The sequence below is a fragment of the Girardinichthys multiradiatus genome, chromosome 4, assembly GCF_021462225.1.
Source record: "Girardinichthys multiradiatus isolate DD_20200921_A chromosome 4, DD_fGirMul_XY1, whole genome shotgun sequence".
In the NCBI taxonomy this organism is placed as follows: Eukaryota; Metazoa; Chordata; class Actinopteri; order Cyprinodontiformes; family Goodeidae; genus Girardinichthys; species Girardinichthys multiradiatus.
Genome location: NC_061797.1, coordinates 27557062 through 27672450, shown reverse-complemented (window position 1 = coordinate 27672450; position 115389 = coordinate 27557062). Strand labels below are relative to the sequence as shown.

Below are 115389 nucleotides of genomic sequence, written 5' to 3'. Positions count from 1 at the left end.
AGTGACTTGTTGTCAATACCAGTGTGTGAACCAGTGTACATAATAAAGTGGCTGGTGAGCGTATCTTGAAGTACGGCGAGATGGCTCAGTCTCACAGTGGAACACACAAAGTTGAATAGAGTAGTGCAGTGTTCTCATCACCTTACTGGCTCAACACAGTCATCGAGCCATAAAATCAATATTTTAAAGGTGACCTATTATACTTCCTTTTAAAAATTTAGGATAGGTCTATAGGCTATACAAAACATTTTAATTACATCTTTCGCACAAAATCATTCTCACATAATGATATTTCACCTCCTCAGGTTGCCCTTTTTTGAGCTCCTTTCAGAATGAACAGTTTTATAGCCAGAAAATGGTCAAATATTTATTTTTTTTGCATTTGGACTGATAACAAAAAAATGATAACATAATAAAGTATTCTGAAATCCTGTGCTTGTTCTTGATGTTAAATTAGTGTAATCCAACATAACTTAATTTACTTTAAATAGCAACAGAGGCTTGCTCTGAAGCTGTTCAGTCCTTTTATCAATTTGTACCACATTTATCTGAACGGGCTGCATGGTAGGACTGTTTCCTTGCTTAAAGAATGTCCTGGGCTCTAATCCTGGCCAGGGGCCTCATGTATGAAGCGCAATTACGCACAAAAATCTTGCGGCACAATGTTTTACATACAACATTGCATGTACAAAAATGAACGTTGCATGAAAGTGTGTGTAAATCCACGCAAACTTTTGACATGCCGTGACAATGTGTGAAAGCCACGCAAACTTTTTCAGTCAACAATAATAACCTACAGAAAACTACAACTAACCTAAATCCACTAGAATATGACTCTATTTAGCTTTATTTAAATCATGGAGCATCAAACCTGAGGAACCTTGTATCACCGGTACCAGTTCAAGTACTCACTACTCAGTATTCCTTTTAACTGGAGTTTTTCAGATGGAGCAGACTGACAGGTCAGGTATTTAACAGTCATCCCTGAGCCATGCCATGCCAGCCATATGGGATGGCTTCATCTGTATGTTTTTCTGATATATAACGTTCTCCTAAACACTGGCTCTCATTTGCAGTGAGGAGACGATTTCTGAATGTAATCAGAGCTATGGACTGCACTCATACTGCTACAAGGGTAACAGCTCTGAGTGAAAATGCTTTTATGAATATAAATTTTATTCAATAATGTGCAACCTATGTGTGATGTGCAAATGCAGTGGCACGATTGCCTCCTCAACTCATGATTCCTTTATACTATCAAAATAATTATAATTAATCAAACATTCCTCACTGTGTGTACACAGTCTCTTGTAGCGTTATTTTGCCAAAGAAACTGGTTCTTTGACTGTCACAGCACCATTGCCATGGTTATTTGAACATGTGATGGGTGATTTTTGGCTATTTATACTACTTTGCAATTGTATTTAGGGACAGGGACCGGGAGGCCCCTGCTGTCTATGGCCCCTTTCACACTGCAGGCAAGTGTGGCCCAAATCTGATTTTTTGGGTGGTCAAGTGACCAGGTCAGACCTTTTAGAACAAATATGAACGCTCATATCTGCCCCATATCTGACTTTTTCAAGACACATTTGAGTCAAATTCTTATGTGGTCCTGAATCCGACTCATATCTGATCTTTTGGAATGTGACTCCAGTGGGAACGACCAAGGTGAATTAGATGTGACATTGACATCACTTTCCGTCGCATTTGTCACAACTCTGCGCCGCCCAGCAGGAAACGGTAGCAGTTAGCAAAACAAACGGGGGGCTAGAATAGTTCTGTACAGTGGGGAGACAGCGTGACGTTAAAGCTTGTTAATAAACAGAGATAAAACTTTATTCAAGCCTAATTGAAAGGCTCGTAGGAACCGTCTGAATGTGGGACGTAGTTTGTATTGTAAAATTCATATACAACCATTGAAACAGAGGACTTTAAAATGCTATGGAGGTTACTGAGCATGTGATGATCTGCCCCTGCTGCAGTCCCACACACTGGATTGTCTTCTTTCTGTGGAGTTGAGAGGAGAGGTGCTGACACATATGATTAAAAGTTGCTCTAGACATGATAAAGTTCTGAATAAAGTCAGTCTCTCATAAAGTTGTTAACATCCCTGCCCCACCATTGCTGGATGTGTCTCCGCATCCAAACAGTTTGTTGTGCTGAATTGATAGTCAGATCTTCCTAAAACGGAACAATAAAGAGTTTCACTCTCCTTTTATTCATATGTTTCCCACACAGCACCCGCTGACAATAAATGGCTTCTGTTGTGTACTTAAATCATAACACCTATTTCTTCGTGTTTACTGTTGTCCTGCACTTGACGACGCTCGTATTGTTCTTATGCGCATGCAGGTCAGTTTGGAGCCACAACATTTTCAAAGTAATGTGAACAGCCACAGAAAACAAATCAGATTTTTGAAAAAATTGGATTTAAGCATTAAGCATTGCAGTGTGAACGTAGCCTATCTGCATCGAGTTTGCTTCTTCTCCCCGTGTAAGCATGGGTTCTACTCAGGTACTCCAGCTTTCTCCTGCAGACCAAAAATGGATGGATGGATTTTGTCTGCCCACATTTTAGTTTAAAAACAATACAACTCCACAGCCACAACCATCACAAATAGGACTTCAGGCAGACTACTGGTATTGAACCTTTGTCCTTGATCCTGTTTTTTAAACTCCAACCACAAAAGGAACAACCAACATAGTGTCTGATCACCATAATTCTAATTTTGCAGTTTCCTTGCAATTACTTTTATTACTTTTGTTCATACAGTAAAAACTGTCGGCAGATGTGTTATCAGTTCCCATAGATGGCTCCTCTTTTGCTGACTTACTGTTACCATTAGCAGTCATAGAGACATAAAACATCTTATTTTGATTTTGCCATCACATATTGATCAAAGACATTGACTGAAAAGTGTTAGATGCATTACTTCCACAATTAATGTGCTAAAGAAGAGCAGACCGCTCTGTCTTACGAACAGCACCAAATAAATGTTACCAGCCTTCTGTTGAGGAACATTTGTCTCCCAAATGTTTTCTTTGTGTCTTTCTGATAGCTGGATCTAAAAAAATGCAGCACTGACAAAAGCTGTCCACTATCTCATAAGATAAGCAACAAAAGTGTTTAATCATGAAATAATGCATCTTACTTTACCCCCTCCCATAAGGCTAGCTGCTTTACAGGTGCATTACTTGCTTTACATAAAACAGATGCATAATTCGCTAACAGCATGGGCTTTTAAAAAGGCGTCATCGAATGCACAGTAATCTTTAAAGACATAAATCTATACAAAATGGCAGTTTGGGTAAAACAAATTAGCAATAAGTGGAACAGTATTTTCAGTAATATTTAATCTTCAATAAGTACTGATTATATGTCCTATTGGGTTTGTATTTCATCAGTCAGTCAGTCATTTTCGACCGCTAATTCCATAGTGGGTCGCAGGGAAGCTGGTGCCCATCTCAAGCAGTCTATGGGCGAGAAGCAGGGTACACCCTGGACAGGTTGCCAGTCCGTCGCAGGGCAACATACAAACATCCATGCACACACTCAATCGTACACCTAAGGGCAATTTAGAGTGAACAATTAACCTAACAGACATGTCTTTGGACTGTGGGAGGAAGCCGGAGTACCCGGTGAGAACCCACGCATGCACGGGGAGAACATGCAAACTCCATGCAGAAAGCCCCCCGGCCGGGAATCAAACCCAGGACCTTCTTGCTGCAAGGCAACAGTGCTACCAACTGCACCACCGTGCAGCGTTTGTCTTTGTTTTGTATAAAATTACATTCATGTTTGTATTTACCTTATTAGAGCTGTACCTGGATTCAATGTATATCACGATGTATAATGTATTGTTTTCACCTAATGGCATATGTAGACATCTGAAACTAGAATAGGTTGGTTATGAAATGTCTAAAGTCTTTAATCAAAGAATCTGCAAGTCACATTTTATGTTTTAAATGCTTCTACTGTCTTATTAAAACTGTGATGTTGTAACTGTTTGTCCTTTTTTACTTCAATGAAGTTCTTATTTAAGGTTCTTTGGCTGTCTCTGAATCATGTCCCCATCTCTCACCTATTGACCCACAGGCTCCAGCTCCATCATTACTTTGAGCAGTACAAAGTGGATCCAGAAAAGTTGTCTGAGATTAAGTGAGAAGTCTATATTATATTGTCTGATGAACGTATTTAATTCCATACACTTGGCTTCTTTATGCATGAGACATTTCTCTTCTGTTTACAACTCATAATCCTGGACATCTGACACCAGGACAACAGTTTCAGTAAAAGAGAACCACAGTGTAATTATTTTTTTTTTTTTAATTCAGAGGAACAATAAGAAACCTCTGCCTGAGCTCTTATAATAAAGTCTAATTACTTTTTGTACACTTCAATGGAGAAACCTTTCTTTTAACATACTTTGCCACATAATTATCAGAACTTATTCCTGTCATTTTAACTACATCTGGTTGCCTCAGTTTCCAGTCTGGTCAAATCAGTGATTTAATTAGGAAATTTCAATTTGTTTTATGGTCTTTTGTTCATCAATATAATTCTGTATTTTTCAGGTTATTGGCATAATTGAACTGCACCTCCTAAAAAAATGAGCACATTGGGTTCAACCAGAGGTTTTGTGTGAAGATAAATTATTCTCCATCATTTTCTCCCCAAGCTCTTTCAAAGGTCTCCTTTTATCGAAAACCTGGGGCCACTTAGGTCTGACACAGAAAAGTTAATTTCCTGTTTCAAATGATTTTATTATCTGTTCTTGATCTATACACGACAGCTGGCAATAATATAAGCAATAAATCAATTTATACAGGTCCTTCTCAAAAACTTAGCATATTGTGATAAAGTTCATTATTTTCCATAATGTAATGATGAAAATTTAACATTCATATATTTTAGATTCATTGCACACTACCTGAAATATTTCAGGTCTTTTATTGTCTTAATACGGATGATTTTGGCATACAGCTCATGAAAACCCAAAATTCCTATCTCACAAAATGAGCATATCATTAAAAGGGTCTCTAAACGAGCTATGAACCTAATCATCTGAATCAACGAGTTAACTCTAAACACCTGCAAAAGATTCCTGAGGCCTTTAAAACTCCCAGCCTGGTTCATCACTCAAAACCCCAATCATGGGTAAGACTGCCGACCTGACTGCTGTCCAGAAGGCCACTATTGACACCCTCAAGCAAGAGGGTAAGACACAGAAAGACATTTCTGAACGAATAGGCTGTTCCCAGAGTGCTGTATCAAGGCACCTCAGTGGGAAGTCTGTGGGAAGGAAAAAGTGTGGCAGAAAACGCTGCACAACGAGAAGAGGTGACCGGACCCTGAGGAAGATTGTGGAGAAGGGCCGATTCCAGACCTTGGGGGACCTGCGGAAGCAGTGGACTGAGTCTGGAGTAGAAACATCCAGAGCCACCGTGCACAGGCGTGTGCAGGAAATGGGCTACAGGTGCCGCATTCCCCAGGTCAAGCCACTTTTGAACCAGAAACAGCGGCAAAAGCACCTGACCTGGGCTACAGAGAAGCAGCACTGGACTGTTGCTTAGTGGTCCAAAGTACTTTTTTCGGATGAAAGCAAATTCTGCATGTCATTCGGAAATCAAGGTTCCAGAGTCTGGAGGAAGACTGGGGAGAAGGAAATGCCAAAATGCCAGAAGTCCAGTGTCAAGTACCCACAGTCAGTGATGGTCTGGGGTGCCGTGTCAGCTGCTGGTGTTGGTCCACTGTGATTTATCAAGGGCAGGGTCAATGCAGCTAGCTATCAGGAGGTTTTGGAGCACTTCATGCTTCCATCTGCTGAAAAGCTTTATGGAGATGAAGATTTAATTTTTCAGCACGACCTGGCACCTGCTCACAGTGCCAAAACCACTGGTAAATGGTTTACTGACCATGGTATCACTGTGCTCAATTGGCCTGCCAACTCTCCTGACCTGAACCCCATAGAGAATCTGTGGGATATTGTGAAGAGAACGTTGAGAGACTCAAGACCCAACACTCTGGATGAGCTAAAGGCCGCTATCGAAGCATCCTGGGCCTCCATAAGACCTCAGCAGTGCCACAGGCTGATTGCCTCCATGCCACGCCGCATTGAAGCAGTCATTTCTGCAAAAGGATTCCTGACCAAGTATTGAGTGCATAACTGTACATGATTATTTGAAGGTTGATGTTTTTTGTATTAAAAACACTTTTCTTTTATTGGTCGGATGAAATATGCTAATTTTGTGAGATAGGAATTTTGGGTTTTCATGAGCCGTATGCCAAAATCATCTGTATTAAGACAATAAAAGACCTGAAATATTTCAGTTAGTGTGCAATGAATCTAAAATATATGAATATTACATTTTCATCATTACATTATAGAAAATAATGAACTTTATCACAATATGCTAATTTTTTGAGAAGGACCTGTAGCTTTGCATTATTCATGTTGCTTTTCGATTGTGACTGCGAGAGGATAGAGAAGTTCTGCTACCCTTCTGTACTGCTTAGACATTCTTATAAATGCAGTTATTAGTGTTTGTAGGCTTGTTCTGTTTGGCTGTTGTTTGGGAGTTAGAGCCATGCAGGCTTAGCACTGTGCAAAATTAAGCCCATTTATCTAGCACAGAGACAGTAATCCACCAGAGATTCTTAATTTTCTCCTTCAAGTACACAGAGCATGCTACGCTAGTTCAGTGGCTATGTCACATTGCTACAACACATGCCATCTCATCCCTTTATGGTATTGGTCATTTGAAATTAAGCTAACTTCTAGAACATGTTTTGATTTTTTTCTACCAGGGGGCATTTTATTCCTGCATTGTAACTTTCTGTTTTCTAGACACTAGTCAATTGCAAGGAAATATGGTTGTATGATTCCAATGAATAAAAATTACTTGTAGGAGGTTGCTTAGAATTATTTTTGTTTAATTCGGGTCCAGATCTGTCATATTTTATAAAAGTCAAATGGCCAAAAAAGGGGAAAAAACCAAGAGAAAATAAATGGGCCTCAGATAAATTAAAAAAACAATATACTTAAATTGTATGAGAATTGAGCATTTTTACGGCCGGTCATCTCCATAATTGATAAAAATACTTAACCACAAAGACAGTTAACTTGAATGCACTACAAGGGTATAAAATCGGTACAGTAAAGTGACAATTAGGTTGATTTTCCTTTGATAAAAAGCCAATCTTTTGAATGTCAAGACAGTGTCATGAGCAATCTTAAATCCTGTAAAAGATGTGCTTCAAAATAATCTTACAGTTTTAGTCTGTTGAACAGCAGAAAGAGCTTTACCAAATTCAAAATTTAAGAGATGAATTGTGATCAGTTAAAGCTTTGATTTTACTTAATCTTATTTATATTGTTCATAATTAACAATCGGGAAAAAACTGTACACACAGATCACACATTTTTCATTAGGCCCCCAAAGTTAACGGGAAAGGTGGGATTATTATGGACAACTTTGTTTTGTTTTTGTAAATACAGGTTTTAAATAAATTAATCTGATATAATGTGTACTTTTGCCATAACTCAAATCTCAATTATTACATAGGTAAATAAAGAAGACAAAAACATTTACATGAAACATCTAACTAAAAAATTAAAGGCATAACCATTTGCTCATACTTTTATACATGCGCTGCTCTGAGGAATTTCAAATCTCATTTTTTATAATATTGCAGCGAACACTGATAAAGAAACAGAAAGTTGTTGCCTATAAAACTGCTTAACAGAAATCAATAAAATGGAGGCTGTTTTAGACCTTGAACAACACCAATCAGTTCACAGAGTTGCTAAAAGCTACAAACTTGAAATTACAAGAGATCACAATCAAGGTTATAAAATCAAACCCCTGGAGAAAGAGAGAAGATGAGAACCGGTGACAGATTTTAAACATCACAAATCAATAACAGCAAATTACCTTGAATGACTAGCCACTTCATACGCCGTTGTAAAACAATAAGAGCACCTTCAATGGCATTGACAATCAATAATGAGTTCCTCCTGGGTAAGGTAAGCTGACTAACTTTTCAGAGCAGGTAACAGTTTTTTGTTTTGTTTTTTCAGCTAAATGATGTCATTAATCAATGGTAGTCCTCATCAAATCAATTACACAGACCATAGTACGGTTTTGGGATTTTTCTGAAAACTTATTTTAACTCCTGCAATTGTAACTTTAGATCATTTAAAGTGGAAAATCTGGATTGGAAATGCTGTCAGAAGGGGTTTCAGTCAGCTGCAGGAATAGAGTTGAGGTAGAATAGATCGTGAAACTGTGATAGGTGGAGAAGATGAGTACAGCTGCTGCACGATGGATTGTTAGTGCCTCTTTTTTTATCAAGTGGTATATATTTAGAATAAGCTAAAACAGGCAGATAAGAAAAAATTTATAAAATACAGGGCATGAGCCTGCACGCCATTACTGCAGTAACAATGTTCGTTAGTTCTGTAAATTATGTTTAGCATTGGGGTTGTCTCAAGAAAAGCCCTTTTAAAAATTAATATTAAATTATTAAGAAATTCGTAGAGAGCATTCAGTTTTCTTTCACTTTTATTGCTGTAAAAAACCAAAATAAAAGTACTTTAAGACTACAAGTATAATCACGGTCCCCTAAACCGTACTGCAAGGTGTTTTCTAATTTTATTTAAGCACAACCTCAACAGATAAAACCTTAACTTGAGTAAATGAAAAATATTAGTAGTCTGATTTCGGCATTTCTAACGTATAAACAAAAAAGCAGTAACAGATTGAAGACACTAGTGAACACCAGCAGCTCTTTTCTTTATGAAGTAGCTAAAGTTTCTCTGAAGTCTTACAATTTAAAGCTACTGTTCATTCATAAATATAGTTTAATATCACCATCTTGCGTCATGCTCAGTTCAAGACCCTCAAGTAAAAATACAGCTTTCAATTGTTCAAATTCACATTTGTACAAAAAAAAGTTGCAGCGCACTATTTGTTTTCTGGAATTAAGTTCTGTATGGATTATTGCATGACAAATAAAGTGTCCTACTGTAATTAAAAATTATGGTTTGTGTTATGAGATCTAGAAAGTATTCTACTTTTTTTTTTTAAGTTGGGTGTTTTGGTTCTGGTCACCTTGCTTTAAAGAGCATTTGGTAGATGATTTTTATGTCTTATCATTATGCTGGAATCTGTTCTCCTAACTTATTTATGTTCAGATGATTTTGCTTTGAAGCTGCATTTGGGTCCAGTGAATTATCTTCAACCCAATCAATTGGACTTTTAATGTCACAGATGTTGCAAATGTATATTCAACCTCCTCCTGTCTCTGGCAGTGGGACTCAGAAAAGCAGCCTTTGAAACCACCATCAGTGTTTAAACAATAGTGGTTTTGTCAGCTCCCTGTGGTTAAGGAAAATCCAATGGCATATGGAGGTTGTGATTGGTTAAGCATAGGTGGTGTACAGGAAATTGTGGGTAAGAGTTGCCCCCATTTGTTCCTCTGATGGCAGGGCCTAAAGTGAACTAGTCTTACTAGACCAATGCTATTAGCCAACCTTTTGAAGGAGGAAAAGCCTACATTTTGTTGTAAAATGCATTAAAGAACAGGAACAAAACAAATTTCACATATAATAAAATTTATAAATTAGATGAAGCTAAATATTACTCTTTATAGTCTTTAATTGATTGTTTGTGCAGTGACATACAGTATTAGGCGAAAAGCGCCCACATACCATTTTTTTCTGTTCAGTCACATTACTATAGGCTACAACATTGTTTTCACTGCATGCATACAAATTTAGTTTTTCAATCAAAATGCATGCGTGCCTCTAAAAGCACACACTGGCTGGACTTTAATGAAATCATTATTGTAGAGATATTTTACATTATTTATCATGACCTTTATATGTTTAGTGCCAAATTGCATCAGTGTTTATGCCATTGCAAAGACATTTCTTTGAGTAGAAAGTCAATATTATATAATCTCGCCTGGTGTTATCTGCTTCATTAACCTGTGGAGATTAGCATTGTTATCAGAGGTATTTTTCCTTCTGCAATAGATTTGTCCCTGAATGACTGTTAAATGCCCTGGTAAAATAGTGAGCGTAGGATAAAACAGTCCATGGTTATTCAAACAAACCTGACATTGGTTACAAAAAGATAACTAATCTCCAGAGTGGCAGAAAATGTTAGACATTTTGAACATCTTTGCTGTAAAAGTCAGAAAATGAAACAAACATTACATTACTTTCCTTTATCTCCTTTATCAGAATATTCAAACATTGTACCAGATTTAAATATGAGGTAATGGTAACATTTAACCATGAAACACACATACTGAACTGCACCTCAGTTACTGTACAAAATGTGTGTATATGCATACTCCCATCACTGATTAGCACAAGAGTGTGGAGACAAGACCATTTAACCTGGTTAACTCATAATTGCCAATATCATCATGGAGCAGAAAATCAGCAGTGACTCCAAAGGCTCAATGTTGCCCTTGTTTTGCATTAGCTCAGTCTTTCAGTGTTCCCAAAGCAGCTGTTGCATAATATTATTGCATAACATTATTGCACTATGTATTTCTTTTTTAATTCTTGCATAAATCATTTTTGTTTCAAATTCATGAACAGCTGAAAATCTGCAATGTAAAAAGACCTGAAAAAATCTGAGACAATAACTTGTTGACTAGTATTACCTTTGGTTTGTATTGGTTACAGGAGATTTGTCTTCATATTAGTAATTTCTTATAAATTCTCAGGAATAATTTGGTTTCAGTTATGCATTACTATTTACAATGGAAAACACCAAGCTGCACAACTGTATTTTGTACCACGTAATGGAAAAAATGTCATGGAGAAACGGGGAAAGTGTGACAGGAATACTTCTATAGATTCTCCTTCTAGAATTAGTGATGACATTTAGTTCAAATAAAGTGAAGGCTGAAGTGACAGTTTATTAAGACAGACTCTTATCACAAATGTGTTTCTCATAATAAACAAAAAATAAATCAGAATAAGTAACTTTCACAACAGTGAAACACAAAAACTAAATATAAGTGAATTCATATTCAAATTAAAATGCAAAGGGATTTCAGTATTTCTCATGAGTGTGATTTATTTATCAATCAGAGATAATATGTCAGTTAAAGATACACTGGTAGCTAATAACTGAACCAAAAGGTTAATCTATTATCGCTCAACCTAAAATATTTTCAAAAGTATCCATGGATTCTAAATAAATCAAATCAAAACAAACAAATATAAAGATATGCAAACAAGAAACAGCAAGACCAATTATATCACCACAAACTGAAGGACAGTTCGCTGGAATAATAAATGAACTTTCAAAACCTTATTTTTTACCTGATTAAACTCAAATGGTCATTCAGAGCTCAAACACCCTCAGGGGAAAGCTCTCCAGGTTTGTTCATATTCTAATCTAGCTCTCACAGAAAGAAGGAACCTTCAGTTCGGTCTTCAAAACACCTGGTCTCAACCGTTTCTCAGAAGCAGAACATCATAGGTCTGATTGTAAACATGCAGGCAGCTTGGGTTTTCTGGGTCTCGGTGATGCAAATTTTTAGTAAGACAGACCAAAACAGGCAACTTGTTGAGTTGAGCAGTCAGGTTTTCAACAGCCTGCAACCAATCATGAATTACTTCCAAGTTTCACAGAAAAATACAGTGACCTCTAATGCGCATGGACATTCACTCAAACCAGGCTACTAAATTCAAATGTCTAATTTTCTTACACTAAAGAATGTGAGAAACCATCTGCAAGGATAAGAATCTTCTCTGGTCAGATATAGCAAGCTATGAAAAGATCCAGTTGAGAAAATGACTAGTTGAAGTCAATAAAAAAGTTAGGTTAATTGGTCTCTCTGTTGTCTTTAACTCCGCTGTCCTCTCCATGACACACACAACCTCTTACAACATGGATAAATCATGGAAAATTGGGAAAACTTCATTTTGTGTGAAGGCAATCATACACCTTATGTTTCTAAACATTCCAAACAGGCTTCTCTCTGCTATTGTTCACACCTTTAAGTTACTCTTCTGCACATCTCCATGCATGCTCTATGTATCAGATGCACTTACCCATAACAATCCTGCATATGTTGCTACCACTGCCACTATGGTTCCCCAAATTGCAAAAATAATTTTTATACACTGCTGACACAAAGATTAATCTTTACACCCTTGATACTCCTAAGTTGGTAGCACTATGCAAGAAGGTTCTGGGTTTGACTCCTGGTAGGGGGTCTTTCTGCATGGAGTTTGCATGTTCTCCCCATGCATGCGTGGGTTCTTTCCTATGCGGGAAATTTACTGCCAAAAATCAAGAGTGCGCTAGCTTCCTCCCACAGTCCAAAGACATGCCTGTTAGGTTAATTGGTCTCTCTACATTGCCCTTAGGTGTGTGAATGAGTGTGTGCTTGGTTGTTTTTGTGTTGACCTGCGATGGACTGGAGACCTGTCCAGGGTGTACCCACCTCCTGCCCATAGACTGCTGGAGATTGGCAACAGCTTACTTGTGACCCACTATGGAAGAAGCAGTATAGAAAATGACTGACTGAGTGACCTTGATAAAAACAATTTGGTGCATGCCCCAAAACCTTGTGGGATGAGGTGTAATGAGTAGCCAACTGTGTATTGGGCCCCAGAAGACAACTTCCTACAAAACCCATCTAAATTCTGCCTTTGTTTTGTTTTTATTTTATATGAGCATGGCCACCATTTAGTGTAAAAAGCTTGGAAATTGTGCCTACACCCATCCTCCAATAAGGGATAAGAGTATAGAAGTCTACAAAAAATTTATATTGGCTATTAATGAAAACAGAAAAATTATTGAGAGAGGTAAAGCTTAATTCAGCTTTTCATCTGTCATTTTTTTGCAGGTATTGCATCTTGCATGACATGTACATTTAAAGGTATTTAATGCTAGATTAGTTGGTTTTTAGGTCATGTATAGACTATTGCCATAATAGAAAGGTGTTGATTAGTGTCATTAGATTTCAGTAGGACCATGCCAAACTATGTTCTGTGGCATCTTATCAACAAAAAATTGGAAAAGAATACTTTTTTGCATTTCCTTTTCCCAGACTTCTTTAAAATTGTATTTCTCAGTCTTAAAGTGGGAGCAGAACTTGAAGAAGATACTGAATGATGGAGAGAGGCTGCAAAGAGTTCAGGGTTCAATGTCTTAGAGAAAGAAGCTATTATTCACTCAGGCAAACTTTTCCTAGCTCTTTCAAAACAAAACATAAAAACTCAAAAGAATTGTGCAGCACAACTCAGTAAAGCACATAATAAAAAGTTTGAGTTTTCCCCCAACCATTTTACCACCTTGTTATGTTGTATCTTGACTGCTGTTGTGGCTTTGTTCTGCTTGTTTCAATCTCATCTCAATCTCTGTGCTGATTACACCAAGGCTCCAGCCAAATCTGGTCCAGCTGGTCCACCAGGCACTCTGGAGCCTAATCAAATTACTGTTTGTCTGTAGGTGTCAGAGGCATAAACAAAAGAGAATTAGTGTGGGAGGGATACAGAGTCTGTGATGACTGAGCAATCTAAATGTGAACAGAGGATAGAGAACATTTCCCCCATGCTTACAATAGTCTGTCTGGGGCTAGTTATAACTCTACCGGTCCATACTTTTTTATCTTGTACGCTAATCTCATCAACATAGTGTTGCTATTGCTTAGATTGTTAAGGTTAAGGCTCAAACACTTTAATAATTATAATTAATAAATAACAATTATTAACAAAATTATTATTAAAGTTAAAATATAACATTTTTAGTCAGACTAACAAATCAGGGCACTACCTGATTAGCAATCATTAGCCAAACAACCTTGGTCTGTCAGGAATTGTCCTGTGAATACCAGCCCAATGTGACAGTATTGTAGAACAAAAGATGAAAGAGGAGATTCAATGTTAGTTGGGTGAAGTTGAACAGGGAAGCAGAGATTTCTACTATGATGTCATAGGAATTCGAGCTGTGACTCCTCCTTCGTGGAACTGTCCTGAAAGTAGGTTAATACTGTGCATTCTGGGATTCAGGGTTTTACCAGTCTCTTTTGTTTGTGTAGTTCAGTGGCTGTTCTCCATCCATGGCTGGGCCTAACAGACCAGACATTATAACTTGCTTTTTCTTCTCATATGAATTAAAACATTTCTAATTGCTAATTAGGGGAAGTAACCAGGGGAACGATCAGTACAACCAGAACCTGATCACACTCCATTTTGTTACTTTACAGACTTATTCTTAGATAATTTTCTGTTTTTTTCTGAAAAATCTTCAAACAGAACCGCATAATAAAGTAACATATCATTCCAAAAAGCTGTCTATTTTATAATTGCCCATAGGATGTTAATCTTGTATACAGGTCCTTCTCAAAATATTAGCATATTGTGATAAAGTTCATTATTTTCCATAATGTCATGATGAAAATTTAACATTCATATATTTTAGATTCATTGCACACTAACTGAAATATTTCAGGTCTTTTATTGTCTTAATACGGATGATTTTGGCATACAGCTCATGAAAACCCAAAATTCCTATCTCACAAAATTAGCATATCATTAAAAGGGTCTCTAAACGAGCTATGAACCTAATCATCTGAATCAACGAGTTAACTCTAAACACCTGCAAAAGATTCCTGAGGCCTTTAAAACTCCCAGCCTGGTTCATCAATCAAAACCCCAATCATGGGTAAGACTGCTGACCTGACTGCTGTCCAGAAGGCCACTATTGACACCCTCAAGCAAGAGGGTAAGACACAGAAAGACATTTCTGAACGAATAGGCTGTTCCCAGAGTGCTGTATCAAGGCACCTCAGTGGGAAGTCTGTGGGAAGGAAAAAGTGTGGCAGAAAACGCTGCACAACGAGAAGAGGTGACCGGACCCTGAGGAAGATTGTGGAGAAGGGCCGATTCCAGACCTTGGGGGACCTGCGGAAGCAGTGGACTGAGTTTGGAGTAGAAACATCCAGAGCCACCGTGCACAGGCGTGTGCAGGAAATGGGCTACAGGTGCCGCATTCCCCAGGTCAAGCCACTTTTGAACCAGAAACAGCAGCAGAAGCGCCTGACCTGGGCTACAGAGAAGCAGCACTGGACTGTTGCTCAGTGGTCCAAAGTACTTTTTTCGGATGAAAGCAAATTCTGCATGTCATTCGGAAATCAAGGTGCCAGAGTCTGGAGGAAGACTGGGGAGAAGGAAATGCCAAAATGCCAGAAGTCCAGTGTCAAGTACACACAGTCAGTGATGGTCTGGGGTGCCGTGTCAGCTGCTGGTGTTGGTCCACTGTGTTTTATCAAGGGCAGGGTCAATGCAGCTAGCTATCAGGAGATTTTGGAGCACTTCATGCTTCCATCTGCTGAAAAGCTTTATGGAGATGAAGATTTAATTTTTCAGCACGACCTGGCACCTGCTCACAGTGCCAAAACCACTGGTAAATGGTTTACTGACCATGGTATCACTGTGCTCAATTGGCCTGCCAACTCTCCTGACCTGAACCCCATAGAGAATCTGTGGGATATTGTGAAGAGAACGTTGAGAGACTCAAGACCCAACACTCTGGATGAGCTAAAGGCCGCTATCGAAGCATCCTGGGCCTCCATAAGACCTCAGCAGTGCCACAGGCTGATTGCCTCCATGCCACGCCGCATTGAAGCAGTCATTTCTGCCAAAGGATTCCCGACCAAGTATTGAGTGCATAACTGTACATGATTATTTGAAGGTTGACGTTTTTTGTATTAAAAACAATTTTCTTTTATTGGTCGGATGAAATATGCTAATTTTGTGAGATAGGAATTTTGGGTTTTCATGAGCTGTATGCCACAATCATCCGTATTAAGACAATAAAAGACCTGAAATATTTCAGTTAGTGTGCAATGAATCTAAAATATATGAATGTTAAATTTTCATCATGACATTATGGAAAATAATGAACTTTATCACAATATGCTAATATTTTGAGAAGGACCTGTATTCACACACGTGGGTTAACAGTTTGCTTAAGCACATTTCTTTGGTATGGCTCTACAATCTAGGTACAACTGGCTTTAAGCCTATTCTGTTATGATGCTTGGGTGTTAGGTTTGGGTCTTTATTTGTGTTTGTTGTCATCTATCCCCATCCATCCCCTCTATCCCTCTGTTATGTTCTTTATCACTGCCATTTTCTATTAATTTGTCTGTATTCTTTAGTTAGTTCCTGTCATATTAGTTGCTTTCACTCTGTCTCAGCTGCTACACAAATCCCGATTGCCACACACCTGCATCCAATGTTATTTTCTTCACCTGTATCATCTGTCATAAGCTCTTTTATTCACATGATCCCGTTTATTTTCCCGTATTCATGCCTGTTCCTCCAGTTTTCCTCTCTGATGTTCTGCCTGTGACTAAGTCCTGTTCTTCGTCCTGTTCTACATGTGTTTTTGTAGGTTTCCTGTCCTCATTTAGCAAATAATTATTTGTATCTAACACTCCTGTCTGTGCCTGGTCATTGTCACATGGGAAGATGACTTACCAGTTCGAGTACCAAAGCATTCTGGAGCAGTTTGTCTTGTACAATCTCTCTAGATTTGACTGATTGTGCTTTAACCTATGCACGGCCTAATTTCCCATTTCCTGCCCCAGAAAAATCTGCACAGCAAGATGCTGTCACCACCACGTGTTAATGTTGGGATGTCGGGTAATCAGGTGATTTGCAATGCCTGTTTTCATCCAGACATGATGTTTGGAGTTCAGACCTAAAAGTTATATTTTGGCTTCATTAGACCAGAAAATTTGGTTCCTCCTTTCCTGACAAATCAGGGCTAATTTCAAAAAGACTTCCCTGTGCCTTTTTGTCATGAGTGGCTTCTGTTAGGCCTACCATAACGAACTTATTGGCCCTGGCATTTTTTGACCTTCTGGATGTTTCTTCTGTCTACCCAAGAGAACGGTGCACCTCACACTTAGCGACCATTAGGTTCTTGGTCACCTCTCTGAACAAGTTCCCGGGGTTTAAGACTTCCATTATTGCCAAATAGCAGAGACCACAGTGTTCAGAACATTTTTCCCTAGATTTGTGTTTTGACACCATTCAGACATGTGGGTCTGCAAACAAATCCTTAGAATTAATTTATTTCTATCCACTCTGATATCTACCTCTTGCTGTTTACCTTTTACAGGTAAGTGTGGAAATCCTATTCAGTCAACTAAATTTACCACAAGTGGATTCGCTGTAGAAGTGTCTCAAAGATGAACAGTGAAAATCAGAGGTAATTTGGCTTTAATTTGAAGTATCATAGCTAGAGGCGTAAATAAATTTGTACCTATTAATTTTTAATGTTTAGATTTTTACAAACTCACAAAAATTTCTAAAAGCATGTTTTCACTGTCATTTTGGGATCTTTTGTGTATTTTGTTTTCAAAGAAACCTATACTGAAATCAGTTAAAATACATTTGTAATGTAAAAACCTTTAAAAAAAAACTGGTAGAATGTAAATATGTTGAGGTGACACTGTCATTTGCAAATCCTTATTATAAAGGTGGAGGCAAAGACTGTAATAGGTGCACAGAGGAAACCCATCAAGTTTGCATTTAGATTAATGTGCAAATCTGTAATTTTTCAACAAAGGACTAATGGCATAGTCTTCCTCTGATAAGTAGATGCCCAGCATTGCTAATTATGTAACCTAATGGTTAGATTGATGTTTGGGTTTATCGGAAACACACAGGCTCACAAACTGATGAGGGATATGAACTTATACTGAATGCTTCTAATAAGAGTTTTTGTTTTCTTTTGTGCAGCTACAACAATAACTGACGAGTATTTAAACTTTAATGAAAAAAAAGCCTAACAAGGAGTTGCATAAGGGAACAGAAAATTAAAATGTCAAATGAATCATAGCTCAAGTCAATCACATTGCTGCAGTTTTAGAGTTAGTTTTAGAGTTAAACCAACTGAACAGTTCTGTTCATTCAAGCTGCCTGCATGCATGATTGACCAAGGATACAACGAAAGGAGCTGGTGACAGGGAGCACCTCTCCTAAAAACAACACAATTGGGCCATGTCCACAAATTGATAGACACAAGATCTTTTTTTGGCAGCATGAAATCAGCATTTTTTTGGCACCATGAAAGCAGCAATTTTTTTTTTCATTTCAGTGTGTTTATTTGAATCTGTGCAAATACAGATACAACTTAATAAATTAATATTAAATATATTAATATTACCAAATTGTAGATGTATTTCATTAATTCAATTCAAAAGGTGAAACTTATATATCATACATATTAATTACACAGATTAATATAGACTCCTGGTCAAAATCTTAAGACTGAAAGAGAAATGGCAATTATTTTGTATTTTGTGCTTAGATCATAGCCAAGCTTTAAGTAAAACGTCAGTTCACAAAAACAGAAGCAACAGGAGCAGGAGACAAATATACTTAGTAGGTAAATCATTAAACATTGCATTTGAACTTAAACAGGTGGTCAAAAGTTTCAAATCTACCTGTGGGACCTTATTAACAAGCTTACCTATTGCATGGCTCCATACTAAATGGGTGCACTGATGAGTCTAAAATTTTCAGCTGTATGCATATCCTCAACTACATGTCACTTCTCCATTAAATCTGATGCATAAAGTATGCACTGGAAAATGTTTCCCCCTCTTGTTTTCCCACCCCTCTAGTCTTCTCATTCTCAGCACGAACGAACACTGGTGGCAATTTGCAAGTTTTCAATATAAAAAACACCATTGATTATCTTTCACTTCAGCCTGGAGTTTAACACTATGTTGCAGTTAAAAAGAGGAATGTGCTGTGGTCTTGATAAAAAAAAAAGCAGGTCAGAAACGAAGACAAGGTCAAAGTTTAAAAACATGTAAGTGCAGGTATTAGGTGTCTATCCATGGACATACTTTAAGTATAGGCCAACATTTCTAAATTAAAATTCCTCTTTTTTGTTTGGTCCTATTTAGCATATCAGTTTCCAGGGAAAATTGATTGAAATATATTACTTATTGTGTAATAAATCAATCTGATATAAAAATTTCGCTTTTTCAGTTTAAGCGCTAAAATAATTTACTATTTTTGTGATTTTCCGATGTATTAAAATGCACCTGTAAATATATGTGAAAAAGCAGCATGTGTGCAGTCTAACAGAGGTGCTAGCTGGAAGTATTTAATGTCAGGATCTGTCTGTGTATTAGTTTGTGTTTTGTTTATTTCAAACTCGGTTTAGTCTGTGTTTACCTTCTGTTCTGTGTTATAATGTTAATTGGTGTAATTCCCTCTGTCTTCCTGCAGTCTGTTACACACCTGTCCTGAGTTTCCCCTAATTATCTGGTCTTGTTCTTGATTGGTTCTCCCTGTACTCTCATTTGTATTTAAGCTCTTTAGTTTCCATTGTTCCCAGCTGGTTCCTTGTGTTGTCTTCCATGTCGTTCAGTCATGTCTGGTTGTATAACTGTACCATACCCTGATGTCTGGAATTCTGTACTCAGGTCTGGTTGGAGCATGTCATACTCCTGGTTGCCTACCTTGTCATGTGAATAAGGATAATTAAAACTCTACCTACCTTCATTCTGCTGGCTCGTGGATCCTTGTCTGCACATCAGTCCTACCACAAACCGCACAACATGACATTTAAAAAATGTTCCCACAGGGCCACTGGCATTTAGGTGGTTAATTGCAACTGAGATATGCAGTTATTCATGTCTTACAAGACAATACCTTATCACAGTCAGTGAGAAAAAACTCAACAAGCCTTTCTTCTGGGTTTACATGACTCCAGCCATACCAGTTGGTCTGGTAATATGAATCCCAAGGTGAAAGCCTGTTGTGCTGAATGTTCTTTAATTAGGGCTGTGAAACAGAAAATCAGGCATGAATAAAAATTACAGAAAAGAGTGCTAAACTGTGTGTATTGAACGCAGAGCTCAGATGAGTTTCTTAGCCCGCCCATCTAAAGGCAGAAGTCAACACAATCAAAACCTCCTCTCCTCGCAATCATGTGCAGATGACCTCTTCACTGAGTCCTCAACACATCCTGCAGATTCATCCCTGAATCAAACAAAAACGATGGTCTGTGTCGTCTCGCGAGTAGGTGTCACCATGGAAACAACCATTTTTCAGAGCTCTCAACAATAGCCGTTAAATGAAAGGAACTGTCTGATGGAATTAGAGTGTATTTTATCTTTCATTTTCCTGCAAGTACACACACCGAAAGCAAACTGCACAACGCAAATGTGTACGCAATAGCATAACCTACATTTTAAGATAGATTTTCGTGTCTAATCCTGTAAAGTTGAAAGTAATTAGAAATTGTTGAGAGTTGATCACTGCAACACATGCAAGAAAAACTAAAAAACAGATAAATCTGAACATTTATAAGCCAAAATTTTAATTTTAAAATCACTTTACAAATGGAGTAAAGACAAAAATTCAATCTGGGAGACTCACCCCTCCTCCAGCTTCACCCAATGGCTTCTCCGTGCGTCTCCACGCCAACCAATCAGCTTCAAGTCTGCAATAATCCTCAGCCAATGATCCTTCAAGGCTCCACATTTAAAGTCTCCCATCCATGGATCTCTCAGCTGTCAGTCGAGCTTCGACCCTCCTCCACCCTATCGCCTCCGTCGGATTCTCACTTCCATTACCATCAGGCCTCCTCTCCTCCACCAGTACCAGATCCGGGGGAAGACAATTCTAATTCTAATCCTAAGATGTTCATCAGTTCATGCATTATCAGCATTCATGTCTTCCTCTGGGGTCTGAGCGCCAAACAAATAAACATCCATTATGTAACTTCTCTAATCACATTTTGTGTTTCTTATTGTGAGTCTCTACAGGATTGAAATTACAAAACAGTTTCAGGGAGGTAAAATGAGATTTTTACGCCCAATTCCAGGACCGAGAACAAGTAAGTGTGCAATAAAATGTTTTTTTGGGTTTTTTTTTGTTTAAAAAATAAAAAGGTGCATGTCCTTCTTACTACCTACACAGCCTGCAGCTCAGCTAGCTGCAAAAAGTGGTTATGGTGGGAAAACCTTGTCATGGTGAAAGGCAGACTGAGAGAGACAGAGAGAAACATTGTGGGCATGGAAAACCTCACATGAACAGATGTGGTGTAAACCTCTGACATGTAAATTTTCGCTTGACATCAATGCACAAGAAGATAATATCCATCAGTTCCTTTTTTATCTGTGGTGCAAGAAGATATAAACTTTGAATGATTGTCCTCAGTATTTTATCTCACTGCTGTTCGTTCTGCATTTCGCAAATATTGTTGTTCCTAAGATTCTAGATATTTTCCTATAGAGCTGCTTATTTAGACATGAGTGCACAATCTTGCACCACTGAATAAATTGTAATAATTACTATTATTGTTGGTCTTTCTAGATTGCTCTTAGGTATGAGTGTGTGTGCACATGGTTGCTTGTACTGTGTGTCTACGTGTTGTCCTAATGCACTGGCAACCTGTCCAGGGTGTGTCCTGCCACTCACTCAAAGAGTTTCAGTTTCAATTCATAAATGAGGATTTTTGGTTAAGAAATTAATTTTCTCAAATTATTGATTTTTAATTATAATTCTTGATATATATTAGTCAGTCAGTCAGTCATTTTCTACCGCTTATTCCATAGTGGGTCGCGGGGGAGCTGGTGCCTATCTCCAGCAGTCTATGGGCAAGAGGCAGGGTACACCTTGGACAGATCGCCAGTCCATCGCAGGGCAACACACAAACAACCAAGCACACACTCATTCATACACCTAAGGTCAATTTAGAGTGACCAATTAACCTAACATGCATGTCTTTGGACTGTGGGAGGAAGCCAGAGTACCCGGTGAGAACCCACGCATGCACGGGGAGAACATGCAAACTCCATGCAGAAAGACCCCAGGCCCGGAATCGAACCCAGGACCTTCTTGCTGCAAGGCAACAGTGCTACCAACTCGCCCATAGACTGCTGGAGATAGGCACCAGCTCCCCCATGACCCACTATGGAATAAGTGGTAGAAAATGACTGATATATATTAATTAATCAATAATCATAATCCCAACATAACCGTCAATCATATTGATTACTTGTATGTCAGTGCGTAGGTGTGTGTTGCGGTGGGTGGGGGGTTGTTTTAGTGGCGAGAAAAGTGGATGTTGCATGTGTTAGGGAGTAAGATCTTTTTATTTTTTTCTCCACACCTTGGACATGTGCTTCGCTTAGCTGTCTTAAAACATAGCTCACAATCAAAGGCAAGGTATCACCAAGACATCCAACTACCTGGGCCAGAACCAGCATCTACAACTCTCCGAGTGAACTTCTGACCAAAACAAAAGCTGGATGTGTCGGGAATCCCTTCCTTTCTAGTCCACAATTCTGGTGCCAAAAGCTGATCTGTCCAGGTAGTTCATGCTTCCTTTAAGCAAAGAAACAAAATATGGCCTCTTTAATTATGTTTGATTTTAATCAGTTCAGATAATATTTTGAAAATTCAATAACCCAGTCATAAATCTCCCAATATTTTGTAGTATGTAGGATAAAATTAGTGTAGTATCTTTATTCAATATATTTGTGTTGATGGCCAGTTCCTGTAGATATTTCTTATAATCAGTAAATGAAGTGTTTATTTTAGTGTTGATCCTAAATTAATCTTAATTCAGAGAAATATAAAAACAATCTTCTTCCTTCTTTTTATTGTAATAAAGATCACATAATGCAAAGGTCAAGAATTCATCTTTCTGATTAATGTTGAGTTTATGAGACTGACTGTAGATAGATTGTTAGATTAATTGGTTTGTAACCTTTAATAATCTAACATAGCATATTCATGCTATGTCATGCAGCTTTTTTCAAGAACTAGCCTGTAATTTTCTGCATGTTCCTGCAGAGTATCATCTCATTTTGGCATCATTCCTACACTGCATTAAGCTAACCCCATGGGGCTCAGCTTTAGGTGTAAATCCAACCTCCCTCCAGGGATTTTCACATGCGAGTTAGTGGAGATGGCTCCAACGCTGGGTCTGCTGAATCAATAGGCCTCTCGCTGTGCTCCACACAGTGACAGAGAAATCCTCATTATTTGATCTTTAAAATAAGTAAAGACAGCAGAGGTAGCTGTGTTTCAGTGCATTCAGAAAGAGTCAATAATGTGTGTGTTTGGGAAGTGCTGGCATGGCCTTAGAGAACCTTGTATGAAATGGATTATAAATTGTTTCATAATCTTAACCATTAATTGTGAAAAGGTATTTAACAAAACGTAATTGTTAAGGGGGGAAAAACTGTTTTATGGCAATGTCTACACATATAAAACAAGTGACAATCACAAAATAAAAATAAACAGATCTTATCTTTTGATAGGTTAGCTAAATTTCCTCACTAAAAATATGTAGCATAACACATTTTAAAAAATAGCGCAACTTTTCTGTTGCCTCTCTACTGGCCCACTGGTAACAATGATTAACACACTCCAGTCCAGTGGGTGGCGCTAATGCCCCTAAAGTTTATTTTCCAGAAGATGCATAGGATGTATTGAGTACTGCAATTTGTTTCTGTGCTGTTAAGAGGTTTTTTTTTCGTAGACTTTGTGTGTCAACTATCTTGCTTTATTGCATTTTTGAAAAACACTATTTCTCTTTTTAGTCCCTAAACATTATATTATGCAACTTACATCAGCTGTACTAATCAGCTGAACTGGATAAGTACTGCTGAAGGTTATATCTTTTTTCAAATGATGAGCTCAACAGAATTACACAATGAAGGTTATCCATTTCTCCCTTCGGGTGAGAGTTAATTGGAAATTGAATTAATGAATTAAGAGAGCAAATTGGTCTTGGGAAACACTCGTTTAATGGTAAGAAACACTAAAAGGAAATTGGTGACATTAATTTCCAAGAATGTATTATTCTGATGTAAATTAACTCAATATTAGCGTGTTACACCATTAACCGAGAATTGGCTTTTGTGCTTTGCTTTGATTTAAACTTCTCACAACTTCAATGTTTTATTAAACATCTGGTAGAATTACATTGCATATAAAAGCAGCAAAAAAGGTAAACTGAGTGTCTCTGCAAAACAAAACTTACAGCAGATACGTAAAGGGTTAATACCTGTATTATGGGTTGCTAAGAGATGACAACAATACAATGGTTCGGAGATAACCTGCCATGACGCATGATTTTCACTGCTTACTGTAGCCACTTGACAACAAACCAAAAACTGGTTCAATTTTGCCAAAAAAAAAATGAATCCAATTCAGTTGTATTTTTTATGTAAGCCCCCAGCTCACAGTCTTAAAGAGAAGAAAAGCGCATAAAGACCCAAAGCTATAACACATACTGCAGATTTGTGAAGTTATGTCACTTGCAGTTTCACAAGGTGACAAATTGTGAACATAAAATGTAGCTGGATGTTGGTTCCATGTTGGTATTTACATATAGCCTGACTTGAAAGGTTGCATTGACTTTAAGCAACCAAACATTAATTTATCTTGTTTGCTTTTCCAGTCTGGTGTTCGGAGATGACCTCTGTTTGGATTTGGTGAAGTATAAATAGATAATACTGAACTCATCAGCCTTGTCCATATTTGCATTTGTGCCATTCCCATGTATTGTAAAGCAGGTTTTGATTTGTTGGTAGTGGCTAGTGCACATTCAGACAAAGCTTTTACCAATATATTACATCAAGAAGTACACTTACATAGAAAAATGAGACATTTACAGTGCATATTGATGTCATTTCCTGTGTTGTATATTAAAATTATGATCTATGTGTGCTTAGAAATGTTGCAATTAAAAAATAAGGCCAATTCTACCACCAGACCCACTCTTAAGCCTACAGGCAAATTATGAGTCAAACAATAAACTGCAGTGTTTCTTACAGTTCTGTTATCTTGATTAAATATTGTCAAACAATCTAGTTCTGATTTCATTTAAAATTATTTAAACGTGTGAAAAGGAGAGGGACACCTTGTGAGGATAAAAAGGAAAAACAAGCCTCTGTCTGATCACTAAATCATCATTAAGGTCCTGGCCTGCATGCAGAAAACATTAAAAGGAGAAAACTTAAGCTCTCAGGGATTGTGTTGCTGAAAAAGCTGGATGGTCAATTCGCACAGAAAGGGAGAAGTGCTCAACCCACACAGAGCACAAAAATGTAACCCACAATCCCTTGAATTTCAGTCTATGTGTAAACATTTTGCTTAAAATAAATAACACATTTAGAAGAATTTTCTCTTCAGTTCTCATCTAGAGACATGCATCTTCTTTCCCTCTTAGTGTGCCAGACTGGTGCTGCGCTCCAAGGTGGGCTGCTGGTACAGAGCAGCCAGTTATTCTGTTGGGGTGGTGGCCACTGGGGTCAGGATGGGGCTCAGCAACTCCCTCATTGGGCTCATAGGTGAAATTGCCTTATGGCTGAAATACTCAACTACTTGACCAGGTACTTCTGCAAGAACACACTTGGCCAGAGCTGCAGGAGAAGCCTGCAACAGAGAACAGAAAACAGAGAGTTGTCAAAAGAGCTGTGAGGCATTGTTTAATGTGAAGCACAAAGTGTTTCAGGTAAAGCTCTAGGGGATGTGGGCAGTGTCCAAAGTTCTTTCTCTGCTTCAAGCTAATTACAACAGGTAAGTCAGTGTCTGATATTATTGGAACAACTGCTGTGGGCATTATCCTGCAAGAAATATCTCATGTATTGATCCCAAACCACATAAGTGTTTGCATTGCAGTGTTTTTTATATATACTTTTGCCTCAATCATACTGATGTCATTCAGTAAGGATTGGTTTAGAGTTTCGTGTGCAAAGTAGGTTTTAACTCACATCCATTTTTTAATATTGTGGAAGGTTGATCAAACTGATTCCAAGTTTAACTATGAAGAAAAGTTAAACCATATCAACATAACACAGTGTTCGTTTGTCAAGAAGAGGCTGGGCCAGTGCAAGCCAAATATTTTAAATATATGAAGATAATCTTTCTAGGATATAACAATATCTATTTTCAAGCTTTGCAGTTGTGTCCCTTTTTGAAAAAAAATCATTTAGATTCAACAGTTTCAGTTTTGTAGCATTAGGGTTAAAAATACCCAAATGGGAGAATATTTAAGTTATTGCTACTGTGTTTTATATGCAGCAAGAGGCTCTACTATACACCAGTAACTGTTTCAACAACAGGTCAAATATTATTATAATAAAAGGTGAAAGCATAGAGTGAATATATGACTTCACACTAGCTGATAGTAATGTACATGTGTGAAGTGAAAGGATTTTAATTGAAAAACCATGTCATAAGAGGGTGCTGGAACATGCACGGTGTCACAGTCATGGGCATGCTGTGTACAGTTTAACTGGGAACCATATTTTTCATGCATTAGGTAAGTGTCAAAAAAACGTTCTCATTGAAAATATGCAGCAAAATTGTTTTAGTCATTGTATTCATGTCCTGAAAGCAGTGGTACCCTTACAATGACAGCTAACTGCAAAAGTATTCGTACCAGGTAGATTTAAGCAGATTTAGAGTTAAAGTAATCTTTTAATATCAGGTTTCTTATTGCTAGAAGTAATATTAACTTTTTTAGAGTGGCCAAATTAGATTCCCAGGTTGAATCCAATAGAGAATCTGTGAAGGGAGCTAAAGACAAGGGTGATGAAAAGAATGTCTTCCAAAGGCTTGGAGCTCAAAAGGCTTGGAGCTCATCCCTAAAAACAAACATCAAAATACCAGTAGAAACATGCGAAAAGCTGGTCTGTAAATGTAGGCAGGGTTTAGTAGCTGTAAGGAGGACTGTGGGAGTACTTAAAGCACAAACCCAAATGGGGATACATGAATTTAACAATGCTGTTATAGGATTAAATTAAACTTTTAATACTTATATCTCCAGTCTTTAATTAAGGTGGTAAAGTGTGACACCACAAAGCACAAGGACAAGAACAGTAGATCAGCAGTTTAGTAAATATTGAGGGGGAAAAAGGTACATTTGTGAGATTAAAATGTCTAGAAAGCCACATGTAATGGCCTAATATCCATGCTCCATTTTAGACATATTTTCCCTTGGCAACAGCCTGGGTCAATCATTAGAAATCCTGCTGCAACTCAGAGTCGGGTGTGTTTCAGGTTACAACAGAAAGCTCTTTCAGGCCTCTCTGTGTGTCTCTGGGCAGCCTTCCTTCTCCAACATGGCAAAAACAGTTTGCTTCTGCATCCCTTTCCAGACACTTGTACACATCCACCCAACCATGGCATTACTCAGAGGATTCTGCTTTTTTGCACACCTTGTATTTGTTCATGTCTTTAGATGTTAAATACAGGTCCTTCTCAAAATATTAGCATATTGTGATAAAGTTCATTATTTTCCATAATGTCATGATGAAAATTTAACATTCATATATTTTAGATTCATTGCACACTAACTGAAATATTTCAGGTCTTTTATTGTCTTAATATGGATGATTTTGGCATACAGCTCATGAAAACCCAAAATTCCTATCTCACAAAATTAGCATATTTCATCCGACCAATAAAATAAAAGTGTTTTTAATACAAAAAACGTCAACCTTCAAATAATCATGTACAGTTATGCACTCAATACTTGGTCGGGAATCCTTTTGCAGAAATGACTGCTTCAATGCGGCGTGGCATGGAGGCAATCAGCCTGTGGCACTGCTGAGGTCTTATGGAGGCCCAGGAAGCTTCGATAGCGGCCTTTAGCTCATCCAGAGTGTTGGGTCTTGAGTCTCTCAACGTTCTCTTCACAATATCCCACAGATTCTCTATGGGGTTCAGGTCAGGAGAGTTGGCAGGCCAATTGAGCACAGTGATACCATGGTCAGTAAACCATTTACCAGTGGTTTTGGCACTGTGAGCAGGTGCCAGGTCGTGCTGAAAAATGAAATCTTCATCTCCATAAAGCTTTTCAGCAGATGGAAGCATGAAGTGCTCCAAAATCTCCTGATAGCTAGCTGCATTGACCCTGCCCTTGATAAAACACAGTGGACCAACACCAGCAGCTGACACGGCACCCCAGACCATCACTGACTGTGGGTACTTGACACTGGACTTCTGGCATTTTGGCATTTCCTTCTCCCCAGTCTTCCTCCAGACTCTGGCACCTTGATTTCCGAATGACATGCAGAATTTGCTTTCATCCGAAAAAAGTACTTTGGAGCACTGAGCAACAGTCCAGTGCTGCTTCTCTGTAGCCCAGGTCTGGGGAATGCAGCACCTGTAGCCCATTTCCTGCACACGCCTGTGCACGGTGGCTCTGTATGTTTCTACTCCAGACTCAGTCCACTGCTTCCGCAGGTCCCCCAAGGTCTGGAATTGGCCCTTCTCCACAATCTTCCTCCGGGTCCGGTCACCTCTTCTCGTTGTGCAGCGTTTTCTGCCACACTTTTTCCTTCCCACAGACTTCCCACTGAGGTGCCTTGATACAGCACTCTGGGAACAGCCTATTCGTTCAGAAATTTCTTTCTGTGTCTTACCCTCTTGCTTGAGGGTGTCAATAGTGGCCTTCTGGACAGGAGTCAGGTCGGCAGTCTTACCCATGATTGGGGTTTTGAGTGATGAACCAGGCTGGGAGTTTTAAAGGCCTCAGGAATCTTTTGCAGGTGTTTAGAGTTAACTTGTTGATTCAGATGATTAGGTTCATAGCTCGTTTAGAGACCCTTTTAATGATATGCTAATTTTGTGAGATAGGAATTTTGGGTTTTCATGAGCTGTATGCCAAAATAATCCGTATTAAGACAATAAAAGACCTGAAATATTTCAGTTAGTGTGCAATGAATCTAAAATATATGAATGTTAAATTTTCATCATGACATTATGGAAAATAATGAACTTTATCACAATATGCTAATATTTTGAGAAGGACCTGTAAATGTAAATTGCAAACCAAATTATCTTTGTTGTACCCAATGTCCTATTTCTACTATCGAGGCGAGGCAAGTTTATTTGTATAGCACATTTCTCGTACTCGTACTCGTCGTCTTCCGCTTATCCGGGACCGGGTCGCGGGGGCAGCAGACTCAGCAGAGATGCCCAGACGTCCCTCTCTCCAGACACCTCCTCCAGTTCCTCCAGGGGGAGCCCAAGGCGTTCCCAGGCCAGCCGAGAGACATAGTCCCTCCAGCGTGTCCTGGGCCGTCCCCTGGGCCTCCTCCCGGTGGGACCTGCCTGGAACACCTCCCAAGGAAGGGGTCCAGGAGGCATCTGGTATAGATGCCCAAGCCACCTCAACTGGCTCCTCTCAATGTGGAGGAGCAGCGGCTCTACTCCAAGCCCCTCCTGGATGGCCGAGCTCCTCACCCTATCTCTAAGGGAGTGCCCGGCCACCCTACGGAGGAAGCTCATTTCGGCCGCTTGTATCCGGGATCTCGTTCTTTCGGTCATGACCCAAAGTTCATGGCCATAGGTGAGGGTAGGAACGTAGACCGACCGGTAAATTGAGAGCTTTGCTTTTCGGCTCAGCTCTCTCTTCACCACAATGGACCGGCAAAGTGCCCCCATTACTGCGGCAGCTGCACCGATCCGTCTGTCGATCTCCCGCTCCATTTTTCCCTCACTCGTGAACAAGACCCCGAGATACTTAAACTCCTCCACTTGAGGCAGGAACTCCCCTCAAACCTGAAGAGGACAAGCCACCCTTTTCCGGTTGAGTACCATGGCCTCGGACTTGGAGGAGCTGATCTTCATCCCAGCCGCTTCACACTCGGCTGCGAACTGCCCCAACGCATGCTGTAGGTCTTGGCTAGAGGGGGCCAGCAGGACCACGTCATCTGCAAAAAGAAGAGATGAAATCCACTGGTCCCCAAACCAGACCCCCTCCGGCCCTTGGCTGCGTCTAGAAATCCTGTCCATCCTGCCAGAGTCCAACATGTACCGGGAACAAGTCCGACTTAGTGCGGGCAATGCAGACCAAACTCCTGCTCCGCTCGTACAGGGACCGGATGGCCCCTAATAAAGGGCCCCCGATTCCATACTCCTGGAGCACCCCCCACAGGGCATCACGAGGGACACAGTCGAATGCCTTCTCCAAGTCCACAAAACACATGTGAACCGGTTGGGCAAACTCCCATGAACCCTCGAGCACCCTGTAGAGGGTATAGAGGTGGTCCAGTGTTCCACGGCCGGGACGAAAACCACACTGCTCCTCCTGAAGCCGAGGTTCGACTATCGGCCGGACTCTCCTCTCCAATAACCTGGCGTAGGCCTTACCAGGGAGGCTGAGTAGTGTGATCCCCCTGTAGTTGGAACACACCCTCTGGTCACCCTTCTTATGAAGGGGGACCACCACCCCAGTCTGCCAGTCCAGAGGCACTGTCCCCGACTGCCACGCAATGTTGAAGAGGCGTGTCAACCATGACAGCCCAACAACATCCAGAGACTTGAGGTACTCAGGGCCGATCTCATCCACCCCCGAAGCCTTGCCACCGTGGAGCTTTTTAACCACCTCAGTGACTTCAGCCTGGGTGATGAAAGAGTCCAACCCCGAGTCCCCAGCCTCTGTTTCCACCACGGAAAGCGTGATGGCAGGATTGAGGAGATCCTCGTAGTACTCCTTCCACCGCCCGATAATGTCCTCAGTCGAGGTCAGCAGTCTCCCACCCCCACTATAAACAGTGTTGGCGAAGCACTGCTTCCCCCTCCTGAGGCGCCGGACGGTTTGCCAGAATCGCTTCGAGGCCAACCGGTAGTCCTTCCTTCATGGCCTCACCGAACTCCTCCCAGGCCCGAGTGTTTGCCTCTGCCACAGCCCAGGCTGCAGCACGCTTGGCCTCACGGTACCCGTCAACCACCTCAGGAGTCCCACAAGCCAACCACAGCCAATAGGACTCCTTCTTCAGCTTGACAGCATCCCTTACTGCCGGTGTCCACCATCGGGTTCTGGGATTACCGCCGTGACAGGCACCGCAGACCTTACGGCCACAGCTACGGGCAGCAGCATCAACAATAGATGCGGAGAACACGGTCCACTCGGACTCTATGTCTCCAACATCCCCCGGGATCTGGTCAAAGGTCTCCCGGAGTTGGGAGTTGAATACATCCCTGGTCGAGGGCTCCGGCCAGCGTTCCCAGCACACCCTCACTATGCACTTGGGCCTGCCAAGTCTGTCCGGCTTTCTCCTCCTCCAGCGGATCCAACTCACCACCAGGTGGTGATCAGTGAACAGCTCAGCCCCTCTCTTCACCCGAGTGTCCAAAACATGCAGCCGATAGTCTGATGATACGACAACAAAGTCGATCATCGACCTCCTGCCTAGTGTGTCCTGGTGCCAAGTGCACTGATGGACACCCTTATGTTTGAACATGGTGTTCATTATGGACAATCCGTGACTAGCACAGAAGTCCAATAACAAAACACCACTCGGATTGAGATCGGGGAGGCCATTCCTCCCGATCACGCCTCTCCAGGTGTCACTGTCATTTCCCACGTGGGCGTTGAAGTCCCAGCAGAATAATGGAGTCCCCGGGAGGGGCACTATCCAGCACCCCTGACGCTGTGCGTGGAGGCGTGCCCGACTATTTCTAGTCGATATCTCTCGACCTCCCGCACAAGCTCAGGCTCCTTCCCCCCCAGCGAGGTGACATTCCACGTCCCTAGAGCCAGCCTAAGCATCTGGGGATCGGGCCGCTGAGGTCTCCACCTTCGTCCTCCACCCAATCCTCTTTGCACCGGTCCCTCATGGTTCCCTCTGCAGGTGGTGGGCCCACTGGGGGATGGTATCGCGTCTCTCGTTTGGGCTTGGCCCGGCCGGGTGCCGCGAGGAGCGACCCGGCCACCAGGCGCTCTCCAGCGCCTGGTGGCCGGGTCACGTGCCTCGATATTTTTGTCCTCATGAGGGATTCTTGAACCGCTCTTTGTCTGACCCATCACCTAGAGCCTGTTTGCCATGGGAGACCCTACCAGGGGCATTTAGCCCCAGACAACATAGCCTCTAGGATCATTTGAGCACTCAAACCCCTCGACCATGTTAAGGTGGCAGTTCAAGGAGGGGATATAGCACATTTCTGTAACAAGATAATTCAAAGTGCTTTATATGAATCAAACTGCGCCAAAAGTACAAGGAATTAGCTTTAGACCCTACACTCTTCAGGATGAAGGTGTGTGAATGTCAATATCTAACTCCTGAAGAGACAACTTCATGGGTCCAAATACAACAGGGTCATCAGACGTAATATTCTAACTAGCATTAAGAACCAGCAATGGAAAAATAAACATCAAGCCATAGCAGCTCTAAACGGCTTCCTTTAAAAATCTGAAGCTACATCAAAATGTAGCAAAATAACAAGGCCATATGTGGAAGACCTGCAACAAAGCAAAAAATAGAGCAGTAGTGATAGGAATAGAGATCCTTAAGAACAACAAAATCAAGAAGAATTAACACGAGAATTTCAAGAAATGCAAAGGGCTCAAAGTAAAAATGAAGTTGTGAAGAGTCAAGGCCTCAGGGGTGGTGGTGTCATTGGTGCCCTTGGGGCTTTGGCCCCGAAACACAGGAAGTGTCTACGGCAGATTCCAGAAATAACCTCTGAGGCCTCTGTTAAGAACAGTGCACTCTTAAGAACAAACCAGATAGCATTGCTTGTGTTGCTAACAACCCAAACTGCCCGTTTACCCCTTTCAATTAAAAAGGCTGAAGGACATAACGTTGAAAAAAAAGTTCAGATATGCAAAAGCCTCTGTGGCTCAGCAGTCAGATGTCGAGCAGTCTGAAGGAAAATTGATTAGCACAAAATAAATGACAGATGGAGAGAATCGCTGACCGTTTTGAAGTCTCTGAAGGGGACAAATTGCACAATGTCCCTGAGGACGGGCTCGCCCTTTGGCGATCGCAGGACGCCATCATCTCCATCCAGGATCTGCATGTCTGTGAAATCTGCATTGCCCACGCCAACAATGATGATGGAGAGAGGCTGGTAGGACGCGCGAACAATGGCTTCACGTGTGTCCGCCATGTCTGTGACCACGCCATCTGTGAGGATGAGTAGGATGTGGTATCTCTGCAAGAAAGTAAGAGAAAATGATTTTATGTGAACATTAGCCTTATTGATCTCACCACTATTTGTTCATGAGCAAGGACACCTCCCAGCATGCGTGGGAGGACTTTGATGTTATTTCGAAGGATTGTATAGACTTCACTGCCACAGTCATCATAAGGTGGCCCTGAACTACAAAACACGCATTCGAAAATATTACATAAAAACATTGTAGATTAGCTAAAACATGTCAAGCTAACAAGTGGACGTATACACTTTTTGCATGAACTGAATCGTCAAAACAGAAGATTTCTTCTTTGGTTTCTTTGCAAACATAGAACCCAGATGAGTAGTCTATTTAGCTACTGGAACTTTTTTTATTCATTTCTTTCATCATAACAAGGTTTTATTTAAAGTTTTTTTTTTTATTCAAGTTGCATCTGACTAGATCTACATTTTTGGGCAAATAAACAACTGAACTGTGATTTCCTTATGGCTGTGGTCCACAATTTGTTAATGGCATATTTACAATACATTTGCCAGTTGATAATACATTTCTCCCTCTAAAACTGGTCTGTAGGACTTCATACACAAATAGTGAAAATTAGATTTGGCTGAATTTTCTTAAAAATGCATCAGATTTTTCTATTGAGATATCGCCTTAAAAAGGTTTAACCTATACAAAGTGATACTAATATAACCCTGTCCTGTTTTGTCAGCATTCACGATTTTTAAACTTGTGTTTAAGATTCATTTATAAGGGTACCGTGCCATTTCTATTTTTATTACTTTACCTTACTATTTAAAGAAAAAAATATTGTTGAACTTATAAGGAATGAAGTTTGTGTGAAATCAATTTTAAGTGTCTGATATATTTGCATTTCATTATAAAGAACACTACCACTGTTGCACGTTATACTTTAATTGTAATTTGAGTAATAGTTTGCTGACTGGCACCCCAAATGAGCTTATCCATTTTTATTAAAAATGGCAAAATAAATCTCAAAATAAATGCTATGAAATAAAAACAGCCCAAAAACTATGTTAGCACCAATTGGGGGCACTTCATAAATTATTAATCTAACACATAAAAGTCTGGAATATAAAAACATAACTTTATGTTAAATTATTTCTTCTTTTGCACCATTTAGCATTATTACGACAACACTGAGAGCAAGAGACTGCTCACTTCTGAATGTCGGTGGGAGGCATAAAAACAAAGCCTGTATTAAATCCATATATCACTGAGTTTCTCACCGAAGCATCTTTAATGTTGCCATCGCCTGCTGCCACCTTGGCTATCCTGTTAATGATCGGAGCAACGTTTGTTGGGCCATATAATTGTATCTTGGGAAGGCAGTTCTGGTATGCCTCAACGACTCCCTGGATCCCTGATCAAACAGAAGAAAAGAAGCATTAATACATCAACTAACACTCAAACATTTTGTATTTCACAAAAGAGATATTCTCAGAAACCGAGAAACAGTTTGTTCCAAAAGTATTTAAATACCTTGAACTTTGTCTCATTTAACTATATTGCAATCACTAACTTCAATGTAATCCATTAGGATTTTATGCCATAGACTAAGACAGTGTAGTGGGTAACTGTGATATGGAAGAAAATGAAAATTTTCAACGGTTTGTTTTTTGCCCCCGTGAGTCAATACTTTGTAGAAGTCCCTTTGCTGCATTGCAGTTGAATGTATTTTGAGATATGTCTCTACAAGCTTTGTACATTTAAAGTCTGACAATTCTGTCTATATATTTTTTTTTAAATAGATCAAGCTCAGTCAGATTGAATGGAGGGCTTCTGTGAAAACTGAGAGCTTCACAGAAGAGCTTCATTAATACTGAAATTAAATTACACACAGGTGTACTCTATTTACTAATTAGGTGTCTTTTTTAAAGGCAATTTGTTGCGGAGGATCTTATTTAGCATTATCAGAGTAAAGGAACTTGAACACAAATGACTATCACAATTTTTAGATTGTTACTTTAAAACAAATTTGAAAACCATTTATGATTAACCTCCCACTCCACAATTATGCACTAATTTATGATGATATTATCACATAAAATCCCAATGAAATACTTTGAGGTTTAAGGTTGTAATGTGACAAAATGAGGAAAAGTTTAATGGGCATTAATTGTGTTCAAAATCAATCTATTGATTTTGTTTTAGTTATTATAAAATGTATGCTAAATCCTACAAATGTGGAAAAAGGCATGATCAGAATACTCATTTGCCTAATAAATAAAGTGGGAGATCTCTCAAGCAACTAATTACAGATGTTTGCTTTCAGCTGCAAAAACATACTGCTCTCTGGGAACAGGGTGTGGAGAACTCCTCCTTACCTTCACATTCATCATCCTCTGGGTTGAAATTAATGGCGAAATCATGGGACACCTGCAAATGGAGATAAGAAAAGTTGAATTCTAAACTTTCCTAGAATTATGCAAGTTAAATAAACATGTTTACTTGAAAAGCTTTCTTTTTGTCATAGCATCATTAATTTTTATAGAAATGTCTTACAGAAAACCACAAGAGGTCCATTATTCCAACGTTACAAAAATAACTAAACCCCCAAGATCTTTTTATATCTGTTCTCCAAGAAGTAAAGGTCATTATTTTACTTTGAGTCAACATCTACATGGACTTAGTTTCTATATTTTTCAGCCTCTACAAATTTGACTGATAACACCTTAAAAAAGCAGATTTGATCCATACAAGTTCATTAGGGGGCATGTTCAAATTGTACATACCAAACAAAACCTAATGCTGTTCAGAACACAAAGAACTAGCCTATTTGTCCACTGACATTAGTGTTTGGTTTTTTTTTTTTACTTAAGTTAAGACAAACAAAAAGGCTGTGAAAAAATATTTGATATTGTATTTAAAAAAGGTTTGGATTTGTGCAAACTGTTTCTTCTACTACTTCATCTGGTTTCAATGCGAGACAACACAGAGCCTACAGCATGAGCTATATGTCTAGTATGTAATTTAAGTAAAAAAATTGTAATTTTTCTTCTTCACCGTCTATTCTTGTCATCCAAACTTCACTTGGATTCTGTTTATCACTTAGTCTTTAAACTGGCAACCCCCCACCGTGTTGCTTTCACTGACTAGAAACAATCTTTTCTGGAAGCACTTACTGTCTCTGTCTGCCAGATCACTGACAATTGATTCCTGTCCAGCTGGCTCCGATTTAAAGGCATTTAGAGAGGACTTTAAAAAAGTAAGCAACTGTGAAGAATTTTAACAGAATAACAACATGGTTTATGTGACAGAAGCAGATTTAGTTTTAATCTGTCTTAACAGTGTGGCTTGCATCTGACCTTCTAAGATGACAGCAGGAAACACAGTGTAATCATTTATTTTTTATTATTGAATTGGGATCCTAATAAATCAAATACAAATTAAAAAGTACTTTACTGTTTTGTGTCATCTGTTTTTCTGCCCCTTTAAAAACATAGTGTGCAAAAACTCTCAGAAAAAAGTACAGTTGCATCACAGCACAGTTATAACTGCTTGTATTCAAACATGTTAACCAGGCAACATAAAACACCTGCCGTGTTTGTGTTGCCATAGTCACCAAATAATTTGCATAAGTATGTACACAACGGTTTGCAATCAGCAGATGGATCTAACAGCAGTTAGGAAAATGCTAAAATCGGCAATCTGCATTCAGCACTATCTACTGGTAAACAGCATGACACATGAAGCAGTGACATGCATCCGAATTGTACATACACATTCAGGGGTTGGACAATGAAACTGAAACACCTGGTTTTAGACCACAATAATTTATTAGTATGGTGTAGGGCCTCCTTTTGAGGCCAATACAGCGTCAATTTGTCTTGGGAATGACATATACAAGTCCTGCACAGTGGTCAGAGGGATTTTAAGCCATTCTTCTTGCAGGATAGTGGCCAGGTCACTACGTGATACTGGTGGAGGAAAACGTTTCCTGACTCGCTCCTCCAAAACACCCCAAAGTGGTTCAATAATATTTAGATCTGGTGACTGTGCAGGCCATGGGAGATGTTCAACTTCACTTTCATGTTTATCAAACCAATCTTTCACCAGTCTTGCTGTGTGTATTGGTGTATTGTCATCCTGATACACGGCACCGCCTTCAGGATGCAATGATTGAACCATTGGATGCACATGGTCCTCAAGAATGGTTCGGTAGTCCTTGGCAGTGACGCGCCCATCTAGCACAAGTATTGGGCCAAGGGAATGCCATGATATGGCAGCCCAAACCATCACTGATCCACCCCCATGCTTCACTCTGGGCATGCAACAGTCTGGGTGGTACGCTTCTTTGGGGCTTCTCCACACCGTAACTCTCCCGGATGTGGGGAAAACAGTAAAGGTGGACTCATCAGAGAACAATACATGTTTCATATTGTCCACAGCCCAAGATTTGTGCTCCTTGCACCATTGAAACCGATGTTTGGCATTGGCATGAGTGACCAAAGGTTTGGCTATAGCAGCCCTGCCGTGTATATTGACCCTGTGGAGCTCCCGACGGACAGTTCTGGTGGAAACAGGAGAGTTGAGGTGCACGTTTAATTCTGCCGTGATTTGGGCAGCCGTGATTTTATGTTTTTTGGATACAATCCGGGTTAGCACCTGAACATCCCTTTCAGACAGCTTCCTCTTGCATCCACAGTTAATCCTGTTGGATGTGGTTCGTCCTTCTTGGTGGTATGCTGACATTACCCTGGATACCGTGGCTCTTGATACATCACAAATACAGGTCCTTCTCAAAAAATTAGCATATTGTGATAAAGTTCATTATTTTCCATAATGTAATGATGAAAATGTAACATTCATATATTTTAGATTCATTGCACACTAACTGAAATATTTCAGGTCTTTCATTGTCTTAATATGGATTATTGTGGCACATAGCTCATGAAAACCCAAAATTCCTATCTCACAAAATTAGCATATTTCATCCGACCAATAAAAGAAAAGTGTTTTTAATACAAAAAACGTCAACCTTCAAATAATCATGTACAGTTATGCACTCAATACTTGGTCGGGAATCCTTTTGCAGATATGACTGCTTCAATGCGGCATGGCATGGAGGCAATCAGCCTGTGGCACTGCTGAGGTCTTATGGAGGCCCAGGATGCTTCAATAGCGGCCTTTAGCTCATCCAGAGTGTTGGGTCTTGAGTCTCTCAACGTACTCTTCACAATATCCCACAGATTCTCTATGGGGATCAGGTCAGGAGAGTTGGCAGGCCAATTGAGCACAGTGATACCATGGTCAGTAAACCATTTACCAGTGGTTCTGGCACTGTGAGCAGGTGCCAGGTCGTGCTGAAAAATGAAATCTTCATCTCCATAAAGCTTTTCAGCAGATGGAAGCATGAAGTGCTCCAAAATCTCCTGATAGCTAGCTGCATTGACCCTGCCCTTGATAAAACACAGTGGACCAACACCAGCAGCTGACACGGCACCCCAGACCATCACTGACTGTGGGTACTTGACACCGGACTTCTGGCATTTTGGCATTTCCTTCTCCCCAGTCTTCCTCCAGACTCTGGCATCTTGATTTCCGAATGACATGCAGAATTTGCTTTCATCCGGAAAAAGTACTTTGGACCACTGGGCAACAGTCCAGTGCTGCTTCTCTGTAGCCTAGGTCTGGGGAATGCGGCACCTGTAGCCCATTTCCTGCACACGCCTGTGCACGGTGGCTCTGGATGTTTCTACTCCAGACTCAGTCCACTGCTTCCGCAGGTCCCCCAAGGTCTGGAATCGGCCCTTCTCCACAATCTTCCTCAAGGTCCGGTCACCTCTTCTCGTTGTGCAGCGTTTTCTGCCACACTTTTTCCTTCCCACAGACTTCCCACTAAGGTGGCTTGATACAGCACTCTGGGAACAGCCTATTCGTTCAGAAATTTCTTTCTGTGTCTTACCCTCTTGCTTGAGGGTGTCAATAGTGGCTTTCTGGACAGCAGTCAGGTTGGCAGTCTTACCCATGATTGGGGTTTTGAGTGATGAACCAGGCTGGGAGTTTTAAAGGCCTCAGGAATCTTTTGCAGGTGTTTAGAGTTAACTCGTTGATTCAGATGATTAGGTTCATAGCTCGTTTAGAGACCCTTTTAATGATATGCTAATTTTGTGAGATAGGAATTTTGGGTTTTCATGAGCTGTATGCCAAAATCATCCGTATTAAGACAATAAAAGACCTGAAATATTTCAGTTAGTGTGCAATGAATCTAAAATATATGAATGTTACATTTTCATCATTACATTATGGAAAATAATGAACTTTATCACAATATGCTAATTTTTTGAGAAGGACCTGTACTTGCTGTCTTGGTCACAGATGCACCAGCAAGACGTGCACCAACAATTTGTCCTCTTTTGAACTCTGGTATGTCACCCATAATGTTGTGTGCATTTCAATATTTTGAGCAAAACTGCGCTCTTACCCTGCTAATTGAACCTTCACACTCTGCTCTTACTGGTGCAATGTGCAATCAATGAAGACTGGCTACCAGGCTGGTCCAATTTAGCCATGAAACCTCCCACACTAAAATGACAAGTGTTTCAGTTTCATTGTCCCACCCCTGTATATCTCTCTTTATATCTATCTATCTATCTATCTATCTATATATATATATATATATATATACAAATATATCCTCTGAGTTCAGGACCCAAAGGGGTTTTGAGATTGCGATCTGTGGCCTCAATGATAAAGGTTCCTCCAACAATAAATGATAAACTGCAAGAGTTAACGAGCCGGTGTGAAAAATGAATGCAACCCCTTTCCTGCTACTGACTGACATATCCATAGGAACTATAATCCGCTGGTATTAATGTGGAAAATTACAGAATTTCTCCACAAAGGCATCTTCCAGCACACATGGCTGTGGCACACATGACCCATAATAAATAGCGTCAGAGCCATTTGAGCCCATATCCATCAAACCTGCACACTTAATGCAAAAAAGCTTGTAGCTTCCAAGTTCAGAGAGCAGTTCATGATTAATATAATGACTTAATTAACATTCAACGCCACTAGCAACCTCAAAGTGTCAACAGCGCACAGTCTGACAAATTTCACTCACAACAAGGCAATGACCGTCTGGGTAAATTTAGAAACTCAGTTTGCATTTGCTGTGCTGCAAATATTTGCATGATTGAAATGATAATTAATAGTGCTACGCAATACATTATACTATTACATTAAACATAGGTCGGTCTTGTTTGATATGTTATCTGAGGAGTGTTTCATCTGTGTCTGTCTGTACACACTCATGCACAGTTTTTCCTCACACTTTAGGTTTCTCCCCAATGTGCTAACTAGAGTTGCAAACAGCGTTCAGTTCTTAAAAGGCAATTTTCTCAAGCAAACACTCTCACGCTTGTGAATTCTCATGTAAATTGGGCATCAACAACCTGCGACTTCAGTTTTACATGAATAGTATATTTTCTCAGGACAGCTTGATATTTTAAAACAAGGGGCTCATGAATAAAATACACTCAGTAATTAGTTTTAAATGTGAAAGTTTGATGAAATGACAACTTGTGTCATGAAGTAGGTCATGGAAATCGCCTTGGTGGACAAACAGTCTCAGGGTGCAGGAAACTGCCGAACCTCAAAGTGAGCTCTGAATATTCATACATTATGCAAACACTGCTATGGTTGAAGGAGGTAGGGCTAGAACATGTGGTTAAAAACAAAGGTCTGACCACTCTTACTCACCTCATAATTTGGAGGAATTCTGGCACCAAAACCCAAGGCTGAAAACCGCTTGTCGCTAAAAACAAATAGCAAAATCCTTAATTAATACAGAACAAATTAGTATTCCCGCAGTTTTGACAGAAATCAGTGGAAGAATATTGTTGTATCCATCTGTTCACATTTGCAAGGGCACACCCCATGCTTGTTTGCATTTCATAACACGATAATGGCTTGAATAACATTTTGGAATCAGTCCCACAGTCCCAGCAGCCAGCATTTGCACCTGTTCAAAGAGTTTATCTCGCTCTTTCATCTTCCAATATTCCATTGTACCATTTGCATGAGCTGTTATAACTGCAAGAGACTGCTGTGCTGGAGAGAGAGCCCCCAGTCAAAGGCCAGAGTATACAGTTGCGAATAAATAACAATAGCAATTCAATGTCTGGGCTGACTCCCTCATTGCAAAATAGTCCGCCAAAGACTCTGGCATTTCTCTGACACATACTGTACTTTTGATGTTGTTAATAAAGCAAATTTAGAGGATGGAAATACTTTCAGACGCTTCATATGAAAAGCTTATAATTTCAGAATTTCATAAAACTTAGTAAGGCCCAAAAACTGGGTTTTATCTCTTCTGAAAACAAATCTGTACACATGATTGCTTGCAGAGAATGACGATCTTCCATTAAAATCCAAGGGAACAGCTTGGTTTAGGCTGCTCAAGTTTTTTGGCAGATGTAAGAGCATGGATGGAGCTGAACTTTATTTAAATGATAAAAAGACAGAAGTCAATTATTTGGTAAATCTGACCTGCTGACAGGATGCAGCAGTGCTGTTGGGTCACTGGTTTCTTCTGGCTATGTGTCTTGGGGGGGATCCTCAACTCAGATTTTAAATTCAGTAAACAGATCAGTGCGGTAGTCTAGTGTAGCTTTTATCATTTGAGGCTTATTGGTAAAGTCAAAGAATTCTCTACCTTATGAGAGGGTTATTCATGCTTTTATTACTTCTAGACTGGACTACTGCACCTTCCTCTAAAGTGGAACCAGTCACACCTTCGCCATCTTCAGCTGGTTCAAAATTCAGCTGCCCGTCTGCTAACAGGGACGAAACGACCTGAGCACATCACCCTGATTTTGCATTCCTTCCAGTGTCTGGGCTGACTCCCTCATTGCAAGATAGTCCACCATATCTCCAGTCCATTGAATTGTGGCTTAAATTTGATCATACATTCTATGTGCTTTTGAAATTCACATTATGGAAGAAATATGTCATTGTCTGTTTACTGCTTTCTGATCAAGTACCAGAAAAAAAACACCAATGGAGCACTTCCACATGCCACTGTGTGTAGTAGTCCAATCCTCTCCCATCTGTTTACAGCTTGTTTAAACTCTCTCAAATGTCGCCCACATGATGGTTTAATAACACATAGCCCCAGTCAAATATTACTCATTCCTTTTATTAAAGCGCCATTTGAATCATAAAATGCACCACAAAAGGCAACTTCCCTTTCAAATAATTAAATCAAATTGTTTTATGCATTTCTTAAGTGATATTCTGGATTTGTTCTGTACAGCCCTCATGACAATAGGTGACAATCACACCTGTTTTACAAATGTTTTTCCTCATCTATTTCATTATTTTGGTGAGTGTTTATGAGTCAGGATAAGATCAGAGTGTAGCATCATCATTAAATAATTACCTTTTAATACCCCTTTTAACCGGTGTCCTACAATTTTAATTGCATTTGCATAAAACATGTAATTTCTAATGTACCACCTAATAGCTCCAAAAAGTACCAATATTACCATAAAATAAATATAATGTCAGCAAAATCCTACTGTGAGGACACAGTAACAAATAACAGATGTTTTTTTGTTGTAAAATCAGATCTTGACTACAAGTTTTTTCACACTTTTTTACTTAGAGTCATCAAGTAAAATCAGATGCATGATGTGATTTTGCTTTTCCCTGCTGAAATAAAAGAAAAAATATATATCCTTGCATGAAGGACTTTCATTGTGTAAATGAAACAATATTGCATGTTTTCAAGACTATTCCTTTCATTTGCAGAATTTTGAATTTTGTTGTCTTGTTTTTAACAATTTCAACCCAATTAATACAGTGAGTCAATACTGGAGTTTTATTTTTCAGCCATGCTTTCAACGTTTTCTTAGCATCCCATGTTTTTTTTGTCTCAAACACAAAAGCTGTCTTTATAAAGAACATTTTGAATTAAGTAGTTTAGTTGCTGCAAAAGAATTAGGAAACAAATTATTGTCAATGAAGTTTAAGAACAGAGGATGAGGATATTTTTCTTGGTTTAGAAAGTTAAGCTTCATTAAGTGAGTTTCAGGATTACTTGCTAAGAAGGAAGAGACTATAGAGTGGTGGTTCTGTGTCTGTATGCACTAGCAGTTACTGAACAAAGACACATTATGTTAAGTGTCTGTCTTATTGCTTTTCAGATGTTTGACCTGATGAAGATCCAAGTAGGACCTAAATGCCATCGATGTATACAGAGAAGATGAAGTGTGCAGGTGTCTCTCTATCCATATTGCAAGCTTTGCAGCCCTTCACATTCATCTACTGATATGTGTGTCACAATGTTCAGGTAAAAATAGAGGACAAAGAACTGAACTGATTTGTTGTCCAGTGAAATTAGAATGTAACTAAGACTGAACTGAGTTAAAGGACAAGTGGCATTTAGTTGAGGGTTTGCTTACATACGTTTTGAGTTGACCTAAATGTTATCGGACTGCACCTAACAGAAAACGTTTGGTACAACAGTGCACCCCGTTAGTTTGGATCCCTGATATAGAGCAGGTTGCCAATGAGTGGCCGCAGGCAGATTATCTTTAAATTTTTGCAGTAACAACTGTATTAGTATGATTATATGGAAGCAAATCGTTACCATATTTCAAATGAAAAAGCATTTTCAGAAATGCTTTTTCATTTTAAGAATGTGGCTGCATTGTTTGACTCATAAATGAAATTAGTAATCAATCATCCTATTTGCATTTTAATTTTCTTCTTCACGACTGGTCATTCCTTCACTAAATTAAAATGAAAAAGAAAAAGACATTTGAGATTTATTTTTTAAAATATGCCCCAGCAAATAGATACCAAAATTCAATTGGAAATGTAAAATTTGAAAATGAAAAAGCATTTCCAGAAATGCTTTTTCATTTTAAGAATGCGGCTGCGTTATTTGACCCATAAATAAAATTAGTAATCAATCATCCTATTTGCCTTTGCATTTTCTTCTTCACGACTGCACATTTTATGCCATAATCAAAAAGAAAACAAAGCAGACATTGCTTTTTCGTTTTTGTGGTCTACCCGCAAAATACAGAACTCGAAAACGAAAACGAAAAAGCATTCCGAGCTGCGAGCGCAGAAGAGTGACGTCAGCAGCCGCTCTTCCTCAGCTCCCTGCTGACCAAGCTACCCATCTTGTTCGGTAGGGGGCGCTGTGCACGTCTGCATTGCATTACATTGCAAACGTGCCGAGAAATTGATTGAATTGCAGCAGGACCGAGCTCAATTTGTGGCAGTGGCAGGCAGAACTGGTAGTTCCGGTGGCAGGCTGTGGTGGAACTGCCACAGTCTGCCGCAGGGTGGCACGGGATTCCGCGAGGATGCCAGAAGGTGCCAGACCGGCCGTAAAAGCTTGCCAATGCGATTGCCGCTGTTTTTGTGGAAGTTGATGCTGATTATCGGCAAATGGGTTGTCATTATTGTTATAGCCTGTTACCTTTACATAATGATTTCATTATTGATTATTATTTAATAAACAGCTTTAGACCCATAACATAAGGTGATTGTATTTACTTGACATGGAAAATAAATAGCACTATGTGTATGTGTGACGTGTTGAAAGGATGACGAAGATTTATTGCACAAACAGCCGGTTTATTATAAAGCACGAGCGGCTATTCTGAATCGTCACTCACAGAAAAATATAAATAAATGCTTAAAAACACGCTGGATGTCCCGGCCTGGGACATGGCCTGGCATCCTTATATTTATATGAGGATGCCACCGGAACTACCAGTTCTGCCTGCCACTGCCACAAATTGAGCTCGGCTCTGCTGCAATTCAATCAATTTCTCGGCACGTTTGCAATGTAATGCAATGCAGACGTGCACAGCGCCTCCCACCGAACAAGATGGGTAGCTCGGTCAGCAGGGAGCTGAGGAAGAGCGGCTGCTGACGTCACTCTTCCGCGCCCGCAGCTCGGAATGCTTTTTCGTTTTCGAGTTCTGGGCAGTACTTTGCGGGCAGACCACAAAAACGAAAAAGCAATGTCTGCTTTGTTTTCTTTTTGATTATGGCATAAAATGTGCAGTCGTGAAGAAGAAAATGCAAATGCAAATAGGATGATTGATTACTAATTTTATTTATGGGTCAAATAACGCAGCCGCATTCTTAAAATGAAAAAGCATTTCTGGAAATGCTTTTTCATTTTCAAATTTTACATTTCAAATTGAATTTTGGTATCTATTTGCTGGGGTACATTTTGAAAAATAAATCTCAAATGTCTTTTTCTTTTTCATTTTAATTAAGTGAAAGAATGAGCAGTCTTGAAGAAGAAAATTAAAATGCAAATAGGATTATTGATAACTAATTTCATTTATGAGTCAAACAATGCAGCCACATTCTTAAAATGAAAAAGAACTTCTGAAAATGCTTTTTCATTTGAAATATGGTAACGATTTGCAATGCTTTTGCAAATGGGCTCTCATTGGTTTGGTCTTGTTCTTGAGGTAGTACTAGAAAAGGTGGGCTGCATATGTAAGTGAGCTAAATGTAAGCCTGCCTGGCATTGCCTTTCCAAGTAAACGTTTTTGAGAAAACAGTTCCACCTAATTTCTAGTTTCCTCTCACTGCCCAAATATTGCATCTTAGATCAACTCGCTGCTCTGTAATGCCCTTAGATGTGAGTGTGTTTGTGCATGGTTGTCTCTCTAGAGCCTGTCCACAGTAAAATCCCTCCTCTCGCCTACTGACCATCAGGATTAGTTCCAGGCCCGCCATCCCCTGCATCCCTGCACAGGATTATGCAGGGTTAGATAGATAGTGGATGGATGGTTTTATTTTATAATAAAGAAAGTAAAAGTGTACTGTTAGCCTGTTCAAATCTTTCAGTTTACTGTAATGAGACTAAATTGGTCACATTCAGATAAAGAACAGAGCTGTCAGATCTTGTTTTCCGTCGCATTTGTGACAGTTTGCCTACAGACAGCTTTCTCTGATTGTCGCTTCTTTTATCTGACCATATAGTTCATTTCATGCCTTTTTTGACCAAATAATCCCCCCACCATTTTCCACTTCAGATAGATAACAAACACCATCTCTTGCTCTGAATAATCATAGTTTGGGGCACAAACACTGGAGAAGATACTGTATCTTTAACTCAGTTAGACCAGATGAAGTTCCAGATTAAAATTAACTGTGTAAGCAGGTGATGGGTTTTTTGCTTGGTTGTGACTGCTGTTGCAGTGGTTAATATTGTTTTGAGGCAGCTTTTCAGATATCACAAGTGTTTGATTAACTGTGAAGATTGCAGGCTTGCTCAAGCCTTGACAGGGGACTTGCAGAGCAGTCAAATAACTTTCAAGTGAAGTGACTCAAATTTGTAACTTTTAGACAATTGGAGGCCATGTCTTCTGCTTTATCATTGGTCGTTTATTGCATTATGTTAGCAACCAAACTAAGAGGCCAGATTTATTATTATCCCCCCTGCTTTATCTTCTCTTAGTTTTGATTGTACATTATTTTCAAGGGCTGCAAATTGTAAGTGCACAAGCTCCGCAGTTTCTGGACAATTGGACTTTTTTCTATCACTGGTTGAAATTTGATGTATGTTTTGACCTTGAGTTTTGTAACCATTTTTCTCTAAAACATCTAAATGAGTAGAAATGTTCTTCTCTTTGACGCAGTCTTTCCACTCTCTCCAGCAAATGCTGCATATTGTACCCAGATATAAAAAAATCCAGTCACAGTGTTTGTCAGAAACCCATAGATGTCTTTTTTTAATACACCCGTTAACAACTTTCATCCGAATAAAACGGTTCCACTGAATAGAGCCCTTACTCCCACTGTTGTTGTCATTTCAAACAGACTGATTCAAGCATAGGAAAAAATAACACTGCTTTTGGTTTTGCATCAACTAGCCTCAAGTGTATCTATAGCTTTGTTATTAAATAATAGGGACTGGAGAAGAAATTCTTCATGCCTGGCATTTCTCTGACACATACTGTACTTTTGATGTTGTTAATAAAGCAAATTTATGGTGGAAATACTTTCAGAAGCGTTACAAAATAAGCTTATAATTTCAGAATTTCATAAAACTTAAGGCCCAAACTGAGTTTTATCTCTTCTGAAAACAAATCTGCAAACATGATTGCTTGCAGAAAATGATGATCTTCCATTAAAATCTAAGTGAATCCAGTCAGCGGACAGGCTGCTCAAGCTTTTCAGCAGATGTAAGAGCATCAATGGAGCTGAACTTTATTCAAATGATAAAAAGACAGAAGTCAATTATTTGGTAAATCTGACCTGCTGACAGGATGCAGCAGTGCAGTTGGGTCACTGGTTTTTTCTGGCTGTGTGTCTTGGGGGGGATCCTCAACTCAGATTTTAAATTCAGTAAACAGATCAGTGCGGTAGGCTAGTCTAGCTTTTATCATTTGAGGCTTATTAGTAAAGTCAAATAATTATCTTCCTTATGAGAGGGTTATTCGTGCTTTTATTACTTCTAGACTGGACTATTGCAACTCCCTCTAAAGTGGAACCAGTCACACCTTCGCAGTCTTCAGCTGGTACCAAATTCAGCTGCCTGTCTGCTAACAGGGACAAAACGATCTGAGCACATCACCCTGATTTTGCATTCCTTCCAGTGTCTGGGCTGACTCCCTCATTGCAAGATAGCCCACCATATCTCCAGTCCATCGAATAGTGGCTTAAATTTGATCATACATTCTATGTGCTTTTGAAATTCACATCATGGAAAGAAAAATACATGTATGTCATCAATATGCCATTTCCCTGATTTTGCATTCCTTCCACTGGCTGCCCATTTATTTTAGAATTGTTGTTAAAATTCGCTTTTGTTTTTAAATGTCTAAATGTTCTGGTACCTCTTCACCTTAACAAGCTTTCACATTAACACATTCCCAGCGAAATTCTAACATCTCAAGACTAGAAGCTCTTAGTTGTTACCAGGACTCGGCTCGTGACCAGGGACACAGCAAAGTAAAAGTAGGCGGATTGATGAATGGACAGACGGACGGATTGATGAAAAAAAGCTTTCATTGCTTCATTAGTACTAGAAAAGTCTGATTTTGTTTTCTAGAACTGGTATTTGCAGGGGTTTGATACATCACTAGCACAAGAGAATAAAGACTGCTGCCAAGTCATGTTCATTGTATGTCTTGCCTCATTTTTTTGGCACCTATGAGGAGCCACATGGAGATGCAGCCAGGAGATGCAGCCAGTGTAACAACCCTCTCAGAAAGGTAACCGAGTCTCTACCCACACAGACAAAAAGCTAGTCACTCCAGCTCCATCATGCACTCCTCTGCAAGGACTTGAAAATCCCACATCACCTATGTTCACTAAAGGCTAAAAGGTCTCCTCACCCACGCTTTACAACCTCAGTAAAAATTCCAACTTTAAAGGGAAGGGCCTCCTACACTTGCAGTCCTGTTTGCCCACAGGTATGTTTCCATGTATGATGATTTAGTGTGAACATGTGAAGGATAAAACTACCAGGATCGGCTGCATATTATCAGGCAGGTTTACACTGTCTATCTCTCGGATGCTATAATTAGCAAGACAGTGTTCCCCTGATGTTCAGTAGGAGGATCTGCATAAATCAGCAGTCAAGTCTCATCTGGCTTAGTTTTGACAGATGAGAGAGGATTTCTCCCCAGATCAGATCATTCTATGTATATGTTGTGTTAATTAACTACCTGCAGGTCTGTAAGTAATCGTTTTTCAACATTGTTTAATGAAAAGCAAATGTTAACCAATCAGCGTCTTCATCACATGCAGACATATTCAGCTTCATGCTCCAACTCTTCTGTCTTTACATCAGATTTGACACCCTGCTGATTTCCCCCTGCCTCCCACTTCTGTCTGAAGTGCCTGCTATGCTGGTGTCAGCCCCTATCTCATCTGTAGCACGGTGTAATGAGGCTATGTAGACTAAGAAGGAGAACCAGTTGCTGCAACTGTTGCTGGTAGCTACAACTGTGAAAGATGACATGGTTTGCCTGTCAGCACATCTAAACATTTTGTGAAACAAAAGGATTAATGAATACGGTACATGTTACTTTTTGTAAGAATACTTTGGTGTTTGCTTCTACCACAAAGAAATCCTTTGAAAGAAACTAAATTTTTGTCCTGGGTTTTGTTATGTAAAAAAATGTTTTATTGGTATATTTCATAAATCTGTAATATGAATGGTCCGTTTTAGTTCCAATTTACACCAGCAGTTGCCTTTTCCACCAAAATTCCAGCGCTAGTCAAGGCTTTTTCAGAGACCTGTGAGTTAAATGACTTAAATGACTCAAAACACCACCGGGTTTGTAACTTGCATCTGATTTGCGGCTGTTGAAGTTGGCACTGCACAGTGATGCAACATGTAAAAATATACATTTAGGTACTGTGTAACAAAAAATTAAAATTATATCAGAACTTTATTTTGCTGTACTGTAAAAGGAAATGACATCAGTTGCACACCCTCCTGTTGATTTTCTGGTTACAGACACAAAGAAAACCTACTGCAACAAGTATATATTCACTTGCTGCTTAATTGTGTTTTTGCATGGACCAAAATCTGCTGTTGGTGTGGTATTTGTGAAAATAAGATGAAATGGATGAGGAATATGAAGGATTTAAAATCTCAGAGTAGACAAAGTGAAAAATATCTTTTTTTTTTTTTCTAGTTGACAGATAGATGGAAGGGTGATAATTAATGGAAATTTTGGAAGAAGATGAGAATAAAAATGTACCACAAAGAAGAAAATCTAGAATACCAGGTCAGAGTTTTTGTTGGCCTCAATTGCAAGCATGTACTTTTGTCAGAATAATACTATGCATAACTAATGCAAGTGAAGGCCAAAGATTAATTGCTGTAGTCTTCCACAATACAGTTTTCTTATCCATTACCTAAAAGAAAGTTTAACACTGTGACACTTTTGAACTGCAAAGGTTGTAAAGCATTATTGAAAATATCTGAGTGAATACAAAATAAGGAAAAGAAGCTGTTGATTATCACCTAGCTGTAGAAGCTGAATCACAAACTGGTGAGTAGAAATGCCTTTATGTTCCATTGGAGTAGGACATTTTAGTGTGAAATCCCACTAAAAAGAGCTTTTAATCCAGAGAGCTGCTCCAAAGAGCCATTTTCAAGAAAAAGAAGATTGACACACCTGTCATAGTCTTGACAGATCTCCCCCACTGCTATCAGAGCCTTTAAGTACTCATTGGGCTGGTACGGGTTAATGTAGTGCAATGAGCAGCTGTTCCTCGGGTCTCCATTGGAAGCCGTGAAGTCAATAGCAACCTGATAGAAAGAAATAACATCGGTATGTCACAAATGTGAGAATTAGCGTTCTTCCAAAACGCCCATATAGAACTCAAAACATTTCTTATTCCTGCAAGTTACAGGCTGGGATCTCCAAAATACGAGAAGCATGTGACCTTTCTAAGTTATTCTGCCATTTTTTATCTTGGTGCCTGTTAATGTCAAAATACTTTTCTTATGAAAAATTTCTCTGGAATCCGTTCAGGAGACTTTGCCTGACCCAGTCAGAGAGAGGACTGATCAACCTTTTGAGATTTGGTTGTTTTTTTTTGTTTGTTTCCATCATATAGTAAGTAAAGCTATGAAAGAGTTTTTCCTTCAGCAACTTGTGTTTTCCTTCATATCCAACAATTAGTGATCTAAGGTGGGAAACCTCTAGACATCCAAACCTGTGGCAGAACTGACAGCCAGCCAATCTCAGAGTGACATCCAGGCTGACAGAACCTCAATAGAAAGGTCAAGAATTTTTCCCTGAAAATGATTTTCTGTTAGATGGTGAGACTGTCAGAGTGTGACATTTTTTGGACTGTGTTTGTGACTTTGTTGTTTACTCTTTGCTTAGTTGTTTCACTTAGAATAGTTTCCTTATGTCTGTCATTATTATAGTTCTGTATCTCCCTTGGATTCTCTGTTTATTCATGTCAGGCATTTTGTTCCCTCTCCGTTTAGTCCCTTAGGTTTAGTTCTAGTTAGGTCAGCTTTAGTTATTGTTTACATCTTTGTTTGTCCTCGTTTCATCTGCTTTATTCTCAGTTTGTTCTATCAGTGTTGGGTTAGGTTTGTTTACTTTTGTAGTCTGGGTTTCTTTATGGTTTCTTTGTTTAGTCCTAAGGTCTTGGTCACCTCTAGCTTCTCAGTTTCCTTTTAGTTCATGTTTATTCTTGATTCTATGTTTTATTTATCTTGGTCTATAGTTTTTGTTGAGGTCTGTTTCACTGTTTTGTTAATTAGTCCTTTTCCTCATGTCTCAGTTTTATTAGGTTCACCTGTTCCCTCTGCCTTCCTGCCTCCTTGTCTCACCTGTTCTTAGTTCCTTTGAGTACTTGCCTTTGTCTCTCTCTGTATATTAGTTGGTTTTGTTTCATTATGCTCTGTTGGTTCCTCGCGTTCATTACCCTGTGCACTACCCGCATCCTTGCCTTGAGTACCTGCAGTACTTATGTAAGTTTGGATCTGACTCTGGTTTATACCTGCAGTGTTTTTGTTACGTTTTTTTGATATTTTGAATAAAGCTGAAGACTGCTTTGAAATGCTGCTTCCGAGCTCTTGTCGGCGATTTGGTCCAACCCCAAAACCACACCGTGACAGAGACTGATTATGAAAATTAATATAGTTTGACAAAACTTGGTACACTTTTTTGTTGTTTATAAAATGTAATTTTTCCAGTAAGGGAAGCTTGAATAAGTTTGAATATATCAGAATGAATTATGATCAGAGGTAAGTACTTCAATATTTTACTCCCACATAGGCTGAAGAAGTTATAGATACATTGTACATGTAAGCTGTTGCATCAAGAAGCTGCTTCCATCACAGTAGTTCTCATAATCTTACTTAAATCCACCAACAACCGATGGAAAAAAAGCTGTACAGAGGCCAAAGGTCACAAGATGGAAAAAGTTTCTGTTTTTCCCTGAGGCTGCTAACAACAAAACTAGTGCTATACACAGATACAAAATACTGTTAGGAGATTAAACAAAACATTCTGTGTGTTACTAATGCAGACAAGATGTATTTATTTGTTAAATCTAGATTATTTTTGCTGAATTTGGCCACTCTGTAGCCATGTGAAAATTGCAGCTAGTAAACACAGATTGCATAGCTCACCGTAAAATGAATTTGGCATCCTCCCATAATGTAATCTAAGAAGGAGTAGACTCTGTGGAGCTGAAAGGAAAAAACAAAGGAACATTTCCATCAGGCAAAACCTCAGGATAGATTTCATTATAGGCTTATGATCTGCAACAGAATGATCACCTACGCTAACAGGAAGTGCTGGTCAATAAAGCAAAATTAAAATTAGAACTTGATTGACTTTTTATGTTGTTATGGTGCAAATTACAGCAGGTTAATAGGCTCACACAGTAACGGATTCAGCTTCACTATTGTATTTCTGCAGCAGATTCTTACCTTTAGGTCACTGAGAATGACAACTCCTGAATTTTTATAGTTTCTCTTCTTCTGTTTATATTTAGGATTCACACAATCCCATGAAACCTTCAACAAAACAAGTTAAAGACAAAAATTATTAAAAAATTAAAACAGAAGCAACAGAGCATTGCATTCTAATGACATAAAAGCACCATGACATTTGGTTCATGTCAGATAGATTTCAGCAGCATGAAGTGAGAGGCATGCTGGAAATGGATGAAGCAGTTACATCGCTGACTCTCCTCTACTTTCTTTTCCGTCCTGCCTCTAAATTCACTGACCTTATTTCCGCTGGAAATTTTTTGCATTTCCCTGAAAGTGGCGTAGAACTCGCCAATGAAATCATGCTTCCCCCTGGAGTCGTAATCCCACACCAGGCACTATGACACACAGAAAACACTGCTTACTCCCTCGGTTTGGCTCTGAATATATAATATTTACAGAGTGTCCTGCATGACAAAAGAAAGAATAGCAGGAGAGCAAACAGCACACATATAGCACAAATTCCTATAACTATGTGGAAAACATTTTCATTTATTTTATTTTGATTAATGATGTCCTGAAAACCTGCCCTGTTTTCTTCATTTGACTATTTATCCTTAAAAAACTGCATTTTCTTTGACTCCCTTCCTTAAAATGTAGTTACAATCGTACAAAGGTTGGAGACATACCCTTTGGTGCTTTAACTGGGCATAATCTTTGTGCTGAATGGAAAATCTCAGTATAGATTTCATTTTATGCATTGTGCCTGAATCCCACACTGGAATTAGACAACATTTTATGGTCAATGTTTAGTATATTTATTTTAGAATTAAAATAAAGGTTTTCAGTTAATCTGTGTTATAGTCCTTAGAAAGAACATCAGAGTCAGATAAAATTGGAATCGGCAGATCAGTACTCAAAGAAAAACACAAATCCAAAAAACTAATTTTAATTTGAACAAATCAAACAAACAAACAAACAAAAGGACACAGCAACTAGAAAAAAATAGTTGCGAGCTGTTCCATGTATGACTTAAACTATTAAAAACTTGCACCAGATAATCATTGTTGGAGAAAAAGTGGTTGTTAAAAAAATCTAGAATGATTATGTCAGAAATGACAAAAAAAATTTAAAAAGTTTTTTAAACCCTATGCGTTCAGATGATTCCCCGACAAGAGCAGCAGACTGAGTGATGCAGCCATTATGCTGGGTGTTTAGCCTACTGCTCAAAGCTGTGTGGGCAGTGATGAAACACAGTAACATTATGCACCCAAAAATGAGCTCTGTTGAGTGCGTTAATACACTGATTGTCCATGTTTTCCAACAGCAGTTTTTTTTTTTTTTTGGCCGGGCACTGCAAAAACATATGTCCTTCAAAAATACAGTTTCAGCAGAGCAGTTGTGGACATTTAGAGATCCCCTTGTGGAGTATTACCTTGAGTTTCCGCTCTTCATCACAGCTGCACAGAGATATGAGTGACACTTTAAAGGGCTCCCACACTGGATTCAGGTTGTTTTTGATCACCTGTTGAATGAAGACAACAGCACATCGGAGCCCTGATGATAAAACAGCTTTAGACCCCTTCCCTCTACGATGTAGCCCCACCACCTCGGCACCATTGTCAATTCTCCATAACAAACAGAAAATACAAAAGCTCTGATATTATTTATCATCAACAACAAGACATCTATTGTAATGCCTAGTATTATGTGTTATTACATATTATGTTTGGTATTATTGTTAATCTTATAAAATATTATTAGAAAGAATGCCAACATCAGCTCCAGATCAGTTCCCCAATTCGTAACCCAATTGTTGCATTCAATTCCAGGTCACTTCCACTTTGTTAATGTGAACAAACATTTTTGTACCTATATTCTTCGCCATTGCACATAGGTTATATCTTGCAGTAACTAAGTATCTTTTTATAACTATGTAGATAAATAATCATAACACAATAATAAAACACTATAATAACACTATAATAGCACTAATAACACTATAATAACATTTTCTATCACACCATACAGTTTAAACCAGATATTTCCATACAATATACTGATCATATGTAATCAAACAACTATGATAACCCAATCTGATAGACAATATACACCATATTATAAAAAGTTACTTTAAATCATCTGTTGTATTAATGGATCAAAACATAATCTAAGGTGGCTGGTATGAAATGATTTGCAACCGCAAAGGTTTTAAATAGCAAATAATCAAAATGTCCAACAACACATCTAATTCAAACTTGAAAACTGTTTACATGATATATAGAAACCAACCAATAAATTGTGTGTTTTACATATAGGGTAATAGCAACAACTGATGACGTACCAGCTATTTAAAGGATTGTACCATTTCCTGGCGAAACATATTACCTGCTACTATTTGTGACTCCCTATTAGGCAAGGGACATCAGTTGTCATAGCTTTAGGGTAAACCCAAAAATGAGATTCAGCAGAAATACGTTTACTACCTCAGTTCTGTGGACAAGCTGTTCAGTTCCATCGTCGTTGATACGAAATATTTCCAGAAATGGGTCTGACTTGCTGAACAGATCCTGTGACAGAAGATACAAGAAAACTGATGGTCCAGTATGTTTTTTAGACATCCATGAGGTGACATGATGTAACATTTCTTAGAAATCAGTTTCTAAAATGACTTCAGTAACTTGTTTCATGGCTTTTTCCTTGTTAGCCTGAGATAAAGATCTGTTTGGCATGAGAACACATGATCACATCCGAACTGTGATCTATAGCATATTTCACAAAGTTTTGAGATAGTTTGACATACTGTAGCTTGGAAGTTTAATAGTTATTTCCCCTCCTTTGTTGGAACTCTCAGTCTCTGTGATTTTAAGTATCTTGACACAAAACCTGCAGTATAAATCATGAAACTAGGTGGAGGGGTGAAGCAAGAGCAAAGGGACAAACTTGTTCAATTTTGGTAAGGATGCGGACAATTTTCCTTCAAATAGCAGGATACAGAAATGGTGGCTGCCAGATTCATTTCCTGCTCTGAATATTTGTTCGGAGGTTGTCACATAACTTATCTAAAATAAAAGAGAGATTGACAGATGAACTGCAGACTGAAAGGTTTATGTCCACTGATTAAAGGTGAAGACACACTTACAAAGTTTCCTGCACACAAAGTAGGCCGCATTGAACCATTCACCATGAGGTCTAAAATTAAGAACCCCTTACTATTTTTGCAGTTTGACTTTATATTTAGCTGCTGCATTTTTCTTTAGCAAATAGCCTAACTACCTACAATCAACTTAACAGCTTAATATTAAAGATTCACTTGTAATCTTGTAGCTATGGTTTACATCATCGATGCAGGTAAATAAATATATTGCTCAAATAAAACCGTATGACACATTGGTCATGCTTTTTCAGTATTTGTGGTAGCCTCTTATTATCTCATCTGCAAGGCATCCGAGAGAAGCGGCTACACAGATTATTTAGGTCAATTGATTCTTCAGGGACGAAAACAAATAATTACAGTTGTGTAAGTCTGTGAGTGTGTATGTTTGTGTGGCTGTGGCACATGGAAGTACAGGCCAGGAGACAGTTAAGGGTGCATTTCCCACCACATTAGCCATATATGTCTCCTGAGGGATTGGGGGAAAAAATTGAAAAAAATGAAAAAGCTGAGCTCTAGTATCATTTTTTTGTTGCCATCACAACCAGTAGACAGTGGGCCTCAGCTCCTTGGGTTGATGAGAAATGCATGTCATTTAATCTCTGGCCAACAAGATATTAATACAAATCAATAGCAGTTACCACAATCCATAATTAAATTCTCTGTCGACCAGCACATATCCTCTGACCTGCATGAAAATGCTGCAGGATGAAGTGATATAACTGGAAAACAGATGAAAAGGAACTGTTTTGGTGATTAGGTTATTACATGTTGACATTTTGGAGCGACGGCTACAGTGTCACTACTAGTTAGCATGATAATGCAACACAACATGAATGACGAACCAAAGAGACAGAGGTTTGAGCTCAACTGGAGATCATTATTTACATTCATTATTAGGCCAGGTTTACCAGTGTGATCAGATTTAGAACAGGATTTTGTTTAGTTCAGGGGCCAAAGACAAGATTCGCCCAGGGACCAAAGTTTTCAAACCAGAGTGTGAACCATCTGCAGAACAGATGTGTCTCAAGTAACTCTGGCCTTTATTCATCTTCAGGGTTCTCCATTTTAAAACCTCCAGAATCAGTTTTCCAGATTTTTATGGGAGATTTGTGAAGCTATTGGGCCATTTTTAGCATTTGAGCACACATATACTGTGAATTTGTGGTTTCAATGTTTATACAATGTTATATTATTTTCAGCAGACAGTGTGAAAGATACTCTTTTAAACATATACATTTTTGGTATCTCCGCCTGCCACTTTCTTCATTTGAAATCAACCTTTCTACACATTATCCATTTAAAAATAGCATATTTTTCCAGACTTATATTTCCAGTCTTCTGCACTGATTTAGGCTATTTATCATCCGTTTATCATTAATTTACTATACTGTACATGTTATGTACAGTATAGTACAGCTCCAAACACAGCAAAAAACACAGAAGAGGGAATTCACATCGCAGTGTATTCTACTCAATTGTTTGCATGTTTTGCACAGAGTATGTGCTTTATTTCTATACCAGATTGATGATGTAGATTGGACTAAATATACTCAGATGCAAATATGCCTATTAAGTTCAGTAGATGCAAGTAATCTCCACCTACTTTTGTATTGGATAACAGTTTTCCTTTCTTCGCCCACAAACACAGAACTGATCAAACAGAGAAAAATATTTCTACACAGAGAGCTTTATCAGGTACTGATCTGACAAAAAACAGCTCAACTTGAACAACAGTATCGGTTCCTTTTTTTGACCTCTGTGTGTGAAAGGTTTTCTGTTGAAATGTTTCACAGTCATAAGATTCTTTATTGTTAAATTAAAAAAGGCAGCAGTGCAATTTTAAACACAGTTTAGACAATTCATTTGATTAGAGAAGTTATTTGCAAAAATATCACAAACACTTCATGGGAAGAGATAATCAATTCTACCTTTTCTCTACCTCATTAGAAAAATAAATAAATACATTTCTAAAACAAACAACAGAAAGATTCTAACAGCTGTTAATTTGGAATTGGGAAATTAATCAGATAAAGTGCTTTTTATTTTATTTTTGTTATGCAAATATCTGTTAATCTCTGTATGTATTGTCCACTCCTTCACCATATACTCCACCAAGAAGTGTTTAAAGGTTTTCTTCTCCTCATCCTGAGTCAGAGGAATATTAGGATCAATAGGATATCATGTTCTAAATCATGTTCTGAAGCATGCTATTAGTTACATCATAATAAGGAAGAATCAGTGTGGTAACTAAATAGCAGGGAATGTTTGAATGAAGAATCGGAAGTCATATAATACAGAGTTCAGAAGAAGAGACATCTGTGTGGTCATTATTATGAAACCACCATTATTATGAACAGATTGTTTTGAACCAATAATAACCTACAATCTGTGAACATCGCTGGATAATAAATTTACTGCATCCTTTCACAGTTAAATATGCACAACAGTGCAGCTGCTGTCAGAGCCGTGGTCTGTAGTTTACATACTGGCTTGGTGTAATACCTGGTTATTTAAGACTGTTTATACAAGTCCAAGCCTACAAGTTAAGTCAAGCCTTGAGTCTTTAGGGCAAAAGCCTAAATTGAGTCTTTGTTTTAGCAACATAAGTTCAACTCGGGTCTGAGTGTAACACTCAAGTCACCATCTTGTGCAGTGGGACGAAACCATCTGGAAAAAAACATATTACATGAATGGAGTTTTCCATTGATATAAAATCAGTGGAAAGCCCACTCTTTGAGCTATTTATTTTAGAAATGTTCATATTTTTATCATAACCAAAATCAGGGGTGTCAAATTCAAACACCAAAGAGGCAAAAATATAATGTTTATTAATACAAGTGAAATAGCCATGCTTTAAACAGAATATGAATTTGAGTAACATAAATAAACAATATTGTGGAGCCTAAGAATATTGAAGAGGAGCGCAACAGTTGGCTTCTGTGCACCATCTTGTCCCTTGGGTTGAGGAATCATTCCCGGGAAGAAGGGAGAAAATTGTGCCAATGTCACTGAGTCATACTTAGCCTTGAGTGTGCTGTTACACTGCAGGTCTATAAGCTCCATGTGGATGTTTGCAGGTGCTCTCCACATCAAAAGCAAGTGGATTATAGAACATTTGCATGCTACGTTTTTGCATTTCAAAACCAGTGAAGCACAGTGTGCTCAGCCTGTTCAGTTTTATCTGCAAAATGTCCATTTGGGTACACAGTGGGGCTGATTTGGTGTGTCATTTCTTGGTAGAAATTAAAGCATCTGACTCTGCAGCAAGTGCAGCTTGCATGCACCAATGTTTTTAGGCACGAGTAGCTGTTGCAGTACTTTATGGGTTATGTAGTGTCATTGCCATGAGCATTATATAGCTGTTCAGCAAGCCATTCATAATGGATATATAGAATTATCTCACAGGACAGATACAATTCTATTGCGAGTTGGATGTCGCTCGCAGGCCTTGGGGTTGACATGTCTGACCTAGACAACTGAAGTCAAAGAAAAAAGTTTTCCAGACACCTTGTTCTTTTTTACATGCTTACCAAAAGTTGGAAAATACTATTTGCAGCCGTATTATACATATACAAGGTATTTATTTTATTCTTTAAATGTGTTACAGTAAATGGAAACCCATTTAGAGAAGAAAATTGTTTTTGTCATGTGGACTTTGAACTTGAGATGTCACATGTTTTACCATTTTTTTACACCTGCCTGCCTGCCCCTCCCCTCGTGTTTCAGCATCAGTGTTTGGTCTGATCACCTCCGGTTTTACTTGCTATTTACCCCTTCTCACATTGTTACTGCTGTATTACCAGGGGACAAGGTGATAGGAATAGGCACGCACTTGTCCACAGTTAAGCTGCAACATTTGCAATGTAAACATTCATTGTAATTCACAAGGTCATCTTTTGTATGAGAATAGTTTTTGTCTTAATAAAAAAGACAACTGTAAAGAGTGAAACATTTCTAAAGTTTGTTAGTCATGTTTTGCCATTTTTTTCTGTCCTCCCTTGTTCTCTACCTCCAGTTCCTGTGATCTAACATAAAGGCTCAGGTTTCTGTAATAGCACACCTTGCAGCAAAACAAGCAAAGAAAATGTTGATTTTGTGCCCTCAATAAAAAAACAAGCTAAATGTAAGACTAAGTGAGTGCAAACTTGAACCTCTGTGTTTTTGTGGTATATTTTGACATGACATGGCCTGGATGAGAAAAAAACTCAGAAGTAATTAGTTCATTTATGGAAATAACAGTAGGTGGACTCTTCAGAATTTATTTAATCTTAAACGCTGGACCTCATATCAAGAATGCTTTTTTAATTATCGCTGCCCTCATGTAAGAGTTCAAGTCGATTTCACTGTCAGGGCTGTTGTAAATTTTTTGCTGCACTTTCAAAGCTAAATGCACCTGCTGTCTTACTCTGTGTACCTTTAGGAACCAAGGTCACCCCATGCACCTGCTCTCCTGAGCCCTTTTCTGGAGAACACGGTGTGACTTGAGATTATCAGAATTGTAAGTAGATGTAAGCTCCCGCTGTCTTTTTGATTGAAATGTGCCCATGGCAGCGTTTGAACATGTATGGGTTGGACCAGCTGAGGTCAGTAGCATCCCGCCTTAACGAGGCAGTAGCAAAACACATCCTTCTGACATTATGTGATTTGATTTAAATGTTAGATTGCTGTGTTGACATTCATACTGTCATATTCACTTTATTCTCACTTCATTCTTACTGTGATCTGTTAATGGAAAAGTGGCCAATATATATTATTATATTACCACAATATGACATAAGGAGTGCAATATTATCTGAGCTCTTAGGATTTGTAGTGCTTTCAACCTATATTTAGTAAAACAAGTGTGGTTCTTCTCACCTTATCATCCAGCTTCTTAGCACAGAAGGAGAGCTCCACATACCCGTTGTTGCCGGAAATTTCTTCAGCATGCACCTGCACAAAAAATAACAAAGTCATTACTATATTTTGTGCTATAACTTGTGGCTTTAAGATTTATAAATAAATAGAAAATTTGACATTGTGCTGATTTATTTCAGCTAAAACCTTAACATTTGCATGACCAATAAAAACATCAAAGCATTTCATGGACAGTAAAGATAAAAGTCAACATTTCAAACACAATGGGGAATAATCAGTGGCCGTTCTGTCATTCCAGATATAACCACGATTAAGATGTTACCATTTGGAAGGGTATGAAAGCTAACCTGTGATTAAAAAAAGCTTTTCAGACGCAATAGTTTAAAAGAAAAGAGCAGAAATTACAGCTGTTGGCAAAACGGTTGACATGATGCTGCTTCATTAGCATTTAAGAAAGAAAACAGCAGCCAGGGGCTGCTGATCAAATGCACTCAAATAACTAATCATCAATGCTAAAGCAAAAAGACATCTGCATTGATCTTAGAGATGCAACTGTCACTGCCAATTCATTATAAGGTCATTTCCAAGCAATTTTAAGTTCTTCACTTTAAAGTAATAAAAGAGGTAAACATTTAAGACATCTGCCAGCCTTTCCAGGAGTGGAAATCCCAGCAAGAGCCACATCTGAGACTCTACAGGCTTCAGTCAGCATGTCAAATGTTCGTAACCTAATATTTAGAAAAAGATAAGCATGGCTTGTTTAGAAAGGTTGACAGAAGAAAGTTTATTTTCTTTGAAAGAATATGGCAGCATGACTAAGGCTTGCAAAGTCGCATTTAAATAAACTGCAAGACTTTTGGAAGAATCCCCTTTGGACAGCTGAATCAAAAATAGAGATATTTGGAGAAAACAGTCAAATGTGAAACCATCAGTCTGATTGATAGATGACCTTAGAGAGAAAACTGTGGTCAAAAAGCTCAAACACAGCAGCAAATCTGCAACAGAATATCTGCAAAAGGAAAGGATCAATGTGATGCAACGGCCAAGTAAATGTCCAGACCTCAGCCTGATTGAAATGCTTTGCTGGGAAGTTCAAAAACCTATGTATAAATGAATGCACAAACATCTAAATGAACTGAAGTGATGTTGTGAAGAGTGTGCCAAACTCATAGAAAAAAATTACTGATAGGTTATTGCTGCTAAATACGATTCTACATATTAGTGAATAATGGGGGTGTACTTAGTTTACCCATGGCTGCATTCACTGTTATGGTGAACTGTCATTGTTTCTTGACATTGCATTGCAAGAGTAACGTTAGAAACATAGTTGGAGTACAGTCAATGTACTTTATAAATTACGTTTAAACCGAGGTTTTAACTGTATTTTGAAGTTAAAAGTATTGTTTTATATCATTGCGGATTGCAGACTTTTAAAACAACATTTAATTCCTGCATTTATTTATTTATTTTTTGTTACATTTTATAAAGTAACTACACTTTGCATCACGGTGACAAGTTAATCCAGGTGAAACTTTAAAGTGGCTTTTACTTAGTTTAGAATTACTGCAAGTCTAACTGAAATGTGGAGAATGCCAGTAGCTTCAAACTGTAAGGCTCCCACTCCCACAGGCAGCGGTCTGAAACCGTAGATTTAACTTTTGAAAAAGTCCAAATGAAGTGTCCAGCACAACAGTAAAGCTCTTGGAAACTCAACTTCTGAAATCTTCCTGTTTTCTTTCTTTAAACTTGTTAGTTCAAAAGAAAAAAAGTTTGGACTTGTGGTTTTTAAAAATCAACAAGCACCCTGTGCTGCTCCCACTGTGCTGCGTTTCTCCCACGCTCAGAACTTTAGTTTGTTCTCTGCTCGGCTCTGAGAAACTGACAGAAACCTGACATCAAGCTTCAGGAAGTGAAGCTGTGCAGCAAGCATGGCCGAGGCCAGACAAAACCTGACAGTGATGACTTGCAAAGTGGAAAACTTGTTAGTTTTAACAGAAACTATAGCAAGACATCTCCAATGAGCAACAAGAGACAGTGAACAGTTTTGTAAAACATGAAGGTAGAGGATGCACCTGTGAACTGTTTTTGTTGGGACTGAGGCCTGGATTCAGTTTAAATTAGGTTTTGCCTCATCCTGATGAAGGCTGGCGTTGTGTATGGTTCAGGTTTTGGTTTTCTGTGTAAGGCAGAAATACAGAGATAGTTTAAAGGAAACCAGTGAATGCAAGCAGCTAAACGTTTTCTCTTTTTTCCTTTCTGTTTTAAAGCAAGCAGCACACCTCATATTCGCCTCATTACCTAAGTGTTTCATTTTGGTATTTTAAAGTGTGTTTCATACTTTCCTGAGTTGCAAAACAGTGATTATGACTTTTAGTATTTGGAGTGAAACAAATTAATCTCATCATAACATGTGTGGGTATTGACAGATAACTTTGCCACTAATCAAAGAGTACTAGGACAACTAAATGGACAGACTGGACAGAAATCAGGTTGCCTGATATATTCCTGATTGGAGTCAAAAGTAAAAAGTATCAGCAAAATTCAGGTAACAGGAATTGGAGGAAATTGAGTGAAATTCAGCTTTTTATGGTAACATGTTTGCTCACTGCTGATATTGTGCACATATATTCTCTCATTAGAATCCAATTCAACACAGAGAGAAAGCAGTTCAGAAAACACACCATTCATACATTCATAAATGTTTTTTACAAAAATGTAGACTTTGCTAAATTACTTTTAGGAAAAATGACTTCAAGGAAACCTGAAAACTTAAACAAAATCCTACAAGCTCATTTAACATGCTGCACAGTGAAAAATGTTCAAACATATATCATTAAGTATTTTTACCAAGTTTTGTCAAACTGTGACGTATTTCATAGAATTTATTTGTCCTCACTGTGCTGTCATTATGTTCAAGTCAATTTGATTCAATTCAGTTATTTTATATTATGTATATTGGGAGCAGTATTATGAATAGGAAAAACAAAAAAGCAAAGCTCCAGTTGATGACCAATTACAACTCAACCGTTTCTTGCCCCCTGATACTATCATATAAAACTAGTAATAATAACCAGTCCTTGGTGTTTGCATCTGAGCTGATGTTGTGCAAGAAGGTTCCTTCTGTTTCTGGTTCCTTATTAACGTATTAAAATATATTAATTCATCTGTTGGATGAGATTATCTCCATTGTTCTTCACAGAGGTTCATTAACTTCTGAATATTTACTTTCCCCATGTTAGTCTACTGAGTTGTTATAGGCACTACAGCTGACTTTTTTTGAATGTGGGGCCGGCTATTTTGAGTTTCATTTAATGAGCTCACATTGTATCTCACAGCACAACTAATGATTTGCAAAATAATTCCTTCCTGTTTATATCCTCTAAATTGCCTCTGCTGCATCTGAGGAAACATCCATTCGGTAGAATATACCTGATAATTATCTACTGCCTATTGCCTGGTGTATTGTGTAATAAATGCTTCATATCACTGGGGGAGCAGAAGGATCAACATTATGAGGGTGCTCTCGTTATTCTTTCATTCCCCAAAACTCTCCTGTTTAACATTTCAGTGTTGATCTGAAGACCTTTAAGAGGTGAAATGAAATTCTTGCTCTGGTATTGGATTATTTAATTAAGATTTTGAAATATTGCTCACAATTCTCATGCCAGCTTCTCTCTGTGTGCAGCTAGACATAACATATAAAGAAAAGGTTTCCGTTAATGTTTAGAAATGAGATCTCAGCTGACACCTTATATTCAGGAAACTGGCAAAATGACTGAAAATCCCAATTGCAAGAAACAATCCAATCTTATAAATAATAGCAGCATCAGATGTGAATAGACCTGAGGTGCAAGATGAGTGGAGATAGTTGGAGAGATTAACACTCTTTAATAAGGAGAGCCAACTTACAATTCCCAGTGCAAATTTAACAAAAGATCCAGGCAACAGAGTTCATGAACAAAACAGTCCTGGTTTCTGGATCACAGCATAAACTTAAACCTAGCAAAAACAGACAGACTAAGGAAGACTAAATAGACTAACGACACCGCGTGGAACAAAGGACAAAGACGAGCTTAAATACAGACAAATGTGGACATTAAACAATAGGACAGGTAATCAGGGAAAACAGACACAGGTGTGCTGGAAGACAGAGGGGCAGGTGAACCAGATAGGGATAAACAAGAACATGAGGAGCCTGACAAAACAAATAGTAAACAAACCAAAGGAACCAGAACACAGGAAGATAACAGATCTAGGAACACAACTAACACAGTAAACAGAACAGAACCTACAAGATAAAACATCAGAAACGCGGACTCAAGACTAAACCATACTTAGAACAGAAAAAACACCTGACTAAACGTAAACAAATACCAACCAAAAAACACACACTGTGACACATGAAGCATTTTTGAGATGGTGCTTAATGAACCAGCAGCATCTTTCTTCTATCTGGGACATGAAATCTAAAATAGTGCCTTGCCAAAGTATTTTATATCCCTAAAACCTTTTAAAATTTTGCCATGTTTCAACTATAAAACTTCAGTGTATTTCATTAGGATTTTATGTGACAAACCAAGCAAAGCAGTCCAATCAGCCATTTTCTATACCGCTTCTTCCATAGTGGGTCAAGGGGAAGCTGGAGCCTCTCTCCAGCAGTCAATGGGCGGGAGGCAGGGTACACCCTGGACAGGTCGCCAGTCCATCGCAGGGCAACACACAAACAATTAAGCACACACTCACTTACTCACCTAAGAGCAATTTAGAGAGACCAATTAACCTAACAGGCATGTCTTTGGACAGTGGGAGAAAGCCAGAGTACCCAGAGAGAACCCACACATGCACAGGGAGAACACACAAACTCCATGCAGAAAGACCCCCAGCTAGGAGTCGAATCCAGGACCTTCGGGCTGCAAGGCAACATTGCTAACAACTGTGCCACCGTGCAGCCCCGCAAAACAGTCCATAATTGGTAAAGGTTTCCAGTAAAGGGAACATACGCATGTGGAAATATGAGACCTGGCCTACATGCAAAATGTTATGAGTAACATCATGCTGTGGGGTTGCCTTCTTTGTAGGGAAGAAGTTGATGGGAAGATGGATGAAGTTAAAAAGATGGTAATCCTGTAGGAAAACCTGTTTAAAGCCTTCAAAAGACTTGAGACTGTGGTTGAGAATCAATGTAGAGTTAAATCCAATTCAGAATCCAATTGAGAATGTGGCAAGACTTTACAATTTCTTCGCACGAATGCTATCCCTCCTATGTGATAGAGTTTGAGCCATTTTGAAAAGAAAAATTATTTAAAAAATGTTGATCTCTACATGAGAAAAGCTGGTAGCTGGTAGTTGGTATTCAGTTCTCCTAACCGGAGCTGAATACATGCATGACATACTTTTCAGATTTTTTGGGGGAACAAAATGGAAAACAACGTTTCCTTTTATTTCCACTCCACAGTTATGTGCAGTTATTTGTAGTTGTAACATGACAAGATGTGCAAAGGTTCAAGGGGTATGAAAATGTCTGTAAAGCACTATATCTTTATCATTCCTTATGGATTTTAATGCCTTCCCTGAGCTGTGTGGCGGTATGTTTAATAGGAATGACTGAATGGTGCAAAAGACTGAAATGATCATTTAGAAAGACGATGATTTTCATGAACTCTTTATACAAACAGTTCTCAGCTCCAATAATAAAAGAAAAATGAGAAAATCTTGTGAACATCATGGTTTGAGTGTAAACTGATGAGGGTTTGAGAAAATAAAACTAAAAATAGAAAATCTGAGCACAATCATTTTTGCCTACATTAATTCAGTAATTCACACTGAAAGTCACAAACACATGGTAAAAGCTTACTGTGATAGTGGACTTCCCGGCATATTTCCCGTACTTCAGCAACAAAGGCTTCACCATCTTCTTTTGGGCCACAATCTGCAACAAGCAACAAAGGCAAAGCACCTTTAAGAGGAGTGTAACAAGCTCTGAGTCATCAACGGCAGTAACTGTTATCAATCACAAGCACTAGAGCTGGTAGCAGCAAAACATTATCTGACATCACAAAAAAGGGATATGAGTCTGTGTGAACTGATTTAGTCATTCTTTGTTATGTTATGTTTTTTAAAGACTATCAGCAAACTGAGCTAACAAAATGGTAACATCTGCCCACCTGGCCAAGTGTGCACTCCATGCCACCCAGAAAGTCATCTTCGCGTGTCCCTATGCTGTGAGTCCCGTGGATGTCGTAGACTTCGAATCGCAGCTTCTGTACCTCTTCAAAGTAGTAATCCAGACAGAACACCTTCCCGAAAACTGGATGCAAGTTGCTCTTGATCACTTCTGTCCTGTCCAACTGAGAAGAAAAACATATTCAAGATCAGGCTTCCAACAAAGATACTTAAGCATTCAAATATTCTCTTTTGTAATCACTGGATCATCTTTAAAGCAATAGTTCACTGAGAGGAAATGAAACCAAGTTGAAACCAATTTCACAGACTGTTTGCAACATCAGCCTTCAATGTAAATCAGGAAATATAATATGCAGAAAACTCATCTTCCTACTTAGTTTTGAAGAAGTACAGCATTTATGCAAGGACATATGTTATCAGGTTTCCATTTAGGGAACGACATGAGAGGCGACCAGAGAGAGCTCTGACATTTAATCTTAGCTTGAAAAAAAAAAATCCCGACTCTCGTCTTTGACTGACAGACAAGAAAAAGCGGAGCTAACTGAGACCCACGTGCTGAAGATGTTGGTTTAGCTCTCACATTGCTACTTGAACATTTACATGTTACACAAATCTTCATGAGGACTGTAATTAAATACCAAAAATACAGTTTTTTAAATCTTTGAGACAAATGTTGTACAATAACCAATAAAACTTCCAAAATGGAGGGAAAAGCGCCAATTATGAAGCTAAGAAGAGCTCAGCTGACATTAAATTAGAAACAGCAAGGGTTTCAGTGGTCATCTAAAATGTCACTTCAATATCTGTCAGTTATTTCAGTCATTTCTTCAGTCTCAGTGAAGCAAGTCCAGACTTTGTTGTATGGTGACTTTAGAATGGGGTGACAGAGCTCTCTTGTCTCTTATTTCTTGCTCTGGTGGGGATCAGATAAGAAAGGAATACAGATTTTTAGTTTGCCAGGATTACAGCAGCAGTCAAGCATTTCTTGTAACACTTTTGTACTCTATTAGGGGGATGATGATCTGTCTTCTGAAACTGCCCGTGCTCTATAAAGATAGAAGAGGAAAGCACTGTCTAACATGTCACTTCAGAATCTTTAGACAGCTCTAGAGGTTCAAGCACATTTTTAAAGCCTTCTGTCAGATTTTAGTTTAAAAATTCACCACACTCATTTTAAGAATTTGTTGTCTCCTTCAGAACATTTCATGGTCACGTCTTCTATTTGTTGTGTTAATTTGTCCTAATTTGTTATTTAATTAAGATGAAATCCCCAGAAAACCTGCTTCGACATGCACATGCATCTGACGACATCACATAAGGCAACTGATCATGGTTATTTTGATTAATTCTCTTAGTATTTATTGTAGATTTTGATTTTTTTTTTTTTTTGTCTTTATTCACATATTTCCCCTTTATAATCATTTACTTTTACATTTGGCTGCAACACAAAGTTTGACAAAAAATTGTGAGAAAATTGCATAGATTTCAGGAAATGTTTTCAGAAATAAAACATAAAATCAGTTGGCAAAGAGGCACATTGCTGACTAGAAAGGTCAGATTATATTATTGAAAATCTTTGTATCCATTGTTTTCAGTCAGTTTCTTACAAAAAACACTAATGATCTGGTGAATGCATCCCAATGATGTTTTCCTGCTGCATCACACTCTCCTTCTGTGGAAAATGATTGCCAGGCAGATCAACTCAAGATAAGCCCAAACCAGCATGTCCACTCCTGCAGCTCAATCCATACCATCATCATGCTTCCAATTAAGACCAGAAGGAGAGAAGTTGCTCAGATAAGTTAAAGTGGCATGAGTTCAGACAACATGTAATGTGTAACTGCAAATCACTTAACTGTTTAAAGTGATACTAGCATGATATGCCATTTACTCCTGTTGTGAGTGCCAAATACACACAGAAGCCAAGCAGATGAAGAAATTCAAACAGGAATCTAAACAGATTTCTACTAGTTCAGAACATTGTCATTGTCACTGTTGCCACTCGCAGTAGTATCCAACATGGCTTGGTGGTTATCTGAGTTAAACTCTGGGTCAAACACTTAAAACTAAAACACTTGCAATTCAAATTTTTCAGAATCATTGTTGAAATCTGTTAAATACATCTGCCATAATCTTGTATAATGCCAGCTTATCCTCTCAATTCTTTTGCTTCTTGTGATGTCATCAATCAAAATCCACACAAAGGGGAATTACCAGTTTTTTCTTTGGTACCCTTTTTTAAAATAGTAAAAGTGGTGAAATCCTGCAGTGGATATCTACTTTGTTGCTCAGCTGTATTAAGTAATAGTAATAATAGTATTAAGTAATAACTCAATTAAAATACTAATATTTATTAAATTAAAATTCTCCAAAAATTATTTTGACACAAGCTTTATACTTGCATGCTTTAGATGTACCCTTTACAAGTTATTTAACCTGCTAAGTTGACAACACAGATGTTTCCTTTCTTTAGGTATTCCCAAAGAAAGGAAAAACGTAACTGCTATTAATTTTAGTCATGCAAAATAAAAAAAATATCCTATTGCTTTGTAAATGTTTAGAGAATGAAAAATAGGTCAGGGAAATGATAAATAAGCTAAATACAATTTCAAGAAAAATATGACACATTTGGGTTTTTTGGGTTTTTAAAAATGTCAATTTCTATAAAACACTAATACTAATGACAATGTTAGAGAGACACAGTCCAGCTGGTCTTCATCTTAAGCAATTCAAGAACATGAAAAACTTCACTAGCAATATATTCGTTTAAATTAACATATTTAATTCTGTATTCATCAACAAGATTAACAAACAACAAAACCTCCCTTTCACTGACGTATTGTGCTATTTGGCAAAGAAAATTAGATGGATGGATGGATGGATGGATGGATGGATGGATGGGTGGGTGGGTGGGTGGGATGGATGGATGGATGGATGGATGGATGGATGGATGGATGGATGGATGGATGGATGATGGATGGATGGATGGATGGATGGGTGGGTGGGTGGGTGGGATGGATGGATGATGGATGGATGGATGGATGGATGAGCCATCGGTCCTGCTGACCATATAATAGCATTTCTTTCAGGTAATATGGTAATGACTCAGTGAATGGCACTGATCCACCACTCTAAGAGGATCAAAACAACAAAGGCCTTCTACTGGCATGAATGCATCCATACATCTCCTCTTTCTAAAACCGCACTAAACATCTAGAAATATCTCACACCACTGCCTTTGTTTAATGCAATACATTTGATGGAAAGGTTTATGATTTAGATTCACATTTGTACCACTTGATGGAAATTTGAACCATGCTGCGCATGGGCATTTGATCAAAACACTTGAGCTGGAAGTGATTTGATAAAATTGCAGGCCTGCTATTTTTATTTCCAGAAATGTTTAAGTCTGAGCCTAAAGTCCTCTTTTTGTATACAGATGTTCGCGCAGGTAGGGGAAACTAAAACATGTAAACTCGACATGCCTTTTACTATTCGGTGAGTGTTAATGTAACATTGCAAGATACTTAATTTTACTTGCTTGAACAAAAACAGGACAGGTGTATTTGTTTTAAAACTACTGAGACTCTGGATGAACACCTGATTGTGCAAGCAAACACTGCATAGAAACAAATTAACAACCAGCTTCATTTGCGCCATTATCACTTAATAGTTTTTTTCAGCCATCTCTCTCACTGCACCATCTGCATACACAGATTTGGAGTGAGTCTGTTTGCTGATGAAGGATAGTCAGAATCATAAAAGACGGGATATGATGAAGCTTGTGTTGCCAGCTTTATTCTGCTGTCAGGCTGGAGCCATCTATAAAGAGACAACCCTGACAAGAGAAATGTGTCTCTGTAATGTGCTCCAGCAGGAGGGTCCAACATTATGAGACATCAACAAACAGATCCGATTTGGATTAACTCCCGGGAGCACACATGCAAGGAGCAAAAGCAAAAAAAAGGTCGTTGGCTGCATAAAATTTCATAAAGTCACATCATCATCATCATCTGCCCTGTTTCTAGATCTGTCCTATTTGTCCTAAGGAGATAAGTGCACTTTTTAAAATCACTAGGGCCAAAACGGTATGCGCTCAGAGAAAACAAAAAGAGGCTTATATGCTGGGGATATGAGTGGGCTCTGCTTCTTACTCATTTATTGACGTAAGTAAACAATTTACACAAGCAGAGGTACCTCCGAGATGTGAGGGATTTGACAGCAGTGTTAGACAACAAGTCTTCACTGTCAAAGATTAGACAGAAGAGATAGACAGACAGACAGACAGACAGACAGACAGACAGACAGACAGACAGACAGACAGACAGACAGACAGACAGACAGACAGACAGACAGACCTATTATGTGTGAATTATTTCATATAAATCTGCATCACAAAGTGAGGCTAAAAATATAAACTAAGCTCATGCTACAATGAATCCACGTTACAGCTAATTGGGTTTATCATTCGTGCCTATAAATAGTATTTTGTGATTCCCTGTTCGTATAGCCAAAACATTACCGCAAGCATTTCCAACAAATAACTCCCACATGAAAAACATCTGGCAGAGTTTTGCTAAACAATTTTCTACAATTTACCCAAAACATATCTTTTTCTTATGTAAAGATTTCATGGATATAAACAATTTAAGATTAGTTAGAAATTAGATTAGTTATTCTCTTGAACACTTTCAGACATTCTCCACTAATCAAAACCCTGGGTTTGGTCTCCCCTCTTGAACCTAATTTGCCTAATTAACAGGGAAATGAGAAACCTGCTTCTCAAACTTCACATCAGCTAAGGGCAGACAATGTTAACTGTTTTTAAACAGTTAAATTGCTAGCTCAGACAGCGTTAATGAACACGTAGACTTCCTTTGCCAGCTGTATGTGATTATCCAATAACATGATTCCATGGATTTGTAAGCTTATTAATTCACAATATTTCAGTTAAATAAATGCACACCTGTGAATATATCTTAAGGTAACACCCTAAAAACACTGCTTTCTTGTGTGACATCATGGGAAACAGAAGATACCAGAAGCCAAGAGATCAGGAAGTTAATGGTGGACCTCCACAAGTCGGGTTTATCTTTGGATAGAATCTAGAGACACCTGAATGGGCCACATTCATCTCAAGAAGTTCTTAGCAAGTAGAAACAGCATGGGAATGTCCATCCATCTTACAGTTCAGGAAGAAGAAAGGTTTCCCAGAGATTAATGGGTTCTGCTATAAATGTGTGTTATCCACATTGGAACGAGTTCTGTACCACCAGGTTGAAAGGCCACTCAGAGAGGAAGAAGACATGACTCCAATAGCAACATAAAAGCCAGTTTTCAAATATGCTCAGGGACAAAGACCTTCAAATTTGAACGCATGTCCTGTGGTCTAATTAAATGAAAATGTATTTGGCCATAATGACTTCATTCTCTCAGGCTCCCAACTTTACCTATTCTTTCTTCTAAATGTTACATTTGGAGGAAAAAAAGGGGAAACTTGCAAGACAGAGAACACCATCCCTAACTGTGAAGAATGGGGGTCGCAGCATCATGTTGTGGAGATATTTTGCTGCAGGATGGACTGTTGCACTACACAAAATAGATGACATCATGAGGAAAGAACATTATGTGGACATATTAAAGCAACGTCTCACACTTTGAGGGAACATGGGAGAAAAAGAGAGAACCTCACCTCAACCCACTGTCCATTGTTCTGTACCATGAGTACAACACAGGGGTCTGACTTATTCAGCGTGTCTCGGTCCAGCAGAGCTTTGCAAGATACACGTAACTCAACTTTGGAAACACAGGTAGCTGGGCCGCTCAGGCTGGTTGCAGGGGAGGTTGCCTCCTGAACTTCATTCATCGTGGCTCAAGATGAGAGGAGCTGCAGGCAACCAGCAAAGCAGTGGGATGTGAAGCTGTTGGTAATAGCTCCAGGAGGGGGTAAAGAAGATCAAGTAATTGACTGCAGGATCTCAGCACAGACGTGGCACACTCACAGGAGACAGGACCTTTTTGGCTTGGTGCAGATGGCACAAAAACAGAGATTCTTGCAGAGTCCCAGGGGAGTAGATAGTGTTGTTATTACTGCCTGTCAGAGTTATCCTCTTGTGAGGAATCTCATCTAACCTCTGTAGTGATGTGAAGGTGGCAGGGTTGGCTATTAGAAGTCTGGGTCAGATTCCTGCAAAGATTTGTTTGAAGAAAAAAAAATTGACAACCTGAGTGCAGTTCACTAAAAGGGAAAGAGGTAAACACTGAATTAAATACATTTATATGGAGATGTATGTACATAATGAGGAATCATGCAATTTGCTGCACTACAAAGGTTTTGAATGAGAAAGCAAACTCTAACGTAGATTGACAGAGTGGATCAGTGGTTTTCATGTGTCTAATATGTCTAATATACAGCTAAACGAGCTGTAGGTTTGACATTCAGCACCACGGACAGAGACAGCGGAACTATTAGAAACACAAGAACATCCCCAGCAACACTCGTCCCAAACTTTCAACTCAAGAAAGCAGCAGGTATCATGAGCTTTAAAATACGTTTCATAAAGCAAAACTGTGAATAGGCTAAAGAACAAAGAAATGCAACTCAAGTGAGCAACTGCTCCTGAGCGCTTAGTTAATAATTCATTACGATCGATTAACTCTAAAAATCTACAGACGTGTGGACACAGGTTCAGTCAAGGTTAATGCAAAATAATTCTTACATTTTCTTCTTGAAACACCCACAGTCTTGTTCTAGTTAATCATTTCTGACTGACTGATCATTCATTTAGAACAACCTACAGTTTTACGGGAAATCCACGTCAACAACAATAAACTGAGCTGGAAATCGTCCTACCTGCTGTTGTGCTGTTACTCTCAAAACAAAAACAACACTTGTTTAATCTGCTCTTCCGATTTCTCCTCCGAAACTCATCGGCTCGACCGCTGAGGAGGGAGTGGGCTCGGTTCTGAGAGAAAGAGAGAGAGAAAGAGAGGAAGATGGGGGAATGGAGTCCAGCCGCTATGATGTATAAGGGTGGGCTTTTAGCTGGGACGCGTTTATTTTAGTTCAAACCCCGAGTCCATAAAAGGAGGAGGAGCGGGATGGTGGGGGGTTGCAAGTCTGCGAAAGTGCAACACAGAATGACATCTGATAGCTCACACAAAGCTCTAAACTAGAGGAAGATATGTGCAAAGCGTTTGAACGCATTAAAGCTGTTACCCACGAAGGAACCCATAAAACACGAGTAATTCCCGCTCTTTCTCTCTCCTCAAGTTAATCTCTGTTTGCAAATGGGGCTTTAATTATAGATTCAGACTAATATGCCTCCAAGATATTCCTCCATCATCAGCATTTTTTTAATGAGTCAATTTGTTGCAGTAACCCACCTGCCTTCCAATAAGTTCTGCTAAAACCACAATCAGGTAAGCGACTGCATAAACCGACAGCTGCATTTGTGAAATGTTGGCATTAATTTCAATGTAAATTGTAAGGATCTGCCTCCACTGTGGTACAGAAATGCATCTAACGGCGCACACAGCATTTCTGGACGTGTTGTTCCAATAATTAATGACAGTGATTTAAATACGACAGGCATGTACTGTGTTCAGTAAGTGAATATTAAAAGTCAACTAAAATACAATAGAATTATAGTCACATTGTAAAGGGAAATTAGAAGCATTTTATTTCAGAATACACAAATTAACACAGCACTGTTGCCTTGCAGCAAGAAAGTCCTGGGTTCGATTCCTGGCCGGGGGTCTTTCTGCATGGAGTTTGCATGTTCTCCCCGTGCATGTGTGGGTTCTCACCGGGTACTCCGGCTTCCTCCCACAGTCCAAATACATGCCTGTTAGGTTAATTGGTCTCTCTAAATTGCCCTTAGGTGTGTGAATGAGTGTTTGTATGGCTTTTTGTGTGTTGCCCTGCCATGGACTGGCAACCTGTCCAAGGTGTACTCCGCCTCTCGCCCGTAGACTGCTGGAGATAGGCACCAGCTTCACTGCGACCCATTATAGAATAAGCGGTAGAAAATGACCGACTGACTGACTGACAAATTAACACATAAACAAAAGCAATGTGAAAACAAGACATCAGAGTTTAGAATCGTTTTGTACAGCATCAACATTGTCAGTCTTAATAATTATATTTCATTACTCCAGCCATAGGTCAGCGGGCAGGACACACCCTTGAAATAATTGGAAGTCCATCATTCCACAAAGATTATATACAGGGGTTGGACAATGAAACTGAAACATCTGTCATTTTAGTGTGGGAGGTTCCATGGCTAAATTGGACCAGCCTGGTAGCCAGTCTTCATTGATTGCACATTGCACCAGTAAGAGCAGAGTATGAAGGTTCAATTAGCAGGGTAAGAGCACAGTTTTGCTCAAAATATTGAAATGCACACAACATTATGGGTGACATACCAGAGTTCAAAAGAGGACAAATTGTTGGTGCACGTCTTGCTGGCGCATCTATGACCAAGACAGCAAGTCTTTGTGATGTATCAAGAGCCACGGTATCCAGGGTAATGTCAGCATACCACCAAGAAGGACGAACCACATCCAACAGGATTAACTGTGGACGCAAGAGGAAGCTGTCTGAAAGGGATGTTTATCAAAAACGGATTTATCAAAAAAATATAAAACCACGGCTGCCCAAATCACGGCAGAATTAAATGTGCACCTCAACTCTCCTGTTTCCACCAGAACTGTCCATCGGGAGCTCCACAGGGTCAATATACACGGCCGGGCTGCTATAGCCAAACCTTTGGCCACTCATGCCAATGCCAAACGTCGGTTTCAATGGTGCAAGGAGCGCAAATCTTGGGCTGTGGACAATGTGAAACATGTATTGTTCTCTGATGAGACCACCTTTACTTTTTTCCCCACATCCGGGAGAGTTACAGTGTGGAGAAGCCCCAAAGAAGCGTACCACCCAGACTGTTGCATGCCCAGAGTGAAGCATGGGGGTGGATCAGTGATGGTTTGGGCTGCCATATCATGGCATTCCCTTGGCCCAATACTTGTGCTATATAGGGGCTTCACTCCCAAGGACTACCGAACCATTCTTGAGGACCATGTGCATCCAATGGTTCAAACATTGTATCCTGAAGGTGGTGCCGTGTATCAGGATGACAATGCACCAATACACACAGCAAGACTGGTGAAAAATTGGTTTGATGAACATGAAAGTGAAGTTGAACATCTCCCATGGCCTGCATAGTCACCAGATCTAAATATTATTGAGCCACTTTGGGGTGTTTTGGAGGAGCGAGTCAGGAAACGTTTTCCTCCACCAGTATCACGTAGTGACCTGGCCACTATCCTGCAAGACGAATGGCTTAAAATCCCTCTGACCACTGTGCAGGACTTGTATATGTCATTCCCAAGACGAATTGACACTGTATTGGCCGCAAAAGGAGGCCCAAGACTTACATCTCAGATTCTACAGGCTTCAGTATGCTAAATCTTCATAATAGTACTATTGGAACAAGTACAGCTTGTGTGAAAGTGTTGCCAGGAGAAACATGTTTTCGTTCTTGAACAAATGCGACAAAATAATTAATGTTTGTAAATTTGCATTTGAATTAACAACAAGATTTCTGAAACAATTTCCTTTCTATATGGGAGACAAAAATAGAGATTTCTAACCATAATGCACAGTTTGGCGAAAAACAAACACAGCATATCAACACAAACACCTACTCCCAAGTGTCCAAGTGATTTGAGAGAATGATAAAGTCATACAGAAAATAACTAGTTGAAGTTATCCAGCTGAAGGTGGGTCTACAAAGCTTTTTCCTATTTGGCCTTGGTTTTATTTAATAAATGACGACAATGTGGAATCTGTTGTGTGGTTGCTTCGATATTGTAAACATCCCAGTAACTGAAAGAGTATATTTTCCTTTTGTCATGACTGAATAAAGTCCTTGAGATCCTGATTCATTGTGTAGATTTTTATTCACTTTACCCCTACTGTATGTGTGTTACATAATGTACTGTTTATACAATGTGTTTGAGCTTCAACCCTTTCTCAGTCCACCCACAAACGTATTATTTTCATGAATGTATTTCCAGACATTGCATAACATTGATGACCTGATAGATCAGAAACCACTGACTTTGAACAAAGCAAGACAAAGAAGCTTTAAAAGACCCAAAATGTGTAAATTATCATTTCTTAATGAACGTATTCACACATCCAAAGTGCTTGGTTTAAAATGCTAGATGCTGAACATGTCCTTCAAGCAGAAACATCTGTGGTAGATTCTTTAGGAGGCATTCAAAGTAGACAGTGAGGTTATTCTATTAACTCCAACAACATTTAAAAAAAAAAAAAGAAACCTCTTGGCTCACTGCTTTTTAATTAGCTGATATGTTTAGCTGATTATTTTGTGAAAACAAAACAGATGTCTGCCAGAATCCCCTCAAAGCTTGATATAATCTCTAAGATTTCTTACAAAAACAATGTATGTGCTTAGATTTAACTCTCTGTACTTAAGCATCACTTGGAATCAGCTCTCTTGGGCAGTTTTCACCCTCACTGCCTCTTCTTTTTCTACAGGCTCTCAAACTTGGTAAGAAACGTCTGCTCTGGGGCGCACACCTGAGCCCTGTTACGCCACAGCTCCAAACAACAACAACCATCTGCTGCTGTTGCTGTCAGTCCAGCACCTCATAGGACGTTCCCAGGCGTTTACACATGGATTATCTTTTCATGCCCAGTCGCATTGACAGCTCAACTTGGTGATCCTGACCAAGCTGCATGTAGAGTAAACCCTAATAGTAGGACTTGTGACTATGGCCTAAGGCACAGGCATCATGTTTTCTCTCTGTCTGTGTGTTTATGCACCATTATTGACAGTTCTCTACCTACATCTCCCCTGAGTGGAGGTATTTTTGGACACTGGAAGGATTTTGCTACCAATGACTTTCGTGTCTAAAATTTTTCTCACTAGTAAAGCTGCCTCAACTGGGAATGATGGACACATATCTAAAAGATAATCTTTTGCCAGTTGCAATTAATTGCCTGAATTTGACTGTATTGTGTAATAATTAAAACTTAGTTGTCTTTGGTCAACTGTGCTGTAAAATGCATTTTTGGCAGTAAATCTTATACCGTTGGAAAGTTTATTACTTCTGAAAAGTTGCTACATTTTAAGAAAAATACATTCAGGGGTTGAGCAGCAGAGTTAAATATGCAGGTTGGGCTTATGAAAATCTTGACAAGTCTTCTCTACCCTTGCCAGCTTTATTCTGTTATTGAAGGTTGTTTGGCAAGTTATTGGATTTGTTTATTGAAATGTAAAGAAACAGGAAATACTGGTAATTTAACAATGTGTTCCTTTTACAAACAGGGGCCGTAGCATGGGAGAACCATACGCAACCACAACAGCATGGCACCTCGTCCTCATGCTGGTCACCAGCTTGGTCACACACCGCTGTGGGATTGCATCTCAATCCTCAACCATGGTCTGTCGGTCACTCTGCCACCAACAGCACACCCAAGGTAATCCCATCAGTGTCCGATGGGATTTGCTACAGTCAGTTCTGATCTCTGCATTTCCAAATTCTGGAGGCAGTTTCTGATAAACCCACTGTCTTCAGTTCCAAACACTGGAGATATGGGATTACCTCAGGTTGCAACATGTCACCTTGACACCTCTGCATTGAGATTGCAAGCCTCATTCCTCACAAGCCTTGAGATGACAAGCCTCGTTTTCCCACTGAGGGAGATGCCACCTTAATACTATCATACTGCCTCCAACAAAAGCTGTTTGGAGTTACCAGAGAGGATTTGGCACGTTCTTTCATGGGCAAAGTCTCCTCAGCCGCTTGCTCAATCCATAAAATGTCCTTACAAATTTGGCAAAATGTAGGGGAAAATAACAATAAGTATAGCCAAGAAGCATTTCAACAACAAAAAGTCCACCAAATGCAATTTCCCTTTTGTTTTGTGCTTGATTTATATTTATCAAAGATAATTCAGCCTTTTGAGCAACACTTTTACAGGAACGTGGCTGGAAATGACATGTGTTTTCCTTGGCTGCTTTCTAAGCGGTGACTGGAAATTAACTGCTATCATTAAACAATTTCTAATATTGTTGTAAATACACTTGACATTTAAGAAATATGGCAAAATATGTTAAATTCCATCTTTCTATTGAGTTAGTTTTTGAGTAAATGAAAATATTAATCAATTGTCAATTCATCTATATAAACCAAATAATTGGCGATTTCCGTTTGCTTTAGACTCAATGATAGGCACAGGGACAACTTTAACCTGAACATTGTTTTTCCTGTTGTCCTTCCGAAGTGTTTTGAAAAAGACCGTGTTTCTTTTGGCAGGACTAAATTCAACAAACCCCCCTCCTTTACAAAGGAGTTTCTTTCTCCCTTAGTCCTTTTAATTTTTATGTGAACCTACTAAAAACACAAAACCACTTTACGTTTAGAATTATCCAGCTCTATTGCAATATCAGTCCTCAATAGATTGGAAATACCTGTCAGCACATTAAAATTTAGCTTTGCTTCCCTGTAGAGCAAAAAAGTCCCACTGCGATTGTTTCCTAAAGCCCATCACCACCGACCTCTTCCTTCACATTGTATTTTAGTATTTGGTCAATTAAACATACATTGTTAATAAATGCAGTACAGAGGTTGGCAGAGGATCTCTGGAATTTAAAACTGTTTAGATTTTCTTCTTCTTTTGCCATCTTAAATAAAATGACCCAGAATAGTCAACCTCCATTTGCTAATGGCGTTTTGGCAATGTAATGTTAAGTTGTATATGTGAAAAACATGGCTCAGTAAAAAGCATTTTTTTTAAATGCATTTGTTGTTCGATTTGATATTACACCTACATTAATAACCAGTTTTCTGGGCCTATTGTGCCCTCTGCTGCTGGGTAAAATGTTAAATTTCTGCTGCTTCACTGCAGACGTGAGCACTGATGCATAAGCTTTAGTCTTTTTTTCACACATCTGGCAACATTTCAAACACCACGCTTACATCATGAAGACGTGAAAATGTATGAGTAGGAAAATCTCAGTCGTTTTAATTAAAAGGTGTTTTTTATGAATCCATGTTTGCACATTTGCTCCTCAAAACTCATTCATTTCTGTTGAGAAGGACTTGATTCAATGGCATAATGTCTGCCAACACAGGCAGTATCTACAGTCAAATGCTACAGATACAATCTAACCTGATTACTGCAGAGCTCCATTAATCCTGCTAGTATTCATTTACAGCATTAAAAGCAGGGCTCCCTTAAAAAATCTCAATCTCACACTGGTCTCTTTAAAGACTTTATTTTTGCCAAGTTCCATAGCGACTATTTTCACTTTTTCTTCTCCACGTCCTGCTCGGCTGCCTCTTTGGCCCTCTTGGCACGAATGCCGAAAAGACGAGCATTTGCTCGGGCCATACGCAGGCTGGCAAACGCCTTGAAGTTCTTCTCATCCTCAGAGATAACACGGGCCTTCTCCTTCTTGTAAACCTGAAGAAATAAGAGTGGGGATGTGAGATATTTCATAAAATGTATAGGATCTGCATCCCTCTAAGTTTAAAAGAGCAGTCATCAGAAAAAGGGTTCAAATATTTCATCAATGTAGTACAGAGATTCCGGAGATTTGTCATCGTTTGACTGCTGCCAAGCAAAAGTTGGTGTAAGATATTCACAGTTGTTACAAAACAGGTCAGGCAACACTTTCTCATGAATGTCTAGAACTGGTTTAGATATTGTCAGCTGGTACTAGGAACTATGCAGAAATTGTGACTTACAGCTTTGATGGGCATAACTGGACCAGAGAGTTGAGTGGCCATCTTCAGTTCCTCTTCCTGAAAAGAAAAAAAAAAAGAAAAAAAAAACATCCACATCATCTAAGGCTGGAAGCATGGTGGCTGCATTGTTCAAAAGCTCACATTCAACCATAGCTGTTAAAAACTGTACTGATGAAAATCATTTTTAGTGGTCAAAGTACAAGCTTATGATTTCAGTACACACCCAGATATGAAGAAATTTAACACAACAGTATGTTCACTAAAACGGTCAGTTTTCAGATTTCCTTTCTCCACATGGGGATACTTACAGAGCTGTCTCCCTTCTTGGGGGCAGAAGCCTTCCTGGGGAACAGGATGAGCTTGGAGCGGTACTCCTTTAGGCGCTGCACGTTGGCCTGGAGAGATTCTGTGGATCTGTTGCGGCGCCGGGGGTCAACCGCGATGCCGATGGTGCGGGCTGTCTTTTTATGGATTCCAGCAGCCTGCAGAAAGAGCGCAGCACATTGACAATAAGTCAAAAAGTAAGCCATCCTCACCAGTTCAGACAAAACTGCTACCCAAAACAAGTCATCAGGAATTGGTTTAACATTTTCAACGGGAAAAACAAAGATTCTGGAGATTTATCATCTGACTGCAGCAGTGTAAAAATAAATCATCTTTATGCATATGATCATGACTGCCAGTCAAAATCAACATCCTTTATTTTGCCTCCAGTCACTTACAATCCATAATGCTTTGGTACTCGAACTGGTAAGTCATCTTCCCATGTGACAATGACCAGGCACAGACAGGAGTGTTAGATACAAATAATTATTTGCTAAATGAGGACAGGAAACCTACAAAAACACATGTAGAACAGGACGAAGAACAGGACTTAGTCACAGGCAGAACATCAGAGAGGAAAACTGGAGGAACAGGCATGAATACGGGAAAATAAACGGGATCATGTGAATAAAAGAGCTTATGACAGATGATACAGGTGAAGAAAATAACATTGGATGCAGGTGTGTGGCAATCGGGATTTGTGTAGCAGCTGAGACAGAGTGAAAGCAACTAATATGACAGGAACTAACTAAAGAATACAGATAAATTAATAGAAAATGGCAGTGATAAAGAACATAACAGAGGGATAGAGGGGATGGATGGGGATAGATGACAACAAACACAAATAAAGACCCAAACCCTAACACCCAAGCATCATAACAGAATGGGCTTAAAGCCAGTTGTACCTAGATTGTAGAGCCATACCAAAGAAATGTGCTTAAGCAAACTGTTAACCCACGTGTGTGAATACAGGTCCTTCTCAAAATATTAGCATATTGTGATAAAGTTAATTATTTTCCATAATGTAATGATGAAAATTTAACATTCATATATTTTAGATTCATTGCACACTAACTGAAATATTTCAGGTCTTTTATTGTCTTAATACGGATGATTTTGGCATACAGCTCATGAAAACCCAAAATTCCTATCTCACAAAATTAGCATATTTCATCCGACCAATAAAAGAAAAGTGTTTTTAATACAAAAAACGTCAACCTTCAAATAATCATGTACAGTTATGCACTCAATACTTGGTTGGGATTCCTTTGGCAGAAATGACTGCTTCAATGCGGCGTGGCATGGAGGCAATCATCCTGTGGCACTGCTGAGGTCTTATGGAGGCCCAGGATGCTTCGATAGCGGCCTTTAGCTCATCCAGAGTGTTGGGTCTTGAGTCTCTCAACGTTCTCTTCACAATATCCCACAGATTCTCTATGGGGTTCAGGTCAGGAGAGTTGGCAGGCCAATTGAGCACAGTGATACCATGGTCAGTAAACCATTTACCAGTGGTTTTGGCACTGTGAGCAGGTGCCAGGTCGTGCTGAAAAATAAAATCTTCATCTCCATAAAGCTTTTCAGCAGATGGAAGCATGAAGTGCTCCAAAATCTCCTGATAGCTAGCTGCATTGACCCTGCCCTTGATAAAACACAGTGGACCAACACCAGCAGCTGACACGGCACCCCAGACCATCACTGACTGTGGGTACTTGACACTGGACTTCTGGCATTTTGGCATTTCCTTCTCCCCAGTCTTCCTCCAGACTCTGGCACCTTGATTTCCGAATGACATGCAGAATTTGCTTTCATCCGAAAAAAGTACTTTGGACCACTGAGCAACAGTCCAGTGCTGCTTCTCTGTAGCCCAGGTCAGGCGCTTCCGCCGCTGTTTCTGGTTCAAAAGTGGCTTGACCTGGGGAATGCGGCACCTGTAGCCCATTTCCTGCACACGCCTGTGCACGGTGGTTCTGGATGTTTCTACTCCAGACTCAGTCCACTGCTTCCGCAGGTCCCCCAAGGTCTGGAATCGGCCCTTCTCCAAAATCTTCCTCAGGGTCCGGTCACCTCTTCTCGTTGTGCAGCGTTTTCTGCCACACTTTTTCCTTCCCACAGAGGTGCCTTGATACAGCACTCTGGGAACAGCCTATTCATTCAGAAATGTCTTTCTGTGTCTTACCCTCTTGCTTGAGGGTGTCAATAGTGGCCTTCTGGACAGCAGTCAGGTCGGCAGTCTTACCCATGATTGGGGTTTTGAGTGATGAACCAGGCTGGAAGTTTTAAAGGCCCCAGGAATCTTTTGCAGGTGTTTAGAGTTAACTCGTTGATTCAGATGATTAGGTTCATAGCTCGTTTAGAGACCCTTTTAATAATATGCTAATTTTGTGAGATAGGAATTTTGGGTTTTCATGAGCTGTATGCCAAAATCATCCGTATTAAGACAATAAAAGACCTGAAATATTTCAGTTAGTGTGCAATGAATCTAAAATATATGAATGTTAAATTTTCATCATGACATTATGGAAAATAATTAACTTCATCACAATATGCTAATATTTTGAGAAGGACCTGTATTAGAGAAAAGATGTTCGACTGTCAAGAGCGTCTAGTCTGAGCACAACAGACTTGGGCTAGGTGGGATGCCTGACTCATAGAAGAGGATGGGTCCATAATGTTTCCATCTACAGAACCACAGTAGTAGCTTAGATGTAAAGATGAAACAAGCAAACAAGTTTCTGCTTGACCAAACAATACCTTAACTACTGACCATTTGAGTTTTTTACCTCTATGAAAAACTGATTATTCCATTCCTTAAAATACTTTTCAATGTCTGGGGTTATAAATGGCATAAAGTGCTGAGCAAGCATTTTAGCTACCCGACATATTTTTCTTCAAGCTTCAAATATATAACAATTTATCGAAAAACAGCAATTGGAAGTGTAGTTTTTGCATAAACATTTTTGTTCTTCAAATTATCTGAAAGATTATTTTTCTCAAAAGGCATTTCAATTTTTTTACTTACAATGCAAGTTGCATTTTGCTTCAGTCATAAAAAACTCGCCCTGCTTCAGGAATACAGCAGTCCAAGCTCCAAGGAGGCCAACTGAGCTTTTTGGCTTTAAAGATGGCATCAGTGTTTGGCTGTTTATGGGCACACTAGTTATTGCACTAAGGTTCAAAATCTAAAACTTTTCTGTGCTGAAAACATTGCAATTTTCAATACCACTGGCAAAACTGCAAGCTTTGAGCAAAACGTATTTCCAGACGACTCTAGACCAGGAGTCACCAACTCCAGTCGTCAAGAGCTACTGTCCTGCAGGTTTTTGATGCATCCCTGAATCAAATGAACGTCTCATTACCAGCCCTTTGCCAAACTAGATGGCATACTGAAGAAGTAATTCAATCGTTTGACTTAATTTAATGCATTACCTTGAGTTCCTCCAGAGTGAACCCACGTCCACCACGAACCTTGGTGTGGTACCTGACAGTGGGACACCTAACTTGTGGCCTGAGTGGTCCAGCAACAGGACGAGGAGCGATGCGGCGAGCTTTGGCCTGCCGAGCCTTTCGCCTGGGGAGAAAAGCATTTCCTTAAAAGTAATGAATCAAAAAACATATTGCATATTGCCCTTTCACATCGGTGACAAATATAAAAGTTGATTAGAACAATTTAATGACCTGAAACTACTTTTGCACTGCTTTAGTCAAATGCAATTTGAAGTTGAGCAATATTTGAATGAGTTCATTGGTTTGGTTTAGGCGATAGAGGGAAGACTGCAAGCTAAATTGTAACAACATTGCACGATCACTGACAGAACTCTCTATACCCATTTAAAAAAATAAATAAATAAATCACCTGAAACCAAAGATTTCCAGCCGCGGAACAAAATACAGCTATTAAAGAGCTGGTGACCATCACCAAAACTGACGCAGCCATAACATACTGCATTTGAATGTATAAGTTGGATTGGCAGAACAAAGACTTAGTATGTTGAACAATTTGCCATAATCAGAACTCAGGTCCTTTATAAGCAGTGAATTTATTCTGGCCAGCCTCTGGCACTTTAAACAATCTAAACCACAAAGGTCATCTGAAAACCCAAATTTTACTGTTTATTCTTTGAGGGGACCATTTAGTAAACAAAATTAACTTGGGTTATTTCAAATGCAACAGCAGCAATGTAGGAAAGGTTTGAGGTCCACTTAAAACAATTATTATTATTGTTGTTAGGTACTGGCCCACCAATTGATGCTTGCTTGGAAATCAACACTAAAGGATTGCTCTGCGTTTCACTGCGTAACCAGATTCTGTACCAACAAAAGGCGCTTTTACAGTCAAACTGGGAACCAAACTTCTCAGTAACCCCAACCCTCTGTACAAATGATTGCGATCGAATTCAGAATACAACCAGATTTTGCCAGGAAAAAACCTTTTGCTCAGGCAACTAAAGTCCAGCACACATTTTTTTTAAATCGTACCGGACTTGAACATGTTATGCTGCGTGAGCGCTATTCGATACTGAACTCCTGACACGATGCACAAGTTGTTGGTGCAGCTGAAATGGGTTGGAAAGATCCAACAGACAGCATGACGGAAAGAGGCACACATGGCTGGGCAAAATTGATGAAATCTGAATGTCTGTTGTAGCCACACAACGAGATTTTCCTAGAATATTTCTGACAATCCTTGATATTTGTTGTAACCAATTTGGTCGGGAAAGTGCCAATGATAATGGGAACCCATTGAACAACCATTATGTGATTACAGACACAAATCTTGGATTCCTTGAAAATGTAGGGACTCTGGAAATCAGAATCAGCTTTTGGCCAAGTTTATATCCACAAACAAGGAATCTGACTTTGGTTTCCAGTGCTTACAGTGTACCAACATTTAACTATAAAACATGTAAACTTTAGATTAAGTTTTAAAAAAGGATAAAGGAGCACTATGTACAGGAACCATAGGATGTGCGAAAATCAGCCCACCTCGAGTTTTGCACTCAACATCCCCAGTTCTCTTCAGAAACATTTTAAAACCAATAACTCACTCTCTGGTGGTAAAGATCTGAATAATTTATTAAATATAACAAAGGTTAAATCCAACGGTACCGCAAAGATAATCTTTGCTACAAAATCACAAACTAGCGGATGCTCTGTTAGCACAGTTAGCACAGTTCTCACCTGCGGACCTTCCTGGCGGGCTGGTTGAACCAGGTACGCACTCGTTTCTGCCAGTCTTTGTGGAAATGGGGGTTCAAGATCATTCCATTCCGGCTGGGGGCCATTGTTGCCTAGTTCCCTGCAATTCAGCGTGGAAAACATAAGCTTACAGTCACACCAGCATGCTTTAATACGAGGCTAAGTGCTATAGGCTAGCATGTAAATTAAACAACTAAAGCCACTCAATTACTCTTATGATTATCCTTGGCCACACAGTAACTCGTCTCAATCATTTTTGTATGCATAATATCTATATCATGTTTTTTTTCCGAGGGTTAAAGTTAAAAACATATGGATAAAGGGCTGAATTATAAAGGCAAAGCTAAAAGCTACCGCTAAACCCAGGCGCTTCGCTAAATGCATTGTTTTCACAAATTCTGCGGGCAAAATTGTTACAATAATTATCTTATTCTAAAGGCGAAAGCTCGTACTGTGTTAATCTGTAAGGGAATTTAACAGACGCCAATTGAATATTAAGGATTACAGTAGATTGTTGGAAAACGTTGACAGAATAATTTCTCATACCTATGAGGGAGGAAAATGGCCGAAAGGAAAAAGGAAGTTGAAAGGTGGGGCATTGTGGGATATGGAAAAATGAGCCAATGGCAGAACAGATGGCTGATCAAAGAGTAGATGCGTTCAAGAGCGTTCACCACAAGACGCATCCAAAATGATTTAAGGCGCATGATAGTGACATTCTCAGATGTAATACTTAGCCTGAAATACAGTAATTTATTTCTATTCCTTTTAACACATTTATTATTTTGAGTATGAAACAATATAAACCGAGAACTGAAGTATTTCTTTTCTTTTATACTTACCTATATTGCCCTGCGATGGACTGGCGAACTGTCCAGGGTGTACTCCGCCTCTCGCCCATAGACTGCTGGAGGTAGGCACCAGCTTCCCCGCGACCCACTATGGAATAAGTGGTAGAAAATGACTGACTGACTGACTTATCTATATAGTGTTGCTTCTTTTCCATTCGATGTGTACATAGATCTCAGCATTATTCTTCAATAAAATCATGTAGGGCAATGTAATTGTGGACAATCCCTGTGCGGTTCATTTTTCAGCGTACATCCAGGCACCCGTTCCAAAACTTTTCAGCATGACCCACAAAATAGTTTCATGACACTTGCAACCCATACTGTTAAAACAGACTATAACAAGTATACAAATATTTCTAATGAGCCAATTAATAAACTGCTATCATATTAATTTTGATATTGTGTTTGCTTTCTGTGATGCTTTTTACAACCTAATTGGTGTCTAAGCTATACCTTGAATTTTACTTTTTAATTTCCGGCAGACTTCTGCTTGAAACTTTGAATACGTTTGCCAAAAACGTTTGTTGGATTGTGTCTTACACAATCCAAATAATGTATGAAGTTGTATTTGTCAATACTAGATGTAGATCTACTTCTCAATAGACTCAGTTGCACTGCTGTAATCAAACTTTTTCAATTCAATTCAGTTTTATTTATATAGCGCCAATTCACAACACATGTTGTCTCAAGGCACTTCACAACAGTCAGGTACATACATTCCAATTAATCCTAACCATTGAACGGTGCAGTCAGTGTTAGTTATTTATTCAAATTGGATAAAACGTTTTTCTGTCTAAGGAAACCCAGCAGATTGCATCCAGTCAGTGACTTGCAGCATTCAATCCTCCCGGAAGAGCATGTAGAGACAGTGGACAGTCACTGGCATTGACTTTGCAGCAATCCCTCATACTGAGCATGCATGTAGCGACAGTGTAGAGGAAAAACTCCCTTTTAACAGGAAGAAACCTCCAGCAGAACCAGGCTCAGTGTGAGCGGCCATCTGCCACGACCGACTGGGGGTTTGAGAGAACAGAGCAGAGACACAAAGAGAACAAAGAAGCACTGATCCAGGAGTACTTTCTATGGGAAGGAGAAGTAAATGTTAATGGATGTAGCTCCTTTGGTCGTTTCGTTTTGAAACAAAGAACAGATAAACTCTGAGCCAGTTTTCAAGGTTAGAGTCTGAAAGAGAGCACATATAATTAGTTACAGTAAAGCTCAGTAAATTGCCATGTCTAGGAGAGAGAAAGGGTTAAACACTAAAAGACAGGGCTATGTGGATCATCGGTAGAGGGTGAGCATTAAGTTGTTGCCAGCAAAAGCTCGGACGATGCCCCTCTCCAGAAAGGTGTCACAGGTAGACACAGAGCCAGGCCAGGTGTAGCTTCTAGGAAGAGAAAAGAGAGAACAAAGTTAAAAGCTGAAATAACAGCAAATAATGCAAAATTGGAGAGTAGTGTGAGAATGTAGCGAAGAGGGTGAAAGTGGTCATTATGTCCTCCGGCAGCCTAAGCCTATAGCAGCATAACTACACAGATAGTTTCAGTTCAAATTATTTAGTTAAACGGCGCTTATTTACGACAATGTCGTCTCGAGGCACCTCACAAAGGGTCCCACTGATGGTCATTGTTATACTAAAAACCACAAGGACTGGGGGTACCTCTCTCTGTCAGACTGATTATAACCATTGGAAAAGAGAAGGGGTCATACAGGTAGCAAAAATGGAGGGTGTGTTTGCACCTCAACCATAACTGAGCCGGTTTAGGCTAAACCTGACTCCCCTTTACTCCAACCAACAGGGAGGCAGGAAGGCTCCCTCCCTGATAAACTAAGCCACTCTAACTATAAGCTTTATCAAAAAGAAAGTTTTAAGCCTAGCCTTAAAAGTAGACAGGGTGTCTGCCTCACGGACCCAAACTGGGAGCTGGTTCCACAGGGGATGAGCCTGATAACTAAAGGATCTGCCTCCCATTCTACTTCTAGAGACTCTAGGAACCACCAGTAAACCTGCAGTCTGAGAACGAAGTGCCCTGTTAGGAACATATGGAACAATCAGATCTCTGATGTATGATGGAGCTAAATCATTAAGGGCTTTATATGTGAGGAGGAGAATTTTAAATTATATTCTGGATTTAACAGGGAGCCAATGAAGGGAAGCTAAAATAGGAGAAATATGATCTCTCTTTTTAATTTTCATCAGAACTCTTGCTGCAGCCTTTTGAATCAGCTGAAGGCTTTTAACTGCATTTTGTGGACATCCTGATAGTAAAGAATTACAATAGTCCAGCCTTGAAGTAACAAATGCATGGACTAGTTTTTCAGCGTCACTGCTGGATAGGATATTTCTAATTTTGGCAATGTTCCGGAGATGAAAGAAGGAAATCCTAGAAACCTGTTCAATATGGGATTTAAATGACATATCCTGGTCAAAAGTAACACCAAGGTTTTTCACTTTATTACCAGAGGTCAATTTAATGCCATCCAGGTTAAGTGATTGACTTAGCAGTTTCTTTTTTAAAGACTCCGGTCCAAAGACGACAACTTCTGTCTTGTCTGAATTTAGAAGCAAAAAATTTAAAGTCATCCAAGTTTTTATATCTTCAAGACATGCTTGTAGTCTGTCTAACTGGTTGGGCTCATCAGGATTTATGGATAAGTAAAGTTGAGTATCATCAGCGTAACAGTGAAAATGTTTCCTATGCTGCCTGATAATTTGACCTATTGGAAGCACATATATAGTAAAGAGAATTGGCCCAAGTACTGAACCCTGTGGTATTCCACAATTAACCCTGGAGTTTAAAGATGATTTATCATTTACATGAACAAACTGGAATCTGTCAGACAGATAAGATTTAAACCAGCCTAGCGCTGTTCCCCTGATCCCTACAGCATATTCCAGCCTTTTTAAGAGAATATTATGGTCGACTGTATCAAATACAGCACTGAGATCTAAGAGGACAAGTACAGACACAAGTCCATTATCTGAGGCCATAAGAATATCATTAGTGACTTTCAGCAGAGCTGTTTCAGTGCTATGATGAGCTCTGAAACCTGACTGCAACTCTTCAAACAGGTCATTGCTGTATAAATGCTCACACATTTGATTAGCAACTATTTTCTCAAGAATTTTAGATAAGAATGGAAGATTGGATATAGGTCTGTAATTTATGAAGTCATCTCGATCAAGCGAAGGTTTCTTAAGTAAAGGTTTAATTACAGCTAACTTAAAAGCCTGTGGTACATATCCATTTACTAAAGATAGATTAATCATATCTAAAATGGGGCTGGTAATCAACGTCCGTTGAAAACAGTAAACACTTTTCCTATCCGATAGGAACATCTGGTAACAAGCAGTCTGTCAGTAAAATTCTCAATAATTTTAACTCGTGCAGTAAAGTTACATATTATATTTTTCACCCAGTGAAGAAAGTTAGGAAAAACTGAGTTAATAGTACAAGAATGCAGTTAAATCTAGTATACAAACTGAATTACTGCAAAGACCATGCACTATCCAAAACTGCTTTTCTGTAAAACTTCTACAGGCTCCTAAATTGCCCTGACTTTTTAATGGTATCAAGAGCCCTGTAATAACAGCCAGTTATCATCTGACAAAACTTGACTTTAAACATGGTAGGATGCATAGTTTAATGACCAACATCTTACAAATGTTTTCATAAAGGATTTTTTTTCTTTATCTTTTCTCAACCTTCAGGCTTAGTATATCGGTTAAACTAATATTTGCATTAAGTTGCCCACTATCTTGTGCAAGCAAAGAATGTTGGTTTAAATTTGCATGGAAGGTAAATCTTTGATCAAGTAGCCTTAAGTCTGATTGTTTTAACTAGCATACTATCCTCACTGTGGCTAAGCAAAACAATCTACGTTTGATTAGAGTTGGCACAAATGTTAGCATATTAGGAATTGGGAATCCTTTGGAAAAGGAAGTCCTCACAGTGCAAGAGTAACTGCAATAAAAAAAAAATATTATTTGTTTAACTCAAAGGCTTTTGACAACCAGCAGGGGTCACAATAAGATAACTTCCTCACCTCACCTTCTGATCATTTAACACTAAAGCATCTTGAAAAAAAACTTAAATGTTTTTGCATGCTACTTTTGATACAATGTTAAGTGAGTCTGTCCTTTACACTTTTTTTTTTTCTTTGTCCCATGTGATAATCTAAAAAATAATGTATATCATTGTAAAGGGGGGTTGTTATGGACACAAGACTGTGAAAGAGACTGTGACATGTACAACGCCCTTCATGCTTATTAGTACCCTGGTAATTATATGTAACAAACCTTTAAACAATTAGTTGGTTGTAGCAAAATCCAATATTAAGAAATAATTTGAACATGAAATGATGTTTACCACAATAACAGGCACCCATTTTCTGATTATTTTGTACAACCCCCTTTAATCTACAGAACAGTTAACCTTCTTCTGTAACATTTAACAATGTTAAAGCATACAAAGAGAGAAATTCTTTGACCATTTGTCTTTGTCCTTGCATCTATTGAGATTGTAGCCCAGGAGTCCCCTCTAACATGCTCCTAACTAGCATGGAGGCAGCATCCAAATGTGTTTGTTCCAGTTCTCTATCACTGAACTGTTGAGATTTTTTAACTCTTCTCGCCATCCTTCTGGCTGTATGAAACTGGGTCCTCATTCAGCCTTGTCACAGTTCTAGTTGTTTTAAAATTTTTAATTATTCCCCTGACTGTAGTTATGGGCAAGCTTAGATTTGTTCATTTTATAGCAGCTTCCATGCTTACAGATTTCAACAAACATTGGCATGTTTTCTTGTCTTTCCCAGTTTCTCAAGGTCAAGGTAAGGTCAAGGTAAACTTTATTACCCCCGATGGGCAATCTCTTGTCCAGACAGCAGTCACAAAATGTGCACACAGCAACAATAAAAGAAAGAGAAAGGTCTGAGATTCATCCCCACATTGTCGACTTTACCAAGCTAACCGCAGCAGAAATAAAAGATTATTTCAGTCTGTTTGTTCTACAGTGTGGCATCTTCTACCTCCTTCCTAAAAGTAGCAGGGAGTATTCTTCCCATAAAGGATGGCTGTGGTCAACCAATATGATTTTAGCTTTCTTTAGGCATCTGGTGTTGTAGAGGTCACAAAGTTTATTCACGCGCATGGCAATTTCACTGCATACATTTACGAATGCCAGCAGACAATTCTTGTTTTTAATTGAAAACAATCCATGCTAGCAGATAAAAGAAAAGGTAAGAACAGACTCAATAAAACAGGAATAAAACACCCTAATAAAACCAGAACTGGCATTAAAAGTGCAAAGTTTTGAATAAAAGTGCATACGCTGGTGGGACTGACTCCACTTGCTCCTCAAAACGCAATTTCTCATCAATAAGCACCCCTAGATATTTATACTGTGGCACCAGCTCAACAGTTTTATTATTGATTGTTACTGAAGGGATCTTTGTAGGTCTTTTTCTACATTCGATGCACATTTCTTCATGTTCAGAGTTCTTACTGCCGAGGAGTGACACAATGACAGCCGTCTGAACATTTAATAATGCTGCCTCCAGTTAAATGGCTCTGGCAGTCATTATAAAACAAATTAAAGAGGAGAAAAGACACAACCCAGGGGAGTACCAGTAAAAGAAAGTAGAAACTTAGAAAAAAAAACATTCACCCTAACCCGTTGTGTCCTCAAAGCTAAAAAAAAAAATCTACCAACCAGGCAATAAAACTGACATCAATGTTAGCCCTTTAGTTTATGTGCTAAAATGTGGCTATAATTCAAAGAATGGCTAAAAGATATGGCCCTCACTGGCGTATCATAGTTAAGGAATTACTAACTAACTACTAAAGTTAGTACATACTCTGATCAACTTAAACAGTAAAGCATACATTAAAAATAATTGTTACATTATATTTTTTATATGAATTGTGAGGCATACCAAGGATTGTGGCGCCAGTATTTTCATTAAAAAACAAATACTTCTAAAGACAAGACTTTTCACCCACTCAATAAAAATACTGAAATTAAGAAATTCATTTTATAAAAAGCTTCACTGTGAGATTATTAAGTGAAGAAATTATGTATGAATTTAAAGATTTTTAATCAGCGTTACCAAGGGTGTCAATAACTGTGGTGGGTGTTTTCTATATTTATTATAGGTTTTCATATTGACAGGCTCCTTTGACAAATGCACAGAAATCCAGTTTACTTGTACTCGTCATCTACCGATACATCTGGAACAGGGTCGCGGGGGCAGCAGACTCAGTAGAAACGCCCACACTTCCCTCTCCCCAGACACCTTCTTCAGCTCCCCTGCGGTGAGCCCATGGCGTTTTCAGGCCAGCCGAGAGACATAGTCCCTCCAGCATGATCCTAATCCCAGCTGCTATACGAGGGTCTGCGAACCGCCCCAGTGCATGTTCCCAGCATACCTACTGTCTTGGGTAAAGGGGGCCAGCAGGACCACATCATCTGCAAAAAGAAGAAGGGAATCCACTGGTCCCCAAACCAGAACACCACTGGCCCCTAGCTGTGGCTAAAAATCCTATCCATGAAAGTTATGAAGAGGACCGGTGACAAAGGGCAGCCCTGCCAGAGTCCAACATCTACCGACTTAGTGCCAGCAATGCAGACCAAACTCTTCCTCCTCTTGTACAGAGACCAGATGGCCCATAACAAAGGGCTCCCGACTCCGTACTCCTGGAGCGCCCCCCTCTGGGCACCACAAGGGACACAGTCAAATGCCTTCTCCAGGTCCACAAAACACATGTGGACCGGTTAGGCAAACTCCCATTAACCCTCGAGCACCCTGTAGAGGATGTAGAGCTGGTCCAGTGTTCCACGGCTGGGACAAAGAGCACACTGATCCTCGAAGTACTCCTTGCAGTCGAGGTCAACAGCTCCCCACCCCCACTATAAACAATGTTGGCAAAGCACTGCTTCCCTCTCCTCAGGCGCCAGATGGTTTGCCAGAACTGAGCTTCAAGGCCGACCGGTAGTCCTTCTCAATACCCTCACCAAACTCCTCATATGCCCAAGTTTTTGCCTCTGCCACAGCTCGGGCTGTGGCATGCTTGGCCTCACCATAACCATCAACTGCCTCAGGAGTCCCACAAGCCAACCACAACCGATAGCACTCCTTCTTTATCAGCATCCCTTACTGCCGGTGTCCACCACCAGGTTTGGGGATTGCCGCCGCGACAGGCACCTCAGACCTTACAGCCACAGCTATGGGCAGCAGCATCGACAATAGTGGCGGAGAATATAGTCCACTCAGACTCTTTGTCTCCAACCTCCCACGGGAATCTGGTCAAAGCTCTCCCGGAGGTTGGAGTTGAATACATCCCTGGGTGAGGGCTCCACCAGATGTTCCCAGCAGACCGTCACAAATCGTTTGGGCCTGGCAAGTCTGTCCGGCTTCCTCCTCTTCCGGCGGATCTAACTCACCACTAGGTGGTGATCGGTGGACAGCTCAGCCCTTCTCTTCACCCAGGTGTCCTAGACATGTGGCTGAAAGTCCATAGACACGACTACAAAGCTGATCATCAACCTCCTGCCTAGGGTGTCCTGGTGCCAAGTGCACTGATGAACACCCTTATGCTTGAACATGGTGTTCATAATGGACAATTCGTGACTGGCACAGAGGTCCAATAATTAAACGTGACTCGGGTTCAGATCAGCGAGGCCATTCCTCCCAATTACTCCCCTCCAGGTGTCACTGTCGTTTCCCATGTGGGCATTGAAGTCCCCCAGCATAATGACGGAGTCTTCAAAAGACTACAGGGACAAAAAGAAGGTTGGGTACTCTGCACTACCGCTCGGCCTGCAGGCTGAAACAACAGAGACCTGTCCCCAACCTGAAGGCGCAGGGATATGACCACCTCATCCACTGGGGTAAACCCCAACACGAGACGGCTGAGCTGGGGGGCGATACGCAAACCCACCCCAGCCCACCACCTCTCCCCGCGGGCCACTCCAGAGTAAAAGATAGTCCAAACTCTCTCGAGGAGCTGGGTTCCGAAGCCCACGCTGTGTGTGTAGGTGAGCCTGACTATTTCTAGCTGATATCTCTCGGCCTTCCGTACACGCTCAGGCTCTTTCCCCCCAAGAAAGAGTCCCTAGAACCAGTTTAAGCTTCTGGAGATCGGGTTGTCGAGGTCTCCACTGCTGCCCAGTCTCATCCGCTGCCCGTTCCTCTTTTAAAACCGGTCCCTCATGGTTCCCCCTGCAGGTGGTGCGACCACTGGGGGATGGCTTTGCGTCTCTCATTTGGGTCCCGGCCACCAGGCGAGTAACCCGACCACCAAGCGCTGGCCGACAAGTCCAAACCCCAGGCCTGGCTCCAGGGTGGGAACCAGGCTCCGCAATGCCGGGTGATGTCACGTGCCTCGTTCTAGCGGTCCTCATGAAGGCATCTGAACTGCTCTTTGTCTGACCCATCGCCCAGAGCTTGTTTGCCATGGGAGACCCTACCAGGGGCATTTAAGCCCCAGACAACATAGCCTCTAGGATTATTCGAGAATGCAAACCCCTCCACCACGTTAAGGTGGTGGTTCAAGGAGGGGCAATCCACTTTACAGTAAGTGGATAAACTGAAACTAGAACCTTTAAAAATATGCTGTTTTATTTAGCATAGGACATGTAATGTGAAAAGTTTTTATTGTTCTTTTAAATAGTTATTAAAGGCATTAGTGTAGTAACTGTAGCTTTTGTCAATGGATTTGAAATCACAGTTGGATTAATAATTGATCAACTAGCTTCAGCAATCTCAGCCTATCTTCAACCAAGGGGAAAGGTCAAGGTGTGACAAACTATTATAAGCACAAACAGGCAGTATGCCCTGTCAGCACCTGAATATATCTGTGTGCGGTAAGATGTACTGTGGGTGATGTGTTAATTTGTACCTTTTTCTAACATCCAATCCAACGGATTTCCCAAACATAAAATCAAACCTAAAGTTTTATTAGAAGAATTTCAAACAGAACTTTCGGGTGTTTTAAAACATCTGTGCACTATTTAAAAAACAGATCAAAGTACTAGAAACAAGATCCAATAATACTGACAAACACTGTGCAAGAGAGCCCTTTAGATTTACTGGTTGATTTAAAAAATCTCAACCTTCTACATGAAAAATGTTATTAAGCATCGAAACATGATACTGGGTATTTAACATTTTACAGCACACTATCAAGTGTTCATAAAATAAATAAATCCCGCAAAGGATGATTCAGTTCAATGCAGATGTTAGTAACCCTGTCTGTTAATCTTTGACTGTAGTTACATAATAATCACAGTGAGTTTGTGGATTTATTCTTCCAGTGACTTAATGAATTTATCATAAGCAGGCTGGTCCATGAGCTTATTGAGTTCTTCCGGCTTTTCAATGGTCATCTTGATTAGCCATCCTGAAAAATAAAGAAATAAAACTTGAAAGTGAAACCGTGACATGACTGTATTTTGGCAGCTTTTCAACTGCACTGGCAATAAATGCAGTGAAAGAGGTTTTCGGGAATGATAACACAATACTAGTTTGAACAACACTGAGACTAACCATCTGCATAGCAGGATTTATTCACAAGTCCTGGGCTTCCGGCCAGCTCTGTGTTGATTGCTGTCACTTCACCTGTCAACGGTGAGTACAGCTCACTAGCAGCCTTTACACTTTCCAAGGCACCAAACTCATCTGCAAACAGAAATACACAGCAAAAGATAATGCTTATTGCATTCCTATAAACACTTACTACATGTGTAGTACATTCCCGGATCCTACCCATTTGTTCAAGTCTTTGGCCAACCTCAGGGAGTCCACAGTAAACCACATCACCTAAGGCTTCCTAAAATGACCGAATAATAACAATTATACATTATCCACAAAAATGTGAATTCCCAATGATGTTTGTCACTTTTTTGTCACATTACAAACACAAACTTCAATGCATTTCTGATTTTTTCGTGATGACCAACACAGAATAATACATAATTGAGATGTAGGAGAAAATAACAGCAGGTTTTAATTTTTTTTTTTTTACAAATATAATTCAGAAAACTGTGGTATTTATATGTATTCATTCCCCTTTACCTTTTACCCCTAAACAAATTTCAGTGCAACAATTATGACACAACTGCAAACCTACCAAGTAATGGCCATATACCTAAACTGGCAGGGCACGCAAGTGAAACCTTAACCAGAAAAACAGCCAGAAGTCCCATGGTAACTCTGGGGGAGTTTCAGAGATCCACAGCTCTGAGGAAAGACATTTTAGAAAAGTGGCAAGATTGTTGAATTGTTCAAAGAAAGCTATAAGACTGGGCAATCGTGAATGCGAACATGTTGGAGGCTGCAAAAGGCTGCAAAAGACTTTAAACTCAGGCAGAAGTTCGTATTTCAGAAGGATAACGACGTTAAACACACAGTCAGAGCTGCAATGAAACATTTTAGATCAAAGCATAATTATGTGATAGGGGGGACCTTAATCCAATTGAGAATCTTTGGCAAAATTGAAGTTCACAGAAACTTTCCATCTGATTAAGGTTGACAGCAACATCCTTCAAAAGAGTTGCACCTATAATTATAGCGAAAGCAGATTCTACAAAGTAATGACTCAATGGAGCTGAATACCTATGCAAAGTACACTCTTCAGATTTGTATTTGTGAAACGTTTTGAAAATCATATATTATTCCCTTAAAATCAATATAGAAATTCATAACAAAATTACCTGTTTAGAGTATCCATTTTGACATCAAATAACCTTTATAGTCAACTGCTTATCACATTTCGGTGTTGCTCCTGAGCTGCACACCTAGTATTAGCATCACCAAGTAGTTCTACTGAAAACATGTTACAACAAACTACACCCATACTACAAATAATGTCTGTTTGCTAATTAAAACTGCCTTTGAAGATCTTGTTTTATACTCATTTTTAGTCAATAACCTTTTGGCTAAAGCCCCAAGACCCTAAAAATTAAACATAAGAGGATTTCTATCTATTTCTCATTTCGTTTAGGGGATTTTTTTGTTTAATTGACGAAGTTAAATGTAATACTATTTTTAATACAAAGAATCTTGTAAAGTATTTATTGAGTGGATCTTTTCTCTAGCTTGCTGAGCGTCTCACAATTTCTGTCCGCTAATCTGCCTTATTAGCACAGGGAAAAAAAGAATCACTATTTAAACGCCTTATTATATAAGTATCTGAACTTAAAATTATATTGTCACGGTGTGGTTTTGGATCGGACCAAAGTGCAGACAAGAGCTCGGCAGGATCATCTTTGTAATTCAAAGATTTATTTACAAAGTCAAAAAATGTAGCAAAATCACTGCAGGTTTCCCAAGGCAAGGCGTGGCCAAAAACAAAGCATAATCATGGACGAGAACGAGGTGTGACAAACACAAGGAACCAGTACTGAACAAAGACACAAAACCAACTTATACTGGTTTTGTGTATAAGTTGGTTTACTTATGCCTTTGTTATACTGTGAGATAACAAAGGCAGATAATCAACGGAACAGGTGCGACAAGGAGGCAGGGAAGAAGAAGGAACAGGTGAAACAAATACAAAGGCTGAGGATGGGCAAAGTAACTAACAATGAACAGAAACACAGACCAAGCAAACCTATAGACAAAGATAAATAATCAAATGGGGAATAAGAAAAGTAGAATAATCATGACTAAAGTAAACAGAGAAACTAGAGGGAACATAGGAACAACAATAACAACCTGAGAACAAAGAACCCATAAAGAAAACCTGAATACAAAAGTAAACAAACCTAACCACACTGACTGAATTAACTGGAAAGGAAACAGAAAATAAACTAGTAAACAAGAAGAGTGCAAAGGAACAAATAATAAAACACCATTAAACATAAAGATACTAAAGAGAAATAAAACTAGAGAATCCAGGGAAGACCAAGAACTATAATAATAATAATAATAATAATAATAATAATAATAAACCATACAAAGTAATAAGAAAACAACCATAAAAGAACTTAAGTAGTAAACACTAGGAGGTGGAAGAGAGAAAAAAGAAAAACAGGATACAAAAACCAAAACAGAAAAATCTAAGCAAAAGGTAAAGAAACACAAAGCCACAAACAGAGTCCAAAAATGTCACTCCGTGACATACAGGTCCTTCTCAAAATATTAGCATATTGTGATAAAGTTCATTATTTTCCATAATGTAATGATGAAAATTTAACATTCATATATTTTAGATTCATTGCACACTAACTGAAATATTTCAGGTCTTTTATTGTCTTAATGCGGATGATTTTGGCATACAGCTCATGAAAACCCAAAATTCCTATCTCACAAAATTAGCATATTTCATCCGACCAATAAAAGAAAAGTGTTTTTAATACAAAAAACGTCAACCTTCAAATAATCATGTACAGTTATGCACTCAATACTTGGTCGGGAATCCTTTGGCAGAAATTACTGCTTCAATGCGGCGTGGCATGGAGGCAATCAGCCTGTGGCACTGCTGAGGTCTTATGGAGGCCCAGGATGCTTCGATAGCGGCCTTTAGCTCATCCAGAGTGTTGGGTCTTGAGTCTCTCAACGTTCTCTTCACAATATCCCACAGATTCTCTATGGGGTTCAGGTCAGGAGAGTTGGCAGGCCAATTGAGCACAGTGATACCATGGTCAGTAAACCATTTACCAGTGGTTTTGGCACTGTGAGTAGGTGCCAGGTCGTGCTGAAAAATGAAATCTTCATCTCCATAAAGCTTTTCAGCAGATGGAAGCATGAAGTGCTCCAAAATCTCCTGATAGCTAGCTGCATTGACCCTGCCCTTGATAAAACACAGTGGACCAACACCAGCAGCTGACACGGCACCCCAGACCATCACTGACTGTGGGTACTTGACACTGGACTTCTGGCATTTTGGCATTTCCGTCTCCCCAGTCTTCCTCCAGACTCTGGCACCTTGATTTCTGAATGACATGCAGAATTTGCTTTCATCCGAAAAAAGTACTTTGGACCACTGAGCAACAGTCCAGTGCTGCCTCTCTGTAGCCCAGGTCTGGGGAATGCGGCACCTGTAGCCCATTTCCTGCACACGCCTGTGCACGGTGGCTCTGGATGTTTCTACTCCACACTCAGTCCACTGCTTCTGCAGGTCCCCCAAGGTCTGGAATCGGCCCTTCTCCACAATCTTCCTCAGGGTCCGGTCACCTCTTCTCGTTGTGCAGCGTTTTCTGCCACACTTTTTCCTTCCCACAGACTTCCCACTGAGGTGCCTTGATACAGCACTCTGGGAACAGACTATTCGTTCAGAAATTTCTTTCTGTGTCTTACCCTCTTGCTTGAGGGTGTCAATAGTGGCCTTCTGGACAGCAGTCAGGTCGGCAGTCTTACCCATGATTGGGGTTTCGAGTGATGAACCAGACTGGGAGTTTTAAAGGCCTCAGGAGTCTTTTGCAGGTGTTTAGAGTTAACTCGTTGATTCAGATGATTAGGTTCATAGCTCGTTTAGAGACCCTTTTAATGATATGCTAATTTTGTGAGATAGGAATTTTGGGTTTTCATGAGCTGTATGCCAAAATCATCCGTATTAAGACAATAAAAGACCTGAAATATTTCAGTTAGTGTGCAATGAATCTAAAATATATGAATGTTAAATTTTCATCATGACATTCTGGAAAATAATGAACTTTATCACAATATGCTAATATTTTGAGAAGGACCAGTATATGCCACCCTGTGCTGCTTGGCAGTAATCAATTATACTAACAAATAGTACTCGTACTCGTACTCGTACTCGTCGTCTTCCGCTTTATCCGGGACCGGGTCGCGGGGGCAGCAGACTCAGCAGAGACGCCCAGACGTCCCTCTCCCCAGACACCTCCTCCAGCTCCTCCTGGGGGAGCCCAAGGTGTTCCCAGGCCAGCCGAGAGACGTAGTCCCTCCAGCGTGTCCTGGGCCATCCCCTGGGCCTCCTCCCGGTGGGACGTGCCTGGAACGCCTCCCGAGGAAGGCGTCCAGGAGGCATCCGGTATAGATGCCCGAGCCACCTCAACTGGCTCCTCTCGATGTGGAGGAGCAGCGGCTCTACTCCGAGCCCCTCCCGGATGGCCGAGCTCCTCACCCTATCTCTAAGGGAGTGCCCGGCCACCCTACGGAGGAAGCTCATTTCAGCCGCTTGTATCCGGGATCTCGTTCTTTCGGTCATGACCCAAAGTTCATGGCCATAGGTGAGGGTAGGAATGTAGACCGACCAGTAAATTGAGAGCTTTGCTTTTCGGCTCAGCTCTCTCTTCACCACAACGGACCGGCACTGCGCCCCCATTACTGTGGCAGCCGCACCGATCCGTCTGTCGATCTCCCGCTCCATTCTTCCCTCACTCGTGAACAAGACCCCGAGATACTTAAACTCCTACACTTGAGGCAGGAACTCCCCTCCAACCTGAAGAGGACAAGCCACCCTTTTCCGGTCAAGAACCATGGCCTCGGACTTGGAGGAGCTGATCTTCATCCCAGCCGCTTCACACTCGGCTGCGAACCACCCCAGTGCATGCTGTAGGTCTTGGCTAGAGGGGGCCAGCAGGACCACGTCATCTGCAAAAAGAAGAGACGAAATCCTCTGGTCCCCAAACCACACCCCCTCCAGCCCGTGGCTGCGCCTAGAAATCCTGTCCATAAAAGTTATGAACAGGACCGGTGACAAAGGGCAGCCCTGCCGGAGTCCAACATGCACCAGGAACAGGTCCGACTTAGTGCCGGCAATGCGAACCAAACTCCTGCTCCACTTGTAGAGACCGGATGGCCCCTAGTAAAGGGCCCCCGATTCCATACTCCTGGAGCACCCCCCACAGGGCATCACGAGGGACACAGTCGAATGCTTTCTCCAGGTCCACAAAACACATGTGGACCGGTTGGGCAAACTCCCATGAACCCTCGAGTACCCTGTAGAGGGTATAGAGCTGGTCCAGTGTTCCACGGCCAGGACGAAAACCACACTGCTCCTCCTGAAGCCGGGGATCGACTATCGGCCGGACTCTCCTCTCCAATACCCTGGCGTAGGCCTTACCAGGGAGGCTGAGTAGTGTGATCCCCCTGTAGTTGGAACACACCCTCTGGTCACCCTTCTTATGAAGGGGGACCACCACCCCAGTCTGCCAGTCCAGAGGCACTGTCCCCGACTGCCACGCAATGTTGAAGAGGCGTGTCAACCATGACAGCTCCACAACATCCAAAGACTTGAGGTACTCAGGGCGGATCTCATCCAACCCCGAAGCCCTGCCACCGCGGAGCTTTTTAACCACCTTGGTGACTTCAGCCCGGGTGATGAAAGAGTCCAACCCTGAGTCCCCAGCCTCTGTTTCCACCAGGGAATGCGTGATGGCAGGATTGAGGAAATCCTCAAAGTACTCCTTCCACCGCCCGATAATGTCCCCAGTCGAGGTCAGCAGCTACCCATCCCCACTGTAAACAGTGTTAGCGAAGCACTGCTTCCTCCTCCTGAGGCGCCGGACGGTTTGCCAGAATCGCTTCGGGGCCAACCGGTAGTCCTTCTCCATGGCCTCACCAAACTCCTCCCAGGTCCGAGTTTTTGCCTCTGCCACTGCCCGGGCCGCGGCACGCTTGTTTATGACTAACAAATAATCATAAACAAATGAATTACCCCGATACAGTGGATCTGCTGAAAGCAAAGTGCAGGTCTGAACAGCTTTTAGACCGCCATCAGAAAAAGTCTGAACAAAGAGTGCCATAAATCAAAGATTAATAGAATCACTGATTAAAAAACAGACCTGAGCATAGTTGCTGATACCAACAGTGCCAATTCCACTCTCCACCAGCACCCACTCATGCTTCTCAGTAAACTTGAGGGCTACAGGGAGAAAAATTATTGCATATTAGTTATGTGAACTGTGACAAGAAAGCCAGTTAGTCGTTCTAGGAAAAAAACAAAAACTGTCCGTGTGGCCAATAAAAAAGAATTTGTACTATGGACCACAGTCAGATGGTGGTATGCTAATTATGCAACGCTGTGTGCAGAAAAATAAAACATCAGCATACTGAGCTTTTCTGCAATTGGGCATTCAGGAAAAAGGTCCCAGCAGATGCAAAAATAACTTGTGCTCACGGTCATGCACAGTGTTGAGTTGGAGCATTGTGTTCCCAAGCTCATGCTGTCACCCTTACAATGCCCCAATGGGATAACTGCAGGCTAAGGCCTCAACAATTTACAGGGCTGGCATCAGATCATGCAGAAAAATACAGGTTTGAACCAGATTGGTACAAGATGATTTTCCAGGATTACAGTCATACCAACAAGTAATGCTCGAGATTTTTGTTTCTGATCTTAAAACTTTTAAAACATGGCAGGTGTTGGGTAGATAATCATTATTCTTTGGATAGGCACAACTCCAACATCATAGGTGACATTTGGTTGAATCGGCTACTTATGAGTTTATGTTTAACAGCCCAATCAGGAGGTCGTGGCTTTTGAGATAAAGCATGCAACATGTCATACAATTTACCGTATAAAGGAAACCCCTTTCAACTTTAATAGAAAATATCTGGATGCCCTCATTGTCTGATTCTTCCGTTTCACAGTCACCGACATCGTTATTTTATTTATTTTGGTAGCTGATTATGAGGAATCCACCCGCATGGAGAGTAGGGTCCATCCCTGCTCCTTGGCTCTTTAGGTTGGTTTGGTTTTTCTTTTTTACCTGTGCACTGGCCCGAGTCCGTGCTCAGAGTCCGCGGGAAGCCGCTCCTGCAGAGCAGCCGAGTCGCTGAAACCTGCGCTGCGGACGAGAGTTGGGGCAGCCTGGGAGAAAGGTTTACAGAGAGGCACCGCAGCGCTGCTCTCATCGCCATGTTCGCTCACTCTGCAGCAGGCAGCACCGTTTACCCCAGAGCACACACACACGGATACATACAAACACACGCTGGGCCGCGGGAGCGCGCATCATCACACTATGGCGAGCTCACGCGTGGGCAGTGGTGGAGGAGGAGGAGGAGAGAGGGGGACCGAAGGTCAGAGGGAACTTCAGGTCAATTTATTTAAAAACGTCTTTCCAATTGTATACAAGTACAAGCAATTTTATGTGTATATTTGATTGTTACTGTTTATTATATTTACTATTGTATCAATAGTTAAAAACAATAATGTTACAATGGGTGTTACAATATCATATGTTCTTGATAGTGGTATGTCATATTAATTGTAGTAAAAACCCAAGTCCAGAGCATGGCAAATAAATTACTTTTTAATAATGAAAAAATAAGGAACAGGTAATGGAATCCAGGCGGCAAAACGGGCAGGGTAATGGAGAGACTAACGGAAGAATCCAGCAGTGAATCAACTGAGAGAAAGCTTAAATACTGAGGCAGGAGTGGAAGATGACAAAGGAACCAGATGAGCAAGTCAGAGGAAATGTGGAGCAGCTGCGGCACAGTGAAAGCAGGAAAGCTTCAATTTGTTGAGCAAAAGAACAAACTGACAGTCAAACCTGGTGGTAGTAGTGTGATGGTCAGGGGATGCTTTGCTTCTTTGGGGCCAGGAGGACTTGCTATAATTGATGATTATGAATTCAAGTGACTAAGCAGTAGGACAGTGATACAAGACACACTGGCAAGTTCACTTCTGAATGCCTTAAAATGAAAATTGATTTTTGGATTAGCCTAATCAAAGTCTGAACTTAAATCTGATTTGCTGTTCATGCTTGAAAACGTTTCAGTACAGAGAAATTGAAACAGTGAAGAGGGGTCCAGTATTTCTCCAAGCACTTGATGACAGTTGTCCAGGGTGGCACAAGATATGTTTACAGGGCAATTAGTTTTTGACACAGGGTCAGATTGGTTTAGATAGCCTTTAATACATTAGAAACGGTACCTTGTGTTAATTCAGTGTTAGTCTTTGTCTAAATTTGTTTGCTAAGCTGAACAAAAGAAAACACTTTCACAGCAATGTACAAATCCATATTTGGGGGTCCCCAACAACTCTGTTATTTGGGAAGCTTTAATCCGGACTACCACAGGCTTCTGGCTGCTCCCAGCTTTGCTTTACAGATTCTTTTTTTTTTTTTTTTAACAACATTTTTTAATCAGAAGAATTCAGTGGAGGAGTTTCTGAACTGATAGCCAAACCCTCATCAGCACAGATTCACTTTTAAAGACTATTTCATATTAAATCCTAGTGTTCATCCCAAATTTGATCCCTTATGTGTTGATATGTCTATGGCCTTAATGTCCTTCCTTGAAAATTTTATGTATCAAATCCTAAAAATTGTCAAGTTTATTATATTTGTTAGTTTTAGATTGGCTTATCTAGGTCTCTTTCATTAATATACTTCTTAAATGAAATCTGGGCAGATGGTCTCCACACAAAGTCGAGCCACTTATGCATTTGGCAAAAATAAACACCCTGGATAAACACGTACTAAGAAAATAAAACACAAATCAAAGCTGATTCAATTGTACTTTATTGAAATTTAATATTTTAGTTTCTTGGACAACAGACATTAAAGTTGTGGAAGCCAACGTGAAAAATCTTAGACAAGGACTACAAGCAGATCAGTTAAAAATGACATGAATATACAGAGAACACTTCAAACATCAGGGGTTGAGTTGTTGTAGGTGTTAAGAATGAAGGACTCACTCAGTAACTCAGAATACATTTAGCATAAAAGTAACTCCCAGATTAGCCAATGTAAGCAGATCCAATGGCTTCCAGATAATTTCCTGATCAAATATGATTTACCATTTAGATAACAAAAATAACTAAAACCTTCTTTCAAACACAGACGACTCAGCCAGTAAAATGAGCAGATAAAATGAAAAATAATTGTTATAAAGTGATTTCCTTTAATGACCAGTCAGCTCCAATGTTTAACAAACCAACACAGATAAAATCTGCACACTCTGCTGGTGTCCATGGCATGTAAAGACTCATACTTCATATAGACTCCTGGAGAGATGTAACCGCTGGAGAGGTCAGAGGTCATGGCCTTAGGTAGAGGTTTCCTCAGAGGTGGCAGCCTTCTTATTGTCATCAGGCTTCATGGCTGGGAACAGCAACACCTCCTGTAATAGATTATTATATTTAGATTGTATATCGACATAAGGGAGAAGATATTTCCCCTGATGATGTATGGGAATCATTTATGTGTGAATCCACAGGCTAGAAAATGTTTCCTTTGTTACAGTGATTTTTCGCTGGAAACCATTGATTAACATAATGCGTTGCTTTTCAATTGATCATTGACCTCAAAAAATAATAATGTGAGTATTCCAGGGGTGCATCAGGTGTTCTCCTTCCCCTTCTCAAGTTACATAATGTTTGACTTTTACTGAGAAAACATTATGAGAGATATTAACCAGAACTGATACTTCTGTACCATGAAAAAGCTGAATGCATTTCTGTACTCAAATGTGCTTTTTAAAAGCCACAGGGTGACCACACCATAGATAAATTTGAGTTCAGACATTTACAATCTGCCTCGACTAAATAACTTTTTCTTAGGTCCCACTAAAACATGACACCAGCAATGTGGGTCATTTCATGAAATTTGAAAAGTTGTAAACTAATTTGTGCTTTTAATGCACGGCCCTTATGTTCATTCATGTATTATATGCATTGTTTTATAAGTCTGCATTTCAGGCTGTTTGTTCATTGCTGATTCTCCCTTTTACCAGCTCCACCCGTTTTGCACGAATGCTACATATTCAGAGTAAGATGACCTGTGTTGACTTAAGTTAATGACATGCTGTAGTTCCACTAAGCACACCTTGTGTTGTTAGGGTTACTGAAGCCACCTGATATACAATTATATCTAATAATACAAATTATAACTTGTGAATTTGTCATGAGACCTGTGCTAAACAAAGCTTTGTGGATGTTCTCTTCAAACTCTAGTTTGTAATTAAATATAATTTTAATGTATTCATCCACAGTTCATGACTGCTTCTCCTTAAGCCAATGTGACCTTTTTCTGATGGTTTCTTTTACTTTCACTTTGTGAGGGAACTGCAAGAAATCTGCAGATGGAGACAAACATGGACTCAGGTTTCTGCTCATATTTCTAGTTTTTTAATCCCTTCCCCCACCTCAATGCTTTAAAGTTTCTGATTCAATGTTTCTTGTTCATTTGATCTACGAAAATTGTGCAAAAATTATATTACCTTGAAATTAAATCAAGTTTATAACTAAGAGTTCTGCGCCATATCTATGATTTTTTCATACAGACTTATAGGATCTTACTTGAACAGACTAACTCTGATGACAGATCTTACAAGTTCTCCTGTAAAAAGATACTTTACATTTAGCCATAATGATGAAAAACATTAAAGAACATGAGGGTAAAAATAATCTAATCATGACTACAATAAAAATAATAAAAGTTACAAAATTACAAACTGTCAACAATACTGTAATTTAGTAAACAGAAGTTAAATCACTATTAACAGTATTTTTCTTGTGTTATTAGCAAAGTACTCTGTAATCTGTACGTTTACATCAACTCTGGTTCCAAACTGTGGTAAGCATTTTCAATTGATTAAATCTGCATTCTATATTATGTGTTATAATTTACCTTGATGTTGTTGGAGTCAGTGAGGAACATGGTGAGGCGGTCGATGCCCATCCCCCAGCCAGCAGTTGGAGGCAGACCATACTCCAGTGCTGTGCAGAAGGTCTCATCAATGAACATGGCTTCATCATCACCCTCAGCTTTTGCCTAAAAAAAACACAAAAACAAAAAAACAACCGTAAGCTAACAGTGTGGTGCAAGATTAGAGTGGAAATCGTTTTAAAGCAAGACAAGGTGCTAATGTGCAGTGTATACACACCTTGGCTTGCTGCTCAAACAGCTCTCTCTGTCTGATTGGATCATTCAACTCCGTGTAAGCATTGCAGATTTCCTTCTTCATGACAAAGAGCTCAAAACGCTCAGTTAGGCCTTTTTCTGATCTGTGCCTAAAACATTAAGAGCAAATTGTCACTGTCAGAGCCTTGGCGATGTCATCTAAAATTAGAACCAACAGGCTGTTGCTTCTTACCATTTTGCCAAGGGGCTCATGATTTGAGGGTGATCACAGATGAAAGTTGGGCTGATGCACGTGACCTCAAGAAAATCTCCCACCAACTACAGAACAAAGGAAACAAAAACATTAGCAGCACAATGAGAAACAACCATAAGGGTTTCATAAAGTTTATCACAGAGCACCTTGTCTAGGAGGCGGGCAGTGGTCCTGGGTGGTGGACACTCAACCCCTCTTTGGGCACACAGATCGTCAAAGAATTTGCGGGTCTCTGAAAAACAAATTATGACCCTATATTAGATACTGAGTCAACTACATGACAAAACAGCTTTGGATAAGATTTTTCTGAGGCAGCTGTTCTAACAGGATACATTTGTACAGGCCCATACCATCAGAGTCGTAGGCGTCAGTAGGAGGGAATTTAACTCCCATGATCTTCTCCAGGTCATGTGTCATACTGACTCTTTTGAACGGCGGAGTGAAGTCAACCTCATAGGTCTGGCCCTCTGGACCGTCGGGATGGTAAGTCACCTTGTATCCTCCGGTGATGTGCTTCACCATACCTGAAATAAACAGAATCACTGAGATGGGGACAGACGTTTTCTAGCGTGTCAGCATCTAAGAGGAAATTTAAATGCTCTGTGAAAGAACAATCAGCCACGGTTAAAATGTTCAGCGTAGCATTAAGTACTGATGAGAACCATTCAGGAATCACAAAATACGTGTCTTTCTTGTCTTATTGTTGTGTTATCCCCATATGCACCGTAGCACCCAGCAAACACAATGTGCAAATAATTCCACTTGTGTTTAATGTGCTCAATAGACTAACACGCACAAAGGTGTGCAAAGGTTAAAAGATTAGTACAAGTATGCATTTATAAAACAATTCACCTTTTATAAGGGACTTAAAAACAATGAAATAAATGTACCCGAGTTAGCACCATGTTGATGTTCTGACTTTATATAAGGTTTGTTTACATCCATTAAGCTTTTGAACAATAAACAGAATCCTACCCCTGTTTAACAGTGTAAAGTTGCAGTGCTGGTTCAGATCTATTAGAGTGGGACTATGTTGAGAAGTTATGACCAGTCAATATAGAACCTGCGGGAGAGAACTCCTTTATCGACCTTTATCGACCTGGCCCAGATGCTAAAGCTCAGACAGTGGTTATTCATAATAAATCTAATCCAGTCATCAGCAATGCTGTCACAGTTAGATGTTTGAATGATATCCTGCAGCCCTACAGACAAGCAAATGCAAAACAAGTTATTTTAGTATACTGAAGTTGGCCCTGCTCAGAGAAGTACATTGGAAACTTATTTCTGTTTAACCACAGAGAAGTATACAAGAGCTTTGACAGCTAACACAATGACTGCTCCTAATCGCTCCACAAAAGCCTATTTTAAAAAGAAAAATTAAATCTCTCTTCTGGTCTTTATTTGGGGAGGCAGATTTCACATTTACGTTAGCAGCTACAGGTCTTCATTTGTGGTGTGTTCAAGTTCTGTTTTTTTAATTACCTAAATGATGGTGAGGCGTGAAGACACATGATCGAGGTCTGCTGATTTTTGATGTTTGTCAGGTGGATAGGCATTAAGCTGCATCCACATTACACAAAAGTAATGTATTATTAAGAGTTTTAAGCACCAACATTTTTTTTGAAACATGTATTTTTAAGTCAATGTTTATGAGTAAAAGCCTTGAAGAAACAACATTGCTCAAAATGGTTTTCCCTTTACCTGACAGCAGTTTCTCTGTGATCTCCATCAAGTCGTGGTAATCGGCGTACGCCATGTAGAATTCACAGGTGGTGAACTCTGGGTTGTGAGTGAGATCGATGCCTTCGTTCCTGAACTGACGACCAACTTCATACACTCTGTCTAGTCCACCGACCACAAGCATCTGGGAAGAAAACATGAAGTTCTGAGTTCAGAAGGTACACAAGGCTCCATTGATCGAATAGAAGCATTAAACGTTTTTGATTTTTCATACTCCCAAACCTCCTCAAAGTGAGGAGGTTACTGAGAAAGTCTGTTTTTTGAACAGACAACTGAATCCTGGCAGCATTTTACCTTGTGATAGAGCTCAGGGGCAATCCTCATGAAGAGGTTCATATCCAGCTCATTGTGGTAGGTGACAAAGGGACGGGCCACTGCTCCACCAGGAATGATGTTCATCATTGGTGTCTCAATCTAAAGTGTTAAGACAAACGTAAGGACAGCAGGAAAACACTGACAACACACTGTCTGAAGTGTGAAAACTGATTGAACTGATGTAACAAAAATCTGCACAAACTCCTTTTCTTACCCAGCTAGGTTTTACACTCTGAAATGTGGTTCAGCAGGTTAGCTGTGTGATCGGATCAACGTCAACATCCCAAAAGAAAACTTACTTCCAGGAACCCCATCTGATCGAGAAAGTTCCTCAGGTATGTAATGATTTTGGCTCGAATGAAGAACTTCTGCCGCACGTAGTCGTTAAGAATCAGATCTAGGTAGCGCTGGCGGTATCGAGTTTCCTTTAAGAAAAATTAAAAAAAACACAAAAACGATGCCAAATCTGTTCGTCTCTGGTAGAAAAGAAACGTCATGTACCCTCATGTTTTCTGTGACATTAAACAATATGATCATTAGTGCTTTTTTTTTATTGTGGCAACAAGTTTTATCAAAATGAAATCTCAGATATTATGACATGTTATTGATACTGGTGCAAAGTGAAGTGAATTGACTTGGGGGGGGGGAGTTATTTCTGCAGCTGAGCTCATTAGAACTCAGGCTCTGCTGCTAAATGAGTGTAAATACTAACTGAGCCACTGCAAACATGCTTAGCTACATTTGTATTAAAAACACTATAAGATGGTAGAAATGTCTTAATGTGTTCCAAAGATAGAGACAGGTTTCACACTCAGCCATGTTCAGGTCAGGTATCATTGTGTTGTGCTTTACCTTGTCTTTGAGGCCAAAGTGGAGGTGAGGTAACATGTGCAAACATGGTGACAGCAGGGTCACCTCGATGGGAATGATGCTCAGCTCTCCCTTCTTTGTCTTTCCAGGATTTCCACGGACACCAATGATGTCACCACGACGCAGCTTGTTGTTGATGGCCACAAACGCCTCCTCGGACTTGTAGCTCCTGCCAGAGTAACCAAAAAATTAAATAAAAAGGTAGAAAATGGAGGTCAATGAATCCACGATCTTAATCAATGTACACTAAATATACAGATGGTGCACCTTGAGTTTGCCATGACTTGTAGCTTGACTCCTTCACCGCGCAAGTCATAGAAAAGCAGCTTGGTGCCAGAAGCCCTCTTGGCGTGAATCCGACCTGCCAAATAATTGTCAAGTTAAACAGAGGACGAGTGAGTGGACTTTGGAAATAATTGGATCACAAACTCTTCCTAGTACCTGACACACTGAGAACGACATCACTCAGCTGGTCCCCTGGTTGGAGATGGTTGTATTTCTCAAGGAAGTCTGTAAGTGACAGGTCTACATGAAACTTGTGTGGGTACGGGTCCTCAGCTGTGCCCTTCAAGTCTTGGATGGCTAGGGTGCGGATCTTGAAGTATTGCTGTTAAACAGACACATTATTAGCCAGCCTATAGCATCTTCTGCAGGAAAGTTGTCAAAATTATGACCCATTTTGTTTGCATGGCATGCAAAGCTGAACACATCATCTTGCTGATCTAACGACTGTCATCAGCATCAACCTGTCAGCTCTACTCACTTTGTTTGCAGCTAATGCCAAACAAATTAGCTTGTAGTTGGAAGTAAGGGGTCTTACGAACAGCCTGGTTTGTGTGCATTGTTTCCATTTAAAATGCAATTAACAATTATTAAAATAATTCCATACTGTTATATGAACAGAATGGCTCCTTGTTCCTTTATTTAAAAAAACATGTAGCAATAGGAATAATAGGTAAATACATTTAAATAGACCTGTAGTTGCACTATTTGTCTTTGATTCTTTCAGTTTCTTACACAGTACCAGATAAACATGTTATCACCAAAGAAACATGATGTTAAATGATGAATTGTGACCCAGTAAAAATCCTACAGTGGGCTCAAGCATTTCATCATACAGCAGACCTTACATCCTCCGCTATCGTAAACTTCTTTTTTTTTTGGTCTGCATACACTTGGCAGTCAGACAGTTGTGTTTTGTTATAAATATTCACAGGGCAAATAAACTGAGAGACTTCATCCTTCAAGACTTTAAAATAAAAACCTAAACATCCATCCTGAACTTCAAATATTTCATGTTTGAAAATGTCATTAAAACAGCTTACTAGATGTTCTGTGCTCATAAAAAAAAAAATAGTCTGTTGCTGACGGTTATTACTGTGATATTTACTCATTCAATAAAACAAAAGTCGTGAAGTAGTGCAAAAGGAAACAGTGTAAAAACAAATAGTTAAAATGATATATTGGATACATGATGATCATTACACTGTAGACAGAAAGCAGGAGACACATATGTGCAGATTTAGTGTTCTTACAATAGTAAATGTAACGTTAAGTGTATATTAGGTGATGATTTATAACTATCTTACATTGGGATCGAGTGTTTCATCATCCAGGGCACTGGCATTTTGTGCGTCTAGGTCATTGGATTCAGTCTTTTCCCCCAACTCCTTTGCTTTTGCTTCTTTCTCAGCTGCTTTCTTCTCAGCTTTCATTCGCCTCTTCTGCTCACTGAAAGAATTGAAAAACAATAGATGAACCAAAGACTTTCTAAAAAGGATGTTCAGCTTTTTTTCCAAGGTTTACCAACATAACACGTCAATATGATGTCCCCTTGCTTTTTACTATAGTCTAATGTCGACTATTACAGGACAAGAACAAGAATGATGACAAGGGGTGTCAATATCTAGTTTGATGACAAAAGGTTGGTTGTTTCTCACACAGGAACGGAAAAGCCACCAACCTTTTGTCACCTCTCCATCGGATTCCGTGAAACTGAGCTGGGGCTGCAGCTGTACACGGGGATGCATATTTTAACCACTGTCCTCTGACAGCAAACGCTTGACACAGCTGCTGCCTGGCAGCCCTGACCAGACACAGCATGCTGAGCTACCACAGTCAGCAGACACACCTGAGAAAACAGACATATGCATGCAAAGACAAAGTGGAGCATCAAAGGCTGTCTTTGCTCACCAGAGGGGGAAAAACTAAATGTGAGAATAAATTCTGCAAAACAAGATCTCAGAGTAATAATTTTAATACTAATAATAATCTAAAAAGCCTTATTGTTGTTCGTAGCAGATACGCAAAACACAATTAGTCTAAAAACTACGCTATCTCCACATTTTACACAAGCAATTTAGCTATGAAAAATATAAATCGTCTAATTTTTACAGGAGAAAAAGGAATCAGGCAACATGTTGAAGTGCGGAAGTAAATTTTGTAGTTTAACTGTTCGTCAAACGATCGACAGGGACTGGGTTTCGTTACCGTTGAGGACTACAACTACCAGAAGGAAAACCGAACTTAAACATGGGATGTGTAGGTCTGAAGCGTGCCTCCATATGGGACCTTCATTTAGCTGTCACAAGACTTCACAAAGCGAGAATAAAGCGGTCTTTGTTAACTAAAGAGCAACAACCTTGCAGAATAGACAACATATTAGGAAGCAGCGGTAGGTTAAAATGCGTAGTAGTAAAGAAATATGCTCACTTTTTGCTGAGTTTCTCGTCGCCCACCGCTGTTACGTCAGCCATGTTCTCGATGCGGCGCGCAGAAAGAGAGAGCTGCTCTGAAATGCGTCCTATGCGTGCGCAGAAAATATTGGAGAGATTGATGGTGCGTTTATGGAAAAGTCGGAAACTATGCTATCGAAAGTAAACGAGAAAGATTTACCCATAGTTAATCAGCTAAAAATCCATATTTAATTATTTTAAAGCTAGCCTAATCTGGCCTTATGTTTCACATAAAAAATATGCTCTATGATGCCATTTCTACATAACTGACACATTTAAAGCAAGGTTTTATTTTTATCATTTGTGTGTGACTTTAAACGCAACATACTGAACAACAAAGTGTTTATTCTAAACTAATCCATAATATTATATTATTTTTGTGTATGCCTACTTTAATATTTTTCTTTGAGACCGACTTTATGAACATCTAACACATCAAACATTCTCATATTTCAAACAGAAAGGACAGGTGAAAGCCACACACGCAATTCAAAAACACTGCCATGATGAGATTGCTTTCATGTTGCATCAGATTGTGCCTCAGTTACTTTCTGTTTCTCTTTCAAAAGCCCCGGAGACACGATGTTATAAACTCTATAAAAATACTTGGTTTTTAAATACAAACTCAGTTTCTTCTTACAGAAATCTGAAAATAATTCAATAATAGTTTTTTCAGATTAATCTTGATGCAAAATATATACCCAGATCAACACAGAAATAGTAAATAGTTCACCAGACACAAAATGATGCTCAGGTTTAGAGTTACTTCCAAATGTGTACAGTACTATCTTTAATATTCTTTTTTCATAAATCACTGCAAGATCTTAGATGATGTATATATATATATATATTTAGACCCATAAGGGAGACTGTATTGAAAAGTATTGGATTTGTGACAGGACAGAACAGATGGAGTTTGCTGGATGATGGACCTGTTTAAATTATCAGTCAAAAAAAATTGCACAGGCTATCTATTTAAAATGTTATTGACTAATCTGACATTATTTATGTGTATCATTGTTTATAACTGTGCTTTTTGTTTTATAGCAATTGTATTGTACAGAAAGCATCACAGAGCATGTGCAGAGCACATCACAGAGTTAGTTGGGAAGAAGGTCCTGGGTTCAACTCCTGGCCGGGGGTCTTTCTGCATGGAGTTTGCATGTTCTCCCCGTGCATGTGTGGGTTCTCACCGGGTCCTCCAGCTTCCTCCCACACCTGCGATGGACTGGCCTCCCGCCCATAGACTGCTGGAGATGGGCACCAGCTTCCCCCCGACCCACTATGGAAGAAGCGGTAGAAAATGACTGACTGACTGTAACAAAACGAATTACACATCAAGGACACTTCAGAGACTTCATGATAACCATCCCCAGTGGTGTTGTAAAATTATTACTTTTTTCATTCAGAGATGAATAAGTTTAGAAATGAATACCAGCTAATCCACGTTATCTTTAAAACTGGTTTTTGAACCAGTTATCCTTTGTGCACATTACTGGAATAATTCTATTGGCAGTGTGAACAGTAAAATTAAGTGAAATTACAGCACTTGTCACAATCCACAGGTGTTTGGCTTCTGGTTTTCTTTTGTGATGTATTTTGATCCTTTTCTTGTTATGTTTTCCTTATTCGGTTAATTTTCCTTTGCTCATTGTTGATAGAAAGGTGTTGCTTTATTATAAAATGTTTTTGTGTTAGGTTTTTTTAGTTTATTTTTTGTGTTTTGTGTAAATTTATAATTATTTCTGTTAGATCTCTGTTACACTGGGGTTTATTTGTGTCTCTGTTCTGGTCCATTAGTGTTAATTAGTATCCCTTCATCAGCTTCCCTGCTATCCTTTTGCCTCAGCCTACACATCATTCTCTGATTACACACACCTGCCTTCTACGTCATTCTCCATTTTTCGCTCAGCTTATCTTGTTATGTCTGTTACACTTCCTGTG

The 115389-nt window shown here is 39.6% G+C and overlaps 4 protein-coding genes, 2 long non-coding RNA genes and 1 other non-coding gene across 8 annotated transcripts; 1 reads left to right on the top strand and 6 right to left on the bottom strand.

Moving 5' to 3' along the window:
* Positions 1–1924: 1924 nt before the first annotated feature.
* LOC124867514 lies at positions 1925–20024 on the bottom strand. The gene is made up of 5 exons (XR_007038082.1): positions 19722–20024; positions 19567–19608; positions 13332–13482; positions 2120–2181; positions 1925–2007 (listed from the first exon to the last, which is right to left on the bottom strand). It is a non-coding gene; the product is annotated as an uncharacterized LOC124867514 (long non-coding RNA).
* Positions 20025–23810: 3786 nt separating this feature from the next.
* Positions 23811–73583, bottom strand: cpne7 (copine VII). The gene is made up of 16 exons (XM_047363377.1): positions 73450–73583; positions 72289–72783; positions 66578–66760; positions 66268–66342; positions 60414–60488; positions 54886–54969; positions 53835–53924; positions 52699–52797; positions 52397–52483; positions 52094–52153; positions 50115–50248; positions 40693–40747; positions 35313–35364; positions 34215–34348; positions 32745–32981; positions 23811–25466 (listed from the first exon to the last, which is right to left on the bottom strand). Exons 2-16 carry the CDS (start codon positions 72460–72462, stop codon positions 25314–25316), a joined length of 1692 nt encoding a protein of 563 aa, XP_047219333.1. The 5' UTR covers positions 72463–72783; positions 73450–73583; the 3' UTR covers positions 23811–25313.
* Positions 59374–70094, top strand: LOC124867113. Its single transcript, XR_007037985.1, has 3 exons — positions 59374–59419; positions 59977–60054; positions 70036–70094. It is a non-coding gene; the product is annotated as an uncharacterized LOC124867113 (long non-coding RNA).
* A 6310-nt stretch (positions 73584–79893) lies between the features above and the next one.
* rpl13 (ribosomal protein L13) lies at positions 79894–86487 on the bottom strand. The gene is made up of 6 exons (XM_047363375.1): positions 86448–86487; positions 85884–86001; positions 84132–84273; positions 80690–80863; positions 80382–80438; positions 79894–80097 (listed from the first exon to the last, which is right to left on the bottom strand). Exons 2-6 carry the CDS (start codon positions 85985–85987, stop codon positions 79939–79941), a joined length of 636 nt encoding a protein of 211 aa, XP_047219331.1. The 5' UTR covers positions 85988–86001; positions 86448–86487; the 3' UTR covers positions 79894–79938.
* LOC124867658 lies at positions 80162–80239 on the bottom strand. Its single transcript, XR_007038121.1, has one exon. It is a non-coding gene; the product is annotated as a small nucleolar RNA MBII-202 (small nucleolar RNA).
* Positions 86488–95688: 9201 nt separating the features above from the next.
* gcshb (glycine cleavage system protein H (aminomethyl carrier), b) lies at positions 95689–103658 on the bottom strand. Its single transcript, XM_047362538.1, has 5 exons — positions 103432–103658; positions 102505–102584; positions 96518–96581; positions 96299–96430; positions 95689–96152 (listed from the first exon to the last, which is right to left on the bottom strand). Exons 1-5 carry the CDS (start codon positions 103580–103582, stop codon positions 96055–96057), a joined length of 525 nt encoding a protein of 174 aa, XP_047218494.1. The 5' UTR covers positions 103583–103658; the 3' UTR covers positions 95689–96054.
* A 1513-nt stretch (positions 103659–105171) lies between these two features.
* kars1 (lysyl-tRNA synthetase 1) lies at positions 105172–113571 on the bottom strand. 2 transcript variants are annotated; one of them, XM_047362300.1, is made up of 15 exons: positions 113423–113566; positions 112674–112841; positions 112300–112441; positions 111152–111317; positions 110978–111071; positions 110693–110879; positions 110140–110265; positions 109820–109939; positions 109487–109649; positions 108136–108309; positions 107932–108017; positions 107765–107850; positions 107555–107681; positions 107299–107442; positions 105172–105790 (listed from the first exon to the last, which is right to left on the bottom strand). In XM_047362300.1, exons 2-15 carry the CDS (start codon positions 112811–112813, stop codon positions 105716–105718), a joined length of 1830 nt encoding a protein of 609 aa, XP_047218256.1. In that variant the 5' UTR covers positions 112814–112841; positions 113423–113566; the 3' UTR covers positions 105172–105715. The 2 variants fall into 2 exon arrangements, with proteins under 2 accessions (XP_047218256.1, XP_047218257.1); XM_047362301.1 differs by lacking the exon at positions 112674–112841 and having other exon boundaries at positions 113423–113571.
* Positions 113572–115389: the final 1818 nt, after the last annotated feature.

Coding starts and splice junctions, on each gene's coding strand:
- kars1 (XM_047362300.1), bottom strand. CDS start 112,813: ATGCTGTGTCTGGTCAGGGCTGCCAGGCAGCAGCTGTGTCAAGCGTTT. Junction 110,880..110,977: donor CAAGTCATGGCAAACTCAAG/GTGCACCATCTG, acceptor TTACTCTGGCAG/GAGCTACAAGTCCGAGGAGG. Junction 107,851..107,931: donor CTGCCCGCCTCCTAGACAAG/GTGCTCTGTGAT, acceptor TTTGTTCTGTAG/TTGGTGGGAGATTTTCTTGA.
- cpne7 (XM_047363377.1), bottom strand. CDS start 72,462: ATGAATGAAGTTCAGGAGGCAACCTCCCCTGCAACCAGCCTGAGCGGC. Junction 40,748..50,114: donor ATCTGTCAAGACTATGACAG/GTGTGTCAATCT, acceptor ATTTGTTTTTAG/CGACAAGCGGTTTTCAGCCT. Junction 34,349..35,312: donor AGAGGATGATGAATGTGAAG/GTAAGGAGGAGT, acceptor CTGTTTGATCAG/GGATCCAGGGAGTCGTTGAG.
- rpl13 (XM_047363375.1), bottom strand. CDS start 85,987: ATGGCCCCCAGCCGGAATGGAATGATCTTGAACCCCCATTTCCACAAA. Junction 84,274..85,883: donor CCCGCCAGGAAGGTCCGCAG/GTGAGAACTGTG, acceptor TTTTCTCCCCAG/GCGAAAGGCTCGGCAGGCCA. Junction 80,864..84,131: donor TCACTCTGGAGGAACTCAAG/GTAATGCATTAA, acceptor CTCTTTCTGCAG/GCTGCTGGAATCCATAAAAA.
- gcshb (XM_047362538.1), bottom strand. CDS start 103,582: ATGGCGATGAGAGCAGCGCTGCGGTGCCTCTCTGTAAACCTTTCTCCC. Junction 102,585..103,431: donor GGACTCGGGCCAGTGCACAG/GTAAAAAAGAAA, acceptor TTCTCCCTGTAG/CCCTCAAGTTTACTGAGAAG. Junction 96,582..102,504: donor GTATCAGCAACTATGCTCAG/GTCTGTTTTTTA, acceptor CGGTCATTTTAG/GAAGCCTTAGGTGATGTGGT.